Source organism: Dicentrarchus labrax, unplaced genomic scaffold, assembly GCF_905237075.1.
Source record: "Dicentrarchus labrax unplaced genomic scaffold, dlabrax2021, whole genome shotgun sequence".
Lineage (NCBI taxonomy): Eukaryota > Metazoa > Chordata > Actinopteri > Moronidae > Dicentrarchus > Dicentrarchus labrax.
This window is the reverse complement of record NW_026136718.1, coordinates 6,600,043-6,721,938: the sequence shown is the minus strand read 5'-3', so window position 1 is coordinate 6,721,938 and position 121,896 is coordinate 6,600,043. Positions and strand designations below refer to the sequence as shown.

Genomic DNA, 121,896 nt, shown 5'->3' with positions numbered 1-121,896 from the left:
GAGAGAGAGAGTGAGTTGAGGACTTAAACTCCTTTCTCTCTCCCACATCTCTCCTCCTGCTCTGCAACACACTTTCTCTCTCTCTCTCTCTCTCACACACACACACACACACACACGCCAGTCTGTTGCTAAGCAACTGTAAAATAAAGCGGCTGGCTCTTAAGTCAGAGAGAGAGAGAGAGAGAGAGAGAGAGAGAGAGAGAGAGAGGGGAGAGAGAGAGAGAGAGAGAAAGAGAGTTCACAAGTACCGCAATCCACTACTGTTTGTTTGGCTCTGTACATGATCCCACCACAGCTCTCGGTGTACCATCTGTGGATCTGCGAGGACTTGTGACTCCTGGTTCTCTGTACCGCCGACCAATCAGCGTCGGCTGAAGGGGGCGGGCCCAGCGGTTCCCTAGGTTACCTGCGTGATTGACGTTCAGCCTCCTGCAGCGGAGCGCGCGGCAGTGTATCACTGATGCTCCTGCTTCCCCCCCCGGAGACCGTGGAGAAATCTGGAAGAGAGGAGAGCCGGAGAGAGAAACACACGGGAGCGAGAGGGATGCTGATGATTTAAAAAGTCCTTTCCGCCTCTCTTCCTCCTCTCTTTACTGGGAGAGATGAAAGCTGGAGCGCTGGAAGAAGCCGGCTGAAGGGAGAGGAAAGGAAGGATTCCTGAAGAAGGGGGGGATTTGTTGGTAAGAGAAGCCCCGCACACCACTTTTTTTCTCTGTCTGTCTGTATTGGCTTTACAAGTCACCTGTCCTTGGCAGCACTGTGAATTATGGGATAGCAGGTAAACAAGGGTTTCTTTGGGCTGTATGTTTTATATATGTGTGTATGTGTGTGTGTGTGGGGGGGGGGGGGGGGACTGAGAGAAAGACAGATTCTCTGCATGCTGCGTGGCTGTAGAGGGGGTTTGGTGTTACTGTATGAAACCTACATTACAGTGGATGCCTGTTTTACAGTATCAGTTATGCAAACAGGCTTTAGCTGAGTCAAGAGCTGCTGGTGTGTATGGGAATATAGGAGCCAGAGTGATTAAAATGACACTGTGCATATGAGCTGTATCAGTCATTTCAGGGCTACTGTTACAGCTGAGGCGAGGATTTTTAGACTTGTCTACTGTATCTGCATAGGAGGAGGAGTATTAATTACATAACGCTCCATCTACACTCCCGTATCAGGGGCTGTGCAGCATCGTACTGTCCCACTAGTCCAGAAATCCTTCACTGCTACAATCATTTTGGAGGAGAGTGGCTGTTTTCTACGGTAACCTAGAAAGACATAAAGACTCTGAACTTCTGTGTGGAGGAATCCATCTATCTGTATGTATATATGCCTCAGTTGGGGGGTCTTACAGCGCTCCATTGATGTGGGCAGATGTGTGAGTTAACAAGTGGGCAGGTGTAAAAACTCTTAATCCCCTACATCTTGTTACAGTTTGGAAATATCTTTTTTTTTTTCTTTTTCTTTTAAAAAGACAATGAGAAATGCCTTGGGTTCAGTTCGTGCATGGCATTCGTGCCAGCCCTCTGTGCCGTCAGGATTCCCTAAAAAACATCCATTAGTAACCTCGGGGTCAAGCGACAGCCGGCTCTTCCGTGCCCTCAGGACTCACTATGTGAGCACAATCGGGGACTTGGCTTTCTGCTCGGCTGCTCTCCTGCTGAGAGTCCTCTGCCCGACCACCTGAGGACGGCTCAAACACTTTCAGCCTGTTTTACATCACTTTCATCTGCAGGAATGTTTTTTGTCCTCCAGTTGGGTTCTTTGAGATTGGAGTTTGACTGACTTGATATAGACCCAAATATCTAAAAATTTGATTCAGTGACAAATAGAGAATGGAACAAATTGTATTATTTGGCTCTTGAGTTGAGATCTCCCTGCTGTCAGATAGAAAGTAGTACAGATGTGTAATGGAAGTTTCTTATCTACTTTTGTGAAAGCAGAAGTCTTAAATAATATCACAGGTTTCAGAAGGCTCACGTTAAATCCAAAATATAAGTAGTTTTGGACTATTCTTGCATGTCTTGATCGTCAGTAACTGGCAACTATTTTGATAATCAAATTATTTCAGGCATTTTTCAAATAAAAATGCTAGATAGTCACCTGTTCTAGCTTTTCAAATGTGAGGAATTTCTGTTAAGATCTTTAAGTTTTAGACTATTAGTTGGATAAAACAACTATTTGAATCCTTCACATTGAGATCTGGAAAATTATGTGTATTTTTTTAGTGTTTCCTGCATTTTTATAGACAAAACGATCAATTGATTTATTGAGAACATAATCAGCCGACAATTGAATAATTGTTAGTTACAACACTATAGACATACAACATTTCAGCTTCTGTATAACAGATCTCTGCCCTGGTTTTGGTCATTTGTATCAATGACAACGGTCTCTTTAAATACAGAGTGAAGAATGTAGTTTACCCATTTCATTGACCCTACTCACTTTTTTCAAAGCATAATCCAACCAGTGTGTCCCACATCAACATCTGAAGTAATGTTAGAGACTCATTTCTAGAAAAATAGAGCAACACAAAACAAAATCTAAAGCTAAGCACTAGAAAGCAGGTTTGTACACCACAGCCCTTAATGACATGCAAATTACACATTTTTTTAGGCTAATTCTGATTTGTTTTCAAAGCACAAATGAAATAAATAACAATATACAGGCAACAGTTGTAGACCGTAATGTAGATACAGAATACAAATATAGAAAATATAAAAGAAAAGTTACATGAATATTTACAATAAAATACTGGCTGAAATCCCGTATATAGGACTACCTAAGTTTTGGTATACAGTCATGACTGTGTACTAAGATTTAATATACATTAAACAAGAGCTTAGTTGAAGATTATTGAGTATCATCAAATAATCAAAAACCTCTCAAAAATGTCACATTTTATTATAAAGATGTTTTAAATAACTGTGTTATATAGATAGTAAATATATGGAGCTGGAGCTGTTCATAATGTGTTTTTGAGGAGGATGTTTTGCTTCCTCTGATTGCACACTCCTCCAACCATCTTTAACTGACTCACTCTGCTCATAAAACTCTGCTCCATCTTGTCAACTGGACGAGAACTGACTAACATGGCAGCCTAACAGCTTTTTGAATTTGTCATAGGTAAACTAAAGAGATTCTGTAAACGGTCGGACACAAATATTTCTCAGACACTGTTATTCTATTGATTTTGTGACTGCATATCTGACATCAGTCCACACAATGGTAACTGCGGATATAAATCTACAGAATAAATATATCAAGCCACAGCTCAGATGGAGGCTGCAGGCTTCCTTTTTTGCTATCAGTGAGAGTTAATCAGATATTCCATAGCATTACAGTAGCTCCAGTTGGAGGTGTTCGGGTCTCTAGAGCTACTGCCTGTCTGCCTGCCTGCGTAGGAGGAAACATCTCATCTTCACAGCTCCGTCTACTGCAGATATAAAGCTTTAAGATTCGTTTCTGCTTCATTAGGCTGTATGCAGAGCAGTGTCAGGGAAGATGACAGAGAGAGGGGGGGGGGGAGGATGAGACGAACCAGGAGCCAGATTTGAGCCCACAACATCACAAGTACATGGTATTCACCTTAACCCACGGATTCACTGGGATGCCCCACATCTGAGAGATTCTTCTAGCCAAGTACAGTAACATCAGAAGTCCTGGGATTACAGCCCGGAGTCCTGGTAAACCTCAAATCTCTCCTGCCTGAGATTGACTGACTGGTAGATATTTCTTTTAAATCAATCATGTTTTAGCGCAGCCTGTTAAGATCACAGGATGACAGTGTATCAGTGACAGTTTGTCAGTGGCAATGTGTCAACAGGAGGTGCAAAACTGTAATTAAAGCCAAAAACCATTGTAAGATTATACTGCAATGACTTGTTATTTAACTAGGATTTTAAATCTTAAAAATTTAACCAAGATTGTATTAATAGTGCACTGATACCAGAACTATCTGATGCATCTGAAATTATGTTATGTCCAATAATCATATTACAAAACATGCCGTCTTATTCACAATACACACATGAATACACCCACACACACATTTGTACTTGTGAGGGCCCATACTGAAATAATGCATTCCTAATTAGCCAAACCTTAGCCACTGCCACGACATGCCTAATCCTTTCTCGCTGATAGTCGATTATATTAGCTTAGCTTAGCTTAGCTTAAAGACTGTAAACTAACCTGAACAGCTAGCCTGTCTTTATGCTATGCAAAGCTTCTTTGAACTTGCAATGATTGATTTTGCACCGTTTTTGGCCACAAGAGTTTATGGACCAATATGTTAATTCATTTGGAGCCGTCTTTTTTTTTGGCCAACTGGTAAGTGTAAGTCTAATATTCACTATCTTTTAGCTCTGTTTTTGGTCTCTAGAACACCTGAGGGAAATGTTTGGCTATTTTACTGCTAAATACTAGATTATGTTCACCAGCTGTTCGGTGCTGAGCAGGTAGTGTAAAGTAAGCTGCCTGCTGCAACTTAAAATAACACTGTAGAGCGCTGGTGATAAACCAAAACAATAAAATCTTGGGCTGGAGAGCTAAATAATGAGCTGAAACCTGCTCTAAAGCTCAGTAAAACTGAGGAGATCTGATCTTTTTAACTGCACACTCAGCAGTTGTCAGAGCTCGAACAACCCTCTGCATTACCTGACATTAGAGACTGATGAACCTAGTGCAGCATTTAGCTGCTTAAGAGTCAAATATTTCCCTCAGGAGACCAAACACAGAGCTAAAAGACAGGTGGCCAGAAACATAATTTATAATGTTGCTCTGTTACTGCAACAAGTTTGCCACGCCAACTGAAAGTACCGGTGTGTCAGGTTCAGCGCCATCTAGCAGTAGAGTTGCAGATTGCAACCATTTGAATACAGCTCAGCCTTCCAAGCATGTAGGAGAAACCTCTGGTACCGCTTAACTTTCGAGAAACAAGAAAAGCCTGACTACAGCAAGTGTTTGGTTTGTCCGTTCTGGGCTGCTGTAGGTGTAGGTGATTATACACTAATGTATAAATATTATATTCTAAATATTACACACTGGACCTTTAAAAGATGATGATATTTTGTGTTCACAGCTGGTTTCCGCTGCCCCTAAGTGGCCAAACAAAAGTTATTGCAGGTTCAAGTTCTAGTGGGAAATTCTGATCTTTCCAAGTGTATCAACCTTGGGGGTGAAAAGCCCTTTTTTATTGTGAAAACTGAATTTTGGCCATAATCTGGGGCATCAAAACACTAAGAGGAGTTAAAAAATACCGTCATATTAAAACAGCAGCCGATATATTTGAATATTAAGTACACGGGAATGAGTGGAGTATGGGATAATTTGGCTTTGGACCAGTGGAACTGCAGAATTGACTGAATCATAGGGGCTGTTACTGGGGTTGGATGACGCTGACACGGTGTTTGCTCGGGAGAGGTGCATCATGGGGAGGTGCTTGTGCATCATTTTATACGCCTACACAAGTATAAAATTACGCTGAAGACATCTAGAATATTCATGTATGATGGCATGTTGCAGCCATTAAAAACGCACATAATAGTATGTGTCTTGAGGAGAAATCAAAGGAGAAAAATTAAGAATTTAGTTTAACTGATGTGTGGCTCCAGTAGGCTATTTGTTCCATACTGTGGTATATATACATGAATTCCAGACAGAGTCCTCTCTGGAGGATGTGAATGGTTTTTATTCTGTGTCCAGCTGGTGTTACTGTCTGTATATATTTATATCCAGATGATTATCCTGTCTGGTTTCAAGGTTACAGTGTTTCTGAAGGCGATGTGGCCATGATGACACCCCTGTGGCCCCAAATGTATCACACTCATGCAGCACTTTTATCATCCTACAAATGAATGTAGTTGCTAAGAAATACCATCCAGGACTCAGCATGGAGGCTGCAAACTGTATTTGTTGCCTGGCAACATTCGCTTATTGAAGATACTTGTGGAGCTTCAGCAGTTTGATTGCAAATGGGATGTACTGGTGACATGCTGACCTGTGTCAACAGAGTTTGAAGCAGTTTGTAATATTTACTTCGCAGAGCGGGGTTTGATTTGATTTGACTGCCTGAGGAAGAAGTGTGTTGATGTTGAAATGCTGCTGGTAATTGAGACTAAAAGGGATTTTGACTTCCTTGATGGTCAATGTTCCAGATTGACATCACCTGATTTGTGATCACTGCAACAACTATACTGTACAATAAGATGAGAAAGATGAAAAAGAATAGCCTTTTACACACCTCATGAATCATAATGTGATTGTATTATCTGTTATGTTCAGTAGCACATTTAGCCTAAAAGCAGTTTACCTTGGCCCATATGGAGAATATGTTTACATAATAATTCCAATATAATTCTTATATTTGACTTCAACTGACAGCTGATATCTTCCCACAAATCTACGAATAAAAATCATCACTCCAGCAACTAAGTAATATCATTAATCACATCATGAAACATGTCCCCTGTAATTACAGGGGTAAATCATACTGTCTTCCCTTCATTCTTGGAAATATGACAGTTTGAAGACTGACGCTTTCTGAGAGAAGAACCTCTGGGAAGGTTTTACTCTGATTTGAGAGGTGAGGTCAAGGACTAGTTCTTCCAGAGAGGGGAGGGATATGACTGGTGCTTGAGTCTCTCCACCAGTCTCTACACAGCCGTGGTACGCAGGCGTTTTCACTTTTAGCTGATTAGACCTCTTCCCAGGACTCTGTGGTTGTGTACAGATCAAACCAGCCACAATTTGTGCCTCTCGTGTTCAAAGCAAGTAAAACATAAGAAATGTATTACGATGAATGCTAATATGATCATAAATATCAATTTTGGTGATGCAGCATACAATAGGACTTTTGCTTTTGGTCACAGTAACAGGAAAGCACAGGTGTAAATAATAAACGTGGCTGATTTCCATTTAGCTTTAAATAGAACTGAGCCATTGTGAGTGTTATTAGTAACACCTGTGCTTTTCCTACTATGACAAGTCAAGATGTCTGCTTCCAGCTGCCGTCTTTGTTTTAATTAGGAAACAGTTTATTCAGATAGATAGAAGACTCTTGATGAATTCTCAAAATACCTTCGAAACTGCGGTAAGTTGATGTTAGCAAAAAGTCCTCCCAATTAAATGACAGGATATATTGTTTGTCCTCGAGGACGACATACAGTATAATCGCCTTCTGATCCCACGCCCCTATCAACCGATAATTTGTCTGTATATAATGTGACAGCTGGTAAAGGTGTGGTTAGGTTTAAGCGCAAAAAATGACTTGGTTAAGGTTATATAATAAACACGTGGTTACAGTTAGGGAACAAGCGGCCTCCCATGTTCAAATTTGAAATAGTACTCCTCTGCTTGATATGTTATCTTGTGATAATACACATCCTTGTATGACTTTGTGCCATGTAAGTGAGATACAAACTAAAATAATAGAGGTATTATACGTTTTGACACAGGGCCCAATTATAAGACTGGACCAGGTGTCCATAATAATGCAGGACCTGCCATAGTTTATATTGTACTTTCATGATGCATAGTCCCTCGTGGTCTGGGGCCTTGTGGCTGTTCTCCACAGTTCCCAGTCAGTCATACAGCATCTTCCATTTGTATTAGGATTGCTGCAATAGAGTTGCAATAGAGTGATTCTGGAAATACTTTCAAAACAACAGTAAGTGCCGATAAACAACCTTCTTGACTTTAGAAAGAAAAAATCTGATGCTCCGTACTGCACATGCTCGGACAATACAGACATTGGTTGTTTTATTTTTATGAGACAAACTGCAAGCATAGGTACTCCTGACGAGAGGTCTAATCAGCCAGAAAAACAGAAAACATCTGTAAACCAATCAAAGCAAAGTAGGTCCAGTTACAACTGGGGCACCCTGACCTACATATACAGACAGACATGCAGACAGACAGGTTAAAAAACAGACATACAAAAGACAAAGAAATTTTTTTTAGAAATATGAAATTTTCTGTGAATGAGCTCAGACTAAGTGTAGATTAAATATTCCCTAAGCAGTCTGGTTTTTCTGTGTGTGTGTGTGTGTGTGTGTGTGTGTGTGTGTGTGTGTGTGTGTGTGTGTGTGTGTGTGTGTGTGTGTGTGTGTGTGTGTGTGTGTGTGTGTGTGTGTTTGCTTGTCTGTCTGTACAGTTACTGTATGGTTGCATCATTCTCAGCAGGATTTTGTAATGGTGAGAAATGAGCAGAAAGGGGAAAGACAGACAGAGAGAGAGACAAAGGAGGAGAAACACAGCAGAGAGAAACAAAGCTTGCCAGGTTTCCACTGATTTTTGTGACGTTAATGGCAACATTTAAAGACATTTAATGAATCTGTCACAAATCAAGAGAACAGCATGAAGAAAACTACACTAAAGACACACAGAGAGAGAGAGAGAGAGTGACTCACTCAAATGATGAGCTTTGAACCGTTTCCATTATAGAACAACATGAGGCTGTGTTAATCTGTGATCAACTAACAACTGCCCATAATCAATGTCTGATTGTCCTGCAGCTCCAGATAACTAGACCCAATGTGGTTGCCCAGGATAAGCGATGACTACATTTATGGGACTGAGGACCCGTGTGTTTCTGATGTTGTAATGTGTTTGGTGTTGACATTTCAGAGACAAAAGACAATTTATGCAACACCACCTCTGATTTGAACACAACAAATCTCACATATGTGAAATAAATTTGGCCTTTTTCTTTTTTTGGTGTCTTTCAAACAACTTTTCACTTGGTTGTCCTTCAGTACAGGACCACTTTGGGACCAATTGCTCCCATTGTCTCTGTGGTGAAAGAAGTATTCAGATCCTTTAGGTGAACATAACAATACTCCATTATATAGAAGTAAGAGTCCTGTATTCAAACAAACCCACTCAAATAAAAATGTTATCAGCCAAATTTACTGGAAGTATCAGAAGTAATATTACTTGTGTCCCGTGTGAGTCATATATTATTTATTACATTATTAGATTGTTAATACTGAAGCATCAATGTGTAAGTAGCATTTTACTGTTGTAGCTTGAGGTGGGTCACAAGATAAATCTGAAGAGGTCATGAGATGATTAACGCGATATGAAAGAAGAAAAAGTATACAGGTGCAGAGAGGATTTTTTCTTTACTACAAAGATAAGTATAACATCTACAAAGAGACTCAAAACAACCCCAAAGAGAAGTAAAATTACTACAAAGAAATACACAATATCTACAAAGAGACGCAAAACAACCACAAAGACACAAAACAACCACAAAGAGACTCAAAGCAACCACAACGAGACGCAAAAGTCTGCCTCCTCACCCCATTCAAAAGTTTCTGAACCCGTCCCTGGGTTCTATGCCAGTTTGACAGTTTGGGCTTTGGTAGATGGCCAACAAAGTGCTCACCTTTAATGTACCTTTATGAGGCTGAATCATGTTGAGATTAATTTGCTGCAATGCGCTCCAGGGCACACAAAATAAAACAGGCTACGGACCAAAAGACGTTTACAGCTTTTTTGTTCATATCAACAACTGTCATAAAACAGATCTTTTTTTGTGTGTGTTTTGATTTGATCCACAAAAAAAAAGACTGAGATGTTGTTTACCTGTGCATGTGTGTGTAACTCTTTTGTGATCAAATCTGAGTGAATTGAAAACTAAGACCAGGAGACTGTTGTAACCACCACTGATTAAGAGAAAAAAATAAACTCACTTTCTTGGTTGAATATAAATTCCTTTGTGGTCACTATGTTTTCATTTCATCAGTTGATGTTAAATCATTATATGTTTCACAATTATTCTCACTCTATGTTCTCAGGATTACTGATTATTGTTTTTCAGAATATATTTTTGGGGGTTTTAGCTTTTATTGGATAGGACAGTTGAAGATTGAGAGGGAGGGGGGAGAGAGAGGATGACACGCAGCAAGTGGTCACAGGTCAGATTCAAACCCACAGCCGCTGCAGTAAGGACTCAGCCCACTGAGTATTGTTTAACTAATATTTATTAGCTGAAACACAATGTTTATTGTGTTGATGTGTATCTCATTTATGTTCTGAAAAGACTAATTTGTGTTTAAAAGAAATTTTCTCGTTTTAATAGAACGTGAAAACATTCATTACTCTGTGATAAAAAATATTTTAATTTATAAATTTGTCTCCTCCAGCTCAAAGCAAAAATAGTAAAATATACCAATAAATATGCATGGCCTGTTCAGATACTTTTGTGGAACAGCTAATAAGCTTGCAAAGCTATTTTTTGCCTGTGATTATGATCAGTTCCTCGTTCCTTCTGTTGACAGTGAAGACAATCAAAGGCTGTCTGTTAAAAATCAATACATTTCAAATGAGGACAAGCCATCAAAACACTTCACTGAAGATCTAAAAATATTGCTGCAGGGGTGGAAATCCACCTGACGTGTGTGTGTGTGTGTGCCTCTGCATCTAATATCATCTGCCAACAACAACACAAAACCCACTTAAAATGACTAAAGTTTAGTGGCAAAATGGAGCAACAGCCAGTGACTGATCACATATTTGATCAGTGCGATAAATCATGAAAATCTGACTGAAATTGTCCTCTAATGTCCCCCAGCGCACATCCCTCCTCGTCACTTGTTTGTCTCACATTCATCCCAAGTAATTTTTGTTTATTTTTCTATTCTGATAATAATTGAACAAGACTGAGTCTACAGCTATGGCTCTGTGAGGCTGTAACTGAGCAGTGCTAAAGCTCAGCTGTTAACCATGTTTACCATATTGGTTCAGTCTGTTAACATCGTAATTAATTAGCACAAACACAAAGGACACCTTAAGTTGAAGTCATTAGTTTTGCAGGTATTTGGTCGTAAACCAAAGTGTTGGACAAATAAAACATTTGACCTGATGATAGCACTATATGAAAGGTCAGGGGGTCACCAGAGTGACTATAGGTAATCCTGAGGGGAACATGAATGTCTGCATGAAATACTTTTACAATCTATTCTGTAGTTGTTGACAAATTTCACTCAAGACCACCAGCGTCAACCTCATGGAGTCACTGGAGGAAAAGTCACTAGGATCCATCCTCTGGGGAACATGAATATTTACACTAAATTTCACGGCAATCTAACAAATAGTTGTCGAGATATTTCAGTGTGGACCAACCGACCGCTGCTTGCATGGATAAAAACTGGTATGTTACTTCTTTAGTGATGCAGTTGGTCGGAGATTCAGTTTTACTCGAAGCAGCTAATAAATCACTACTCGAGGATGTTAGGAGCTCTTCAAATCATAAAACTGATGTCTTTATGTGTAAGGCTTTTAAAACCAATTAAAGGTCTTAGCTATCTATCATCTTTATTTAAGTTTCAGTCATAAAATATGTGAAACCTGCAGAAACCCAGAATCCTCTCATTTCACCTTTCCTTTCCTTTCATCTTGTTTTTCTCTTTGTGTTCCTTATTGTTTCATGTGGCTTGTGGCCTTCCTCGTATCTTTCCTTTCCTCACATCCACATCCTCTCTCCTTTCTGCTCCTCCCCTTTTCCATCTCCTCTTTCCTCTCCTTTCTAGTCTTTCCCTCTCCTCTTCTCCTGCCACTCTCCTTTCTCCTTCCCTCTCTCCTCCCTTCCTTTCACTCTCCTTCTTCCTTCCCTCTCTCCTCTCCTCTCCTCTCCTCTCCTCTCCTCTCCTATGATTAGCTGCAGCTCTGTAGGTTACCATAGCACCCGAGAGAGAAAAAGTCAACCCACACAGAGTCTCCTGCCTACCACTCATTCTCTTCCTCTATCTCGTTCTAGTCTGCCATTGTGTCTTTCCTCTTGCTCTCTCAGTCTATCTCATCTCTCTCGCTGTCCCTCCTGCCTCCTGCCATTCTTCTCAACACGACGCCATTATCGCTCTTTAATATTGTTTAAATCTGGTGGTGAATTTTGTACATCTGTGCTCACCTGAGTGAGTGTGTGTGTGTGTGTGTGTGTGTGTGTGTGTGTGTGTGCGCGAGCCTGTGTGCATAAATGCTTGGTTATGAATATGCAGATATGTTCTGCCCAACATGACAATTCAGCCTCACTGTCCGCCTACACAGGATGCCCATGGACACACACACACACACACACACACACACACACACACACACACATACAGATCCACAGGAAAGAGTGGGCTCTAACTGGACCCTCCAGACTCTTCAAAGTTGTTGACAGTAGTCAGCTAGAAAGAGCCACTAATGTGTGTGATGTCTTCTGTTCGGTTTGATTGTTTTTAGTTCTTTCTGACGAGTTAAGTGTCGGTAACTGCTTCTGAGTAAATGCTAACAGAGCATTCAGTTGACAATTTGTGTGCGTCATTGTTAATAAGTCATTGTTTGAGTGTATTAGAGAGAGAGAGAGAGAGAGAGAGGAGAGAGAGAGAGAGAGAGAGAGAGAGAAAAGAAAAAGAAAAGAAAGAGTGAGTCATTGGAGAGCCTTCCCAACCATTACCCAATTAGATGAGGCGGTTTGGGGTTGCCAGTTGACGACAGCCTGCGGTTATTACATGTTAAAACCAGTTTACGTAGACATCTATATAGCCTAGTGACCATGCTTGTGTGGCATTACAACTCGTGCAACATGTAACACCTCTTAAAGTAAAACTCTTTTTGTGACCCCAGAGGTCTGATAAACTGCCTCAAGTGATGTCACTTGAGTCAGCGCCTTGAAGACTACAAGTTTGAAAATGAAAAAAATCTGATTCTGTAGCCCACTTCTCATCTTTGCTTGAGGCTAACAGCTCGAGGCTAGACTGGCCACTACTAGCATAACACACCTTGAGTTGCTTTGTGGGTAATGCTAGGTGGCAGGTTTCGACAAGGCTGAGTCCTTGCTGTAGCGACCATGGGTTGGGGTCCAACCTGTGGTCCTTTTCTTCATTTTATCCCCTATCTCTCTCACCCCTCTCCTGTCACTCTACAGCTGTCACTATCATTTAAAGGCAATAGAAGTCTAAAAAAAAAAACAGCTGAAACCTTAGGAAGAGTAACAGAGGAGGGATTTAGAATAACCAAGTATAAACTTAGAGTGAGGGGAAAAAAGGGGGAGGACAAAGAGGATTAGAGGAAGGACATGAGGTAAAAGAGAGGAAATCAGTCTGCTCTGGCAGTCCATAGTTTCCAGTGATCTTTCAGAATACCATCTGCTGTCTGCTCCATTCACTATTTACTGTATTAAATAATCCATGTGGTCGGACGATCAGCAGGATGCTTCGCTGCTGATGAATAATGGTTGAGGACGTGGGAATCTGGTGAATTTGGTCAGCCAACATTTGTATGTGGGGCCCGTGCGAGTATTAGAAAAATGGTCCCTATATGGGATTGTCCACATGTTCCATAAATGTCAAGAGCCCACACAAACTTTATTTTGGATTACACTGAGTGTTAGGTTGATTATACGGGCCCATAACTGACAGGGGGCCTAAAACACAATTAGATAATTTGGTGATGAACTAATCATCACCTAATGATATATAGTCATCCATTAGGAATTATTAGGGAAGTACTTCTTAATGATTAATCAGTCATCAACTCCTTCCTGATTAATTTCTCACTAATTTCTTAATTATTTCATCATTAACTAATCATTAGCTACTCTATGAAATGTGATTAGTTGTTAGCCTACTCATTAAAGCTGCGGTAGGTAACTTCTAAAAGAAATAACATTTTGTCATATATGCTGAAATTTTCACTACATCCTGACAGTCGTTCAGAAGACGGATCATATTTACTTCTCCAGCTTTAACTTATTATTCACTAGCGTTCCCTCCGCATTTGTGCCTTTGTAACTAGTCAAAAAACGTATCCCTTTATTGTAAAGTGTTACCAAATAAAAGCATACAAAAACATTTAAAAAAAAAAATGTGTATGCTTGTCATTCCTCATAAAACCTTTATTAAGCTGAATTTTCAAACATATTTTAAATCATGTCTTTACATCCATATTACGTTTCGGTCACCAGTGGAATAACTGAAAGTTACAGGATGTTCTTGTACATGTTACAAACTCCCACTCATTAAAACACTCCATGGTGATACTGGTGGTCAACAACTTCACAGGGTTAACCTAGTGTTTGACCAGTGGTGGTACTATCTGTGATCTGAACTCTCCCATGCATTAATGAGGATGCACATGTACAATGCGGGTTAGAAAATATAAAAAGAATTACCTTATTAATGTTAAATGAGGAAGGTTAGACCCAATTGATATTCATATATACATTTTACTTTGTCATAGTTGTCATTTTGGAGTCTAATTTCTAAATGCAGTGACACATCCTGGGTAGATTTAGTTCTATAAACTGTAAAAGCTTAATATGCGATGGTTTATGATTAATGGCAAATACAAAAAGAATTGTGAGGCAGCGTGGGCTGTCCTTGGTCAGAGAGTTAATGGAGTTTTGCTCAGTTATTCAGCACAAACAACACAACAGGTGTGGGTAGGTAGAGAGAGAATATGTGTAATAACATTCAGCTGTCAAGTTGAAAACGCAGTTGCTTCCTTGCTGATGTTTAAAGTTACGTGCATGTATGGAGAGTGCGAGGCAGGAGATGTTAATCACATGCTGTAGTGACAGATTACAGCGGTTTACCAAAACAGCCTCTGAACATGCAGCTGAAAGGGATGCTGGGTAATTTGTACGGACAGTCGTGAGTCATGTGGATGACAGTTTGGAGAATTTATTCAAATTAAACGCTGTTGTGAATTTGTATGTTAATTAGTTCGGAACTGATCATATAAGGATTGATCATTATGACAGATTAAAGGCTTTAAATAGTGTGTGTGTGTGTGTGTGTGTGTGTGTGTGTGTGTGTGTGTGTGTGAGTTATGTGTGTGTTTTACTGCATGCAGCAGGTGGAGCCCTGGTTCCAGTGTTGAGTGTCACATTGTGTCACATAATAGATGCATATGTGTGTGTGTGTGTGTAATATAATCACATTGTGGGGACTCACCTCCCCGGTTTATTTTAAGGTTAGGCTTTGACTTTTGGTTTGGTTTTAGAATTAAACGTCGGGGTCAGGTATGTAGTGGTTAAGATTAATGATTGGTTTAAAGTCAGGGAATTAATGTGAATCAATACAATGTCCTCAAAAGTTACTAAGACAGTTAGTGTGTGTATGTATGCGAAGTTGTGATGTGGAGTGCAGAAAGAGAAACTGAAGAGGCACTTCCATTTCCTTTTTTATTCCTTACAGGAGACTATACCAACAACCTTGAACATTACATACTATTGTCCACACATTTTCTTGTGGTAATTGTTAGTATTATGTTGTGAACAACTGATCTCCTGCAAAATGATACTTGCTAACTACGAGCTGTCTCATTATTTAAGATATTATATAATTCTTATTTGAGAGAAAGTGACCTTTTGATCATTTGAGCACAGATGTAATGAAACAATGTCATTAATAAATACTGGATGAGATAGATAGATAGATAGATAGATAGATAGATAGATAGATAGATAGATAGATAGACAAAACTTCCTCTCATTCCTTCATCACGCTCCTCTCTTCCGCGCTCCGTGCTCATTAGTTTCCATGGTAACAGAGTGTTGCATAGCTGGTCGTCAGGCTGCCCACTCAGCCCGCACAGCTCTCAAACACACGCATACACACATACAGTGCATGCACATACCACTCTTACTTATACACACGCTCATTCACCCATAGATACCCTCGCACGCAGACACACACACACACACACACACACACACACACACACACGTGTTACAGTTGCACTCAAGGACACAACTCACAGTAATGACAGATACACACGTACAAGTGCGTTGTTGTTTGGGGGATTTATACCATGACGAGGCTATCCTCATCACTCATCTTCTTCGACACTGAGAAGTGTGTGTGTGTGTGTGTGTGTGTGTTGTGTGTGTGTGTGTGTGTGTGTGTGTGTGTGTGTGTGTGTGTGTGTGTGTGTGTGTGTGTGTGTGTGTGGGTATGTGTACTGTATGTTCCCCCGAAAGCAGCAAGACACAAAAGGCCTCTTTTTTCACTCTTTTGGAATAGTTAGGTCAGTGATCAGATGCTTGCAGACATGGAGTCCCCAACCCAGGCATAAACAGGCACAAATATATATTTATATATTCCTATCAAATTGGTCCTCGGAAGGGTAGAAATCCACACACATGCATAAAACTCAGTCGGATATGGTGTGTATGGGGTAGCTAGCCCACTCAGAGCGCTGCAGAGACAAAGACAGAAACAGAAATACCAAAGTAGGTTAGAGCAAAGCATTCTGGGATAGCAGGATACCCCCTGGGCTTCTGCAAGAGGCTCTCTTTCTTTCTCCCTCTCGTTGCTTCTAGCTCTGACTCTTTCTTTCTTTCACTTTTTTCCCGCATGTTTTTCTTCTTGCTCTATTTCTTTTCTTTCTCCTCACTGATTGCATCTCTGTACGCCGTCTCTTTCCCTCTTCTTCCTGTCATCTAGTTAAATGCGGCTTTAATTTACGTGTATGCAGGAGAGAGGAAGTGAGAAAAGGAGGTAATCCCTCACAGAAACCTGATGAAGATATGGGAATCAGGTTGTTTTAATACCAGATGCAGAGACTTACAGAGAACTATGTCCTGAGTTTTATTTCTGAATCTTTATCTTGGGCGCTGTTGAGCCTTTGTTACATGGAGCTTGGTGAGCTTTCATTCTCCTCCTGCAAAGTTTCTTGTTCCAATTTCTGCCACTATGCGGAGTCAAGGCAAACATTCCTGTACATCCTTTCCTGGGATGAAATGCTCAAAGACATGCTTTGATGTTTTATCAATATTTAATCTATAATATTTAATGGTCAGGTTCTTTCATCATTACAAATGAACTTTCTCATCAGATAAAGAGCTCATTACTTTGTGTTGTGAGGTGAAGTTTTCAAAGTAAGAGTGAAATATTTAAGATTACAGAGGGACCAGTGGTGGGATGTAACTAAGTACATTTACGCAAGTATGGTACATAAGTACAATTTGAGGTAGTTGTACCTAAATTTTCATTTCATGCTGCTTTCTACTTTTTACCCCACTATACTTTGTAGATGAAGATTACTATTACAAAATATGTGAATTAGGATACCCAGCAGTATATAAAGTGGTTGAAATTCCTACCTTTACCAGCTGTTTACACATTAATGCATTACTAATTACAATCCAGTGATAAATTATACATATTTTGATGCTATTACTTCTGTACTATTGCTTCAGTAAGATTTTGAATGGCGGACTTACTTATTTTTACACTGTTGTATTGCTACTTTTAAGTACAATATGTAAAATATCTGAGTACTTCTTCACTGGACAACACTGTAATATTCATAAAGACCTGCACTATATATAGTTGGTCAAAAAAGTGCCAATATCTCTAACCATCTATTTTCCATATCACGCCTAAACTTTAACCAACCTCCTGGTTTGGGGAGGGGGATCCATACATGAACTTTCAGAAAATATAATATGGTTTCATATCAGTTAATCTCAGACTGAAACAAATTCAACAAAGAAGTAAACACAGGGCTGCTCTATGATTAAAGCTGTCTGTTTTTAACTTTCTTTACTCTTTTGTTTCTGCCCTCATTAGCATGTCAACACACATCAACATTTCACAGCAGTTTATATATAAAAAAAACCCACCTTTCACTTCCTGGTGACACAGTTCGGAAACAAAGGAGCAGTTAATTAACTTATAGAGCTTTTATAAAGCTATCATCATCCATCCATTCATTCATTCATTTAGTTTCACTCACTGATTCATTCAATTAATTTCATTCACCCGCTCCTGTATTCCTCTTTTTCTGTCTTTGTTTCAGTCAGCAGAATGTTGGGATGAATAGGTGAAAACAAAGTGATGGACAGAGAGGAAGGAGAGATGGATGGAGTAGAGGGAGGAAAAGCTGTTTGGCAGATCTGTTAGGAAATCTAGTGAGTAGTTGAAGAGTTGCTGGCTTGATCCCCAGTGCCTGACTGTGACGCTTTGAATTACAATGAAACTCCTGAGGGATGCCCCTCCACTTGCTGAAGGAGGCATTATTAACAGGTTTTATTAGTGTAAGCCATTAATGAACAATACCTCCCTTTCTGACTGTAAAACATCCTGTCAATACAAATCTTTCATGATGCATTTAAGTTGAAAGGGGCTCAGATTTGGTGCACCACTTTTATTTCAATTGTTTTCTTTTATCTGTGAAACTGTCAGCTTTTTGCTGACATTAGGTTTTGTCAGAGAGTACTGTAGTGTCAACATCCCGCCACCACTGTATGACATCCTTTTGCTGCCTATATGAGTGAGGAGACCAAAACCTTGTGGTCCAATCATTACCAGGTTTCTGTATTCACCGTGCAACATGTAATACACCACTGTGAATATATATATCCAACCATTCAGTGAGAGAGGAGAGGAGAGAGAAACGGAGAGAGAAAGGAGGAAAGGAAAGGAAAGGAAGAGAGAGAAGGGATGGAAAGGAAAGGAATGAAGAGAGAAGGATTGACAGGAAAGGAAAAAAGCGGACAAAAAAGGAGAGGAAAGATGAAAGGAGAGGAAAGGAAAGAGGAGGAGATGGGAAAGGAGACAAGGAGAGACGGCAAAGAAGAGAAGGGAGAGGGGGAGGTGAGACGAGAGGAGAGATAAAAGGAGAAAAAAGGAGAGGAAAAGGACTAGATGGACAGAGGAGAGGACGGTAAAGCAGAGTAGAGAAGGGAGAAAGGAAAGGAAAGAGAGGAGAGATAGAAGAAAGTAAAGGAAAGGAAAGGGCAAAGGAGAGTAGAAAAGCGTAGAATAATGATGAAGTATAGGAGTATTGTAAAATTAAAGGAAATTAAAGGATAGAGGACTGAAGAGGAGAAAAGAAAGGAAAGAAGAGGGAAGGAAAGAACAGAGGTGAAGAAAAGAAATTAAACAAAAGGGCCATTGTGAGTTTCTCCGCCTTGTGCGAGACACTCCGCGCATCCCTCCTCACGTGGCTCTTGCCCTCCCATCTCCTCTTCCTCCTCCTTCCTTAACCTCCTCCACTCATAACTCCCCCTCTCCTCCCTCATCATGTTCCTCCCACCCGAAGGCAGGGGCATGCAGATGATGGGATGTAGGGATTGTTCTCTCTGTGTCTCCTCCTCTTCCCATTTCATCACCCCAGTAATGCATGAGAAGTATGCATATGGCTTTATGCACATGTAGGCCTTACATTTGTGTGTGTGTGTGTGTGTGTGTGTGTGTGTGTGTGTGTGTGTGTGTGTGTGTGTGTGTGTGTGTGTGTGTGTGCGCCTGTGTGTTTCTCTGTGTCAGCGTCCCAGAAAAGGCGGACCTCAGGGAGTTGTGCTCCACTTTCACTCCTTTATTAATTCACCCTTCGCTCCCACTGTGTTTGCCAGGATGGACGGGATGGAAGGAGGGTGAAAGAGGGTGTAAGAAGAAAGGGAGGACAAGTTACTTGATGTGAATGAGTTCAAAGGAGAGTCAAGACAGACAGTAAACACTATTTTTTGTTATTTCTCCGGTTCTTGCATTCAGAAATTACAGTAGATATGGGGGTATGGCATACTTTGTGTCTGACTTTCATGCTGAACACTTTGGTTATTTTAAAAGCAACCCATTTTCACCACGGATCACATCCTTGAGAAACTGCAGCTATTCACCCAACAGGAGGCACTGGCTTTGTTTTTTTTTCTCTCACAGATACGAACAGGGTAAAGCAGCCAACAGACTGTGGGTGGGCAGGGGAGTCAGCATTCAGAGTATTTATTCCAGCTCTGTCAAAATGAAAAGGCTTGGCCTAAGAGCTGAGTAATATGCCTATGTATTTGTTTATTGATTGTGGGGAAAACTGCACAGTTTGTTGAAGACATCATAATTACTTTTAACCTGTGATTTGGTGAAACTTATGCTTTTTAAGGCTTGTAACCAAAGAGTGTGTAAATTTGTTATCCAAGTCCCTATCTAGACCCCCTATCTATAGCCAGAGTTTGTCCCTTCCGGGCTACTGTAGAAACATGTCAGTAGATATAAACAGCTCATTCTAAGGTAACAAAAACTTAACAATTTGTATATTCAGTAGATTATACACTAATGAAAACATAGTTATGACTATTATTTTCCTTTTCTGGCAATAGATCCTCCAAATTGTTACACACTGGACCTCTAATTGACTAGATGTCAACTATTAAATTAATTGCTATCTATTATGATGTCATTTCTGAAGAATAACTGTCCGAATTCTCTGATTTCAGCCTCTCAACTGTAAATATGTTCTAGTTTCTTGAGTCCTCATTGACATTAAACTGAAATTATTTTGGTTCTGGGCAAAACAAGACATTGAGGACATCATCTTGGGCTTTGGTAAACAGTTTTCACCATTTTATCACATTTTATGACCAAACAACTAATAGATTAATCGAGAGAAACATATTAATCGCTAATGAAAATAATCCTTAGTTGCAACACTTAACAAAATTGGTGTGGCTGGTAACAGAGATACTAACCTAGATAGAGTGACAGTACACAAAATGCAATTTTAGGTTAGTTAAGATGCTTTTATTTTGAAAGAGTAAGAATTATTGAGTGTGCACAGTGGAAACGACAGGCTGAAAGACTGAACTGTCTCTATATAATACAGTATATTTATATACAATATGTGTATGTGGGCTGGTATCTAGGCTCTCTGTCTTAATCATAATCATACATTCGACACGGGCCTTTGTCTCCGTAACGAAACTCACAATGACTCATGCTGCATCGCCATGGTGACGAGCATCCCCACATTATTGGATGTCATTTTGATTGCTTGGACGGACAAACTCGTATCACATGCCGGAAGGCTTCCGCTGTTATCTCATTGGTGGTTCGACTCACTGTTCATCTTGCCGTCAATTAAGAAAATAATTTTAATTCTGAGAGCAAATCTTTTCTTTCTTTTGTAGACTGTAAAGATTTAGTTTTGTGTTGATGAGCCGACTGATGGACCTCCTTGCATTAGTCACCATGTGTGAAGGGAAACAAATGGTGTATAGTTTGTGTTGTAGTCCACATTTGCCAGTCCAGGTTTGAGAATGTTCTCAATTTAAATGAATTTAAACTCAATAGTAAATATTTTAAGTGTTGTGCAGTGTGCTTCAAGTAACATTATTATATAATTTATAATTTGAGATGAGGATGCCAAATGCTAGTTGAGTGTGTGTGTGCTTATGTCTGCAAAGGAAAAATTAAGTAGCAGGTCTTATGAACCCACGAACAAATTCAGTTCAACTACAACATAATTGTAGTTGTGAATATACCCAAGACACAGAAGATTTAAAAGTTATTCAAACCATTTCTGGTAATAGTGACAGATGTTAAAATGTTAAAACATCTGGCAGAAAAGATAAAAGACATCCAATGATGCAGGGGCTGAAAATCCTCAGTATAATCCTTCATTTCACTCTTTACTGAATACTGCTATTGTATCCCATCAGTGCCAAAACACTCACTTTGTTATCACACAGATGTGACAAAACATCAACCCAACTTTGTCACACTGATATTTTATGCAAGTTTTCATCTTAACTGATTGTGCTAATGGAGATGAGAGACAAGTATTTTGTTTTATTTAAAGTGACAAAGGAAAGGGGTTTGGAGTCAGCACAAAACACAAGGCTTTTTTTTTTTATAGTTTCGGGATTACTAAATTATAATATATCCAGTTTGTTACTGTTAATATTTTGACAGGCCTTAGGCTTTCTTTTTGGTTTTGGTTCTGCAGTCGATAAATAGTTTTTATATTCTTGCTAAAAATGACTGTGTCATCAGATTGTGGATACATGTATATAGAAAATCCTGCCTGGTGGTTCTTTTATTTCTTTGGTTTGGGAAAGTTGGCTGATAAAATGTGTTTGTGACAGTTGTCATTTCAAGCAACTAAGTTAGAGATCAATGGTTAGAAAAAAGAAGCTTTGTCTGAAATAAAGGAGCCGTTGTTTGAAAAATAACTAAGAATTTTGCTGGTAAATCTGTCCCCTAACTGTCACTAAAAGCGCTTTAGCAAAGGTTGAGCTGAGTCACTGAAGTATGATTTTCTCTTTGTTGTATGTTGGTACAGGAAACCTATATGAAGACGCCACAAGAAGATTCAACGAGAAAACAGCTGCTGATTGCTTAACCGAACTACAGTCAGACACGAACATGTTCAGCAGAACGTCGTACCCATAAGGCCTTGCTGGGGCCCAGTGGGGGGGTTTACAAGGAGGCAGAGATGAACCTGACCAACGACAGGCCGTCACCCGGGGATATAAGCTCCACCCACCATTGATCTTCAGGGTGACTGACAGCTGGACCAACGCCTCATACACCGGCATCTGAATCCCCATTGGCCCACAGAACAGGTAGGAAACAAGGGGGTGAGGAGAAGACAGGAGAGGCGCTTTTGTATGTCACATTCTCAGAGTTGTGTCTGTCAGTATCGGCAGCTTTCCTAATTATCACCCAGACTACAGAGCTGGAGGAGGGGTGATGAAAAGTGGAAGGGTGAGGAGGATGAAGTGCAGGAGGGCTGAAGAAGTTAAACAGTTTTAGATAGCAAGGAAATGGTACATTAATATTAGAGTTATAAAGGAAAGAGGGGAAATAAATTTAAGGGGAGGTGTTGGAGAAAAGTGTTTATACCTGTTTCAAAAGACCACTTAAAGGCAAGGGGAAACGCTTGCCGTCATTGCCTCCTCTTGGCTGCCTCCCTAAACTCTGCCTTTGCTGTCTCACTGCAGTCATAAAAACGGGGATAATGGCATACGCTTTCAGGCGGTCTTGAAAGTATTCACAGTGTTGCACAAGGCTGCACAAACAAAAATGGACTGAAAGCAATTGTGTGAAGAGTCAATCATTGCATGCGGCCAATTGCTGTCTGAAGTGGGTGTGATTGTCGGTTTTGGAAAGTTACAAACACATACACAGTCCAATCAATTCCAACACTGGACAGGTGTGGGGTGAAGGGGTCTTCAGATGGTCCGACAAGCACTTCATTTGAAGCATACTAAGGCTGTTCTGCTCTCATGTAGCCCAACAGCTATTCAGTGAGGTAAACACGCTTCCAGTAAAGACAGCAGTTGGCCTTTGAGGTTTTTACTGGAAACATTTGTGTGTTGCCTCATGGCACAAATAAGTATTATCAAAAGGAGATAGATCACTGATTAATCTAGTAGATGGATTCCACAAGAGTAAAAATACATACATACACAAATACATAACTAATTTTGGCAGTCCAATACGAAGATTTTTGTTTTAACCTACATCACGTTTATCTCGTCATTTGTGATGTGATTTCCACACAGTCAGACAAAGTAAAATCCCACTGCACAACCAAGTGTCTCTCCTGCCGGGCTGCTGATAGCGCTGTCAGCTTAAGAGTCAATCACAGTGGACGGCAGTAGAGGAGGTTGTTAAAGGTTCAAAGTGATTTAGCTGACTCCCCTCCATTATCTATCACCCTTCTCCACTGCCATCACAGTTACTTTTGTGGTTTGTGGTCATTTTGAGATGCTGTTTGTAAAGTTTACAGCCTGCCATGCTGTCGCTCTGTGTATAGGCAACCCTGGGTCTTGACTTGAGTCATTGAGGTTTCAGGGGCAGCCCTAGTAATTCAACACTTTACTTAGAATGTATCACATGATCACAGAAACACTAGCAAATCAAAAAATCACTACAAAATAGCTCCAATAAAAAAGATCACCTACAGAGAATGCTCCAACCAGGGCATTTGAGGAGTAGGTAAATGTCAATATTTTTGACAGAAATGTAATCTGAAACCAACAGCTGGCGATTCCCTTACTTACATACAAACACAAAAACTTACTTACATACATTGCACAACAGGGTTTTCCAGCCACCCATAGAAAGACTGTAAGGCTGTTGTTTTCCCCACAATCACCAAGCTGCTATTGTTCCCCCTTGATCCCTTTTACCAACGTCACACCATGTGATAATGAACAAGCACACAGGTACTCAGGTGACTGTGAAACCCGCAGCTGTGGCAGCAGCAGCTGGTAGATCGGTTTTGTTTAATCACACAAGCCACTGAGGTTCAGGAGAAACTTTTAAATACAAACTAATCCGACAATCAGTGAAATTCATGCTGAAACAGTGTGTATTATCTCGTACATGGAATGTTTTTTGTGGTTTGTTGGTGGTCAAAGAGGAAAGAGAAAGACACATTAAGACATTAAAGTCATGCAGACTTTACATAAGACCCTTAAATTATCAGATTTCAGGCTTCAGAGCTGCAACAGTAAATAGTGTGAAACCTGTGAACAGAATAATCATTCTTATAAATTCTCTCGTTAGGCTAACCTTTGGCCGATTAAATAATATTGAAATTAAAATTTTCCCCTTGAGTGGAGCTGGTTGAGATCCACTGCTGTAGACTACAAATAACCAGAACAAATGTTATGGTAATCTAGCCTTTATCTTTTGATCTTGTGTTCAAAGTTAATCATTAAGGTGGCTTTAGAGGAAAGCATGTAGGGTGTCCAAAACTAAAATGGTTCATCCTCTTGGAGCGTCAAGGTCCCTCGTGGATTTTCATTAACATTGATATATTTTGTTGTGATTAATCATCTGAGGACAAACATCCACAGCAAATCAAGACATCTTGCTCTAATATAGAGTGTAGTTGTTTTAGGGTCAGCACTGACGCTATATGGCCTTTCCAGTCTAAAGTTCAGCCACATTTTGTGTGTGAAAGACCTCACAAAGATTATTTAACAATTACCTCCAAACATGCAACAGAACCTCAGACAAAGCGCTGTTTTTAGTTATCAAAAAAGCTATCAAAAATAACCATGGCGAGTTTATCTTATTCTAAGATGCACACATGGCTCAAGATTTAGACACATTTTCAGTGGAGGGTCTATGAAATGCCAACTGTTAGAATGATAAAGACAGGATTGTTTTTTGATGAGCATGTTGGTACTCAACCAGACTCCACATCCAGGTTATGTCACTCTTGTGGATAGACTTTCTCATTAAGTTCCAAATGTCTGCTGTGGGAATAAAGTTTATTGCCCACAACATTCACAGACAGAGAATGAGTGTCAACAGTTGGATCTCTGACTAATGAAGGATTATTTCCCATTGTGCTTCTTCCACATCCTTCAGAGCAATCTGCTTTAATAGCTTAACAGAAGGCGCGGATCTTTCTGAAAGTGTTTTGTACTGGTGAGCTATGCCTCCTATTTAATTTTAAATTAACAAGTGCTGTATAATTCATGAGGTTTTTTTTTTGGCTCCCAACAAAGAATTAAAACAGAATAACCTTTAAAATGTGATCTACAATATCTATCACTAAAACATTCCTGTGTGTGTGTGTGTGTGTGTGTGTGTGTGTGTGTGTGTGTGTGTGTGTGTGTGTGTGTGTGTGTTTGTATATCTAGTGTAGTGTATTTTTGAGTGGGTGTTTGTGTGGGTGTACATGGGCCAGCCTCCTTTTCACTCTCTGTCCTTCCTCTCTCTCTCTCTCTCTCTCTCTCCCTCTGTCTACTGTTGCCATGGAAACCAGTCCCACTCATCCCCGTTCGCTGAGTCAGGAAAAGGAGGGTGTAGTTTTACTGGGGTGGTCCTATCAGAATCACTAGGTGGCATCTCAGACCCATCTACCAAACAGCATCTAGCTGTTGGTAGAAGTTTCAAATCACATTCAGTTGTTGGAAACCATCAAGTGAAGTCACTCTGGTTGGTTTTTGGTCTTATTGGGCCCTTTAGCTCCTACATGTTTATACTTAATACAGTTATAATGAACGAGTTTGCCGGGTTTCAGTGGAGTTGATTTTGACCTATTTTTCTTTTTTAAAGATCCCAAGATGAAAGGGTACTTGAGCTTCCAGGAAAACTGCTACTCTCTGGGGAAAATTCATACTGCACCTGGGGTCGAAAGTGAAAAGTCCATCCCATTTAGTCATCACAAATGTTTTAACAGCTGTGCCTTTCTTTGCATCATATATCATTCTTCTTTTCTTTGTCTCCATAATTTATATCCCACTGGTTTACACTTAATATTACTCCATCACTGTCTAATGTCCTGTCCATGTGAGGTGATGTGAAGTAACATCACATTAATGCTGCATCCACATAAATTCAGGCAGACAGTAGACAGCAAACTGGATGTTGTATTACAATTGTGAGCAGGATGGTAAAATCAGGTGAGGCCGGCAGAGAATATCGGCAATGGCCGCCCAAAATGTTTTTACTTTTTGTCGTCCTCAGCAATGGAATTTAAAACCAGATGTTACGTAGCAAAACCTAGTTCAGTCAGGACCACTTTCGTCAAAATATCTTATATTCCAAGCAGAATTACATTTGGCGGTATGGCTCTGTTCTGGGACCTCCTTGTCCTTCCGCGTGCCTACGTGGAAAACCTTAAGGCAGGGAGAGCACCCCTGCCCTTCCATGTGCATACATGGAAAAGTTTAAGACAAGGAGAGCGGCAGCAGAGACCCCAGGGTACAGAACAGAGCAGCATCAATGGCAATCAGAAAATGACATTGATTAATTAGAAACAACATAAAAAGGAGGAGCTGGGGTGGAGGTGGGTGCAAAAGGCTTGTAGAGGGAGCAGCAGAGATAGGCAGGCTGGCTAAAGCAACTTAAATAAGGCGCCATGCATGATGTTTGCCAATTGGATGCTTGAGGAAATCAGGTGAGCTGTCAGCTGACTGTGTATGGTATCCAATGGGAAGCTTAGAGGAATCAGCTGAAGTATGTTTATGACTAGCTGTGCTCGTATGATATAGCTGTAACTGAAAGCTAAGCCTGACTTCGTGGCCTGCCTGAACTAACGCTATGCTCAATTTCATTTCCTGTTTGTTTTCCGAGTTCAGAATCACTGAATTATTTTAAGTTGGAAGCGAGTAGTAAACGACTCTGTGCTTCTCTTCTGCGGTCATTGGAACAAGCGTGATTGTCTCTCAGCTGGTTGTTGCTCGCAGTTCGTGTCTGTATTTGCAAATGGTCCGTAACACATCTGCTTTTGGGCAGCGGGTAAACAGCAGGAAATTCATACAGTCAGATGCCGGTTTATTAGGTAGCCTACACCGAGCTAAAACTGATGCAGTTTAATACAGCAGTCCTGCAGTGAATCCCACTTTCATTATGGTTATAACTGTTGTAGAGAGGTGTTGATTCAACAGTATGATAATTTTGGATGCTGTAGTTTGTGGTTCTGTTGAATTGTCTGTGGAGTTATACTGCTGTGTTTATACTATTTTGTCCACCCCATACATATAAATGAGGGTACGTTTAATAACAGAAACACCTCTCTTTTGTTTATCTTGCCACAAAAATATATACAAGCATACAACTACCTCTTCCCTTGGGTACTATGTTTTTCTCACAGCGTCCCCCACAGACTCAGTGGGGTGACTGAGCTGTAATTAACACAATACAAAGGGTAGAGTCTACTCTGAATGCCATGAGTACACGTTTAAAAAAATAAAAATAAGATGAGACTTTATTTTTCTACATTTGAGCAACAGTGTATGGTGTGTGCAAGATTATGTTTGCAATATTTCTGATTTGTAATTTTTGGGCAGAGTGCTTCTTTAAATAGCTCCTGTGTGAGTTGCATTTGCTGTAATGACTCCATTGTGATTGCAGTTTCTTCTCCATAGAAGAGGACAGTAGAGCAACAGAGAACATTTGGGCAAGTCCATAGTAATTGAAGCAATTGCAAATGAATCCCATGGGACTGAAGCTTCAGTCTGAGCTGAACTGAACAGAGTTAATGGCTTTTGTGAACAACTCCTGTGTGATTCACTCTTGGGGCCAAATTACAGGAACATCTGAATGAGAAAATGCTATCTTAATCCCACTTAAGAAAGCAATTTAGAGTTGTACCAAGACAGAGGCAGTGTTTGTGTCAGTGCCGAATGCAATGTGTGTTGTCAATCAAACTGTAGTGTTCGAATCTGTAAATCACCCTCCATCTGCTGCAGAGACACCAAATAACTTGATCTGATTGCATGATTCAAGATTGACTCTGTGCTTCAGAAGGAACCAATAAAATACTTTAAATATGTCTTAAGGGAAGAACTTCACTTATACGCAACTACAGTATTGGTTACTGGTGGATGGATGAATGATTTAATGAATGAATAGCTAATAGCTAATTGCTCATAGTAGCAGATTGCTCCTAGCGCTACTTGAGCTGCTTTCACTGCTTGCTCTTCCATACCTGCAAAAATTTTCAAAATGCAACATAAACATTTTTCAGAAAGTAGACAGGGTGAAAGCTTACTGAGCTGTGTGTGATTACTCTATTATAACAGGTACGCTACAATACTGTGTAAAAATTGTTTTGCAATTTCCTAGTTGCCGGTTTGTCAGAAAGATTACTTCAGGTTAACTTCCAGATCCATTTACACTTTCAGCATAACAACTAAACTTGTTGGAAAGAGTGAATTTAAAAGACGAAAGTACGACTAGAACTTTGTTATGATGCACTCTGTGTATCTCAACAGGTAAATTCACTATTCAATATTATCCTCATATCATTGCTTATTGACTGTGAATTTTATTTCATGTTAACATGAAACACTACATACTGTAGATCTTATTGTGTGTTCTGGTGGCTGCGTTTGATGTGGCTCACACATTGTATTTTGAATTTGATTAAGGCAAGAACATGCGTATGGCGTAGCTAATGTTATCATACTCTGATTAAGATAATGTGATTATGTGTAAAGTATAATCACAGTAACATATTGTTGTTCATGAGTGACAGTGCCTTGAATGCAGGGACAGAGGCAAAAGCCTGAAAAGGGACCTCTCCTGGGACTGTAGAAGCATAAACCAGAGCTCATAGAAATAGAAAAACAGGTGCAGAGAAATCCATTAACATGGTAGAGAGGGTGCGGAAGTAGCGGGGGGACAAAGAGCTGCCTCCTATTATTGGCTAAACTAGGACCATTTAGGGAATTCCCTGTTTGGCCATTTTACAGGCAACTTGTGCCATTTGGAAAGTTCACCTTTAAAAGTAAAACAGCTTTTTTGGCCCACATATATTTTGGAGTCTGACCAAATTAAATTTTAAGTGTTTTATGAGCCAGTGATAAAGTAGAGTCTTGCAACCAAATTTGAATATGGAAATCGGCCAAATTGGAGAGCCCTGTTTCAACTCAGTTAACTTTGTTTTAGCAGGATAATCCTCTCAGTTCCAGTCCTGCTTTCCAGTGAGTCTTGGATACATAACAAACAATACAATTATAAGATCATTAAGGCTATTCGCACAGTCAACAATCTGTAGATAAAGTGTACTGGTGTTTTTGTGTACATTTAAAAGCCTGTAGATTAGTTTGCTCCCCCGTAGACCTATCCAGCTGATACCATAATATTGCAGGCTGATCTTGAATATATTTATTGTTGCAGCTGATTCCTGGAGATGAGTGCCACCTCTAGAAAGCCTTTGGTGCTGACCTTGCGCGACCATTCAGGGCCATTGGTGAAGTCTAAACAGTACTGTCAGGTGTGGGGGAGGGAATGTGACGCATTGGATTTAAAGAGCACTGTCAGCACAGTTATTTTAATTCTGTCCACTATACTGTCAATATCAGCCACTTTCACAGTCTTGTAATGAGATGTGCAGCTGTGTTGCTCACCTCAGAATCTGATCTAAACCTGTCTTGTTACCCGACACAATGCTGGGAGTCGGGCCGTTCCACATGAGTATGGAGAAGGGCTTTGTATGCAGTGGTGATGATTTCCTGGAAGAGTTTAAATGTATCTTATAGAGGGTAAAACTCATAGATATGCCATTTCCAAGCAAGATAACGCCTTCATTTTGACCTTCTTCATGGAATTTTTCAGTAGTACCTCTAATACCTCTAACACTGTGTCTACAGTAACCGTGTCTGCAGAAATATTCAAATACACTATAGGTGAAAATAACACCGATATGATACCTGATATGCAAGCATGGCATTGGTAAGAGTGAATGTGTTAGGTCATCTAGTTTCACATGATACTGGTTTCTTCACTCTAGCTTTAGAGCCTGCTACATCCTCTGAAAGTTAATGGGATGACACTTGGGGTGGACCATCAGAGTTCAGGGGTGACCAGTGCCAGCCCAGGCCTCACGTCTGGAAATGCCCCAGAGCAGCAGCAGCTTCAGCCAATTCTACACAATGTGTTTAAGCTTAGTGAGGTTTTCCATATAGCAAAAAAACCGACGACAATGAATTACTGTCCACATCTGGGCCAGATCTGGTAGTCACATATGGCCCATGACATAGCCATATCCTATCCAACTGTATGACCATAGCTGGCCCTACGTTGGACCAGACAAGTTTCAGCAGGTTATGTTTTTTGGCAATGTGTTCAGTGTTCAGGTGTAGTGTTTACTGGCTAAATTTACTCATTTAACTATAAATGCAGTGCTGGCAGGGGACGAGAGGAAGAGAGGAGGGTAGTAAGGAGATGAGAGGAGATGTGAAGAAGAGAGGAGAGGAAGGGATATTGTCTGACTGTCATTTTACAGTTTCGCAAATGGCATGATATGAAAAATCAATAAATACTTGTACATAATACAGTCGTTGAGGCATTTTTCGTCTGGGCAAATATGGCAAGTGTGTGTATTAATGAAGTGGCATGGTCAAGATTTAGTCGGAGCTGACATCTGGAACCAGTGCTGAAACTTCTCTGGTCCAACGTATCTGGGCTGTGTGGGCCGTCACTGGGACGGACCCAATTTTGCTATGTCGGTATGCCAGCGATCACAGCCCAACACACAACCACCAGATCAGTGCCTCCAGAATTTGGAAGCTTTTTTGGGATTGTTGCAGCCTAAAATGCCTGATTTCATTGCAGCTTTTTTAAAATAAAATCTGCAATGCAATTTTTGATGTTTTTAGGCTTTTTTTTTGCAACGAAATTGTGGGAGAAAGTGAAAATTACAAAACATTTTTGTTATAATTGATTAAAAGTCAAAGGTAACTTGTTCCAGTAGTTTATATGATGTTTGTGGAAACTATGATGATTAGTCATTAGTCATTTGCAGAAAAGTTGCTGTGATCGGACAAAAAAAGGTCATGCAGAAGACACAGGAATTGATTGAGGGGAGTTGTTACATTATGTAACAGTATAGTTCAACATTTTGGGAAGTCGGCTTATTTTTTTAGAAATAAAAGTCTTGACGTAACTTTAGGAAGTGATTGTTCCTGGGCAAGAAGTTTTTCTGCTAGACTAAGCTAGCCTGCTGCTGGCTGTAGCCTTTCACGTATTTAAAGTACAGATATGAGACTCGTAACCATTCTCTCGTCTAACTCTCCGCAAGAAAACGTATTAAGCGTATTTACCAAAATGTCCAACTACTTTGTTAAAACGCATCAACCTATTGGGCCACAGTTGCCATTATTGTGCACATGATCTAGAATCTACACATTCTCCCATGTCGTCTCTATCCATCTGCATCTCTCCGTTTGCTGCTCTGCTGTCTTCTCTTCCTCTCCTCAGGTATCCTCTCTTCCTCAGCGGTGGCAGGAACGGTCGCCATAGCAACAGAGAGCCTACAGTTAAGTGAGAGAGAAAAGAAAAGAAAGAGAAAAGAAAAGAGAGAGATAGAAAAAGGAGAAAAGGAGAAAAGGGGGAAAATTTTAAGGCTGAAAGCTGCACTTCACATCCATCTCTGTCTCACAGCATCTGTCTTTCTCTCTACATCTGTGTTTTCTTCTTTTCTTCCCATAGATTGGTTTCCTAGAGCTTCTCCCGAAGCTTTCATCTGTTCCTTCTCTCTATCCCTCCAGCTTTATTTCTAATCCTTCATCTATCCCTCTGTGTCCTGGAGTTAAGGGCCAATTATACCTTCTGGGTCTGAGAAACATGGTTTATGATACACACAACTACATTTTCCCCTGTGTGTGTGTGTGTTTGTGTGTGTGTTCTGTATGCAGCAGGAGTGCTCCTCCATTGTAAACAGGGAAGGATGGATTCTTGCTTGAGGTAAAAACTGCTTGTTAGCTGCATTATTTACTTGTTGTTGGGGATGTTGTGGGTTGATTTAAGACAGACAATCAAAGTCACCCATGGTGTCTCCTGACTGGAAGGCTGTCCTATTATTACACGGCTTTTAAATCGACTTTTGTTGTGCAATTTCAAGTTTCTAAAATGCAAAATAAATGCCCTCCATTGAAATTTATTTGATTCCTAAAGAACTAACAGTGATGAACTTGAAAAAGTCAGTGGACATTCACATCGCTTGAATGAATAAAATGTCTCTGTGTGGTGTAGGCTATGTGCTGGAGAAGGAGCAAGAAAGTGTATATGAATGTGTGTGTGTGTGTGTGTGTGTGTGTGTGTGTGTGTGTGTGTGTGTGTGTGTGTGTGTGTGTGTGTGTGTGTCTCTGTTTTAATCTCATTCATATATTCATCAGCAGGCAGAAGTGCTGACGCAAGTGAGAGGGAGAGGAGGCATGGAAGTGAGAGGCAGAAAGTGTGAGATAAAGTGTGAGGAGAAGAAAGAAATCCAGAAATGTATCCATCCAGCCATCCATCCTGAGTGCTAATTTAATGTAGACATTAAATATACAGCACGTAGATAAATAGTGAATGGAGAGACTGTTTGAAAGAGAAGACAAAATAGAGGTGGAAAGATGTAGGCATTTAGAAGAAGAGGACAGTGAAAATCAATTTTCCTTTTATTCTAACTGAATTTAATATCTGCGAGATTTATTTAGGGCCGAAGGGCAGTTAAATCCTCAAATGCGGCCCAAAATAACATTGTTAATACGCACTCTCATTGTACAACAAATGTATTTCAGCTTGCAAGCTTACATCACAGTGTACCCAGCCCTCTGTCGTGTCTATCTTTGTTTGCGTTTGTGCTGACAACAGAAAGAGAGAAATGAAAGAAAGGAAGGTGTACAAAAATCAGATGAGACAGAAATCAGGCAAACGGGAGAAAATGGAGGAAGAAGATATACGATAGAAATACAAGAAGGACGGATACTTGAGGACAGAGAGGAGGATGCCCTTTGACCACATCAGTCACTACCCACAACTAATCAGAAGCATGTCAATACTGTAGAGAGCTGGCTGTATTTCACAGTTAACCAGATGTGACATGCATCTGTTTTTCACAACCATAAAGGGCTGTTAGACCAGTAATAACAAGATGATTACATGCTGGATAGTTAGCGGCACACAGGAGAGGTTTTATGTGTGTGCGCGAAAAGTAATTTAAATTCAGTAGCTTGTAACAGACGTACATTACCATTCAATATGTGAGGACAAATTGGGGAAGGTATTCTGTACAATGAAGTCACACCAGATAAGACCACATAATTAATAAAAAAAAGGCCTTCAGAGAGTGTGTAATTCAGACTAGTATGTTCATTTAATTTGACTTGCTGGTGCCGGATAGAGATCAGCATCCCCCTTTTGATTCCACCTACACCGAATGCCACATAAAAATTGTCCTTATTTTTCAATTTGTGAAATGTACACATTCACCATTACAGAGCAACATTAGCATTGATTTAGTGCCGTGTTTTTGGCCACCTGGTGAATGTAAATCCAATTTTCACACTCCTTTCAGCTCAGTTTTGGTTTCCACTAAACCCCTGTTTAGCTGCTAAATGATCCACTGTGTTCGCCAGCCTGTCATTACTTTGTCGATCTGCAGTTTTGTGCTGAGAAGGTAGTGTACAATTGGTTTCTAGAGCTTTTGTATCAGCTGCCTCCTGTGGCTGAAAACGGGCGGTGAGAGTGAGGCAGTAAATTAACCAGTTTTCTAATTAGTTTATAATCTCAGTTGCTAGTTTCTAAAATCTTCTTCCATACAACATCAGAAGAAGTCTGTCCAGCTCAGTTTACCAAATTCCCTATTCATAGAAATATGTAAATACAAGAAAAGTAAAGATCTGTCTATACAGCTCCAACTGAAAGAGACATTTTTGAACTGCAGAATTCCCTGGAAGAGATCCCAGTTAAAAAGCCTGGAATGAAAATTACAACCACCCATGAGAGGTTCAGTGAAGAGGAGTTCAGATTTGGATCCGAGCTCCCACCTGTAGCTCGGCGTCTGAAAGACTGCCATCCTCTGTCACCATCCAGCATGAGGAGGTGGATATCCCTCAGAGTGTGCAATCCTCCACATGTTTTGCCAATTAGTTGTAGTTAGTGCACTCTTTAAGCTACTTTTTTGTAGCACAAAGGCTGCTTCTAGTCTCGTTTTCATTGAGATTTTGGTAAATCTGTCAAACCAGAGTGCAGCAAGAAAAGTGGTGTTTCAACCTCAAAACAGTTGTCTGGAGTTTCTTTCCATTGAGGTGTTGTCTCAAAAGTCTGCACCAAAACTGAAAGTTATACATTGGAGGTCGAACAACAAAACTGGTTTAATTTATAACATCAACATTATGTGGTTAAATATAGCAGTTTAGCAAAAAATCCTCTTGTGGCCTTTAATTCTCTTGACAAAAGCAACTGTCAGTTTCAGAAAATGACATGAGCCAGCGACCCAGTCATCAACACCGTTTTTTAAGTAGTTTGAGGATTCCTATCTTCAGCTAAACATATCTAAAACTTAAGACATGCTAACTGATTTTAGAAGACACAAAGTTATATCTATCAAGTTCAAAATTCAACGTTATAAAGCCGTGCCAGGTGGAGTTTCAGGTTAAGGGTGCAACTGGGACAATTACTGACTCCAGACTGAACTTTGAAGAAAATTGAGAAGCTGTATGCCAAAAGGTTTGTTTGGATAAACTGTACTATTTTCCACATTGAGAAAAACATGGTGACAGTATACTACCGTGCTTTCATTGAATCAGTTTTATCTTTTTCTTTGGTGCCACAGTTTGAAAACCTTTCTTTAAAGAACAGAAACTCCTTGAATCAAATTGAAAAATGGTCTAGTAGGCTGACTGGAGAGTTTCAGCTTAACCCAGCATCCCTGTGCACCAGACAGTTACAGCAGATAACCAGCTCAATTTTAAATGACTGCAGTTTTTTTCCCTGCATTTTTACGTTATTTATTCTGGTGGTTATTTATTTTAGGGTCCTAATGTTCAGAGCCTGGAGCACGTTTATCTTCTATAATGTATCATGTTGTATTATGTGTGTCTATTGTCTTGTTGGTTGTTGTTAAAATATTTTGTCAAGAACAATGTCTTTTTCTGCAAACCAAACCTTTTTGAATCCTACCTATGCATACAATTTTAACCTAAACCTAAAGCAAAAGACACACTTTGTGATAAAAAGGAGGTTGAGATAGACATTGTCTTAAAGACTATACTCACAGGGATAAATCCTTTTTAAATGTTTGACTCTACAGTTTGACAAGGGCTGCCCGAATGCATCAGCAGTTGACTATTTCATGAGGATAAGGGATGTATGTTCAGCCTGGTCTTCAGATCCTCGTTTGAAAGATCCAGCCCAAGAGCTGTGATGCAGCTAATCTTGCCGGTATTTGTTGAGATATCTTTCTCTGGACCAAAGAGCTGTGACCAAATATGGCCTTCCCACACTGCTGACACATGTTGCAGATGCTTTGCCATTGAGAAAAATGTATAGTATGTTTTTTGCCAAATTAAAAACAGTGACTTATTAGAAATTACACAGCTCCTCTATGCACATAATTCCTCTAGTCAGTTCAGCAGCTTCAGTGCCTAAAACTGTTGTCTTAATCCTTAATCATCCTAAATACAAGAAATCACTATGCTTTACTGCACTCCAGTTACCTAGCAACACCCATTCACAAAATGCCATATATGGCATAATGCAGTATAGAGGCTGAATGTACTCTCAGATTCGGAGAAAGAGGCTGAGTGATAGGACATTAAAGAGACGTGGCTTTTCAAAGAGTAAATAATAAAGCAGTGAATACCGTGCTCTGCTCGGTTCTGTGGGGTCAAGGCCTTTAAAGAAACATCAGGGGCTCCTGGTTGGCTAGCAGGTTGTAGTTTATACCACTGATCACAGGTAAAATAGTCACTTTGGTTCACAAACTTGTCACTCTGCAGGCTAGAGATATCCCAATGCCATGATTGTCTTTTTTGACATGTGAACAGTCCAGTCAACCTGCAGCTTTACAAAGAGCCACAGTCAATTATTTCAAGTCAATTTAAATCCTACGTAAAACTGGAGCTTCCAGCATCCCACCCTGTATATTGCCATGCCGTCCAAAAACCAGCTCCTACCTACCATGTAATCCCATGTATTTCCTGTCTTTCCCCAGTGTGTCTCTCCATTGTCAGTCAGTCGTTCAGCCTGCTGGTCAGCCAGCCAACCAACTAGCCAGCCAATTAGTCATCTCAGTGGGAGCAGACTAAAACTTGGTCTCTTCCCACACCTAATACCTAACAGATCTTAAGGCTTACAATACAGACAGTAATGGGCACTGTGCACAAGACAGCTTTATAAACTGCAGCTTTTGGCCTCAGAAAAAGAAAATAAAACACAGTGATTCATGAAACTGTGTTTCCATAGCAACCATGGATATTTCATATTGGCAGGAAGAAAACTGTGGGACAAGGCTGCCTACTGTTCTGCTCTGCTCTTGTATTCTATCTTCTACTCTACTCAATTATTGTATTCTTACAGTAGATCATCATGGCTTCAGACTTGTTGAGGCAAAGGAATCACAGATTACACAGGCTCTCAAAATATACTTTTGACTGCTTATGCAACCATTTTAAATGTGAATATATGCCTTTAAATGAATCAAATAAACATCTCCTAAGCCTGCAGCGGGAGGTTTTTGGCCACACTACTACTGCTTTACAGTGATGTAAATTTGTTGTGATATTTCCTCAAATATATCCTCAAAAGGCAACTTCTGACAAATGAAACAAGTTTTTCTGACCATGGGGAACAATGTTAATATCTGCTTCCAAAGCAGTTTAGTGCATATTGGTGCAGCTGATGCTGATGCATTTACTGTTGCTGCCCGCGGCATTAGAAACAGCCGTTTAGAGGCTCACAGCCACCAAAGGCTCCACAAAACAAGCACATTTACAAATGTGAAGTTGTCAGTTCATGTTTTTTGTCATAATATGACTATTTATTTACACAATATTATTATTTTTGCACACATTTATTTTTGCCACTTCCATAAAACTGCGATTCTGTTGAAGAGAATTGATCTTTACATTTTAGCTGAATTTCTCCCTGCACATTTGTACATTGCAAAAATAATTATAGTCCAAATACTATTATTATTATTATTATATATGTTTACTGTGACGTGGTGTTGTCTTTCAGTGTAATTTATAACTTACTTGCCTGCTGAATCCAAAGAGGTTTATTATTGGTGTTGGAAAATTAGTTGGAGACAGAAGGAATTCAATTACCAAAAATATAAAGGACAGACATTAAGAGATAATTGACTGACAAAGAACGGATATAATCGTTCTTCGTCAGTTACTTCATGCGAGGAAAAAGATACAATTCTCCTTTTTCTTTAGGTGCTCAGGAAACCCACTCAGAGATGATCAGGCTGTGTTTGCTCAGTGCAGTGTGTGTCTGTATGTGTCTGTCTGTGTGTGTGTGTGCGTGTGTGTGTGTGTGTGTGGCACTGCCCCTTACTGCCGTGATTGGAGTTGAGTTAGTGTCTCCATGAATCACTTTATGATCTCATATCACTTATTCATAGACTTATGAATTATAGAAACCTCAATGAATCGTTCATCTATATGCAACATCTCGCGGTTCATTGTGCATTTGTGTGGACTGTATGAATGCAGTTTTATATGAGTTGTTTTGCTCTGTTTTCCCCTGGTGTACAGTATTGTGGGGTTTAGTGTGGTACTAATACGGTTCTACATGGAATGGATCCATCACATTAATTATACTACCACACAGTGACTACAATTAGTTTTGTTGTGCTGTCTCCCTGCTCAAAATAGAATCTCTAAAAGTAAAAAAAGAAAAATTTGCAAATGCTTTGTGATCCTGGAACCAATGTGGACCATTGATGAGTCACTGTAACATATCAAAACAACAGGGAATCACATGGGAGTCAATACACTTTCTGTTGTTGACTTTTGGGAGATACAAGCATTTCTCTACACATGATCTTCTTGGTGAGCTTTCTACAGTAGTTCTAAAATTTGGTCTAGAGAACACACTTCAATATTTTGAACTTACTTCAAGCACTGGTTAGATAAATTAAATTTAATCATGTTAGGCGGCCCGTTTGAGTAACAGATCCTGGATTTTGAATACTCGTCAGATGCCAAAATGTTTCTTTCTTTTTTGTTTTAAACGATTACATACTATATAAACTAGAAGTTTGATTTCCGTCTGATCTCACAACTTGCTGACCTAAACAGCTAATTTGGACTTATGTGTAGGAATACAGAAATTCTATAGTTAGTGCCAAAGAAAAAGGCTGTAAGGTAAAGCAGTGAAAATATTTTTAATATAGTGTACTCAATTGATATTGATTTTTTTGAGGTGGACCTTTTTTTAGGTGGCTAAAATAAGATTTTCTGCATCCCCCATCGAGAGCAGTGTATAGCTCTGTTTCTGACCCATGATCCCTGATTGGTTCTCCAAACTGACTACTGTAGGTAGTAATGCACTGACTATAGATAAGTACTAATGATAGACCGCTTGTTCGGACAATTAATCGGGCTGTCTTTAAGTCTGCTGGTTGGCAGCGGCAGATTTTGTACGTCTTGGTACGGGAATTTTAAGAAATACAGTCGTTTCTGAGCTTTCTTAACCAGGGGTGGAGATGTGAGATGACCATGACAGGTTCTGTCATGTTGATTCCCAGGAACCTGAAACTGTTCTCCTGCTCCACCTCAGCTCCACTGATGTAAACAGAGGTGTGTCTTTTTTTTTAGTTTTAACTTACATTGAGCACTAGGTTGTTCACTGTGCACCATTCTGCAAGATTGTTGATTTCCTCCCGATATGTTGTCTCATCGCTGATTGAAATCCGGGTGATTATGGTGATGTAATCTACATACGTCACAGAGTGTCTCCATGTATGGGATGCAGTTGTTAACTCTGTCGTGTTAAAGTCCAATATTTTGTTGAGCCATCCATCCACCACAACCTCCTCGCTATGTGGACTCTATGTGTCGCTCTATAACAGCGTCCTCTCACTTCCTCCTTTGCTCACATCATAATTTCTACTTTTGCTTCATGGCTTTGTCACTTGACAGCATCGACATAAGTTGTTTTGGGGCTGAAAAGACTGACACTGTTGTTCTTATTGAGAGGACAGACTCAAACATACACAAGCATAGAGTTGTTAAACTGTTATAGGATGTTCCAGTAGCTGTTACTAGCGACAGAAGGCTCAACTGAAACTAACAAATGGAGGCAAAATAAAGTGAATTTAAACTTTGTGGCCTCTAAATTACAGATTTGTTACTCTATCCAGATGGCATTTATTACAGCTGCTATTCTCTGAAATCCAAATGTGACATTGAAAGGTTTGAAGCTATTGATCCCTTTATACCTTTTTACATCTCCCTGCAAAATATTGTTGCCAAGTGATCTTGGCTAAAGCTCCTCTTACTGGCTAGAACTGTATTTGTTGCTTGGCAACATTAACTTAGTGAACATCTTAACAGGAAGCAACTATTGAGGCTTCAGTGATTTAATGACACAACTCTTTCTGTTCGTTGTGCAGCAGGCTGTCAGTTCGCCGCACGACATCCTGCTACCTGCAGGGTAGCATCTCATATTGTCTCTTTGGGAAGCAACAAAGTGTGTGTGTGTGTGTGTGTGTGTGTGTGTGTGTGTGTGTGTGAGTGTGAGTGAGTGAGTTGAATATACTCCTCTCTCAAGCTGCTTGTGGATACAGCTGTAATGACACAATTCTGTCATCAGCTATCCTCCCTAGACACACCGCTTGTATCTCTATGCTTTTCAGAACCGTCATTACTCTCAACCCACAACCACATGCCTAAACCCAAACTTAACCAATGCTTTGTCTCAATTTGAATACTTCCATACTTACACTAACTATTTTGAGTATATGAGTGTGTTCACATTGTCGAGTCTGGCATAATGCAGTGCACTGCAAGTACCCGGATGGTGCACTCAGTGTGGAATGCTTCTCACTGTCAGGGGTCGCCATTTTTGCTACATAGCTGAAGGTGAGGGACCGCTGGAACATACCGGTACATTTTCCGTGAGACGACATCAGGCTTAGACATTGTAATTTCCAACTTGCATGAAACAGGGGACACACACAGGCAATAAATGTAGAAACAGGTTCAGTGAAATCCAGTGAAAAATAAGCCAGTACTGGTGGCAATGCTCCGTCCAATTGTAAATCGGCATAGATGAAGAAGAAGGTGACGCAGTAAATACATTGATGCCAACACTACGCTGCTGAAATTACGGCACTACAGCACATTAAGTACGTAGTGAGCATTATGCACTACATAGAAGTATACTTCTGGAAGTATTCGATTTGAGACATAGCACAAGTTTAAACCCTTAAACAGCCTATTGGAAGTAGTGAGGTCTGGCTCAAATGTTCCAAAGACGTTTTTACTCACAAGGTCTATAACTCAAAACTGGTCCTCACAGAGATAGAAGAGCACACAAATACATGAGTATGTCCCAAGAGCCTGGAAAGTTTGCATTTTTAACTGATAGCTCTGTGGCCATTGCTGTTACTGTACAGTATCTGCAGAGCTGGGAATCCTGCCATTGTGACATTATGAGCATCATTGTTGTATTTCCAGCTAACACTCACTGAAGAGATATGAGGTGTTGAGAAGGAGCTGCAGTTCGGTACCCAAAATAGGCGAGCTCTCTAAATATACAGCAGTGCGACCTATGTTTTATGGCAGATCCATGCTTGGCTCTCTAAACCAGAGCTGCCCAAAATAGGACCTGTGGGCAAAATCAGCTGAATCCGAGCTGCCTGAAATAGGACCTGTGGGCAAAACCTGGCTCTCAAGAAATTAGTTTGGCCCACCAAAGTGTTACACAGAGTGTAAAATGTGCTCTTTCTCATTTGTTGTGTTTAAATTTGATAACTTCTCATCTTGATTACTTGACAAGAAGACTGTAATGAGCCTTATTGGTTTTCCAGTATTTACAGTACACAGTATTTAGTGTTTGCTACACCTAAAGTTTTGACTTTTTCTCCGTTTTTGCTCCTGCAAGAATGAGAAAATGATGATGGTACATTTCTTAATTTCTCTTCCACAGCTTGAAAAAAGTAGGAATGTGCAACTAATTATGCATGTTAGTTTCCACAGTCAGTAATCCTTGAATATTGGTGTTTGGCAATGTTTGTTACAGTAAAGATTAAAAAATAAATCAAAAATGCTGCAAAATAATTGTATTCTTACAATAATCAAGAGCCATTTTAATTTATTTGCGTAACATTTTGGCTATTGAGCAAAAAACAACCCCACAAGCAACAGTCAATCATAAACAGACACAACATGAAGCTCAGTAAAGCCCTCCTCACATTGATTTTAAATCACTGTAAAGCCTGGTCTTTTGTGGCTCACTGCTTTCATAAAACAGTGGTAATATAATACATCACTGTAATCAAACAAAGGGCAAGTGCAAGAGTGCACAGCTGCATGCAGAAGAACCATAATTTAAAGATCCCCCCGGTCATGTATACAAATAGTTGGCGATTTTTCTCTCCCAAAAGTATAATTTCTACATTAAAACCCTTAAATGACATCTACTCTCCTTCTAGCTCATTACAAAATTACAGATTCTATAAATATGCATATTTTGTTTTGCTGCTGGACAGTCTCCTACTTCACTGTAAAGTCCATTCTGAGTGTATGGGCACTGCTGGCTTCAAGTTTCTACATCACACTTGTACAAGTTGCAAATTGGACCAGGATGGACCAAAGTTTCCACTTTCAGCAGATGAATGTGAACATTTGTAGTGTCAAACTCTGCTCATACATTGAACATCCAACTATAGGAACAAGAAGAAAACATTTTTTTGAGTGAAGGGGGGCTTCAGAGAGTTCAGATATTCCTCAACACTTTACGCAATATATAATTACAACTCTTATCAATCTAAACAAAACAACAAATAACGACTCACATCCATACAGTATACCATTTTTTATAACTATAACACTATACATTCATTTGCACACAAGTTTTACTTTCAAACACTTTCTTGTTTTGAAAGTAAAACTTTATAGACCCCTCTAAATTGTTGCCAGGCAACAAACACAGCTGTTAAACAGGACTTTGGCATGAACTTTTTCAAATTCAGTCAAAGAAAGTTTCATCAAAACGTAAAGATATAACGTTGAAGTTTGTGTTTTATCAACTTCTGTAGATTTGGACGATCCTCAAAGAAACAGCTAGAGAGAGAGAGAGAGAGAGAGAGAGAGAGAGAGAGAGAGAGAGAGAGAGAGAGAGAGAGAGAGAGAGAGAGAGGACTGTTTGACTGACAGAGTGACTGGCTGGCCAGCTTCCTGTTTTCTCACAGACTGTTGTTAAACTCAGTCAATCTTGGAGAGTCCCAGTGCTGCCATCTGGGTTTAACTGGAGCTCCATCCTGGCACTGCCAACTGGCACATATGGCATAAAGGATACTATGTCATTTGTTTGAGTAGAGTTGAGCTGAGTGAAGTAGAGCTGAAGGTTATGTTTAGTTATCAGAGTGTCAGAGGTCAGTTCAAACCATGATAGGAACCATATTTTATCCACTTGTCCAGACCAGTTCAAGTGTGTTATATGTCGTATATATATTTAGTATTTCTGAAGCCTTACTTTTATCCATTGCCTATGTAACTGCTCCAGTTTTAAGACTTTTGTTGTCGTGACCTCCTACATGTCTGGTGGGAGGTCATGCCAGTAGTATCAATTATTGTCTTCACTGTTTGGAGTTAGATCATGAGGATTTAAAACCTGACTGATCCTGACTGACACTGTGCTTTTGGAGGGCAGCAATCTTTATATTGTATTTTTGTTTTAGCATCCCATTAAGACCGACATTATTGAAGGACAGCACTGGGAAGCACTTGAGTGGTCCTAACATCAGAAATCATCTAAATGTCAACACAGCATGAAATAGATTATTTTATTTTTGGTTTTGACCTTTGCTTGGGTGGATTTGATTAGTTTAAATGCTCTTTTGCATGAACATGTTGCGCCACACTCACACAGTTCGTATGCGGAAGCTGCCCAGTGAAACCACAGTGTGATCTGTCAGCCTTTGAGCAGGTCCACTAAAGCTCCACTGCTGTGTGCAAGGGCTCCTCGTCAGAGGTTATAAAGGAGGGCAACCACCTTCTCAAAAACAAATGTATCCGGATAGTCCTGGATCGAACCTGCTACAAGACTCAGGTATCTCCTGGAAATCTGCGTCTCCAGATATAAACCTAAGAACTTAAATCATGACTTGGATCGTTTAAACTCAAGTTGAAAGAGGTAATAGTCACGTAGGCATTAATGATCCGGACTGGGTTGCAACAGCTATTCATAAATCAATTTCTAAGTTTGAACATAAAGTCCTTCCTAATTTACTACTAGTTTCAAACTAGTGATTTATTAAAACAGGTTACACCTTTTAAAACTTTAGAAATGTGTAAATCGGTGGAAACATTTACTGTATTGCGCTGTCCAATCAGCAGCAATGGACTACTGAAGCGTCTCATAACTCAGGTTTAGAGCAACAAATATAGCAACAGATATATCTTTTGTAAATATAGGTATGACTTTTATTATATGTGCACACATGGAGAACGCATTTCAGAATAATCAGTATTTATATATTTTATAATGATAGGGTACTATGCAGTTTTACTTACATACACACGTGTATGTATGTATATACATATATAATTTCTTACATGCACATTATCAATATTAGACCCCTGCTGTATTTTCATAACCCCCTCTATTATATTCTCTAAACTATATTGCTGTATATTTTTGTCCTGTGCAATTATTTATTTTCACACCATGCCCCTACCTCCTGCTGTGGCCTGTGCAATGCTCTTATCTGTCACATGAGTATATAAAAAGCTGTATATAGTGTGCAGATAACTCTTCTATTTTCGTTATAACTTGTTTTTTTCAGTTCAATTGTTTATTTAATGTGTATTTTCTTACCTGTTGTGTTGTATCTGGAACTGCTTAGTGAGTTAATCTTACCTTGAAATATCAGAGTACTGACGTTATTTACTCATGTATTCAAATGTTATTTGCATAATGTTTAGTACTTTGGCATTATTTTTGTGAAATGCAGTTCAAAATCTTCAAGATTTATTTTATTTGGCTGTCAGATAAAATAGTTTGTTTGCCTCTTTATTAACCACAATCTTTCCCTAACTGTAAGTTTTTAGTTGGCTAACCCTAATATACCCTAGCAGTTGTTTATAACCACTATCTTTCCTTAACTGGTTGTAAAAAGCAAGTAATGTAAAATATTTTGTTTCATTATTTGGAAATCTAAAATGTGTATCTAACAGGAAACAGTCCCAGCAACAAATTACACATCAGATCAAACGTCTAAATTGAGGAGATAAAAAGTTCTAGTCAAACTAGCGTGAAAGCATTGCACATTGTAGATTAACATCTGTTAAGTGGATGTACAGTGACTTGCAAAAGTATTCACCCTCCTTGGCATTTTTCGTGTTGTGTTGCCTCACAACATGGATTGTTTGAGGATTTGCATCATTTAATTTACAGAACATGCCCACAACTTTGAATTTTTTTTTTTTTTTATTGTGAAGCAAACAACAAATAGGACAAATTAACAGAAAAAGTCAATGTGCATAACTATTCACCCCCCTAAAGTCAATACTTTGTAGAGCCACCTTTTGTGGCAATCACAGTCGCTTTGGATAAGTCTCTATGAGCTTGCCACATCTTACCACTGGGATTTTTGCCCATTCCTCCTTGCAAAACTGCTCCAGCTCCTTCAAGTTGGATGGTTTGTGCTTGTGAACAGCAATATTTAAGTCTGACCACAGATTTTCTATTGGATTGAGGTCTGGGCTTTGACTAGGCCATTCCAACACATTTACATGTTTCCCCTTAAACCACTCAAGTGTTGCTTTAGCAGTGTGTTTGGGGGTCATTGTCCTGCTGGAAGGTGAACCTCCATCCTAGCCTCAAATCACGCACAGAGTGGTACAGGTTTTGCTCAAGAATATCCCTGTATTGACAGTTTCCCAGTCCCGGCTGCTGAAAAACATCCCAATAGCATGATGCTGCTACCACCAGGTTTCACTGTGGGGATGGTGTTCTTTGGGTGATGTGATGTGTTGGGTTTACGCCAGACATAGCGTTTTCTTTGATGGCCGGAAAGTTCAATTTTAGTCTCATCAGACCAGAGCACCTTCCCCCATACATTTTGGGAGTTTCCCACATGCCTTTTCGCAAACTCAAAACGTGCCATTTAGTTTTTTGCTGAAAGTAATGGCTTTCTTCTGGCCACTCTGCCATAAAGCCCAACTCTATGGAGCGTATGGCTTATTGTCGTTCTATGTACAGATACTCCAGTCTCTGCTGTTGAACTCTGCAGCTCCTCCAGAGTTACCTTAGGTCTCTGTGCTGCCTCTCTGATTAATGCCCTCCTTGCCCGGTCCGTGAGTTTTGGTGGGCGGCAGTCTCTTCGCAGGTTTGCTGTTGTGCCATCTTCTTTCCATTTGGTTATGATCGATTTGATGGTGCTCCTGGGGATCATCAAATATTTGGATATTTTTTTATAACCTAACCCTGACTTGTACTTCTCAACAACATTGTCCCTTACTTGTTTGGAGAGTTCCTTGGTCTTGATGGCAGTGTTTGGTTAGTGGTGCCTCTTGCTTAGGTGTTGCAGCCTCTGGGGCCTTTCAAAAAAGGTGTGTATATGTACTGACAGATCATGTGACACTTAGATTGCACACAGGTGGAAATCATTTCACTAATCATGTGACTTCTGAAGGTAATTGGTTGCACCAGAGCTTTTTATGGGCTTCATAACAAAGGGGGTGAATACATATGCACATGCCAATTTTCAGTTTTCTATTTCTAAAAAATAGTTTTATGTATATATTTTTCTCATTTCACTTCACCAACTTAGAATATTGTGTTCTGATCCATCACATAAAATTCAGATTAAAAGAACATTGAACTAAAGGCTGTAATGTAACAAAATAGGTAAAAAGCCAAGGGGGGGGAATACTTTTGCAAGGCACTGTATTGCTTTACAAACTTATCTTAAAGGCGGCTGATTGGGCTCAAGCAGCTGCAAAACAGAAGCCCACTCAGTAGGCTACTGAATGTGAGCAGACATTTGCCGTGCTTTGAGATTTGAGCTATGGGTACGACTGTTCACTTAACATCTATAATGTCCACCACAATTTCCTGCAGAGGGGTTCAATCATTTGGTGTAAATATGAGAAAAGTAAATGTAGAAGTTGTGAGTCAGTCAGCATTATCAGCAGTAGTCCTGTGAATTTAAATAATGAGCCAGCAAGCTAAAGCTTGAATGACACAGTGATCGTTATTTTTGATAGATGGCACCGTTACCTTCCAGATTCAGATTTAATTTTGGAAACTAAAGTGTTGGTCAAGAGGAGGAGGGACACATTTTTCCGGGCATAAGGCCAAATACTTTGAGTCTTTGGCAGTGGGGACATGTGATGATGATGTTGGTGATGTTTATGCAAACTGACTCGCAAACACACAAAACATGTTACAGCTGCTGTTGCTGGTTAGACTGGAAGACCTGAAGGTTGTAATGGGTTGGCACACTAAAGGGGGCTCTCCACAGATTTTACACATGATTACTTTATTTATTATTATGAGAACTATTTGTTCTGCAGACAGCTTTGTCATGACTTCTGTGGCTCTGGAGCGGTTTTATTAAGTCGGATGTTACTTGTCCACTGGGGCAGTTACGATGTGGAGAGCCATGACGCTTCCCAGCACGGGACGCTTTAGTCACAAAAGGCTTCACCCTCCTATGACCATGCAAACACTTCTGGCTGCACCTGATTGGACAAGCGCTTGCTGCTCAGGGATTTCAAAATGGACTAACCTGGCAGCTTGTTAGGAAACTGTCTCTCACAATATGAAAATAGTTCACCAAAATACATTTCTGAAAACATCTGAAGTGAAAAATATGCCATGCAATCACTGAATATGTCTTCATTTTAGATCAACAACTGTTTGAGTATCTAGAGGCGGCGATTCGCTGTGCCAGACGCCCCTGATTTCATTTTAAATGAGAAGCATCCAACGTGATGCCCCGTCTCTCAAAGTGCTACCAGAATGCATTGCGCGGGTGCTCACATACACGATGAATGGAAAGTGTGGAAAGTGTGTGATTGTGTGGACATGCACCTTGAGAACCATGATGAGAGAATGGTTGTTCACGCCACAAGGGGTGAATGGCACAATCTTATGTGAGCGATCACATCATTGGACAACTAAAGACGTTTGTATGGTTGCAGAGTTGGACGTGTGCATTGGCAGTATGGCATTATATACATTAAATTTAGGTTTAATTATCTTGAATGACGGGCTTTATGTGCCCAGTCTGATACATACACACGGGATCTATTTTTGGTGATGGACTCATATAGAAGTGACTGTAAGTCAGGATATCTCAGCTTTGATTTTGACCATCTTGTAAGTCCCCCAACTTTGCAATACCGAACTGCTGTCCATACAGCGGGTTGTCCAAGAGTTCTTGGACAAAACACTGAATCCTCAGTTGCTCCTGATGGACAGGCTAGCGCTTTGCATGGCAACTCCGTCGTCATTGGTGTGTGAATGGGTGAATGACAGGCTAATTGTAAAGTGCTTTGTCCGTTAAGGAAGAAAAGCAGTATCTAAGTGCAGTCCATTTACCGTATTTAACGGTGCATTTGTTTTATGTTATTCAGTTTGTGTTTTTCTTTTGTTTGATTTTAATGTAATAAACTCAAAACCTCTTTAACAGGATGTTGGCCAATATGGAATGACATGAATATTTGCATTGGTTTTATAATATAGGTAGAGTTGATCATTTTTGTGTTGATCAATTAATTGATTAAAAGTTTAAGCAATTTTTTAAAATACATTCAAAATACATTATTTTGTTAAAGCTTCTTAAATGTGAATATGTGCTTTGGTTCCTTGTCTTCATATTATAGTAAATTAAAGATTTTTGGGGATTCTTGCAGGTTTTAAACAGACCAAAACATTAATCGATAAAACAATCAGCCAATTAATCGACTATGAAAATAATGTTAGTTGCAGCCATATGCTGTATGTATGTATATATTCACAACAACAAAACAGTGTAATAAAACATCCAACACCCTTCATTTAAATCATGTTCTTGCAACATCGGGTTATTTTTGTCCACAGAAGAAACATTTTTTCTCACAGGAAAAGAAAGAGGCAGCATGGCAACAGTCACCGTGTGTGTGTGTGTGTGTGTGTGTGTGTGTCTGTGGTGACACGATGAGATAAAAAAGACCACTTTCATTCTTTCTCTCTCTCTCTCACACACACACACACACACACACACACACACACACACACACACACATCCGTGCACAACTGGGTTTACAACACACCTCCATGCGCACGCGCAGACGCACCTACTCTGGCGTCCTCGTTCCATCTTCATCCATCTCTCCCTCCCTCTCCCTCCCTCTCTCTCTCCTCTCTCTCTCTCTCTACGGGGGATAGATGGGAGGAGACGCTCCTGCTGAATGTGTTTTCCCTGCAGCGGGGTTTACAGTTACGGAGAAGAGGAAGAAGAAGAAGAGGAAGGGCACGGATCCGTTCCTTCGGTGTGACTTTCAGAACCGCACGCTGACCTTTCTCCATCCCAGTGTGCCCGCATCTTGGCTTTTTTTTTTTTTTTTTTTTTTTTTCCCCCATACATGGAGGCGGAGCTGGGCATCTTGTACAGAAAACCTACCGAGGAGATCTGACTGAAAACGTGCGTGTGTGTGTATGTCTGTATGTGTGTGTGTGTGTGTGTGTGTGTGTGTGTGTGTGTATGTGTGTGTGCGTGTGTGGTGTAAAACCGACTTGGATTTAAACCGAATGGTCCTGAAATGAGTCTCACTACCCGGGTTGATGCGCTCATCTCCTCCGTTTTCTGGCCCCGGGGTTACTAAAGATGCGGCTGGTAGCGCGGGTACCTGTCCTGGTTTCACACCGGCTCGGTTCGTCCCGGTAGACTGATCCTATCCGGTGCTGCGGTGTCCACAGGGGCCACCAGAGTGATTTCTTTTTCCTTTTTTTTCTTCTTCTTTAAACCGGATCCGCCACCAGCCTGACAGATGGATAACTACTCTACTTTACAACGTAAGGCTGCACGGACTGACACATACCTGCTGCAGTATTTGTCATTCAGTGTGTTAATGATGGGCATTCCCTTAATGAATAATCTCATTCAGACTGATACAGCGAACGCTCTGTGGGTTTCATTGTCACCTTATTGCACAAAATGCCATTTTTATATCAAAAATGTTCCATGGATTTGCTGTCATGCATCAGATGCTTGTGCATTTTATTCTAAGGTTAATACATGATCTTCCCATGTACTGTCATGACCATACATTTTTAATTAGGCTGGTGTCATGCGACACATCTAATGCCTTTATATCATATTTGCATCAGTAGTGCTGCTGAGCCACAAGACCCCCCCCCACTCACTTCTATATCTATCAAAATGATCCCTTCATCCTTTCACAGACTCTCATCCACGGGCCTTTCAAGCTCTGTGATGAGCTAATGAAACAGCCATGACTGCAGGAAGAGAGGGAGAGAGAGGGTGTGTGTGTGTGTGTGTGTGTGTGTGTGTGTGTGTGTGTGTGAGAGAGAGAGAGAGAGAGAGAGAGAGAGAGAGAGAGAGGATGATATATGATGCAGTGTCATATACCCTCCTGTCTTGACATGTAGCCCCCAGTCGCTCTGCCATGATAGCTTCGTGCTTTCATGTAAGACATTATCACACACACACACACACACACACACACACACACACACACATAGACACACACCTGTTAAATCCAGCAGCCTGAGGTATTGTAGCTTATTAGCCTATCTTGCCCATTATTTAGCTGTATCAGTCACGCTTGTAATGACAAAGGCTTGTTAACCATCCGGCTAAATGGTTTATTGCTGCTGTTATACACCTGCACAAGGTTAAACAGTTTTATAGTCTGGATCATAATTTTTGCAGTTATGTGCTGTAATTCTTTTTGTCCAGTCTTATCACTGAACGGCACACATACTGTATGTCTTTCTGACTTGCAGCCAGTGAGCACTAAAGCAACATGCAAAGAGGGCTTCGTCTAATCAAAGGGAATATTTAATTACAGTCTTCAATGCAACATATTTCAAAGCTTCTCTGTCTGTGTTGCCTCTCAGATGGGTTCTATTAATACATTTTCTTTTCAGCAGGGCTTTGCGGTCACTGCTAATAGCCTTATTTTGTATCATTTTGTGAACAGGCCTATGTGTGTTTTCAGTATTGGTCTCTTTCTTTGACACCATGGAGCTCAGCCCGGGCTACCCAGTCTGTGTATATACAGAATATACCACATGTATATTCTATACTACATGTATATTCTCAGGGCTAAACACTCTCCATTCCAGGATGTATGCAGCGCTGCGTCTGTCTTTGTACTTACAATGCACACCCTCGTCCTGCTGTTCGCTGTCTCGCTAGTTACTTTTTGGGGACTCTGTGTTCCAGTGGCAATGTAGTGTATTGTACTTCAGTACTGTATTTAGGTACTTTAAGTGGTTCGATTTTATGCTACATTACACTTCTACTCCACTTCATTTTAGAGAAACATATTCTACGTTTTACCCAACTACATTTATCTGACATCAGTGGTTATAAAATATTAACTCATTTTAGTCTGATTGAGTCCTTAAAGTTTTATTTTTGGATGAAAAGAGGAAAAAAATCTGCCAGAGTTAGCTGAAATATTCCAGTTTCTGCACTGCAAAATTAAGTTTTTAGGACTCAGTTTCTGACAGACTTTTTGCAGATTAAACAGCTCAACACTTTAAAAAAGTTGTTAAAATCAGCTCCACCTCAATCCAACAACAAAAATGCTGCTTGCACATTAATGCATCAGTGATAAAAATCCTGCATACATAGCACAATTTAAGTAAATTTTGCTGGTAATACTTCAGAGTTTGATTACAGGACTTGGGAGTACACCATTACAACTATTACTACTACTAGGTGTTACTAATTTTACTGAAGTAAGGGGTATTTACCTCTCTCACCCCTGCCCAGCAGTGTCCAGGTATTTGTGGAAGTTATTCTGCCAGCAGTTAGTAGCAGTTAGGTTTGTCCATTCATTGATCCGTCCAATAGACAAGAAAACCATTTTGACCATCAATAAACTGATGATTTTCTAAGCACAATTGCCATTGTCTCCACTTCCAGCTTTTCAAATGTGAGGATATTGTGTTTTTTGCCATCTTGTGGAACTGAATATCTTCGGCTTTTGGACTGTTGGTTGGACAAATCAAGTGATTTTGAAGATGTCCCGTTGGACAGATTAATAGATAATGAAAATAATTGTTAGATTTTAGGATTTCATTTGTTGGATTCGTCCTTTTATGAGAGATAAAAAGGCACACAGAGCGATAAAAAAGTGTTCATTTTTGAAATGGTAATGTTTGTGAAAGTAGTAATAATCTTGATTTTCCTTTACGCACCAGCCTTTAACCAGTCTGTCATCATCTGTTTTCCATTTTTGCCACATGCTCTAACCCTTCTAGTCTAACTCTAGAGGTACTCACTAGTGTAAGCCCTTTTATGTCAGTCTAAATTAAAGTGAGCACCTCAAGTGTTGAGTGTAATGTAAGAGGCTTCAGATCTGAGACACGATAAATGCATTAATATTCCCTCTTCAAGGAGCAAACTTGCATGCAACTAGAGGACGAAGGTTGGCTCAGACTCTCTCTGCTGCTCCACTAGTATAGCTCTGACAGGACACTGCTGTGCCTGCTGCTGCTGCTGCTGCTGCTGCTGCTGCTGCTGATGCTGATGCTGCTGGTTGCTTAGTGACTGTATCCATGGAACCGGCTCCCATCGTCATGGTGATGGGCTAAGGGAAAGAGACCCAGTGAGGGAAGGGGGGCATAGATACCAGTACATCTGCAGTGTGTGTGTGTGTGTGTGTGTTATGATTATGAAGATGAATTGTGATATTATCGTGGATGATATGAAACGTAGATGTGATATATTGGTGTTGTTGGTTGTTGATGATGACACTGATGGCGCTCAAGGAGGCGATGAAGAGTCTAGTTGAATTAACAGAATTTTTATTTGGCGACTTTATAAAGAAAACAGTGTTTTTTGCTCAAACTGTTGACTGTTTGGCTCATACTGAGTTTATGGATGGACAGTGGAGAAGCATATGCTGCAGGATAGAGCTGTAACAATTAGCTGAATAATACAGAAAATGAATCCATCATTTAAGTATTTTCTTGAGCAAAAATAAAAAATAATATGTTGTTCCAGCTTTTCCAACATAAACATTTTCTGCTTTTTTCATCATCATGATGTGAATATATGTGGGTTTTAGCTTGGTGATCAGACTAACAAGATATTTGAATGCATCTACCCGGGCAAATTAAATATTTTTCATGTTTTCCTGTCTTTTTTTAGACCAAACATTAAATTGAGTAATGAAGAAAGTAATGGGCCAATTAATCCATAATGAAAACAGTTGCAGTACCTGAGTAGTTTTTTGAGAGGCTTCTACTGTTTTTTGAGCAGACATAAATCCTTTGTAACTTGATCAAGCTGACCAAAGCTGCAAGCATTTTCCTGCCACCTTCCACAGGCAGTGAATTTCTGTCAGAGTTTGGATGGAGTATGACTCGAAGCAGTGTCTGTGTTTAATCAGAAACCGCACATTTTTATAATGTCATACAATTTTGCAGCATTTTCTTAAAACCACCAAATCCATGTAAGGGAAAACCGTTGCAGGATTTTAGAGAAGCAGAGAGGAGAGAAGAGGAGGGAGGAGGAACAGACAGAAACATTATCCTCTTCGTCACGGCACGTACTGTACTGTAGGTTCACACAGGCTACATGAAACTGTTCCAAACTGGTCTCTCAGAGGATAAATTTATCTCATTCGCTTTGTTCATTTAACTGGTTTAATGCAATTTTTTTTATTTATTTTTCCCTCACTGTGAGTGCAGATTCATATGGGAGCATCCGTTCTGTCCCCTCTCCAATCTCAGTGACAATGTTGCCATGGTTACATCATGCACATTGTTCTCTCCGGGGTGACATAATTCTTTGGCTCGCATAAGAGATTCTGGATCCTCTTCCTGTAGCGTCTAACAGGGAACTGAATCTATAAGAGTGAAATATCTAACTTCATCCAGGACTAAGAGCCATTTTTGCTTTGGAGGGTCATTCAGTAATATATCATGTATTCCTTTAAGTGAAATTAGTCAGATTTTGCTGTCATATTTCTCACTTGTGTGCTTTTGTAGGAAAAGAACAGCTTGTCCAGGCACACAAACTAATGGGTGACGTTAGAGATTTGACTAAAACTGAACATAAGTAAGTAGGAAATAAAGTATAGAATTACTTCTCTCATTAGTGCCAAAAAAAAGTCAATTAACAGTCAATCATAAGGAAATTAATCGGCAGATATTTTGATAGTTTAGGTGATTTATGGTGCTATGTAAATTGAATATCTTTGGGCTTTGGACTGTTGGTCGATAAAAACAAAACCTCTTTGTCACCTTTGTCTCTGGAAAATCGTGATGGTCATTTTCTGACTCTTTAGAGACCAAATGATTGATTAATTAATTAATCAAGGAAGTGGTTATTGATTCAATAATGAAAATAATTGTTGCAGCCCTACTTTTTTTTTAAAAGTTTAGTTTTTTTTGTGAGACAAAACAAAACATTTTAAGATGTAACCCTGGGCTCTTGGAAGATGGTCATTAATTAATAAAACAGCAATAATGAAAATAATCATTAGTTGCAGCCCTCTTTCTTATATGATGTATCCAAACTGTTTGCATTGCATATGAATTAATTCATTCCTCTTGCATCATACCTAACCTAAGAATGAACTAATTTTAACCAGAAGAAAAACCAACCAGATATGTTATTTCTGCAGCTTTGTACAGGAGAGAGTCTTTTAAGCCAGAGACAATCTCCTATTGTTATTATTATTACATACTTCCATGGTTTTGAGTGGTAGAGCAAAATTATACCCAAAAGTGCAAAATGCTCGTTCTAGCAGTGTCATGTAATTCCTCAGGCTGCACTTGAAGATCCGGTGTCCACAGCTGTGGCTCACCAGGCATCTTTTTTTGTGATACAGTGACGGGACAGGTCACAGAGCCCCTGGTATTTCTCTGTCTCAACAAAAAGTCTCTGCTGATCCTTTGTGACAGCTACAAGAATACCAAAGAAGATGACCTGTCACAGACAAGGAGGAAGTCAAACCAGGATATTGTAGCAGTGTTCCAAGTTGGGAGTGCATTCTGAGATAATGCAGCTTCTCAGGGGGTTATACTGTAAAATAGGACAGTGGTGGGGCAGCAAGGCCACGTTTGTGCCTCACTGCTGATTCACATAGAAAATAAAAGGAGCTGCTGCTGGGATGCACATAATATAGCGGCAGTATATGCTTGTATGTTGATAATGGGCAAGTAACAGTTTGGCAAAAACCATAGGTAACCATGCAGTTGTTAAACAACCTGGCAGGACTGTAGCAAGGTATTTCACACCGTACAGGAGACTCAGTGTGTGTGTGAGTCTTTCACACTTGTCCAATGTGTCACACGGTGTGACCCAGTGTTTCTGCTGAATCTGCTAAGTTTGTGTGTGTTTGAATGTGTGTGCATTTTTCCCCCCCTCCATGTTGCCTCCCTGTTTCCTGCTTGCTCAGTTTCAATCTGGCGGGGAACTGACCAAGGACAGAGCTTCTCTTTTGACCCATGAAGCCATTTTTAATTCCCTGAAAATTTCCCCAACAGTTGGAGATGCCGAGTCGCCATTGTGAATCTAAGTCGATTGTCAGTATACTGTATGCTGATATGGGTGGAGCACCAAATAGAGTGTATAAATGATTATTTATTAAGTAAATGCACTCTTTAGAGAACATTTTTACAGTATATAAAACATAGGTCAATGTTTCAGTGTATCTGCTTACATATTTGTTTCACTTTCTCACAAACATTTCTTGAACGACTCTCCATTTGATGTTTACAGTGTATTGTGAGAGGGAGTCAAAGACAGCACAACACGATCATTTTGAACATCTCTGTGTCTTATATAAGTCTCCTGAACAGGGAATGTGTTGCACATGGATTTGCAGAACATTTAAAGCGAGTCTGAAGTTGTCTGTGTCTGCTTTCTGGGAAATAAGTACTGTCTCCTTTTTAGTCATACATTACCAGCGTTACTCTCTTATCATGAAAACCACGAGCTCCCTGTCTTTCAGCACAATAGATGTTAAATTAAATCACTAAAATAACTCGTTTCAAAGCTAGCTCAAAAATGAGCTGAAAGGCAGCATTTCTAACAAAGAGAGTAATCCCTTTCCCTTTCTTAAACTCTTTTACACAGAGAAAAAAAATAAAATCAGGCTCTTTTTGTTGCAGTCGTGTGTTTTATACTGCAGACAAATAGCTGACTGACCGTATGCTTGAAAAGTCAGTCCCTTGTAGAATACAGATGTCTACATTCAGATTTAATTTGTTGGAGAGTTTGAGAACTTTTCTGGAGGAAAGAAAGATAAATAAATTTTTTTGTGTTTAGTCTTTGAAGTAAGAAGTGTGAAAAAGCAGCTGGAAGGCTTTTATTTGCTCTATTGAAGAAGTTAAAGTAAAAAACTAGAACACAATTGTCCATGGAAAAACATCTTCACATCTGGATGCCCTCTACAGATGCTTTAAATGATGTAAAAAAAACAAAAAAAACAATCCAATTTCTGATTAAGTATAAAAACATTGGCTGTCCCAAAACATGTGCCAAGTCCAAACTGATCCAGTAATTCCTGGAAAGGGGATGTGTGACAGTCTCCCAGGAGACAGGAGGAGGAGGCGGGTCAGTCTGCATCCTGTGCTGGTTGGTCCACGTGTTGCCGTGGGCGACCCAGTCTCCTCTTAATGAGACGAAAGCCCGGGCAGCCTCTGGTCTGAGCTCTTCATTACACGACTCCGAGTACGTCAGGATGTTTGAATGTGAGAGAGAGGGAGACAGAGAACGACCCTAAGGCCTCTGTTAGAGTCTTTAAGACCCTCTCATCCGTTTCAGGCTCATAGCATTTAATGTGGGGGTAATTTGAACCTATTGAGTCTAATAATAATGGCTATTTCATTGTTGTAAAAATAACCACAGCTTCCTTTAATGAAAGAGCGCAGATGAGATGGAATAAAAGCAGAAACGTGACTGAAATTAACATGTTATTAGAATTAGTTGCATTCTCAGAGAAACTTTTAGAAAGCAGAGAACAGAGAGACTAAAAAGGCAGAGAAGAAGAATGGGTGTGAAGTTGAGAGCAAGAGAATAATCTCTAAATCGACAGCATCTGTCTCCTGTCCTGCTCTGTCTGCCACAACTCAGCTGTCATTGGCTATCAGACAGGAAGAGACTGAGAGACGACCTGTCTCAGTGAATGCTGGGGTTCGCTGTATTCCTCTGTACTTTATCATCTCAATAAGACAGCTGTTTTTTTCCATCATCTGTCCGTGTTTATATGGGTTAGGTTCTACCTTAAAGGTGTGTAACATTTATGAGGATCTATTGGAAGAAATTGAATATAATATGCATAACTATGTTTTCATCAGTGTGTAATCACCTGAAAATAAGAATTGTTATGTTTTTGTTACCTTACAATAAGCCATTTATATCCACAGAGGCCGACATGCTGAAGCGCCATGCTTCTACAACAGCCCAGAACAGACAACCCAAACATTGTCTCTATAGGGCCGTTCACGTTATTTGTGCATCGTGGACAGCGTAATTTCTCATTTGCGCGCAGACGGGTAGGGTGAAACAGTTGCAAACTGCGACTTCACCACTAGATGCCACTAAATCCTACACACTGGACTTTAAAGGAGCTTTTGCATCTTTCTGTATTTTTGTTATTGTCAGCAAATCCCATGACAAAACCACCTTTGACGGTCTCTAAAAAATTAAAAATGTATTTGTGTCCATTAATGGAGCTCTATGGCACAGAGGAATACGATAAATCAAACTTTGGCTAAACAGATAATACTAGTAGGAATGATTAATTAATGTTTTCTGGATTTGTTGATGATACGAATCCCACTTTCCTTAATGCATAAGATTTGACAAACTTGTGGCCGAAAGGTTAGAGAAGCAATCTTGTGACTGGAAGTACATTGGTTCAATACTCTTAAAGTAGAGGTAGTATTTGCCCCTCCCTTATCACCACCACTGAGGTGCCACTGAGCAAGACCCCTAACCCCAACTGCTCCAGTGGAGCTCCAGCAGAGCAAACTGTGGTTGTATTGGGAAGCTTCCAGGTGTGAATGTATAGCTGTGCAAATGTGTTCAGGGTGTTCCTGATAAAGAGAACATTGCTCTCTATGAAACTCCTCTGAATACATAGTAAAATTGGATTTATGTGGCTATAAATTATGATTTCATTGTGAATCATTAAAAAAATGTCTCCAATTGCAGTCATGTCAGATTTTGTTTAGCTGGCAGTGATAGTTTCAGTATTTGACTACTGTAGAAGCAGCAGTGAGGTCATCTGCTTTACCAGACCTGGGCTGCTCCCACCAGCATCAGGAGAGGAAAAGGAGACTTGGCATGATGCCACTTCCTTTTATGGTCAGAGGTTAGCAGTCAGTAATGTATGCTTTGACTTATGTCAAAAAGATGGTACAACTGCATTCTGTCGTCATCCTTTTTGTCATATAAAAACCAAAAAAAAAAGAAGAGGAAATGTCTCGCCCAAAAGCAAACACTAGTAATAGACCTTTTTTCACAGCATGCATTCTGACATGTCATAACAGGAAGCACTCAGGTGTGACTAATGACAATAATAATGGCTGCTTTTCACCAAAATGGAACAGAGCCGTCATTAAAGTTATTAGTCTCACCTGTGCTTTTCTTGCAATGACAATAAAATGTATTATTTTTGTGTTTTTATGTCAGAAGGGTTAATGTGTCTATATTAGAGAAAATGAGATAATGTTTTATGATGATGATACATGACATTTTAAATTATATTTTTGGCACTACTCGCTGCACTTTTGGCTTTGTGTTGCGTAGAGCATTAGGAAAGGCCCCACAGAGCATCGTACAACAATGCAAACCTGTCAAACATTCATTATTACAACAATATTACAGAAAGTATACTGTGTATAAGTGCTTTGAGACATTATTTTCTCCCAGCAAACAGTACTTGAGTGATGAGCCATTGAACGATTTCCGTCCATTCATGATTTCATCGCCGGGATGAGATTCGGTAATTTTGTTTGACAGTGTTTTTTCTTTACATTTGAGCAAAGTCCCCAGGCTCACTGTAGGCACTGATGTGTGGAGAACGTTAATAGACCACTCGGCTACACGTGACTGAGGGGAAACCTCAGACCAGTGTGTGTGTGTTTGTGTGGGTGCAGCATACTGTGTCACTGTAGAGTGTAAAGGTCCATCCATGCGTGTGTCTTAGTGTACTGAGTGTGAGTGGAGAGTGTGTGGAGCTGCATGTGACTGTATGAATAGTGTGTGTGTGTGTGTGTGTGTGTGTGAGAGAGAGAGAGAGAGAGAGAGAGAGAGAGTGTGATGGAGAGAGAGAGGATTGCTGACTATGAATTTTCCAGTCACAGCGCTGTCGTTTCCATCCCTGAAAATCTTTTCCTTCGATCACTGTGTGTGTGTGTGTGTGTGTGTGTGTGTGTGTGTGTGTGTGTGTGTGTGTGTGTGTGTGTGTGTGTGTGTGTGTGTCTAAAGCTTGGGTGCTTAACACATCATTGACTTCCCCTTTCTCTCCACTCTTTCTTGCCTCTTCTTGTCGACTGTCTCAGTCTCTCTCTGTGTAGCGTGCCGTATATCAGTATATGTAGGCCAGCTCCCACAGGTCTTATGGGATCTATAGGTGTCCATTTGACTGCTTGTATAGCAGCTGTAGCATGGCAGCCTGTTGTGCTGCCTTAAACATGCATTCTCTAGGGTTTATTTGCAATTCAAATATGCCTGTTGACATGTTCACCCAGCGTACAGTTAATGTTGATTTTCACTTAAACCTTCTGTGTTTTGTCTTGATTTTAGGAATCAATCTTATTATAGATAGTGGTTACCAACCTTTTTGGTTCAAATGAAACAGTGACTACTTGTGATTTTCCCCTCTAAACTTCTTTGATTTTGAAATTGTGTCCCATTTGAGGGGTCCCATACCTCAGGTTGGGAACCATGGGTGTAGAATAGTTTGATATTAGCAGAGGCATGCACATTTTAATTGGATTTTCTGTTGTTTTTTTGCTGTTGTAAGCTGAGATATACTTTGTTTTTATCCATACAGTGACACTAACAGGATAGAGCATGACAGAAAAGATTATGGATGGATGGACAGACATATGAGGAAACATATTATCTTGAATAGTTTCATAGTGGATTCGGAGCTTTTATATGAAAAGCGTTTTCCCACCAAACCATAATCATTGCTTGAGTGCAGATTGTAAGGATCATGATACGTGTTTCTGATCTTTAATAAGCCTATAATATGAACACCATGACTCTTTTGGCAGTAAACAAAGCTCACTTCCAATAAAGGTTCAAGATAGTCAAAATCAATAATTCAGACTAAAAATCTATGTGTTTAAAATTTTAAGTAGAATATAAAGAACGTTTGTGTTATTTTGTCATTACTGTTGGGTGGTTTTGTACCCATGGGTGCTTGGTAGAGTTCATGGTGTTTTTATAATACCTGCTGATTTATTTTTCAACTAATTGTTCACCGAAGCCCAAAGTGACGTCTTCAAATCTCTTGTTTTTGTTCAACCAAGAGTCCAAAAATGGAAAAGATACTTCATTCACTGTCATATATGATAAGAAAAGCAGCAAGTCACCGCATCTGATAAGCTGGTACCAGGATATGCTTGGCTTGTTATGCTTTAAAAAATATTAATTGATTTAAAATAGCTGCTAATTGATTTATTTATTTGGGTTTTTTTTAGTAACAGTAACAGTTAGCCCAACAGTATTTAACACGTCTTGGTTACCAGTAAACTGATCACAGGAAAACTAAATTGTACTAAATCAGAAATCACCGCTATAATAAAAAAACACTACGAAAAAATACAACTGGTAATGTCCTAATAAGGGCATTGGAGAGTAGATAACCTGTCAATATTTGCTTGGGCTGTGTTTCTCTAGCGCACTACATTTACTGTCACTGACGATGCAAAATTACGATGATGAGTAAGAGTCATAAATCTCCATTCACTGCCCACTATTGAGCATCCATTGTAGGGAGCAGTGAACGAGCGATCTGACAAAATGGTGGCTGTAACAATGTCAGTTAAGTTGCTGTAGAACAATTGTTGTACAGCTGGTAGTTTTAATGTTTTCTAGCATCTTAAAGTTACAGCAGAAGGTTGCGATAGTCAATATATGAGTCAATGAGACCGAATTTAAAACAACAGTAACAACAAAAATAACCACCAACTTCAATGTTTAAATTAAACCATGTGATGAACGAGAGGAAGAAGGCTGAAAGCTGTTATGTTCATGTAAAATTCTTACATGTACATTGGATAAATACAAAAATAATTATATTTAGACCTAATTAGCAAGTGATAAGACCAAATACATCTGTGTTAAATCCATATGAAAGGGTCCTGCATTGGTGTCGGCTTATTTCTTCAGGTGTCAGTGAGACCAGGAAGTCCAGTGAGAGTGATAGTTGTTGTGTTTGAATGCTTATCAGATGCCAAAATACTACACAGGAGGTTTTGTAATACTACGAGACAGAATTTTACAATCATTTTATCATTAATTCATTTTAGCGTTTTATCTAGCTGAACACAACCTCATCCTGCTTATATCCTAACAACAAAAGAAACAAACTTTTTTTAAAAGATTAAAATTATACAGATACGTAACCCCTGATTGGCACATTATAAATCTCCTGTTAGGTAAGTTGGTGTAGAAGTCTGAGCCACATCAAATTTTAAGAAAGGAAGTTTAACATTAAAGAGAGGAAGACAGACTCAGAGCGAGGTAGGGGAGGGGGTGGGGGAGTGACAAATTGCAAGTACAGACTGTGTGCAGTCCCACAGTGAACTTGTGGGAATGACGTATATTTCAACATAAGTGTGAAGATTCAGAGTTAAACTTAAATGTTCCTGCAGTAAGAAAAAAAAAAGTCACAGTTGATTCCTCATTAGCTTAAGCATGAAATAGTCTTCTGCAAGGACAATGCATGATGTGTGTTCCTTTTTAAAGCGCTGTGAATCGTGATGGTGAGGTTCGACGGTGCCCAGGTATGTGGGTGTGAAGTGCCTCACCCTTTGACTGACTGGCCTGAATTTGCCTTGTGATGCCCACGTCGCCGTGGCAATGGCATCGTGTTAAAAACATTTTCCAGAGCGCCTTTTGTGTCGTGACTAGTGGGCTTCACACCAGTGTGTTCTCACGGAGCTGCCTCCTCGCTCTGACTGTTTCTCTCTGTCCAGACAGGGAAGGTGTCTGTGGTTACTCTGCTCGGCAATTCGCTGTGTGTCTGCAAGGTACTGACAATAACTGGGTGGTGAAAAGATGATTCGGATGGTTGCAGTGGAGAGGATGATCAGCAACAAGATGTCCTCTCTCACTTTTGAACATTTACCAGAATCAGACAGGTGGTGTAGCTGTGGATACCCTTCAGGTGAATCGGTTGTTTTTACATAGACCCTGTAGACTGCGTAATTAAAAATGTGCGTAGTCTCCGTGACGTCACCCACAGAGCTGTTGGGAAGCTCAGGTTGGCTCTGGTCGGCTCTGGTCGTCGCCATCTTGGCAGTCCTGACTCGGCTCCAGGCTAATCGAAAAATGGGCAAAAACATGTAGCCTGTGGAGCTGAGGTGGGCTGAATAAAGCCTGGTTACTGATAGGAATGGGAATTGTCCAATCCATGGGAATTGTATGCCTCTGAGCTTATCAATTCCTTCAATCAGCGCCAGCCTGTTCTTCTGACAGTTGCACAACCATAATATCAAATGAATGCATCTATGCTGTTGGAAAGTTGCAACAAGAAGGTGTCATGACAGAGAGGATGAAAGAAGAAACTCTAAACATGTTTATTTCTGCTGTTAAATTGGGCATTTTAATATAAGGACTTATGGAGATTGATCCACTTCTGGAGGCGGCCTCGAGTGGCTGTTCGAGGAACTGCAGTTTTTGTTACTTGTATGTTGATTTAATTTGCAGCCACAGAAGTTGCCGCTTGGTTCCACCCAGACAGATTTGTGTCCATTGCCAATAAATGAAGCAGCATCAGGTGACTACAAAAGGTCTTCCCATATCATTTAGATCATAGTGCTTTAATGCTTCGCTGTTACAGCACCACTGATAAAAACTGCATGTTTATATTGTTCATGCCAAGCTGGTTAGTATCATGTCTCTGGAAACTGGACACTTTTTTTAGAAAAAATCTTTTGAAACCTTTCACTTTGTTAAAAGAAGGAATAGAAAGAAAGATCAAACGCGTCTATCACCAGAGTGTGTGATAAACAGTTGGGGTAAAAAAGAGCAACACACACCGATTGCATGTGGCGCAGCATTTTGACAGGTCTTTGCTTGCTTTTTGTTTCGTCGGAGAACACCCTACTTATTTTCTTTCTTCTTTTAAGAAGTATTTTTTTAGGCATTTTTGCAATGATAGTATATGACAGGAAATTAGGGGATAGAGAAGAGATGACATGCAACAAAGGTCCCAGAAGGACTCGAATTGGGGATGTTGCAGTTCAGTGATCAGCCCCTGATCAACCCTTTAAAGCCACCAGGACACCAACCCCACCCCCCTGGTTGTTCTATTTACCATCAATGCTCGAGAAAGCAGCAATTTGCTCCTTGGATCAGCAAATCCCAGCTATTGAAGCACTTGAAGCACATCAAGTGATGCAATACGGCTTCTATGTGTTTCATTTAAGTCTTTATTCCCCCACTAACAGCCTCTCGCAGCGGATTCACAGGAAAAGGAATAATGAATGAAATATCACTGTTTGTTACTGCGGGTATGTGACCATTAATGGTTGTGGAGAACAGGGGATTTCAGCTCTGATGTTCCTGCATCTGGACATACATTTGTGATTATGTTACTGAAATATGTTGTTTGTTTTCGTGTGTAAATCAGTCTGATCTGTTACCGTAGCGATCCCATCAGTCCAATTAACATACATTGGTACATCTGGTACACAAAATGTTCAAAACCTGGCATGTCAGAACTACTCACGAACACTAGACTAAGTATATATATTTTACCACACACATTGTACACCTACATTCAGAAGTTTACATTCAGTCGACAAAATTATAAAACAGGGGGTGTTGAAATGATTTCCATTGCCAGTCCATTTTCCTCACCTGAGGGACTGGTTCAGCAGTGCTGCATAAAGCTTGTCAAAATGGTGCTCTTAGCCAGGGCTTTTTAATTAGTGTTTTATGGTAATTTTGGGCAATTGAGTCCCGGGTTACCATGGCAACTGCTCACTGTGCAATTTCCATGGACTGTTAAGGAAAGCTTTAGGGATAAAAACTTACTAAAGGGTGTTTATGCAAATGGGGGCTGCGGTGCAGAGTGAGGAAAGAAAACATTTGAAACGCTGCAAACTTGTGGGTAGAGTTCATCTTGAGAGAGACTTTGTCGTAACTGAGAGGTCACAGGTTCGATTCCTGCAAGAAACAGTTTGCGTCAGTGTTGAAGTGACCTTGACCATCACTGTAAAAGTAGACCTGCCTGCCTGCCTGAGGATAAGGGGATAAGCTGAAAGCTGAAAGATATCAATGCATAGATGAAAAGCCACAGCACATTATCTGTTTTCATTTAGAAAGAGGCAGAGAGGAGAGGAAGAAGAAGGGAGGGGACGATAGAGGGGTGACAGAGGCAGCAGCAGGTGATAGATGGAGTGAACGCATGAATAGAGATCCAGACAGTCATGCACAGCTATCAGCTGGCAGTAAAAAAGAGAGATTGACTCCCGGCCAGAGCAAGAGAGAGAGAGAGAGAGAAAAAGAGAGAGAGGGATGACAGAAAGATAGAGAGGTTGTTCCAGATAGCAGCAGGTCTCTCAGTGTGTACAGAGAGAGTTTTTCAGGTGAAGGTGAACCGTTCTCTTGCAATCAGGACTCCGTGTGCTCTTTGTATTCATCACGTTGTAGGAGAAGAAACCTGGACACTTCACAACTCCACATATGGGACAAAAGTCACACGTTACCCATTTGTTTGAGGAATAAGATTTGGATTAAAGGAAGATCAGGTTAAGGTTAGGGTAATGATCCATAAACGGTTATCACCTAATCTTGCGTCCCATCAGCAATTGTCTGACAACGATTTAACCTCTGGGGGCAACAGCCAATGTTTCGGGGCTTCCATTGTAGCCAACAGAAATCAAGATAATGGATAACGGATATCCAGGCCAAGACTTCCTCTTCTGTGTGCCAGTCATTGTTTACAGTCTGATTAGCAACTTGAGTCCCAAAAAACAGACGAAACTAATGGATTCTGAGATTGCTCTCAATCTGTCTAGTATACTTATTACCTTTCAGATCGCATTCTGCGTCTTTTGCTCTCCACGCTGCCTGTTTACCTGCATGCAACCAAAGCTCGCTCAAACACGACTGGTCAATACAACTCCAGAAACCATAACGTTCCTGATAACAAAATCTTTCTTACAGCTTCCACATTCATATGCAGATATCTGTTTATAGAGATCAGTTCTCACTAGGACTGCTTCCGATTTTCCTAAGACTCTTCTTGGTTATCACCTAACTCTCAGTTCTCCTCAAATCTACAGAGCTTTATGGAGTGTTTCAGCCGATTGTTTTGGTTTTATGGCCTGAAACTTAAGAGTTTTGGTTCACTGTCATTGCTCTTACCAGCATCATTTTAGGACGCAGCAGGCAGCTGTTTTCAGCCCAACATCAAACAGCAGAGGTGGTAGAGCAGGCTGTACGCTGATCACAGGGTTGGTGGTTTGATCCCAGTGTCCTTGGACAATACAATCGACCCCAACTTGCTCCCAATGGTCAGGCCTGACATGGTAGCTTGCTGCCATTGGTGTATGAATGTGTCATTTACTATTTAAAAAAGAGAGTGAAGACGGGACTTAAATTTGTCGGTGGCCAGAAACACAACTTTTAAATAATGCAATGTTCTGTGTTTGCTAGATGGATAAATAGGTATTTGTTAAGTACTGAGTTGTTAGCAGTAGGACCTGATAGTGATGTTTCCTTCAGGATTGTTTGTGATTTGAATACTTTTTAGAGACCTGAAGAACTAGTAACTAGTTTTTCACAATAAAAAATGAAAAATCAGTCTGGTTGGAAACTCACTGGTTTAAACAACTCGTGCTATCAGGTTTGGAGAGCTCCACATTGATAGACTCTCGCCAGATCTTACATTTAAACAATGCTGTTAATGTGATCAGACTAAGTTGTACATGAACTGGTACATCGTATGTTGTACCTCGAGAACAGAGGATTCCTATATCTCTTCTTCAAAATGTTAAATCAAATTAACCTAAAACTTTTAATAACAAGTGTCGCCCTGTTCTTAGTTTGATCTATGAATAGTTCAAAGCTTCTAGGTCAACAGTCTGAAGACATGACACTGTAATAGTAGATGTGTGTATGTTGGTGTGTGTGTGTGTGTGTGTGTATGTGTGTCTTCTTTCCGTTGCTCTGTCCTTCGGGCTCTGAGTGTTGGACGAGCTGTTGGTACACCAGCATGGCAAGGTGACCTTAAATTAATTAACTAAATAACACACAAATAAACACACACATGCTCACGCTTATGCAGAAATACACTCATACAGACTCACACAGACTCATTGTCCGTCCTCTCTCTTTAAGATTAGTCTTCATAGGAACTCAAATCCCCTAAATACAAGTTTGTCTTCCTTTGTTTGTACTTAAAAACAGTTATAGTTAAGAGGTTTCATGTGTGACACAACGTGATTTGGCTTCACACAAAAACCTGAAACCTTTGTTGCGTGACATTAAAGGTTCTTTTACTGCAGGGAAACATCGAAAATATCTTGCCTGGAGCCAGATTGTGAGGGTCTCAGTCACAGGTCTCCGTCTCTTTTGGATTACACTTAGACATCAACTGATAACCAGTTTCGCTTTCCAGCACCATCATAAGTGTAGTTGACGAAAGTATAAATCTTGCTGAATATGTTCCTCCAAGATTGGCATGATGGGGCATAAAATAACTCTCTAAATATTTAGATTGAAAAAAAAATTGGTTTAGGTGCACAGTAATTTTTAAGAAGCCCACATTTGAAGAAGAGTTATTTACGCGAATTAATGTGACTATTTGAGACTGTATACTTAATGTTTGACTGGATATCAAGGAGATGAGTATTATGATTTATTGGTTTGTCCAAGATGGGATGATTTCCAGTTAATTAAGCTGAACGATAGGATTGGTCCAAGCATTGTAGCCAGTTTCTTTTTATTAATGGGTCATCGTAGGTAGAACAAAGACCAAAATCTAAAAAAGTTTAAAGCTCTTTCTCTCTTATATGTTTTAGTATTTATGTTCCCTGTGAATAACCATTTATGCATTATAATCAACAATCTACTTATCACTAGTAATAATAGTATTTACATGACCTGGAGGTTGCATACCTGTAATTTATGTTGTTGAACACCTTTAAAGATATGAATTTGTGTGTCACAATTGAATAAACAGTTTGGTCTGGTTGCAAAAGTTTTGTAAAATAGCAAGGGAAAGTTATCATTTACTTTTTCTACTTTTTCCACTTCCTTATATACTGATGATTGAGACCAGAGAACTCAATCTGTGGAGACTTCCCTGTTCTCAAACACAAGATGATAAGTTTATCTTTCAAGTGAATCACCTCCTGGAATTTAAAAATGGATTTAGATTGAGATGCTTCCGCAGAGAGGAAACAAAAAGTATCATGCTCGATTTAAGATGGCTTCCCTTTCTGTCTCTTGGTAGGGGGTGGGATGGAGGAAGAGAGAGAGGGAGGAGAGAGAGAGAGAGAGAGAGAGAGAGTTAAAGTTAAACAGACGGAGGAAGAGTGTGGAGAAAGAGAGAGAACCCTGAAAGGGAAAAGAGAGAAGACAGAAACAGGAGATGTGCCGGGGCGTCTTAGGCAGAACTGGGCCACTGAGCACAACCCTGGAAGAACAGAGAGGAGAAAAAATAAAAGACTGGCCTGGAAACGGGGGGAGAGAGAGAGAGAGAGAGAGAGAGAGAGAGAGAGAGAGAGAGAGAGAGAGAAAGTGAGACATGACAGAAGGAGAGGAGGGAGAGGAGAGGCTCAAGTAAAGTCTTTTCTCTGCGAGCTTCACTAAGGAACAGTTGGACGACTGAAGCCTTGAGATGAAAAAGCAAATAAGTCGGTCTGGAAATGTTTGTGAACAGCCAGTTTACTTTCTGTTGATAATGACATCACATAACATTAACACACAATACTGCTCTTCTGTGTTAGAGTAATAGTACCATTACATTAAAGGTCCAGTGTGTGGAGGTATGTTCAGAGGTATGTTTTCATTAGTGTTTAATCACCTGAAAATAAGAATCGTTGTGATTTTGTTACCTTAGAATGAGCAGTTGTTATTCCTCTTTTTAGCACCATAGTTAGTGCTTGCTGGTGTCGATATTTAGAAAGCAGGGCTGCCGATGCGAGATATTGCTAAAATCAAAACAAAGAAAAGTCACGTATGAGTCTATTCTACCGGAAATCCAGGTTTATATTTACAGCAAAATGCATGAAAGTTATAGTACAGTACTCGACACAAACTTTTTTACTGCCTTACCAAAATTCACAAAGGGGAGCGCTAACACTGTTCCCCAGCAGCCACACTGACAAGGCTGCCTGCAGATGCTGCCTGCAGATGCAATCTGCAAATTCACCCTTGGATGTCATTGAATCCTACACACTGGTCCTTTAATGTATAAGTATAAAAGTCTAGCAGAATCCGACTTAAGTAAAAGTACAGCAATATTACTTAAATGTACTTAAGGTATGAAAAGTTTTTTTTTTGCTTCAGTTTAGCCTGGAGCCCTTTGTTACATCATAAACTCTCCCAATGTTTCCTATCTGTATTTATTCTGTTCAGTCTATCTAATAAATGCCAACAGAACCCAAATATATTCAATTTACAGCAATATATTACTGAAAACAACAAATACTCACATTTTAGTGGCATTTGTGCTAAAAATAAATGATAAATTATTAAATGATTTCAACAATTAATCTTATCTTATCATTTTTTTAAATTCATTTTCAGCTGATCAGCTAATTTATTAATCAACATGATTTCAAGAAAACTCTTTGTTAGCTGAAATATGTACACACTGTACTGTATGTTAGAAAATCACTGCAGTAACCCAGATATCTTCCTCTCTGACAACACGACTCTCTGTCTGGCTGCTTGTTTATCTGTCTTTATTGCCTACTATTTTTATATCCCACTGTTTGTCTGTCGGTATTTGTCACTGCATGCAGTCAAGTCCTAAACTTTTCCAGTGCAGAGTTAAAATGGGCACCTTTTGCTACTTTGGAAACATCTTTCCAGGTCATTCTGTGGCTGGAGTCTTAGTTTAGGTAACACTGGTTTGACCCATTTGGTGCATTTGTGTATTTGTTCATTCATGCATCGGAGCATAATTGATTCCCACATTTTGGGTGCAGGTGAATTGTCAGCTGTGTGTTTTGTTGTGTCAGTCGATTGTTATTTTTAGTGTCAGTGATGTAAGGGTCATTGAGTTTTACAGACATGCCACCTGGAGCCATTGTGGCAGGCAGATTGGACTGAGTGTGAAACCGCCCTAGACCATGATTCAACAAGACTGTGTTGTGATTCATCTAGACGTTGTCCTCACAAGGAAAACCAAAGCATTGGTCATTTGTTAAAATACTTAAAATACTTTAAATTAAGATAGATATCTCTTAATTGTGGCATTATTTTCCTCAGTAGCAAAGGTAGATGTGTCATGGTATTGTTATACAGCTGCAAAGGTGGACTGTTGGGTTTACAAAGTCTGTGACCATTGTTCATGCCTTGTCTCCTACCAAGAGTTACTTTAATATTATCCATGAAGGCAGTCTGTCCCAAATACTTTAAGTTACCTAGCTATACCTTTTATCAGACCTTAACCACAGTTGCAACAAATCAGAATAAGTCAATTCCTTCCAAGTGTGAGTGCTTCAGGTATATATTTCTAAATGTATGCTGATGTTTAAAGGACCAGTGTGTAGGATGTAGAGGCATCTAGCAGCTGACTGAACACCGCTTACGTCTGTATATGACAGCCTGGGACTGAGAACAGGCTGGGAAGAGTGAAGGAGACACTACAGTGGCCACAAAAGTTGAGAAAAATGCCAAAGACCCCATCTACAGCCATTGTTTGGTTTGTCTGTAATGGGCTACTGTAGTAACATGGTGGTTCAACATGGCGGACTCCATGGAAGGCGACACATGAAACCATACCTCTGAATATTATATTCCATTTCTGCCAATAGATTCTCCTAAATGTTACACACTGGACCTTTAAGTCCCACACTTGCACAATATTCCCGAATAACAAAAGTAAGAAAACAGATATTGCTGAGTGAAATATCTTCTCCTTTTATTCACTGGTTTGATGCTGAACAATTGTAAGCCCTCGCCTCCACCTCTATTCGCTCATCACTGCGGGCACGTCACTGCTTGCAAGCTACTGAGAAGAACATTGTGTCAATAAGCAACCAACCAGTTTCTCAACCAATTTATGTGACATTACTTCATGTAGTACTTCATTTTTGTTTGTATGTATGATCTGGGAGGTGAGGAACATTAATGAAATTAAATTAATCTTCTCCACTGGAAGTTTCTCTTCCACCACTGCATCAAGTTTTATTTCTCGTGTTTTTAGCAAATCACTGCAGAGCTTCCAGGTAAAAGTCCTCATTTGGTTAACATTTATCAACTTTCTACCCATTCATTTTTTCACATCACTGATCAGTCTTGTGTTGCCTGCTATGCCGCAGTGCCTTGAGAGGCAATTAACTTGCATCACATTTAATTAACAGGGATTAGCTTTGCTTCGTGTCATGCTGCGTTCAGGGTGTCTTCACCTTTTAGACATAAAATTATAAAACTTGTTGTTGCCTCATAGCAAGAAGGTCTTGCTGATACATTTGTGTGGAATTTGAAAGTTCTCCACATGTCTGTTGGTATCCTACAACTGTCCAAAGTAGGGTTGCAACTAATAATTGCTTTCATTACTAATTAAACTGTAGATTGTCGGGTAATTGTTTATAAAATATATAAAAATAACAGTGGATGAATTAATCAACCAATCGTTGCCCGCAGGTGTGAATGTGAGTGTGAATGGTTCAATGTCAGACCTGTGATAGACTGGCAACCTGTCCAGGGAATATCTCGCCTTCAGTGTGAGCTGTGATTGGTTTCAATCCCCCGTGACCATGAACAGGAGAAGTGGGTATAGGTGATGGATGGATAATTGGCCAGATGCACCAGATGCTACATATTTGTTAAACTCCCAAGAACATTAGTTTTAGGAGCTAATAAAGACATATTATGTATGCACAGAAGTGCACACAAAACTTGCAAATTCAATATTTATTCATTTATTTATTGTCTTTATGTACTTAATACTTGTTAATGTGATGTGTGGCTGGAAGATATCCCAGATTGCATTGGCTGTGAGGCTACAGAATACCTAGAATGTCAAACTTAATGTCCTTCATCAATATCCGTCATTCCCCTCGAGATACACCTGTACTTCAAACCTCAGTGACGTTATTTTCTGATCATTCAAGTGCAAAACACTTGGATGTAACATACTTCTGCCGGTTAGTAAAAGCCGGGGTTTTTAGATGGTTACGGTCCTGGTTCAGAACAAAAGACAAATAAATCTGTGTGTTTGTATGCATGTGCTGGTGCAGGTAACTGTTGTAAGTGGTTATTTAATGAATGTAAAAAAGACAGAACAAGCTGTTACTGGCTCCTTGTTAGCTCACTGCCTCCCACATACACAGTCTCTCTCTCTCTCTTTCTCTCACACACACACACACACACACACACACACACACACACACACACACACTCACACACACTAACACTGCTCAGGGATTTGCTTGACAATGTGATGCAGTGGGATGTGAAACAGGATCTTCCATTTTCTCTCGCCGTCAATGTTGCAAAGTAATCATAAACTAAATGAGCCTGCATGTGTCTGTTATTTCCTTGATTTATATGTGTGTGGGCATTTTTTATGTGTCTGTGTTTCACATGTGCTTGTGCATGACAGTGTGTGACTGTTTAATTGTGAGACAGTGCAGAAGCCCGAGGCGGGTTCTGCAGAGTGCAGCATTCACACCTTTTCAAAAAGAAAGTCATAAAGAGAGACATGAAGAAATTGTTCCAAAGCTTCTATTCAGGTGCTGTAAAGGTGTCTGATAAATTTGAGTCTATGTAAAGCGTCGCCAAATGTGGAGCGATCGCCCACTGAGTGCAGCATGTTCTGTTTTATGACAGAGAGAGAGAGAATGAGTAAAAATACACCCTGCTCCTGGGAGACGGTCTCTATAGCAGCCGTTACTATGGTGACAGCAAGGCTGCACGTGAAGTGATGGCTGTCATGGAACCCTGGGGAATTCACCCTCTCGAGCTGCTGGAGGAGGCAAACACACACATATACACACACGCACGCACACTAACTTGAATGAAGAGGGAAGAAATAAGAAAAGAGACCGTTGAGGTGAATTTCAGGAAAAGCAATGACACCAGGCGGACGGCTTGCTAGCAGAAGTGTAAAGTAACTTAGTTCATTTTTCAAGCACTGATACTTTTCCTGCATTTTAGAGGGAAATATTGCCCCTTTTACTCTACTACATTTATATAGTTACCATGCATATGCAGATTATCTTTTAATTATCTTCTAAAACCAGATGCATTGTTTGGTGAAAACAGATTTCCCACTTAACAGGTCATTTTAGTCTGCAACTGAATTCTTAAAGGTTTGGTGTTCAATATTTAAGAGGATCTCTTGGCAGGAATGCAATATAATATTCACAGGTTTGTGAACCTCCATGTTTCTACAGTAGTTACAATGCAGCTTCACTGCTAGATGCCTCTAAATCCCGCACACTGGTTCTCTTCTTACAGACACAAATTGATTTAAGTTAAAAACAGGTTGAAATATTCTTAGTGCCTTACAAAGGTCTTAAAGTCAATTAAAATACTGACAGGAAGTGGCAGATTCAACTGCAAACACCCAAAACCAACTAAAGTAGTAGTAGGACTTTTACTTGTAATTGAGTATTCTGACATCGTGGTATTACTACTTTTAGAGTCTGAATAAAATCTAAAAGGTTTCTGCCACCACTGCTTGCTAGTGTGTAAATGTGTGTGGGCGGGAGTGTGTGTTTGCAGTTCTTGCAAAATGTCTTACTACTCACATTTTTGTTTCCTTTATATAATTATCATTGTACTTATTTGTGTGTGTGTGTGTGTGTGTGTGTGTGTGTGTGTGTGTCAGGAGCTTGCACATGCACATGTAGCGTTGCCTCTGCAGAGTCAGTCTGCTCTGTCATGCTGTTTCCATAGCAGCAGCAAGAGCCAACACAGCCAACCACGCTCACTTCCTAGTTTCACCCTATTGGCGTCGGCTTGCTCTGACTCTCTTCCTACTTCTTTTTTTTTTTGCTCTCTGGAAGTCTGACCAGGACTGGAAACACTTCAGTGCCCCCCCTTACATCCATTTATTTAGACGGGGTCGACCACAGCACTACAAACACAAAGATTTTCAAAGTTAGGTCAAATTTTTTCCACAAAACAGAATAACCATGAATGAACATAAGCTGAATGTGGCCCAGATACTGAGTGAAATTGGCTATATTGTAGGATCTTTAAAAAAAGCTGACAGTTTTGTTGTTTGTTGTAATATTTAAACACTCTGAGCAGCTCTACATCCTCCCTGTTCTCTGCATCTTCTTTGTACATAATGTGGGTTCTTCCTGGTGTAAAATCAGTCTCAGGAGGTGTCATTGTCATGAAGGTGACTGGCCACAGTCGGCACTCACTGTTGCCCACGTAAACAATTTCCCATTTGCTCCTAATATTTGTCATTGTCCCCGCTGCCTAATCCTAATGGGTAACATCAGCTCCCCTATTTTTCTCTGCTCTCAACAAAAAAGCTGTTATTTTTAGTCTACTCTCGTTGCATATTTAAGCTGTTACATCAATAGACTGTGAGTGCATAATCAAGCAGCTGCAGTATCAGTAGCTAATAAAGACAGATTGTTTAGCAGACTGTGTGCTGATATATTATTTTATTGATTTTGCCAAATCAATAACCACAATGCTTTTATACTGGGTCATTTTGGTTGTCTTGAAAGACAGTCTGTAATTATTCAGTTACTTTACCGCATGTCGGTCGGTCGGGGGGAAAACGAAGGTTTTAGCGTGACTTGTGTGTGACTAATCATCATGTCTGTTGACAGAAATAGACTTTATGACTGAGATCACCCAAGGATAAAGAACAGAGATCAAGCCAAGCCCCCACAAAAAAGATAAAAAGAAAAAGACAATTGCTATGAAAAAGAGAATAAAAAGCTTTAATTTGTAATATAGGAGCACAGAAGAACTAATCTACCAAAAGGTCATATCAGCTGTGGTCAGTGTTGCTGGGTCCTGGGCCATCTGGCCCTTGGCTGGGATGTCAAGCGGTTGATTAGAGGATGCAGCAAGTATTAAACAGATTTCACACCTTTGGTAGTCATGTAGCCTTCAGCCAAGCTAGCAATCAAAGCGCCTGCACTCAGCCAATGAGAAGACCCCTAATGCTTCTTCTGCTGTGTAACTATGACGGCGCGTGTCACCTGACATGTGTCCTCTGCTGGTTGGACGGCAACAATGACAGCAAACATTTGAGAGGAGATTATAGCAGGCTGACATGTACCAGAAGTCTGAAACATGAAGGTCAACCACATAAACACAAATGGAATGTATTTAAGTAATGTCACAGTGCATAGTTTCCATTGCTTTGGTGCAGAGGAACTCGTACAGAGCAGCAGGATGTCATGACCTGTAAATGTGTGTTCTGCTCCAGGCTAGCAACTGTTAACACAACATTATCTGTTGATCTTGAAGCTGCTGCAGCTTGATGTTTTCCAGTGGTAGCATGTTCCGAGGTGATAAAAATATGTTGTATAATATGTTGTATTCTTGACCATCTTCTATTGGCAAAGCAGCACAAAAAATGTGTTTTCATCTGGGGATAGGCGGCAAATATAGTTTTTTTTAAATCTTAATATATGATCATGGAGCACATAAGTCAAAGGTCTAATGTGTAAAAAATACATCAGAATATATATATTCTGAATTTGAGAGCATGCATACTGCAAGGAGCCAAGGAGACAAATGCATTAAAATAAATCACTTTTCCCCAAATTCTGTTCTCACCTTTACTGGGAGAAACCAGAGGCTGTATTTTGTCTCTTTATACTGTAACAATCCATCAATCATTCATGTGACTATAAAGTAATATAAGTAATTAATAATACAAATATATTGTACGTTAATATAAATATAAGAAGCACTGTTTCCTAGAAATTCAATTTATATACTAATATGCAACAGCAAATATTAGGATTATAACATAAATATACAACGTAATTATGAAAACAATTTACTAATATAGAAATATAATTTCTAAGAGACAGGGTTGATGTAAGACCTACAAAATAAAGCTAGAACCATCATTTTTTTTTTTTTTTTACAATATACAATATATATTTTCTTAATAAGTATTCTGAATAAATTTTTTTACCAAGATCTCTGATGATCCATGTTTTAAATCAAACCAAATCTTTAGGACTTTGCCACAGTCCCAAAATGCGTGGATCAATTAATCTGTAATTCCACATTAAAAACAACTGCCCACGTGTAGTTTTAACCTTTCAGCTTTTACAGCATCTTCTGCATTGTGTTTTTTGAGTTGGCGGTCCACCCCACAGGACATGCTTTGAGATTTTTACATTCATCTGAACTGTGTAATCCTCATTGTTAAAGTCCCACCTGTTTCTCAGTGCTAAACAAACCCGGAGGTTACCTTTTAAACACGAAGGGTTGGACAAGAACCAGCGGTCCAAGGTGTGAGCACCATGAAAAGCACTGCCTGCTGGGTTTACACATATTGTAGACAAACAGTAAATCCCTGTTCGCCTCATTACGCCCGCTTTGAGCATGGCTGTGGATAAGGATGTATTGATTTTAATGGTCCAACCCTTTTAGATAAACAGTCCCAGAGGATCTGCGGTCTTTTTTATCAGATTTCACTGGCCTTGCAACAAACAAGAGCAGATAACACAGTGTCCTCACAGTGCTCAAGATCACTCCGTCTATCTTCTGGATTCATCTGGTCACACTGTGGAACCGGACATGTGTGTGTTTATAGACAGATAAAGCTGCACGTCTTATCTCTGAGCCTCCTGGTGTTCCTGTCTCTGCTCTCTTCACCTCCTCATTTTCAGGTTCTCTCCCTCCTTTTCTCCTCCTTGTTCCCCCTTTTTGGTTCCTCTCCGTCTCCTCACACCACTGCAGCTGTTAACTCCTCATCACCTCCGGTTCTTCTCTCCTCGTCACAGCTGGTTGTAGCTCATCCAGATCAAACAGGAAATTAGGGTGGCAGTCAGATAACTGAAATTCACTCTTTGTTCTGTTTGAAAGGGCTGGCATTAAAACGTTTTTATTTGTCTGTAGATTGAGTGTAGTAAGCATTTGGGTTTGAAATGATAAAGCTGAATGATAAATCCTCACTCAAGGATTTTAATACCCATGGTTAGCCTACTCATGCCATTCAGCTGCTGGCTTTTTAAATGGAGTCGTGTAATGGAGTGATGTTGTCGCAGAATTACAAAGGATTCAGTCTAATTATATGGCTTGGGCTTGTTGTTTGAAGAGAGTGACTCTGTGTGTGTGTGTGTGTGTGTGTGTGTGTGTGTGTGTGTGTGTGTGTGTGTGTGTGTGTGTGTGTGTGTGTGTGTGTGTGTGTGTGTGTGTGTGTGTGCCGAGAGTTGAGCCTCCGCCTGCTGTGAGCTGGGTAACTGATGGTTGATGAGGAGCGGCTGTGTTACCCATCTGCCCTGGGTATAACACCTGCCTGGCAGCGAAAAGACACAGTTATTTGAAGCTGTCACAATAATGTTGGTCCTACATCCCCCTGCCTTAAAGGATAAGTTCACATGTTTCAGGTCTATCTGTACTTTGCAACGGTTTCTGGTTGCTGAGAGATCGGGAATAAAATCCAGAGCCCTCAGTCAGTGACAAAATCCATTACAAAGTTCAGTTATAGGCAGTCTGAGTGAGACAAATCAAGTGGATTTCTTCCAAAGGTGCAGCCTTTTTTTAAGTGTGAAATTGCCTCTTTTGTTTTCCCTCCGGTTCTTTGCTGAGCTGCAGTGGAGGGATAATAAAACAAACGTGAATTTTGTCCCAAAAAAATCTGTAATTTTGGATTCACACACTTGATTTTATTACTGTAATCTCCTGAAGCCTCATATTAACTTCAAATCAACCATTGCTTTAAAAAGACGACTGCGGATTTTGTCCACCATCTACATAAAAAAAGAAATCTTTTATAGCCAGTATGGAGAACTACAGCAACAAATAACTATTTCATCATAAATGTCAGCATGTGAACAGACTTATACCTGGGTACTTGGAAATGTCACTTTGCACTGGTTCATCATTCATCAAAACACTGAACTGAGCTCCATCAAATCCATGAAGACTGCTGGACAAAATTAATACATATGTTTGTATCTAGGGGTGGATGATATTCCAATATATAACATGAAAAGACACAAATGTCAGATCTCTGGGTGTATTAAACCATTTTTGGATGCTGCAGTATTTCAAATCAGCAAAAAAAGACATCTTTATGGCAATATTGGATTTGTTTCTCATTTGATTTTCTAGAAAAATGCATTTTATTGTAATATATATCGATATCATAACATAAAACAACATTTACCGTAACTTGACATTTAAATAGACATTTTCCAGCAAGTATTTTCTCTGGTTGTGGTATAACATACAACAGATACACTGAACAGAAAGAGGTGAATGGCGATAACTAGTTAGCAACAGATGGTCAATTTTGACTTGTTGCAGTTTTTAATGTATGTCACCTCTGATCATTGGTGCTGTACAGAATAGAATTTCTGCATTAAACCAGCATTGTCCGTAGTTAATTTCTCACTGTGTCCATTATCTATACCTCCTCTGCAGGGATGTGGAGGGCTGGACTTTATCCCAGCTCAAAATGGGCGAGAGTCCAGCGTATACCTTCGACAGGTCGTCAATCTATCACAGGGCTGTTTGCCAACTCATAGATGATGTGGCTCTTCTGATGAGCTGATAGGGTTGATCTAAGTGTCAATGTAACACTGATGGGTGCCAGAGTCACATGAACGCTGTCATTTTTTACACCCTTAGACTTTTCCGGTAGGTGTTGCTTTTGAGAATGTGTTCCTTTGTACATTTTTTTTTTTATTGCATTACTCATCAAATGCAGTGAATAAGCTGTCACCATTACTGAATGCAGCTCACATGGTTGTTAAAAAATTTATTTTAGAACATTTTAGAGAAAATCCCACACATGAATTTTAATGCCGGCTCCGTGGTTAATCTCTGAAGCAGAAACATATTTGATGCTAGTTTGATGTTTCAGACCTTTTGGTCCTGAAAACAACAATCAGATATCATGAGCCCGTTGATCTCCATAAGCTGCAGACCCTCTGGAGCGAATCTAAAATTGTCTTCGTTCTCTCCTCTTTTTGTCTCTACAGTGCAGTGTCTGGAAATGACCACTAAGCGGAAGCTGATTGGCCGGCTGGTGCCGTGCCGTTGTTTCCGTGGTGAAGAGGAAGTGATCTCAGTGTTGGACTACTCCCACTGCAGCCTGCAGCAGGTCCCCAAGGAGATCTTTAGCTTCGAGAGAACTCTGGAGGAGCTCTACCTAGACGCCAACCAGATTGAGGAACTACCCAAGGTAACTTTGAAGCTAATCCCTTTTCTGCTGGCAAATTTTCTCCACTGACTTTAACTTGTAACCCTTGAGCTCAACTTCCTATATATGATTCCTACCATTTCTTGACTACCTGAACTTGGACCAAGGCCAGTCAGTCGACCAAATATGTGTTGCACTTTCTTATGAACTTGATCACTTTGATTAAAATAAATGGTTTACCCCACACAATGTTCAAGGGAGCAGTGACGTGTGTCTTACATAATGAAGAGCTGTTTCACATTTGGACCAATCGGTGGAAAGCACAGAAAATATGCACTTTTGCACTTTTGTACACACTGATTACGTGGCTATAACTGTGACTTAGTTCACACATTTTAATATAATAAAAAATGTTGTGTGAGCCAGTTCATTTAGTTGGACGGAGAGGCAACCGTAATGTAACTTGACTGTGCCAGAAGGTTTGTTTCACAGAACAATCTGGGAAGTTGTGGTTGGAAACTGTTTGGAAAAGGGCAGGTGCTTTCAAGAAATACTCGGCAGATGATTGGATGAACCATCTGTTTATCACCGTCTAACATGAGCGAACTACCCCTACAAACTTCAACCAATCAGATCAATGAAACATATAACGTAGTCAAACTCTTAATATAGCGAGTCAGGAAAGGGGTGGAAAAATATTTTCCATCGAGAAAAACCTTCAGTGCCGTTCTTTGCTCTTTTTTTCAATGAAGAAATACTCTCCAGTTCTGAGATAACTAATGCTAGCAGCATTTACGCTAACCTCTTTAGCAGCAGGCATTGTTGTCTACGAGCAAACAGTCACTTCTCCCACACGTCGTCACACACACACACCTAGCGTTCAACCACACTATAGCTCATGCCGTACCTGCCAGTAGTTCCTCAAGGGACACGGACTGGTCCGATACCACTGTGTTTGGACACATGCTCATAGCTTTAAGCCTGGCAGGATGGATTCTTGCATGTTCTTTTGATTTTGTGGTCTTGCAAGTCCAATTGCCTTGCAAGGTTAATAGTGATGTACATTTAAAGGAATTTACATTCAAGCAATTCTGGAAGTCTAGAGCCACACCCGTGGGCCTGTAAGGCACCAGAAACCAAGTGTTTGATTGTTCAGACCGAAGAAATTACTTTTTGGGATTCAAATTTAAAGTTTGGCCAGAGGGTGGCACTAAGGCCATGCTGATACCTAAACAGAAAGGGTGTATCCTCTGTAAAGTTGCCAGTTTACGGCTAAGATCAGACTAAGCTACATGTTATTTTTCATCTTGTATTTTGTCAGCATTTTTTACTTTAAACTGCTTTAAACTGAATTCTAATGTCAAACAGAAACATATTTGATACTAGTTTGATATTTCAGACCCTTTGGTGTCTTTGAGTGATTTATCCTGAAACCAACATTAAGATATAACGACCCTGTTGATGTTAATAATTTGGTCTACTCAATGCTTTAAACTGAATGCTGATGCTAATAATAATCAGCATGCTATGGTCATTCAGATACTTCACTTTGGACTGCTGTCGAAATCAAAACCCAGTTTGAAAATTTGGGATTTTGCACAATATCAATGAAATTTCCTAAACTCGACTGAGTTATCAGCATTGCCATTCCTAATGAAAGGTAGAATCATCTTGAGACCAAGACAGTCAGAATTGATTTTCTGGCAAATGACAACCATCATTACATTCTAGAAAACAGCAAACATGGTATGAGAGGAGAAGGTTAATACCTGGCCACGTCGCGGCCACCTGGTGGCATCCGGGACTTTTAGAAAACCCCCATGTGGGCAGTGATGAGGCAAAATACCCTTCCAGTATTTCAAGGAGAATTCCAGGTGCTGTTTATAAGAGGGCTGTCTCATTTTATTGATATCCTGTCCTGGTTTAAATGACACAAATGTTGAATTGGATTTCTAAATATAACCTCCATGAATGGAGACACTCTAATAGGGCTGTGTAAGTGGCAGGTCAAACTTGCATTCAACTGACAAAAAAAAAAAATCTGCTCAGCCCTGACAGCGTGTATTTGTGTGTGTGCCAAGATTGTATAAGAGCTATTGAGGCTGCCAGAGTGATTGGCCTTTATGTAAGTGAGTTGGAGAGCTCCTTAAGTGTGTGTGAGTAAGTGATTGTGTCTTAAAGTGTTGTGGCCTGCTCTGACCCATGGGCACACAGCAGCCCTTTCAGTGTTTTGCTCTATCTAGCTCTTTGGTCCTCTGTGCTCCTGCAATGTATGCCCGGGTTCCTTTTCATTGTGCAAGTTAGGTAAAACTCTAAAATGTCTGAATGAATGTGAGTGAGCTTATGCTTGGGAGAGAATTACGTTTTAGAGATTTCACATAAGATAATGTTGTGTGTGAAGCATGGTTCACATTCAGTGGATTTTTACCTTCATTTAACCACATAAGTCAACTGAGAACCAATTCTTGTTTACAATGACGACCTGGACAAGAGGCAGCAGCAAAAAGCAAGACATCTGGGACATTGGCACATTAACGTGCCACATGATGACACTGGCTGATGTGCAACTTACAATTTACAAATGGTTGTGGAAGTAATTGATTTCATTTTCAATTGTCAGCTCTTAAGTGACTTCATACTTAAAGGTGGGATGAGTCATTTTGAAGAAAGATAGTTGATTCTTGAGTATCATTCCCAAGTCATCAAATACCAACGCTTTGGGGTTATGGTAAATGGGAAACAAACAAACTGGCCACAAAACAGAAAATGTTCGTGCTCCCAGGTCCTCAGATGCCGACGCTTTGGTAACCCAAGGCCAAACCTGGGAATGAGACTCAACAACTATATTTCTCCAGAATGACTCACACCACCTTTAATATGAACTAGAAGGTGAGGTTAGGAAACGTGGAAAAAGAAAAAACAGTTTCCTGGATGATCCATTGAACTTCTTTTAAAGCTGAAAATGTGTTTTGCCATTTATCCAAATGGATTCAGGTCGACTGGTAGGCAAGTAATCCTCAGCATTTATCCTGTGGGGATGCAATACTACCTATAATGATGTGTATTTTAATTGAGGTCACCCGCTCAGAACGCATCAAACATGAACCAAATTCTGTCCCTGTCCCTTTATTTTACCTTCATTTAACCGTAAGTCTATCGAGAACCAATTCTCATTAACAATGACCTGGCCAAGAGGCAGCGGCAGGAGGCTGACAAGAGTGAGGTTATCTATTGAAGAGTTATTCATTTTTATCATGTCTCTAAAGAAAACACTGTCTTAACTGAGTTAAAAGTTAACTTAAAAACTAGTCCATCATGCCATTTTCAGCATTTCCCTTCATGTCCGTTGTTTTGTGTGTTGAGAGTGTTTTTGTATTTACACAGTATAGCATTTCTGTATTCTAAGCACTTTCCTCTTTATGCATATGCTTTCACTCTTTTATATGTTTTGCCATTTGCGGTACTTTCCTATTTAAGGGCACTTTTCTCTGAATGTTTTTGCTCTCACTCTCGTATGTTTTTTCCCTAAGGGCCACCGTATGTAGAAGATTAATTCTGCATTATTCAGAGAAAAATGCCTCTAAAATGGCACTGCTTTTCCACAACATTAAGTGGTGCATGCCTCCAGCTGACTTACTCGTGCTCTGTCCTTTTGTACCTCACTGCTAAAGGTCTGTGAGATTTTGCCAACAGACTATAATATTTCATTGTTTTTCCCTCTGTGTTTCCATAGCAACTCTTCAACTGCCAGGCCTTGAAGAAGCTGAGCATGCCCGATAACGACCTGTCCAACCTGCCCACCACCATCGCCAGCTTGGTTAACCTCAAAGAGCTGGACATCAGTAAAAACGGTAAAAAAAAAAATTGTGCTTTAAAACAAACCTTAACAAAACTGAAACTACTGCAAACTTACCGGCCTTCTCAGCTACAGTTTGAATTACCATCTATCCAGATACAGTATATGGAGCAGATAAGGAAACAAAGGCACTTGTGAGTTTTCCTGCAGATCTCAAATAGCTGAGAATAAAGAAAAACGTAATCACAATAATTTCACAAAGTATTTAACCAAAATGTGATGCTGTCTAAACACTTGCCAAACTGTCAGTAGATAATAATTCCCTGTCTTTATAGGAATTTACTCAACGAAAAGTTGAAATAAGAAACTAACGCATGCCACCACATTTCCTTTTCCCTCTCTGTGTCTCCCTCCTACAGGTATCCAGGAGTTTCCAGACAATATAAAATGCTGTAAAGGCCTGTCTGTGGTGGAAGCCAGTGTCAACCCTATCACCAAGTAAGACACTGACACACACACTGTAGCAACACCTCTCACTCATATCGTGACTGTTGAAGTTGAACATTTCCTGAAAAAATCTCTCTCGTAAGAGAAGTTGGCAGCAAATATTAATGTGTATCTAAAGCACAGAGGTTTGCTTTGCGAGTTCGACACAGCTGCACCAACAAAAACCTGAAAAATGTCGGGCTAATTTATCTGAGCATACAGCTTCTGGATAACAACCTCAGGGAAAACAATGACTCTATCATCCAAACAATGAACATCTCTCAAACACTTTCAAATTGGCTCGTTTATGGTATTGTTTTCACTGAGAACCATTTTCTGTTGGAAGTTTAAAATAAAATACACTGCGTCCCAGAGATTTGCATGTTCTGTTGATAGCATCAATTTTATCCTCCAGTTTGAGTGGATCTGGATTCAGTTCAAGATGTAATGGATTGTTCGATGCATTTGCCATGTTTTTAGCTTTTCGGGTAGATTTTTCTTTCATAGCCCAACATCAAGAGATCCACGCTGTTCTTGTTTGTTTTCTGCTTTCACGTATTCCAATCCATGTGTTTATTGCTCCACAGACTCCATACTAACATACAACCGTATATATCCTATTGGCTCCACTACGGTATAGGTAGACAATAGGAATTCCTGCAGTAAATTGCTGGTGTTATTTACCATTCTGATATGAAGCTACTGGAGCATCAGGTGTTATTCTAGTAATTGCTGTTTTCCTGTCGGCGGTGTAATGTCCATGAAGCACAACTGGACTCAACCACACAGTATACTGCAGACAGATGCTTATTTTACTTTGTGTGTGTGTGTGTGTGTGTGTGTACGTGTATGCGGGAGATGAGTCATCTGCAGGCAGCAGTTAGCTGTTTCTACGGAGTTGTTATGGGAACGTTGTCCGTGTTTTAATCCATTGAGGCCCTTCAAAGACACACTTTCTTTTTCTATCTATCTTATTCTTCTTTTGCATATGTTCTTATTTTCTTTCTTTGTTTCTTTCTCTCTCTTCCAGACTCCCAGATGGTTTTACACAGCTCCTGAATCTGACCCAGCTCTTCTTAAACGATGCCTTCTTGGAGTATCTGCCAGCTAACTTTGGCAGGTAAAGTAATGCATGTTGTTAGTGTGTGCAGGTGTGTGACTGTGTTGGATGGGATGTTTTTACATACTTCAGGCACCACAGACTGTAATTCAATGTGACTAGTAACGATTGTAATGAATCCATATGAAAAGAATGGCTACATCCAGGTTCATCAGCCTTTATATGTATTGCACATAATTCAATTGTTTTTAAATATTCAAAGAAGCTGAGCATGCTCAATAAGCCTGAGGCTTTAGACTTTGGTGGACTTTTATCTTTGGGACATCTTTTATATTTGGGGCATGTTTTAATCTCACAAAAAATATACATAAATTCCTCTGTGTCATTCCTGTGTGTACTTTTTCAGTATTTTATTAAAGGTCATGGTAGTGTATTTTTCATTTATTCCTGCTGATTGTATCCATTTCTAACTACTGCCGGTTTGCAAATTGTGTTACTGTGAGTGAGGGCGGCTGATTCCGATCAGTTCATGATGAATGTGGAAACTCATTAGTGACAAATTCCTCTAAATTGAAACATTTGAATGTTGGTGGTGATCATCTGTAATGATGAGGCGTCATCAAACATTACCGGTCAGTTATTATGAATCATTATTATTACTTATTTTGGAAATAAGTTTGACTCTAGTTCTGCAGTTTAAATACGGACAAATGGGGCCGGCATTTTTCTGCATTTTTTGTAACAATTTAAACAGTAAATCAAGTTTTGGTTTATGTGCCTTCTGTCTTTAAGACTCTCCAAACTACGGATCCTGGAGCTGAGAGAGAACCACCTGAAAACAATGCCAAAGTAAGACAAATTGCCATATGTGTGTGTGAAATAGATAGAAGAGAAAAGGAACACGCAAAATTACATTTTTTACACATCACTAGGTGCAACTGTGCACACACACAGATGCTCCATGATATCACCGAGTGTATGCATGCTTTCCCAGGTGTCCAGATTAAAACTATATTTACCCCTGGCAGGTGTTCTTGCATACTGATGAAGCCTGTTATAACAGCAATGTGTTGGCTTTAAATGTTTCCTGTTTAACGTTATGTAGCTGAATTTATCCCTGTATTCATAGCCTCACTATGGCCACAGATGAAGCCACTATGACAGCTGTATCTAACAGAGATAACCTTCAAAGTTGTGTAGTAACAGTGTAATTTAAATTACAAGTGATAGTGAAAAAGCAAAAATATTAATGCCAATAATACTACTGCTGAAATTACTACTATTTGGTTTCTTCAAATTTGAAGATGGTTAAAGTGATCGCTGGTTGTTGAAGCGAACGAACATGTAGGAGGCATTTTGATTAAAATCCAAAGTAAAGCTGTGAACACTTGGTTTTCTCCTAAGATTTTCAAAAGGTGCAAGGGAATCACACCATTTCTTCTCAACTAGCTAACTTGAGTAAAAAAGAACAGTATTATTTGTTCAAAATGTAAATGAAACATAGAAAAAGAAAGAAAAAGGAAGGATGTAACTTTAATAAGCATCCCTCCGCACGAAACTGAAGCACATTTGCTAAGGTTTTGTTTTTCTTGCCCTAGCGTAATGATTAGAGCCGACAGGCCAACATCCTAAAAACTCCTCTCTCATGCAAGGACAATGGGTGGGATGAGATAATTGCCTGCCACAACTCAGTGAAAAAAGATTGTATATGAACACTTTATAAAGAATCTGTTTGTGCAGATAGCAGAGCAGACATTGCTCTTTATGCTGTCACTGATACTTTATCCTTAGCTTTAGTGTTTTGTGTCCCAAAGCCAAACTTGACCCATTTTAAGCACTACATGCTACAGTAAACGTGTGCTTACAGCAGTTGGCTTGAATGTAAAAGCTGTTCTGTTATTCTCTCTAAATGTATCTAATTATGGATTCTGCATGCTTCCTCAATGGCAAATTAACCACTGCCACATTATCCGTGATACATTTAAATTAAAGCAAAGCAGATCGAGAATAAACAGCAGACTGCTGGACCCAATGAGCACAGAAATAAGAGTACTATAGGCTTTTTTCACAGCAGCCATTTTAACATGTAATAGTTGGGTAAACACAGGTGTTACTAATGATACTCATTACTGCTGCTGTTGTGCATGTCGGCTCACTGGAAACTAAACTAACACTAAATAGAACAGAACCTTAATTCGTATCATTGGTAATACCTGTGTTTATGTTACTTTTTCATGTCAAAATGGCTGCTGTGAAAAAGGTCTGTTATCACTTGCAGATCAAACTTAAAAAAAAACATAAATACATGTAATATAATTATTAAATGCCAACGTTTATCTTGGCCAAGTCAGTATATGAAAATATGAAACGTACATTATGTCATAATGTAGTAGTAATCAATGTATTCTGTCCTGTCAGGTCCATCCACAGACTGACACAGTTGGAGAGGTTGGATCTGGGTAGCAATGAATTCTCTGAAGTGGTGAGAGTGATTGCTGCCATGTTAATTTTAGTGTTTAAATCTACACTTTATATGTTTAACATAGAAGATTATTCTTTGTGATCACAGGAAGCTGAAATATGAATGTCTTACAGTATGTAGTTGGACTATATTTGTTTGTGAAGAGACAAAGGTGAAGGGAGAGAAGAAGGCAGAAACACAGATGCTGTGTCCTGTTTTGGGGCCCGCCGCCGCCTTCAAAGTTCACATTTCAAAACCTGATGCGGCATATGGTGAATCCTCTGTGGGCTATCTCTTTTAGGCAGGAGCAAGATCAGCCTACTATCCTTTAGTTGGACACTGAAATGGGACACAGTGACATGACTGAGGAAGAGAGGGCTGGACGGAGGCTAACTTGGGGGGGGGGTTAGACAGGAAGTCGACTATGACAGGAGTAGGTTGGCTATATGGTCTGCTTCCTGCCAAGAGAGAGAAAGCATGGAGGGAGAGATTGCCAGCCTCACCCACTCTGCCAACATTTTTTTTTTTTTCATTCTTTTTTATTTATGCCAAAGAGTTGGTCTGAAGATGCACTCAAGTTATTTTTTGGATCGGTACATGCTCACAACATAAGTGCTGAGATGGTTTCCTTTGATGTTAATAATTCAGTTGTTTTCATATAAATAGCTACATTTATGAGCTGATCTATATGCCGTCGGTATATGCTGATATGGATTTCCTCTGTTTGCATGTCAGCCGGAGGTGTTGGAACAGATCCACAACCTAAGAGAACTGTGGCTGGATAACAACTCTCTACAGTCTATACCAGGGGTAAGAACAACGACAGTGGGGGGATTAAAAAAAAAAGCTATTTTGAGATATTTAAATTACACTTTCTTTCGGATTTTTGCTGATCTCTGTCATTCAGTTGTTCCTCTTTCTCTCCTTACCCTCCCCCGCTGCAGTCCATAGGAAAACTTCGTCAGTTGCGGTACATGGACTTAGCTAAGAATCGTATTGAGACGTTGGACACAGATATTTCAGGCTGCGAGGCCTTAGAGGACCTGCTGCTGTCCTCCAACATGCTACAGCACCTCCCTGACACTATAGGTACACACACAAACACATACATACATGCACACACAAAGACACTGAACTTTCCCCACACTGGTGGGGCCTTGCAGTGGGCAGCAGCAGAGGACTGTCGTTGTACTGGGCATATCCCAGGTGAGATCGGTTCTACGGCAGCTGTGTTAGAGAGTGGCGGAGCACAGATAACTAAAAAGTGTGAATAAGCATAAGGCTGGTGTTATTCTATATTTCTATATTTCTCCTACCGGCAATAATCCAATGAAAAGACAAAAAACAACTATGCATTAATCCGTCTCTCAGCAGTCTCTGACCCTTCACGGGATGTTTTCACAATAAGAATATCGCCAACTCTATACTTTAAATCCACTTTTGTCAGTGAATTGTTTTTTTTTTTTTTTAAACTGCACTTCAGAGCTGAGTGTATATTTATTTGAAGAGCAAACAACTTTGGATGTTTGTGTGTCCATGCCTGTGTGTGTGTGTGTGTGTGTGTGTGTGTGTGTGTGTGTGTGTGTGTGTGTGTGTGTGTGTGTGTGTTGTGTGTGTGTGTGTGTGTGTGTGTTTGCATATTGCGTAGGAATGTTGAAGAAACTGACAACATTGAAGGTAGATGACAACCAGCTGACCTCACTGCCTAACACTATCGGGAGGTAAGGACCCTGCACACACGCACACACACACACACACACACGCTCACACACTCGAATGATAAAGCGATGTAGACCTTTATTTTGAACTTCAACAGTATTTTGTCAGATTTTCTCAGCAGGTTTATCTTTGGTGGGTTGTTGTTTTCCTTGTTTATTACTGTTAGTTGATGTGTTGTTATGCTGGCTGATGATTGGGGGGTTCTGTGTGTTGTGTTTGCTGCGTTGCTGTGGCGTTAGTGCGAAGCCCAAGCAAGGGTGAGTAACATTAGCCTACTGGATCCAGGGGTGCGTTCAGAGACAGACAGATGTTCAACTGCGTTACCGATGCAAACACGCCCAAGCTCACGAGTACGTGAGGCTGTGGGACACATCTTGATTCATGCAAATTACATGCAAACATAAACTTTAATTCAGTTTCAAGGCATTGTGTGATAATTTTACTTTTTCTTCACATTTGCCTCCCAAACTTTTTTCATTATTTGGACTTAATATTTGAATATAATGTACCTTCTTAATTGAAAATGTGCTATAGCAATTCTTCTAATCTACACGGCTGGGACGGAAATGATTGCATGTAAAATGATTACAGTCAATTTGATTACAATAATTCTTATTATAATCCATCACAGTCCAAATTCAATCGCAGAAATCAGATTAGTTGCTTTTGAAAAATTGATGAACGTTTGTTGAATTAAGCAGAAACATTTCTGAAAGGAAACACATTCTGAATTCTGAAGTAATGTCACTGTCATTTCATCTCTGTATACTTTAGAGATTGCTTTCAGGCAGGATTTTGTTCACATTACAAACTGCAAATAAGAACAACTTGTCTGTTTGACTCCAGATAGATTAGATCGTAAGATAGAGGCCTACACTAACAGAAATATTGAATTAAATCAGTGAGTTTGAATAAATTGATTCTGTTCCTTTTTGAAACAGTCGAGTAGTAACTTGGCTCATCCCCTCATTATAGTGTGAATCAGCTAATCTGTGATGGATTACATTTTTCAAACACTGAACTGAGTGCTATTTAACATTCATTGACACGTAATTGAATTAAATGTCAACCTCTTGCGATTGTATCTGAACGCTCTGAAAACATTGTGTCTTCCTGAACAAATCCCAGGTTTTAGCCTCAATAAGTAGTGCTGTAGATCCATTGCTTCCCCTCTGATTGAACCAAAAACACCTTAAAAGATCCTTTTCTTACCCCTCTTAGTTTTTAAGTTGTTTACTAATGATGAATGTGATCATATTTCTGCTCCTCTGTTTCTTTATTGGACAATTCTTTTACATTACTGGACAAGTGTACGTAGTTCGAGTCTAAACAAATAGGTGTATGTATCTGAAGAATTTATGTCTGTACCAACCAGTACTACACTGTATTTCTCTCTAGCTGCATTAGTACAGTGAGATATATACTGCATATATACGCTGAGCTGAATCAGTAGATTTATTTACTGTACTGTATTGTTGTACAGCATGTAGTGGATTCAATTTAAATCAATAAGCAATGCTAGTTTTCTATTGCAGTTACTTTCATCTAAAGCGTAAGGAAAGTCTTATGTTTTGCTGTCAGCCCTTAAGCTTTTAAGGCCATTGCAATATTACAGCTATGTAAAGGGGTTTGGGGACTGCAATGTGAGAAGGTTCTCCCACCGTCTGTACAGTACATGTCAGTCAGTGTGTCAGTTATCACTGTTGAACTTAAAGCTGTTTTTTTGCAGCAGAGATATGTAGCCTGCTAGTCCCCGACTGCTGTCTCTGAGTTTGCACTGATGTAAAACTGCCTTTTTGCTCATTTAGCTGCTGAGTGTGCACGCAGGGTTTAAGTTTCTTGCTGAGTAAACTTAGCACCTGGTGAGGACCAACACAAAGACATGATGGCTCCACACACAAAGGAGATTTGAAACTTGTGTGTCTTAAACCACCGAGCGACTGTGTTTCCTTGCAGCACCTGGCATTGAGCGTAGGATTATGGAGCAGGTTGGCAGATGGCAGCCAAATAATCTTAGGAGTGCTATTAAAAAGTCATATTTGACACATTCAACTCAAGCTGTATATCTTTTTTGTGGGAGCAGTAAGCTACATTTTTCACTTTCTTACACAAACAACACTGAGAAGTAAATAATAAACCAAGCTTAAATCTTAATATTTAATATGAAACTCCTCTCCTCTCCTCTCTCCTGTCAGACCGTATGGTGGCCCAGATGGTCACGGTCCATTGGGAATAATAATAGCAGACTAATGCAGTGTTAACAGTGACAGTACATTAATGTAAAATTGTTGTCTCATTAGCATTAGCCTGCTGTTAGCGTGCTGCTAGGCCAATGGTGGCAGTCAAGGGGGAGGGGGTCAGGGTGTACTGTAGAGGGCCTGCCATGGATGTTACTGTGACTCTTGGTTGAGTGGAGAAGTTGAGATCCAGGTTGAAGAATTTCAGACACCAAAGGAGATAAAGTGGGAAAGAGAGGATGGGTGGTCAGCAAATGAGACCAAATTAACGCAGGTAACTCCAGACGAACACCGATTGGTTGGTTGAGTCTTAATTTATTGACGGGGGCTGGTGGAATAATTGGATGATTCTTCAATGTGATGATCTTTTCCTTCTCTCAACACTCTCTCCTTCTAAGTTGTTGCTATAAGGACAAATTTCCCTTCTTATCGTAACATGTTACAGGATAAGGCTGGTGTCATTCTCTATTTTTCTTATTGTCAGCAAATCCCAGGAAAAGACCAAAACCAACAACGTTTCAATCCTTCTCTTAATACTTTGCCACATCCCTTGCCAACTCGAGATGTTAATAGTTTTATTTAGTTAAAAAAGGCTCAGTAATGTCCTTAAACAACAGGGATCTGTAGTTGTTTTATCAAGCACACTGAAACAGGAGGAAATAGTGCATTTGTTTGGACTATTTTCAGCTCCAGTATTTTCTAACAGCAGGCAGGTGTGTGTGGGATCGAGTGGAGAATAAATTGTGTTTGTTGATGATAATGAAGGAACATGTCAACCAGTGCAACGTGTGGCTCACGGATGTGTTTTTAATACTTTGTGGACAGTTATGGAGCTCTGTCACACAAGTGAATAAGTTGTATCGTAGGTAGTGTAGTTGGATAAATTCATTCTTGGTTAAGTCTTTCCACAGGATTTGTTGACAACAGGAAAACTAAAGAGTAGCACCACCCTTATCCTTTTAAAACCCGTGTCTAAGTAATCTAAGGTTGCAGCAGAGATGTTGCAGCCTGCAGAATAATTTCCTTTCTTTCTCTGTCATTTTCTCTGCGTCCCTTCCGTTCTGCCTCTCTCCCTCTCACCCAGTCTGTCTCTGTTGGAGGAGTTGGACTGTAGTTGTAATGAGTTAGAGTCGTTGCCTCCCACTATCGGCTACCTGCACAGCCTGAGGACCTTCGCTGCTGATGAGAACTTCCTCTCAGAGCTGCCCCGGGAGGTACGATGAACACTTACATATAATTACTGCAGTGCTGACTTGCTAATTTGTAGAACTATATGATTGATGGAAATTAATCAGCAACTATTTTGATAATCACTTAATTGTTTAAGTAATTTTTTAAGCAGAAAACACCATCAATTTACTGCTGTCAGCTTTAAAATGATGAAGATGTGCTGTTTTTCTTTGCTTTTGATGACAGGAAATAGAATCTCTTTGGGATTTCTATTGTTAGTCAGACAACATAAGCACTTAAAGGTGTCACCTTGAGCTCTGAGAAACAGTGATGTGATGACATTCACAGACTTAACCATAAATCAATTATATATATATATCATACATAGCACTGTAATGTAGCTTGTTTATGGGTGTCCTTCATGCAGCAGATCTTTTTTCAGTACCAGATGTGATCTGATGGTTTATGCATGTGTGTGTGTGTGTGTGTGTGTGTGTGTGTGTGTGTGTGTGTGTGTGTGTGTGTGTGTGTGTGTTACAGATCGGTAACTGTAAGAACGTGACGGTAATGTCACTTCGGTCCAACAAACTGGAGTTTCTTCCTGATGAGATCGGACAGATGACCAAACTACGAGTCCTTAACCTCAGTGACAACAGGTACACACACACACACACACACATACAGGCAGGTGATGACACTGTGACTCAGTAGTGACAATAAGTACACACACACACACACACACACACACACACACACACACAAACGCAGGCAACACTTTCTCAATGGCCGCTTTGCTTCTGTAGCTGCTCTCACGGCCTGCAGTTGCCATGGGAATGGGTGAGTGTGTTGCCATGGTTACGCGCTCTGCAGGCTGTACAGTGCGTGGGCAGAGGGAACATCTCTCTTTTCTTTCTCACCCCTCCCTCCCTCCCTCCCTCCCTCTGTGTGTCTCTCTCAGGTTAAAGAATCTACCGTTTACCTTTACAAAGCTGAAGGACCTGGCAGCTCTCTGGCTTTCTGACAATCAGGTATCTCTGTCCTCCCACACTCTCTCCCTGTGAGACTGTACCGGCAGCACAAACACTACTTTATATACATATTAATCAGATATCAGGCCTTGCCTAGAGACAGGCTATTTGTAAATGAAGGTTTTCATTTCTAAGTTCTCCTGTTTGTCAGTGTTTTGTATCATATTAGTCTCTCTGTTTTGTTAATGTTAATTTGCCATAAATGCTGTTTGCTCTTAATGCAAACTCAATGCTTCCTCCTTCTGTTTCATATTTAAAACCCAAAAGCAAGTGGTATTATTCCCTTATTTTTCCTGGAAGACTTTTATTGTGAAACATCCGTTAGGAAGTGTTGAGTTTTACTTATTTTACTTACTAAGTATGGCATGACTCTGTCGTTGTACTGATGGAAATAATGGTGTGCACACAATACTACTGAATTAACTGTACCTGCCATTACACGTAGTATATCGGTGATTTTGTTGTCCTCCTTCCCTCTGTGTTTATTTGGGACCGGCTGTTATTTGTGTAAACAGAGCAAATTTAGGTTTTGGTACCTAATAATTAGTTAATTATCTTTTTATGCGATAATTCTTGCCTATAAATGCCTATAAATATACTCAGTAACAGTGCCGAGGCTAACAACAATCTGAAACCACTGTCTGATACAGTGGTGTAAATGAAGTATGTAGAGTTATTATACCGTCCATGCTCACATCTTATTTTTATTTTTTTTCAGCAATACAAAAATATTCTTCATGACATTTGAAGTGGAGTTTAAAGTTTAATCAAAGTTTATTTGAAGTTGTTGGATCCTTTACTGAAGTGCTAAAGAAGAAAGCTAATTTAAAATTCAAATGCAATTTATTAAACCGCAGTTCAGTCTTACATTTACATTTAAAATTGGCACTTATGTTTGCATATTGTCCAACAAAATTTAAACCCAAATTCAGTCACGCCATGTGCACTTAGACAGCTCGAAGATTCAAATGGCATCAAAATTGACATTACATTTCCATACAGCGCAGAGGCTTTATGTTATTATCTTTAATTTATATACCAAAACAGAAGGTAAAAATGCAGTTAAATTAATTCATTTTAACTTTCTGTGTTATTATAATTTATAATTCCATCACATTACCATTTTAATAGATATTAATCAGTGTTTTTTGTTACGAGATGAACATGCAAATTAAAGAGACATTTAACAATTCATTTGACTCACTGATAACAGATAGCAAAATTCAATTTGTATTACAAATATAAAATGCGACACAGTGTCTCCACTGTTTGAAATTCGGTTTTATTATTGGCAAAATTGATTTGCAAATTCTTTACAAGTGATTTACATAAATTCTGTGGTTAGGTGTTTCACACCTGTCAGTCAGCCGGTTTCGTTCCAGATCGACCTCTGAATAAAGTGAAGAGTCCTGTAGCCAATCAGATATTCTAATAACCAATCAGGGAGCAGCATAGCTTTTTGTGCATCACAATTAGAGATAGGAGGTTTAGATTAGGAAACAAGGAATAAATGTGATCAGTGAACGTCCCCACAAGAATACTAATATAAACTGTGTGTGTGTGTGTGTGTCTGTGTTTGCAGTCCAAGGCTCTGATCCCACTGCAGACAGAAGCCCACCCTGAAACCAAACAGAAGGTTTTGACCAACTACATGTTTCCTCAGCAACCGCGACATGACGAGGGTACAAACTTTGTGTGTGTGTGTGTGTGTGTGTGTGTGTGTGTGTGTGTTTGTGTCATATAATGTGTAGACGTTGTTCAAAGACATTTAAAAAAAGCCACAGAATGTTTTAAGTGTGTCTGACACCGTACATACAGCCCTACTGTATAATGGCAGCTCTTCTAACCCCACCCTTGTGTGTGTGTGTGTGTGTGTGTGTGTGTGTGTGTGTGTGTGTGTGTGTGTGTGTGTGTGTGTGTGTGTGTGTACAGATTACCAGTCGGACAGTGACAGCTTTAATCCTACTCTGTGGGAGGAGCAGAGACAGCAGAGGATGACTGTGGCCTTTGACTTTGAGGATAAGAAAGAAGAGGAAGACAACTCTGGGAAGGTCAAGGTCAGCTCTTTCTCTCTCTGTTTCTGTCTGTCTGCCTGCCTGTCTGTCTGTCCGTCTGTCTATCTGTCTGCATGACATTTTCTCGGTTTAATCATCCGTACAAACTGTGAGCGAATGTACTGACAAAATATGTCTTATTGAAGAAAAGGTTAAAGGTACGAGAAAAGAGTGCAAAGGAGTATTAATTTATAGAACTATATATCTACATATCGGCAACTTTTTGCATCTTTATCCCTGATAGAAATACAAATGTGTTCTGAATATCTCATTAATCTTTCAGCCACTGAAATCTGAGATGTTTCACTGAGATGAAGTTTTGAGATTTTAATATTTTTGTGGTGAGTAACCTCGAGGTCATCAAATTAAACCTTCGAAAGTGCATTTACAGTTCAAAATATATTATATTGCTTTTATATTTCTCCTCTTATTTCAGTGGTTGTTTGGAGTGTCTGAAACAATACTGAACAGTCAGTACCACCATGACAACAGTCAAATTATTATTGGCAAGAAACTAGCATGAGACAACAACTAAACAATCAACAAGAAATGAATGAAAGACATATTTTAACGAAATTTATGATGTCTTGTTTGAGATGTTCTGAAGTTTCATGTAAGCAGACACACTTTTTCTTTAGTGATGCACCAATTGGGAAATTCTGTCTGTACTGTTTAATGGGTCACATCGGCATTTACGTTTCTCCAAAATCCAAGTTGGAAATAATCAACTTAAGATTTAGCTAGCATAAAACTGATGTGACACAACAGATAAACATCGGCCACTGATATCGGTGAATGCCATCTTATTTGCTGATAGGCCGATGTCAGTCAATAAGGCAAATATCGATACCGTTGTATCCTATTAATCGTAACCTGGTAGCATTCCTGCTCACTCACTGTGTGTGTGTCCTTTATTTGCATGTACACACTCAACCCATTTCCATTTTTTTGTGTTCAGGTGGAGATAAACCTAAAGCGCTACCCAACACCTTACCCTGAGGACCTTAAGAACATGGTCAAGTCAGTGCAAAGCCTTGTGGGTAAAAGCGTACACGCCGGACACGGGCTCCAGCACCAGCACCAGCATCAACACCAGCACCAGCACCAGCATCAGCTGAGCACAGGCACTGCCACCTCGGCAGGAACCAACATGGAACACACACACCTCAGCAAAGAACAGTACGAACCACCGTGGCCCCTGCCTCCCAAAGAGGTAGGAAACGCACACTCCCAGCCACACACATGCACACACTCACACACCAATGTATTCAGAATCACCACACAGCACATACGCACTGTAAATCAAGGTCCTGGGAACAACCGCAGTGGTCAAACAGAAGTGAAGTGGATGTACATTCATAAGCATTAGCCATAGTGAGTTGTCACCAAATGCAACAGTCTCTGTAGGATTGAGATCTGTGGTCATAAAGGTGTGAGACAGGCAGCACAAATCATCTGTGTGTGTGTATGTGTGTGTGTGTGTTTGCCAGGTGACAGACAGAGAGATGCAGGACTTCTCTCAGACTCAGCTAATGGATCAGGGATCAATGCATAACTCTGGCATCGACATTCCCAAGAGGAAGGACAAAGAGGACCTGACAGAGAGCTCTGAGGTTGTCACATAGTGTCCCATAAGCACAGTATATTCAAATAGAATTGTGTGAATTTGATGTTTTTTTGCGTGTTGTAATGCACTTTCATTCACATCGTACAATCATCATATTCATTCAGATGAATATGTTTTGTTTCTTGTGATCATTACCATTATTAGGGTTATACTTGAAGGGTAAAGTCTGTATTTTTAAATCTGGAGCTGGTGCTTCACGGCTGCCGGCTGCAGTGCTCTCCCTAAATACTGGACCGAGCTCAAAACTTGTTGTCCCCATTAGTCACTTTGACACAAAAAAATGAGAAAATAGCGCCCAGGTTGAAAATAACGACGTTACCCTTTAAGGACAATGTAGACGAAATGTTCTACATCAGAGCTTGGTCATAGGTTAGTTAAGGAAGTCTCATAAGCTTATTTTATAGTTGTTTTTTTCTATAGAGGAACCGGGTCTCCTTCTACGGACTCTGCCATGGTGATGTTTTTCTGTCTTACTGTACTGTATGCCACCTGATATGAACCTGTGGGTTTTATCTTTCCGCAGGACTCGATGGGCGGCTCTCCCAACGACATCCGTATCTCGGACATGAGGCCCACCCTGGTGGAGCCACCGATGTACAAACCAAAGGTGGTGCTGCTGGGGAAGGACAAGAAAGGTAATGTAACTCTGTAATTCTGTATGTACAGCAACATAGAGACAAACATAGACACAAAGAGCCTCATACATGTAGACACACGGGTGCACACATACGGTTCATGCAGTAATTTAATGTGGTCTATTGTAAAGCGCTCTGGGGCACGTTGTAATAGTGTCCTCTAATTAGTCATGGTGGTAAGCGGATTAATTTCAGCACATAACAGAGAGAGGGAGGGAATACCATAAACCTCTCCAGTGAATCTAGATTCCAGTCTTAAGTGTTAAGCTTTTAGCTTTGACTCTTTTTTTTACTGATTTTGCCTCAAAGGCCTCAGTTTCATCATTGGTAAACTAAAGGCAAGGAAGTTTTACTAATGAACCCAAAGCTACTTTTACTGCCCTATCAAAAATTCTAAATAATAGTGTATACAATACTATTACTATAAAGTATATTATCTGTTCTCTGTGACAAACTCTGTCTAATTCAAAGCTCCATCATGTAATCTTCTCCTGTGTCAGGGAACTCAAACTGCTTGTCTGTCCTTGTGAATGTAAATTCTTAACTAAGGATCATTTAAGTTAATAAGTTTGTTTTATCAATATATTTGTATGTTTGACTCATGACCCTGCTGGTTTGGTAATTGATGAATTGATCTCCTCCTTTATGCCTCTCAGCAACTGTTGTGTCTGTTTTGATCCAGGCCTCTCTTCCAAAAGAGGTTCTTGATTTCAGTGGGACTAGTATGGTTGAATAAAGATTTTTAGAAACTGTTAAACCTATCTTTTATAACCAGGCCATCTCTTGTGTCAGTGCAGTGGACTCAATATTGTCCAAACATATAATGAGAGCACTAAAGGAATCTGGGTTAAGGGACAGATGATAAGACTCCGAAAGAGATGTGATTCTTCCACCTCTCATTAATACAGTATACAGGCTTCAATGAAATTCAACCCAAACATAATTCTGGATACACTTCCTGATTTTGTTGAAGCTCTCATTAGCTTTAAGCTTTGACAAAATAGTTTGCAGTTTAGTTTCAATATCCAAACAGTGAGCTGGGTTTTTAGGCTCTGTTGGTTTCCATGTGAGGATCATTTCTTCACTTTCCTTTTTCCCCCTCGACTTCCAACCTACACAAAAACACATCTGGAGCTGCAAGAAAGAATTATTTGAATTATTTATTTATCTTTGATTTACCAACTAATAGTGAAAAATGCCCATCACAATTTCCCATATTTAAAGGTGAAGATGATATTCAATTTCAAATTACATAAAACAGAGGAAATCACAAATGTTCTTATTTGGGAGCCTGTAACTAGCACATGTAGCACCTTTGTGTTTAATTTGGAGATGTGAAGATATATTGCGAGGCACAAGTTTGCAAAGTCTCAAATTGATGAGATGAAAAATGAATCGTTTTACACTTTCTAAACTACCTTTCTTTATCTACTTTGCTTGTATGACGTCCTACGACCCTCACGTCAGTAGCTGTATCAAAGACATCAGTTTCACTTTTACAGAGAAAAGTGCATTGTTTCGCAGTTTATACTGACAGAAATAAAAAAAAAAAGTATTCTATAATTTGATAAAGAAAATATAAAAGAAAATATGTTGAGTACATTTTTGTCTGAGAAATGTAGGAATCTTGTTCTGTCATAATTTGTCTTGAATCTCATTTTGTTAAAACAATCGGGATAAAATCCTATTGGGCTGTGTTTCCATGAAGGTTCATGTGCCCGGCCACAAACCGCTGCTTAAGCTGATACTTGTTTTGGGCAGAAATCAAACTTAATCAAACATATATCATAAACATATAATTATTTAGACATTGAGTATCTCTGATTGGATTATAGGGTCTCATTAAAACAGAAATTAGTTATGTGTGTTCATTCTTTCAGACATCAAACAGAACCGACTGTCACCATCGTTTTAAATATGGCCATCAAAGTGTGTGTGAAGTCAGCTGAACGTATCCTTAGATCACTACCAATACGAGCTATGTGTTATTGTGATATAGAAAGATATGCAGAAAGAAATCAAATCCAGGGGGATAAAGTACAGGGTGTTTTTTTTGTTAGACATGACAAAGACACTTTAGAAAGAAGAGGATGTGACATTTTCACTGAACAGAGAGCTCTGTCTCTCTACTGTCTATCTGCGTCCGTCTGTCCAGAGTCTACAGATGAGGAGGTGGATAAGCTTCACTGTCTGAACCACAGCGGCTCCTCAGCCACCTACTCCGACTATTCTCCCTCACAGGGCTCCTCCGGCTCCTCCAACCCGCCCGCCAACACGCACTCACACACACTGTCTCACTCACACCAACACAATCCCGCCCTGCCGGCCCCCAACAAGGACCAGGCCCCTCAAACACACTGGACCAACAGGTACACACACACACACACACACACACAAACACACACGAACACACATGCCTGCTTCATGTTCAATTTCACCACTGTCCCTCCATCCGACTATCTATCATCTCTTCTCTTTCGATTCCAACCTCTCCCCCCTTCAATCTCCTCAATATGTCATCTATCTATCCAGTCACTCCATCCATCCTCTCCTCCCTCCATCTTTTTGTGTCTTTCTCATCTCTCTGCTGCTCAGTCAAGGTCAGAGAGACTCATTAGGATGCTGCAGACTGTGCGTTCAGGATTCTCTCTCTTTTTTCTGTCTCAGCTTGCTTCTCCCCTGCTCCAAAGCTGCCCAGGTTTCAGTACTATCTACAGGATTTATTTTTTTACACCAAAATGTAAAAATAAACAAAAAAAGAGTCTTGGTCCTCCTACTAAAGTTGTTACTCTGATTGCAGTGCACTTACATATGATTAGGTTTGACAGATTTGGAATGAATAATAGCATTGAAAACTAATATCCAAAGTGTTTCGATGCTGTTTTGACTTCTAATCAGAAATGTTGCAGCTATAAACAACAACGAATGTATCAACTGCCATATTTATGACATCTGCACAATACTCAAGATTGGAACCTGAAGCCTGTAAGATCAATGTTAACAGCAACACCTTAAAAACATAATGTTTTCTTGTTGGGACCACAATATGTGCTGACACATTTTAGAGTTAAACAAATTTACTTGTCAAGACTTGCCAAAGCTGTTTCTAACCTACGTTATCTTTGGCATTCTCTTGTTACTTTTGAGCCAACATATTAATTGATAACAATAAATCTGCAATAAGCTAATTATTGTCTGATCTATCGTCTAGCTCTAATTTTTATTGTTGTGCAAGCTGTTGTATCAACGTCTGTTCAAAGTAGAAATGCTTGCTGGCTTACTGGCACGTCATTTTAATATCGGGGCATTGCTAAAATCCTTTATTCATGTCACTAGTTTCTACTATTTTACATCCTTGATCATCATGACGGAACAAAGATCTAATGTGTTCACATTATCCCCTCTTGTGATCTAAGGATTCAAGAATCCCGTAGCATATGTAGGTTGAATTTGTAACGTTCTAGTTCTCTTTTTCTGTTTCCTCTCTGACACCACCGGGTCTGAGTGAATTATTTTGTGCATTGTTTTAAAGGACAGTAACCTTTTCCATTGCTCTATCAATAGTACGTCTATAATAATGTTAAAAACAAATTTTTTTGTCCTCACTCTTCCCATGCCTCTCCTCTTTCGAAGGCGTCCCTGCAGGTTGAAAGCTCGCTTTGGTATTTTTTGACATTAAAATTGTCATTTCAGATGCCCCCGGGGTGATGTACAGATCACAATCTGTATATTTGTCCCTTTGTCTGTGTACTTGTGAGACGTGGTATTTGCAAACTGCAAGTGGCAGTGAGCGAGGTTGAAGGCATTAATATTTTCTCTTCAAGGCTGCTCTTGGGAACATTAATTACAACAAACATGGTTGTTGGCCAAATTGATCTTTCAGAGAGACATGAGCGAGAGAGGGGGAGAAAGTTATGCTGTTCCCAGTGCCCACTGGCTCTGATTAAATATACAGCACATAATAATGTAATATGGCAGTTCAGTATAATTCAGTTCATTTTATTATTTGCCACGGCATAATTAGTGTTTAATATTTTGTATCTTTGTAGACTGGCTCAGTCGTTCCCCAAGCCCATTGACTCAAAGCCCCTGCTATCTCAGAGAGAAACCCCTCCATCAGGAACCCTGCAGCAGCGCGGAGATCGACGACCACTGAGCGAGCCTTTTGACTGGTCCGAGGCCCCTCACTATGACAACACAGGTTTTGATGCTGAGGAGTCTCCTCTGGACGCTCCATCCTCTACTGGGAGTCAGGGAAACCCACCACTGGGCTCCAAACCCCGCAGCCAGTCCACACATGGGCGACGCCCCCTCCTCAGGCAAGAGCGAATCGTAGGAGTACCTCTGGAGCTGGACACTCACACGCTTCCCTTCCACAGCAACCAACGCTCCACTCCAGACAATGACCCACAATCCTCCGGACCTCACAGCCAGAATCCTTGGCAGAACTGGACCAGAACCCCCAGCCCGCTGGAGGACCGAACCGCTTTTCCCTCTAAACTGGATATGACGCCCACTTCCAGCCCCAACCCTGATCGCAAGGACATAGACTCAAGGTAATTGAATGGAGCACTTACGGTCCCACAGTTAGATGTGTTTACTTGGAAGGCTTCATGACCCCCAGGGTTCATTTCAACCAATCATTACAGCAGCATTTGTACTCTTTTATCTGGTTGGATCATATTCCTGGATTAATATGGTGAATAAGTGAGAACCAGTGCTCTATAATAACCTTATCTTGGGTTTTGAAACTTCAGACTAGATTTAGATATCAACAAGCAAAAAATTTCAAATATGACCATATTCTGATTTCCTCAGGTTTATACAGTTATAAATTGAATTTACGTTTCCGTGTTATTAGCAATGCCAAACTGTAATGAGAGATGGTCAAATTACGACTTGAACAAATTACATGCTAGCATAATAATGTGCAGGAATCTGATCCCCTTCTTCATTTCTTATCTCATTATTACTAACACTAACCTGCTTCTAGACTTCTGAACAGCCACCCACATTTTATTAGCCATTAAAATCAAATGAATAATGGAGAAGAACCTGTCTTTCGGCGCCACTTTTGCTTAACTCTAACACTGCTCTAGTTCAGCTCATATTAGTATAACACTTCGTGTTCCCTTTCTCTTGTTCTTTGCTCCAAGGATGGAACAAGGTGCTGGGCCTTTGCCTGGCAGCTGGACATACCACAACAATCAGGGGGAGCAGGGCAGGAAGGATCAGCTAAGTGTCAGCGGAGGCAACAAGGTGACCGTGGTGATGAGTAAAAGCTCTGACCGCCTGTCCCCCATGATGAGGGAGACAAGATCCAAGTTTAAGAAGTCACAGAGCATCGATGAGATTGACATCGGCTCCTACAAGGTCTACAGGTAGGTTGAGTTTTGTTGTTTGTTATTGTTTTTATATACAATAGTAGTGCCAACATGTTCTGTCAGTAGGTCAAGTAATTGCAAAGTTGTAGCTGATTTCTATTGCTGCTCTCTCTACAGTATCCCCGTGGACAGCTACAGTTCATCCATTGAGCAGCAGACTAGTTTGGACCGTCCAGAGATGCCCTGTTCTATGGAGCAGACCAACATGTCACGGTCACAGTCGGCCCCCATGTTAGACGATGAGATGGGCTTCCCAGGACACGGAGGCGGCAACCAGAACCACGGGGGACAGAACCAAAAACCTGCCATCCCACATAAGGCGTATCACTTTGACCACAACTACAACCCCCAGGTTAGCAGCTTTTTGGCTACTTTGGGTTAAGTTTATATGGCACACTTATTACACATCCAGCATTTATTGAGCATTGTTGTTTTTAAGGTTGTGTTTCTGAAAACTTGGCGAAGTCACTCCTGAAGGAGGCTCTTTAGATGCTAAATGCTAAACTGTTCTTACCAGCTGGTCACTAACTATGTCTGTCTGCCGTTTGGTGCCGGGCAGATAGCGTTTACACTGCAGCAAGGTGAAAAGTTAAACCACTGGAGCTCAGCAAAGACATTATTTTCAGGGGTGTTTAATTTAAATAAAGTTTAATTTAAATAAACTTTAAGTTTTTTTTCTGGAAGATAACTAAACTAAAGTCTTAACTTAACAGTTTTGTATGACAACAACAATGGCTGAAAACTTTACATGGACTTACTGGTAACCATTCTAACCATTCAGGTGACCATGGACCGTCGGGTCCCTCCCCCCTTCCCTAACACACCAGATTATGTCAACCACTCATCAAAGGCCTTGGAGTACATCAATCAACCAGGGAAGACATTACCCAAGGAGTTGGTGAGCCCTCGGTATCGTGCATATCCACCGCTGGAGATGTTTTCTTTTCCCCAATCACCTATCAATCAGGATGGTCTGCCCAGCCAGCAGCAACAGCAGCCAGTCCCTACACAGCGCTCCAGGCCAGGGTTTTTGAGGAGAGCGGATTCATTGGTGAGCTCTACAGAGCTCGCTTTGTTCCGCAGAGTCCATGAAGCCCAGCAGGAGGCGCTGCAGGAAGCCCAATACAGACAGCAGGTAGGTGATGTGTTGCCTGAAAAAGTATGCTTGTTTTGGATGTGTGTGCTTTAGTTATATTGTGAACAATTCTTTCATTCCCCCACATATATTATGTTTATGTCCACTGTATTCATAGGAATATGGTGATGTATTTTTAGGATGCATTTTTTTTTTAATTCTGTTATCTGATGAAACTCTCCTCAGGCGGATCCCCCTCTTTATAGTCGGGCTCTTGTCTACTCCACCCCCATGGAGCACTCTGCTCTCACCAACATGGCCGACAGCCAGAGCCAGATGTTGCACAATAAGAGAAATGGTCGCTACGATGACGACTATACCACCTACCAGGAACAGAAGAAGCCTATGATCGGTTACCCGACCAAGAGCCTGACTCAGCGCCGCCCCCTGTCTGCCAGGAGCTACAGTACTGAGACCTACGGAGCATCTCAGGTCTGCCTGTCACCTAAGATGCTGATGTGAACTTGTTTTAACTTGCAGTCTCATAAAATCCACTATCTACTGATTAGTTTCTCGATTAACTGATTAGCTGTCCTGTCTATAGATGTCAGAAAACGGCATAAAATGTCCATCACAGAGTCGAAAGTGATGTCTTCAAATTTCTTGTTTTGTCCAACTGAAAGTCACAAACCTAAAGATTTTCAAATTATAATGATATCAAACAGAAAAAAAGCCTCATATTGTACGAGCTGAAAATGTTTTGCATTATGGCTTGAACAATTACTTACACAATTAATCAATAATATATTTGTTAATAGATAACTGAGGTCCCTTTAAATCACATTTATCACGTCCATCAGGTGAAACAATAGAACCTCAGACATGCTCTTTCTGTTGGTCCAAACAGCTTGAGTCAAAATGTATCCAGCACATTGTGTTTTCTTTTTGTTTTGTCAACAATTACCAACAATGCATATTAATCTACATTTTGCACACATTATGTAAATGCACTCATACAGTAATACTGGTGCAAAAGTCAATACGAGACACCAACAAAGACATAACAACATAAAGAGAGAGATAGAGAGAGAAAGAAGGAAAAGTCAATTATAGTCACTACACTTGAGATGAGCATTGCTTCATGTCCAGAGAAGGTTTTGTTAAAAAAGGCAAGAAGTACTGTTCTTGTAGCTCAACAATGAGTTACATGGAAAGCCTGGATGACTGAATTGGGCTATATAGCATTTAACTTTGACACTGGAGACCTGGAGGGTATTTGCACCCTGTCTAATAACATCAGTAAACCACCACTTGGCATTACAGTATCCATTTTCCACCAATTACCTGCAGCCCATTGTAGCAGCAGACTAAACAGAGTAGCACAGGTGTCCTTTGCCTCAGCCATATCCCTAGATCCCAAGGCATTCCCAAGTCCATAAATAATCCCTTCAGCATGTTCTGGGTTTGCCCCAAGTCAGACTTTCCAAAAATAGCCACATAGAGGTGGCCAGGAGCATACTGATTAGATGTGCAAAGCACCTCATCTGGCATATTTCAGTATGAAGGAGAAAGGGCACAAGAAAGAAACAAGGAGCTAGGAAACTAAAATTGAGCACTTATGACTGCAGACTTATTATCAACCCATATTCTGTAGAAAGCTTAACCTTTAGAATAAGCTCTAGCTTCTCCATAATGGTCTCAGTGTCTGTAAACTGCAGTCTTTGTGTCTATCTGGCTGGTATTCTCATTTAACCCTTGCAACACCACAGGATACTGATACTATAATATGCTATTAGCCACACTAGCAGCTTGGCTCTAGGGATGACAGTATTAGGCAGCTGGCCCCATTAGTCCGGGCTGAAATATGGAAACGACTTTCATGAACTCTTCACTCATCTTGTCAAGACTTCAATTTGTCCCATAGCCTACTTTGGTTTATGACTGAATACTTGCAAAACCAATGAAATTCTCATCAGCTTCAGCTATACTTTGTTTCATGTCAAAGCAAATGTTAGCATGCTAACATGCTAAACTAAGATGTGAACATGGTAAACATTATACCTGCTAACCATCAGCATGTTAGCATTGTTGCTAATGTTAAAGACACCTGACATATTTAACCTTATGAAACATACAGTATTAGCCAACAGTTGCCTTTTTGCACATCCATTAAATATGGAGCAACAAAAGCACTCAGTTGAAGTTTTGGTTTCTGTTTGTTTTTCGCTCTGTTTTGGTTTCCACATTGTTCACCAGCCAGTCGATACACAGAAGTTTACGTAGTTTTATCAGAGCTTTTTCACTGAGAGCCCTGCAATTAGGGTTGCAGGCCCTAAAACGTGTGCAGGTTTACATAAAATAATTGTATCACTATCAAGCACAACTTATATATATTTATCGTCTTTATAAATTATTAACCCTTGGTCCTCAGGCCCGTCCAGTGTCAGCTCGTCCCACCATGGCCGCCCTGCTGGAGAAGATGCCCCCTGACTACACTCTGGCAACCTGCCCTGAGAAGCCATCCGATGACACCATCAAAGTAAGACCTGTCGTACCACAGAAACCTGAAGACATCACCTCCAGGATGCCTGCCGACTGGAGGCAACAGCTACTTAGGCACATAGAGGCCAAACGATTGGACAGGGTACGTCTGTGCAATGCAGAAACACTGAAGAGGGAGATACACACTCACACACAAAGCATTCGGAGGCCCTCCCTGTCTGTATCTGTGTAAGTCTGTGTTGTAAGGTTGACCAGATATGTGTCTGGCTGCATGTGTGTCCCATCCACACTGTCGCTCTGTCAGCCTGACTGCACACGCACTACTAGAAAAGTTACCAAGATAGTTGTAGTAGATTGATTTTAATGTAAAACTAAATATAATAATCTTCTGTTAATTTAAGATACAGCCCTTATTCGGAGTCAGTTCTTGAATCTTTTGGTGTTTGATATTTGCACCTTCAGAATCAGTTCAATCACTTGTTAAGGGTGAAGATGTTTTGCAGAGCACTGTAATTATGGTGTATGTAAATACTAATCTAGGGAACAGTAGTGTGTTTAAAGGAATAGATGAACATTTTGGGAAGTACTCTTATTCGCTTTTTTGCCTAAAGTTAGATCAGAAGAGGGTAGTTGTGTGCCTGTTAAAGCACAACTTGTCACTTTTACACTTAGGTTTTTGTACAGATTAAACAAACATGATATAATGTATTAATTAGTGAGCTTTTAGCTGCTGGCAGGCATATTATTTTATCTTAAGACAGACCCAGGTTAGCTGTTTTCAGTATTTATGTCTCCTGGCTCTAGCTTTATATTAACCGTTTACAGGCATGATTGCGCAATCAATTGGCTCATCTAACTCTCAGCAAGAAAGTGAATAAACTTATTTTCCAAAATGTCAAACTTATTCTTTAATCAGAACCGGTCCCTCTACAGACAGGACAATCAGACATAGTAGGGAGGAGGTCTGGAGAACAGCTTCTAAAAACATGCTGGATTTTAATGGTTTATTTCAATTTTTACATGATCGACCTAACCTGTCACATGGTGCAAAAAGAAGTTGGCATTGACATTTGGAGATTGGGCTTATGGTTTGTTTATATAATCACATATGTTACTAATGGTAACTGGTAATAATCTGAAAATTTACATGATAATGATGAAATGAACTGATCCACCAGTTGTTGCTTGTATGACACAATGTTCTCTGTGTGTATTGACCGGTCACTAGCTAACATTTCTCTGTGCTTTCAGCAACTCTGCACTGTTGTTGTTGTTGTTGTTGTTGTTGTTCTATCAGTGTTTGTTTATCTGTTTGTGGAGCTCACAGTGTGTTGTCCAAAAACGCTGCAGCCCGCTGTGTAGGCTCCGCATCCCTCCCCCTACATTCACCCATGTCATGTGATGTTGTCTTCTCCAATCAGAGTGGTGTCCTAAAGCACAACACGCTCACGCTGGGCATGCTCTGTCAGGGCGGGGGTCACGGCCAGGGGCGCAGCAGCACTTTGAACTTTAACCTTTACAATAACACTAAGCATGAGCCCCCTGCTGGCCGCTGGCTGCCACTACCTCCTCCTCCGTCTGCTAACGCTGTGAGTATCCCTCTGAGAACAATGAACCCCTGGTACTGCTGTTATTACTGCACACATAGGTAATTATAGAGAGTAGCTGCCACTGCCTTCTTCAGCCAACTACAGCAACCATGAACTATTATTTAACTGTGTGCCATTATCGCGATTGTAATGTACATTATTATAACTATCTTTGTCTTCCACCTCGAGCTGTAAGTATCCATGTGGTGGGTATAATAGTTTTGGCAATCAGATCCCATGAATCTATCTCAGCATGACTAAAAGCTACTCAGAACATCTGGTGTAGCAGGCAATGAACAATTTCTGGTGATGGATTGGTATTTCAAGAGTTTGGACCCAACTGTAAGACACTTTACATGTTTCGAGGTTCCAAAAACATCAGATTGAAGCAGCTCAACAAACAGACATTTGTCTTCCCCGTCCTACAATACTTTACTATGTTACTGACACATGGAGCTGTGGGGCATTGCGTGTCTACACCAATTATAAAGGTTGTTTTATTTCACTACTACCTGCCACATGATACAAACAAAACATAGTCACTGTTTTGAACTAGGAACACTTTTAGACGCCCTGAAAACACCTTTGTATTACGTGCAACGGGATGCTACATGAACATACAATTTTCTGCCAAAGTTGGAACAGTTTTGTTTTTTTTTCACTTAAGAGATTTCTTCTTGCTCTTCCCACTGGTTTGAAGTGGGCGGGGCCCAGTTTGGAAAAGGTGATGTCACAACGAGTCATGGTTTGAGCTACATTTGAATCAAAATCTGATCAAACCGACAAATGAAGTTTTTGTGTATTGAACCACTAATAAGTAAAACCTTAAGAGACTTGTAAACTTTAATTGTTGCTTATTTCATAATGAATATTTAATGTGAAGATTTGAAGCCAAGTATTCAGGGGCTTTAAATTAGATGCTCTTGATATAAAAAGAAGAGGCTATAAAACACATTTTCTGTTCAGATTGTATTTATCACCTGCATCAACCATCACAGCATGTTGGCTGGTGCCACAGTGCAACATATTACCTTACTTCATATAGAAGGGATCTATTTTCTAAGCTGTTACAGACTTAATTATAATCGAACTTTTACAAACAATTATAAACCTTTACTTAATTTACCAATTAAATGTTCATTTTCAGTAATGGTCACTCTGTGTCTCCCTCCCCTCTCTCTCTCTCTCTCTCTCTCTCTCTCTCTCTCTCTCTCTCTCTCTCTTAGACCCCCTCTCAGCAGGCTGCCATGCTGGACAATGACCAGGAGGGGGTGTCAGGAAGCAACCAGTGGGCTCCCTACTCCCTTGGCAGGAGGGATGTCCCACCTGACAACCTCATGAAAAAGGTCAGACCTGTTGTCTAATCGACAAACCTGAAAAACATCCCATTAGGCTCAACTTTAGGCTTTATAGAGGCTCTTTTTGCAGCTGATGTATGAAAGTAGTCTATAGATGTTTAGATGGATGGATCTTGGAAAGAAGAAAGGAACCTGAAATGCAAATAAATAAGCATCTCCTGTATCCATTCCTCTGGTGTGGATGTGAGTCTCTAACTTCCCCTTCTCTGTCCACAGAGTGCCCACTCCCACAACCCCTCCCACCAGTCACACAACACACACATGATCGTCACTTCCTCCACCTCCTCCTCGTCTACCACGCCTCACCGTGTAGTCGGGCAGCAGGGCTACGACGGGATGATGAACAAAGGGGGCCAATACCAACCAGGGATGCCCTTGTCAGTGGTTCCCTCTGGGGGTCCGGGCCAGTACCAAGGCAACATGTCTCAAGGTAAATGGTAATACATTGAAAGATTGTTCATTTGAAGCCCATCATTATTTATTTTAGCATTTTAAATGCGCACAAGGAGTATGATACTACTTTGAGTTACACTGTCGAAAATTTAAATAATTGGGGTTACAAGCAGTTATCCAATCATGCTGTCACATCCAATCACAGCATGAAATCTGGAACAAATGTAGCGTAATAGGTTATTAAGTTGTCATCGACACAATGTGAAGTTGTGTTTCTGTTGTCAGACAAACCCTGACAATTAAAGAGTGAATTAATCGTGGTTCACAAAACACTAACACCCCAGGAATTACATTAGCATTTGTTAGCCAGTTAGCATATTGTGGTGGTGTTCTCTTTATTCTGAAAAAGTTTGGTATTATTTGTAAATTTATTTGTAAATTCAGGTCAAGGTATTGTAGCATAAAAACATTAAATTTAGTACGCTAGTCGGTTGGTGTAAAGTATGTTGAGCCATGTATACAACGAGTGTTAGCTGCTACAAGCTTCTTTCTTTTTCATCTAGGCCATCCCAATGCTGGACAGGGTTATTCCAGCTCAGGCCTGCCCATGGCCCTGTCCCCGTCTGGGAACCAGCCCCAGTACAACCCCCATTCCTCCCACTCTTCCCATCAGCCCTCCCTCCCCGCCACCAACCCCCAGTACCACAGCAACCAGGGCATGGTCCATAGCAACCAGGTTGTCATGACCCACACCAATCCACGGCCTCAGAGCGCTCGCTGCCTGTTGCAGACGAAAGGCCAGAAGAGCACGGATGGTTTCCAGGAACAGGTATCTGTCTGTCCGCCCATCTGTCTGTCTCCAGCAACCACATCCCACACTATCTTGGAGGTCTGTCTGAAACTGGGCTGTGCTCAAATAATGGCTAAATATATACTAACTAGGTTAGAAAGGATATTAGTTTTGTGGATGTAGGTCCATTCAGTTACACTAAAAGTAGAGGGGAATGGTTTAATAAGCTAAAATTGTTCCTAAACTGTGACAGAGTAAACTGACTTTAGCTTTCTTTAGCTGTGGCTCTTCTTCAAAATAGGTGTTGCATGTAAAAGAGTGATTCAAAACACTGACAAGCTGATAATAGCACAGCACAATACACATAAACAGTTTGAGACGAATGCACACAAGAAATGGTAAAAGTAAAATAATAGAGATTGAGATGACTTTGTCAGAATATGAACCAGCAAGCTAAGTTGGCAAAGACGGTAGTGGTTAACGGTAACTAACTATCCAGATCAGATGTGTATATAACATTACATGTCGACAAGTGAATTTTAAAGGTTCCACATAAGGCCAACAAGCTATTATAATAACTGGGACATATACGTGTAATTTTAGCCAGCAAACAGCAACGGTTTGTGAAGAAACAGGTCTCGAAAAAGCCACGGAGGCGTAGTTCTAAATCTGAGATATTTCACAGATGGAGATCACTGGTACCAGTTTAGGTAGGAACATGAAGTCATTCACACCACCCAGATCAGCTGATCTTCCTGCGGGGTTTTGTTTTTCCCTTCCTAGTATCAGACGGCGTTCATTATGCCAAATAGAAAAACTCTGACAAGGATATTTGTGGCTCAATTGTTGTTGCCAGAGAACTGAGGACCTCCAATATAGCTGCCAAAATGTGTCACACATCACATGAAAGCCCCTTTTCCACTGTTGTACATGTTGTCTATCTACTCTATGCATGTGTAGAGATTGTTATGATCTATGTATTTCACTTTCACTTGTCTTTCTTTCTTTTCTTTTTTCTGTCTTTTCTTTTTCTCCCTTCGTCCTCTCTCTCTAGTTGTGTGTGAGAATAGAGAAGAACCCTGGTCTTGGTTTCAGTATCTCTGGTGGGATCAGTGGCCAGGGGAACCCCTTCAAACCCTCCGACATGGTACGACCCGACCCGGCCTGCCAGCCAATCACAGCCTCCCCGGCTTTACCTCAGAGTTGCCATGGAAACTGCTGCTCATTACCGCAGTGTTTCGTCTATCTGTCCGCATGTCTGTCTCTCTATGGGGCAGCAGTTGACTTAGCTAACTTTGAGTCTGTGATCTTATACTACAGACTGTTGGAAGACAGAAGTTTAATTGAAGCATGTTTTATAGTTATGTATTTGAAAGGGGTAAAGAAGCTCTTGAAATATTGAAAACTTGTTAACATCACCAAACTGGATGGAAGACTTCAGAGAAATGATATCCGAGTTTGGCGAATTCTGTCGGGACTGATAAAACACACTATGCATGTACATGTCATTAATAGTGTGTTTGATGCATTCAGAGTGTCCTCATCAAGGTCTCTTGGAAAATGAAGTTGCAGCAACAAACTTGAATATTTCAGTATTTAGAAATAGATTTGTGCCCACATGCATACACAATGTCTTATTACAAGACATGCCAAACTCTTTTATAATTTCTACTTCTGGGTTTCGACTGATTCTGTCAGTGTGTGCCTGTACTGAAAGCCTGTTGGGGCTGCAGATCCCCAAGGCCTCCTGCACATGGCAGTCTGTCCTAGAAACATGCTGCTATAGTCAGTCGAAAAGGAGCGAGGCTGCTCACGGAGCTCTGACAGCTATTTTAGGAAGGCTGCTTTAGTTCTGGGACACCGTGGGTGATTTTAGATGTTCAACGCTTTGATCTAGGGATGGGAAGTATGGCAGATTTTTCTGACTGTTATTCAGATGTTGAGTAACTGACGAGACAGCCGGTCTATAAATAGAGAGCCTGCGAGAAGAGTTCTTTAAACAGTCAGCCTCTGTACAGCCCATGTGACAAATGGTGAATTAATTTAAGTCGGGGGTGTGAAGGGATAATATAGAAACTGTCAATTCATCATTTAACTTAAGTTTCATACAGACAAGTAGTGACTCAGTTGCTGACATGTACAGTTATTTAATCATTCCCACGTCTACTTGTATCCATAAAGCTCCCACCAGCTGCAGTTTGTCCATTATTAATGCCATCTTACACAGCCAGCAAATGGAGTCGGTGCAGATGAGCAGTTTCCAAAGTGATTCGCCTTAGCATTTTGTCAAGTAATTACATTATACATACAGTATATTTATGCAGTGTATGAGATATGATATAGAGATTGACATACTCTATCCGGCCACGTTACTATAGATGACTGGATATTGTACCTTTACCATCATATTGTAGCTTGCCAGCCTGAGTGCAATGTAAACAGCGACTGTCAGTCACCTGCTGATCTTCTGGGTATCTGCAGCTGAGTCATAGGAGTACATATGGTTCAGATGTAAGTGTCCTAAACGTGGTGTGATATGAACTCTATGTCTGCACTCCTCACCTCAGACCCCACATATGTGGCCCCCCCACAGGGTGGATACCATGGTGCAACAACAGCTGTTATCTGTCACCACCAAATGTACTTTTAATAACCTTTTTTTTTCTTACTCTGGTCCCTTTATTACTTCCATCCACACACGTGAGGCGTCTCGCTGAAGCAGTCGAAGTTGCTTTCATGTTCCTTTCAATGGCTGTCAACTCAGGACTGATTCGTCAGCAGTTTTAGCTCAAACAAAAGCAGATGCCTTTGATTTTGGTTTGATCTTCCTCTCTGACCTACTTTTGCGATCACATTTTGATTTGTTCAACCATTTCTACACATACATTTGTGACTATTTTACTCAGGGTAGACATTTGCCAGGTTTAAGACTACATCAGTTTAAATTAATTTGAATGTAAATTAAGGGCAGACCAAAATTGAGCCAGAGTTTAAATAGTTAAACAGGATTGTGTATCAAAACAGCTTGACTAATAAATTATAGATCTGTGGTTTTGATACCTAGAGCCTACTACAGCCACCGTTATTCCACAGGACCGTGTCTCCCCCTTGTGGTCAGCTTGTTGTTTGCACCCATCCTCTTGGCTAGAAGAATTTATAGGCCAGATAGATTACTGATCTTTTTATTTACACTTAAACTCATTGTTTTTGTGCTATATAAAGATCTGTATCTTGGACCGGTATTATTTAAAATTGGCTTTAATGTTAGTTGGAATTGGCAAACCTGTTATGTACATTTATAAAATGGAAACAAATAGAAAAGTTGCCTCCTCTTTATGATTTTTTTCATCTTTTCCGGACCTTTATCATTTATAATGTCTGAACACAACATGAATATTTCACTACAAAAAGTGAATATTTATGTGTTGTTTAATTTACCTAAATTATACAAATTCTAAATTTAACAGAATCTTTTTTTATAGTATCTGTAAATGTACGTTTTAACCTGGGTTCTCCCTTCAAATGAACAAGTGGAGAGACGAGGGAGAACTAACATTATCCTCTTTCTTAACAAAGAAGTTTGGCCTGATCATCCTTTAAACACACAATCTATTTGCATGAGTGTCTTGTATGGAAACAGAATAATCTTCCAAGAGCTAATTCAGATAAATTGGAGGTTTACAAAACATACTTCTCAGAACATTGGTTTGTATCTGACAAGTTGTTTCAAAGTTTATCCCACAAATGATTCATGTTTTAAAATCCTTTGTGAATCCTGCCAGAAGTCATTATCAGGTTTCTAAAAAAAAGGAAATGACAATGATCTTCTAAGTTTGACTTAAAAGACTAGCTGGCACTCTAAGCCACTGGGTCAGTTTCACTTCTGGCTAATTAGGATTCAGCGAGTGAAGACGATGACTCAGTTCCTGTATTGACAGGAGTGGGATCCCCGGCTTTGGTGTATTGGCTTCTTGGCTCTGTTTAAGAACAGAAGACAGAGTTTTAAGGAGCAGGACATGGATTTTTAGTCAGATCTGGGTCATGAACATTTGAAAATCCAATTTTCTGTTCCTGGTGTTTCTAAATATGCTGTCTCTGCACACTGAGCTGCTGTCGATAACAAACATACTGTATGTTATCCCTGAGCTGCAAAAACCTCATCATTGACCCCTAAGCAGTTTTATGAGCTTGTGGCCAAACTAAAAGAAATCCCATAAAAATCTGACATTTTGAAGATGAAAGGTTTTTGCAGGGCACTGTAGCTTTGTGTGCAAAATGTGTAAATGTTTAATTGTTGTCACTAACTATTTTCAGCTGCTAACAAACACATTTGTAATGTACAGTGAGCTCCATATGGGACCTGACAGTGACATGTCACTATGTTTTGGACATGGAAGGGTGTGAATAGACATAAAGTACCAAAATTAAATCAACCAAATATCAGATAATGAATTCAACATTAACACCTGGTTACAAATTGCATATATGCACCACTTTGCATACAAAATAAACCGTTACGGAGCCACATCATCAAAATTATTAGTACACGTATGAGGCTCACTGTATGAATGCTGTGAATATTAACTAAATTAATACTTCTTAACCTCTTTTATATGGAATATACTGTTTGTGTTTGTTCTTGCATCCACCCATAGACTGTAGTATGTATGTGCAATTGCACTGTCAGTACTACATCATATTGTTTTAACTGGTGTCCCTTGTGGCACATTTATCTGTTCAGCTCACTTTTGTGTGTTCAACGTGTGCACAACTTGTTGAACCTTGTCGAGTTGACATAGGTGCCTTGTCCTACACTTTCTGTGTTCAAAAACATCTTTCAGCTCTCAGTGAAAAGATGTTGGTGTTTTTACAATCTCTGCCTTGGGTTATTGAGGGAAAATATGGGGGATGAAATATCTTCTGCCCTCCCTGCTACCTACTTCTTTCCCCTAATCAGTACCCATCCCACACCTATTCTTCTACCCCTATTCTTTGTATATTTACTGTATATCCATTTTTTCTCTCTTTCTAACATCATGTCTACTCTATGCCAAATCCTTATCTGTATAAACAGATGATAAACCATTTTGACATGTATAGTCAATGTCTTTTTGGGAGGAATGTATCACTCATCGTCTGGCGATGCCAATAACCAAAGAACTTTAAATTGCTAAAATTCAATCATCGTGAATTGCATGCCTCTCTAAATTCAGTTCAAAGAGAATGCATTGGTGAACTTCCCATATATTTTTGGCAGAAATGTGATTTTTTTTTTTTTTTTGGGGGGGGTTTGGGGGTGGATATTAAGATGAGAATGAGAAAGGCAAAGATTCTAAACCATCGTGTCCCTGTGTTGTCCTAACGGTGTATCATTTTGACTTATAGGGTATCTTTGTTACTAGGGTACAGCATGACGGGCCCGCCGCCTCCGCCCTGCAGCCCGGAGACAAGATACTGCAGGTAACATCCTCTCACTCATCAAATGGGCCAGAAACAGCCACATCCTGCCCTCTCTCCCTCCCTAACCCTCCTTAACCCTTCCCTTACTTTATAAACAGCAAGGCAGAGCATTTGATAGGAAAACATAGGTACACATTTCTTACTACAGGTAGCTGGACATTTTCTTACACAGGCTATTCAACAGAGGCATACCAGCACTGATTATCTGCAGTGATGGAGCCAGTGATCACCCGCTGGGGTGATTTTACTGGATTTTTAAATGTAGTTTATTAAGAGTGTATCAGATTTCAGCAAATATTTTCTGCCTCTGTTTGTGTAGGTGTTGGTTCAGAAATCAGGCATAACCCTCCCACCCTCTCTCTCATTCATCATTAGCCAACGACACCCAAAAACATTTGAGCCAAAGATCACAGGGGGATTTGAGTAGCATGAAACAATCTAACAAGTTTATTATCATACACACAATATTAAGTTAAGAAACATGAATGCGAAGGCCATTAATACAACATGGATGAACTGACTTTAAGCTACGTAATCATGGAGGGTTGGTTGTAACTACTGTGAGAATGCAGCGGCGACACAGATGTCAACAAAAATTGTATTTGTTTGAGCATAACTTATAGCTTATAACTTATCATGGCTACCACTAGGTCCTGAAGCAGAGAAGTGATTTCTGGCACAACTTTATGATGAGATCAAAAAGCTTTTTTTAAATAGAATGAGCACAAAGAAAAAGTTAAATGGATTTTTATGACCTTGATGACAGACACAAGCCAAAATACTTCGGTCTCACAATGTGTTCTTTCTACCAGAAGTTTTTCAAGACATTTCCAGGTCAAACTGAATTTTGAGGCAGATCAGTGTTTTTGTGCCGCTCCAAATCTGCTTCTACATTATCTCACTGAATAATTGCTTTTGACACACAGTTACTTTGTATAAGATATGGGCTTAAACACTGGAAACGTTTCTACATTGAGTCCTGGAAGTAACTGAATACAGTAGTTGCCTTAAGGCTGAATTACAGTATGTTATTTTTCTGATGATTCAGATAAATGTTTCTATTAATTATAAGCTGTAAAAAAGCAATGCTGAAATTTGATGCTGAAAATATGTATTGTTCCACCTTGAGGGGATAATCTCCCAGGGGCAACAAAAGCTATTGAAAAAACGTCCACCTCCCACGTAGATCAGTGAAACTGAATCAATAAACAGCAATTAATTATACATATTTACTTTATTTATATATTTACTATAGCTGTTATTTCAAAGTAGAGCTGGAATTAACGGAGAGGATTGTCCTGTAGGTCAACATGAGATGGCAGTGTTCCCCTCTCTCCCTATCTCTCATTCCTTCCATGTTTCCCTCCCCCTCTCTCCTCCCCTTCATCTTCTCTCCACAGATGTACAGTTTAGCTGGATGAACTCATCTAAAAGCCCTTTTTTGTCTTTACCCCTTCTCTCTCTACAGCATGACTGTGTAGCTCCTCCTCTTCTCTCTCTTTTCCCCAACAGTGATGTGTTACTGAGATAATGATGGCAGTGACCCTCCATCCTTCCACACACACCCACCCACACACACACACACACACACACACACACATGCACACACACATAGACATATGTATGGAAATACTGCAGCACACATACCTCTATACATACATGCACACACACATGCTGTTGACTGTGCTGCGTGTTTGCCTTGCAGGCTAACGGACATAGTTTTTTACACATGGAGCACGAGACAGCCGTCTCTCTGCTGAAGAGTTTCCAGCGGACGGTGGACTTGATGGTTCTGAGAGACAGCAGCACGCGCTAAAAATAGTTTTATAACAAACAAACAAACAAACACAACAACGCTTCTCTACTCTGCTCATCGCCATCCCACGCCACCCCACCTGCCCTCCGCTGGAGGCTTGTGGAACTGAGAAATGAGCCGCCTTTTTTACCTTTTTAGGGGAACACACAGACATTTATTTGCCTATTGCTGGACCAAAGGCAAATACTAGTGCCAAATGTACCATAGGAAACATATCGGCTCTTCTGTCCACCGGCGGTCAGGGACCTGATCGACGATTGGACGGACCACAAGAGGACTCTACACTTTGAGTTCCTACAGGGCTGCTGCAGTTTGGATTTTGTGGTTGGTTTGTTAATTAGGCAGTCATCTTATTGGTCAGTCTGAATAGTTTGTTTCTGTTGGTTAGGGTTCTGGGATATTTTTGCTTTTCTCCACTGCCTTTTTATTTTGCTGTCCATGATAGATCTTTAATATTTTGTTTGGTGTAGCACATATTTCACATTCAGCGTTCTTCATTGTTCTTCTTTGCTTTGTCCAGTTCTCTTCTGTTTAATTTTCTGTTGTCTTCTAATCTGTTTTCTTATTTTATTTTATATTTCTTTCAGTGTCTTTTGTTTTATTACTTTCTGCTGTCTTCTGTTGTGTTCTGCAGGTATTATTGCCTCCAGTGTATAGAAATTGAAAACGTAAGACTTTCTGCCTTGTGTACATATATAGAGCTGCAGCTTTCTAGAGCTGCACTCTCCTTGGGGCCTGGACAGACAGCTCTAAAAGTTTATGATTGATATAAATATTGTTGATAAACTACATTCTGAATTCTCTCTTATGAACATACAGGGATTATTTCTCCAAATGGACAATTTTCTAAAGTATACCACTGATTTTTTTTTTCTTTCTGTAAAGAAAACACTGTTCATAGTTCATCATTGCTACTTGTTTTTTTGTTTTAAAAACGGTTGCTTGCACAGCTGTGCTGAAAAGAGCTAAAGCAATATTTCTGAGGCTCTGGCCATTGAGATTTTCAGCAGAGCCTAACTTGTCCTGCAGTGCCATCTATCGAGCAAGTCATGCTAATGTTTACACACACTGCCATGCACATGAACTACCAGGCAAACACACATATACAGTAGATGTATGTGCCCCCATACACAACGCATATGCAATGGTGCGCTCTGTGCACTATTGCATAATAAAGCCCTGTCTATATTCTAGCCTGATTTTAAATTTCAACTGCTATTATAAAACCAATCACATACACAGACATTGTAACATTACTCATAATATCTGTGCCATATCACATTTTGTGGTCCTGTTTTCTAGTATTGTTACTGCAGTGTTACATCCCTTTTTAGCTGTTTGAGTTGTATGATAAAGTCACAGCATGCTCTCATATCATTGGTCACTGTCAGCCAGCCATTTTCTGTTGGCTTCTAGAGTTCCCTACTCTGTAGAAGACTCTAGATGTATTATACCACTGAGTTTCAGTGAGACTGATGTTCTATAGTTGGTGCCATATGGACCCTTTTCCCTTCCCTGGTTGTATTTAAACAGGCCTACAACTTTAGAGCTTTACCCCTTTGTGGCCCAGATCTGATCTGCATACAGTGAAAGCAGCAGCGTGTAGGGAAACTGGTTTTAACATTTGGTGAGGGTCCTGACCTCTGGCCTCCATGTGGAAAGCAACAAGAGAAAAGAGAATGTCACTACAAGAATCAATAAGGTATAACACACAGTTTAAAGTGTCTTAATGGGTAAATCTGTAGTGAATCACATTTTCCCTTTTTAGACAATCAGGAAATTATCTGAGGCTGTGTGGCTACACTTGAAATTTCAGTGGAAATTTTGTAACCTGAGGAGATGCTAATTGACTCTAGGTATACATGGAAATTTAGATTTGCCAACTCTGTTGGTGAACGTTGAAAATTATATGTAGATAGGGTCAGGTAGTGTTTGGAATATGACATTTAAAGGAGCAGGGAAACAAAGTAATATATAATGACTCACATGTAGAAACTGTGGTCATATGTGGTCATATACAGTCAAATCTGACCGTCATGGTCAAGCTTCAGAAATTGTATTGACATGACAGAAGTAACCACAGAAAAAGGGTGAAGAGTTTCATTTTCTGTCTTCGTGTAAATGCAACACGTGTCTTGAAGACATCTCATGACAGGGAGTTTTGTTCTGTTCTGTATAACATCTGATGTTTCATCCAGAGCAAAACAACATCCTTCGCTGTCCTTTGCTTTTACTTGACATGACAGTGTCATCCTGTGCCCATTTTGTGTCAACCCTCTTAATAAGCGTTAGAATTTAGTTAATTCAATATAAAGGACACAAAATGGCACAGTTTAGTCTTGTGGTTGAGACATCTTAACCACAGGCACCCACCCAACCCTATTTAGAGTTTGAAATATCAAAGATATTGTGATGAGAACAGAGAAAAAGGTTTGATAATATAATTATTTTTTACTACATGTTTCAGGTAATTCTTTCTAAATATATTGATATACCTTAGCTTTGCTCAAAAATTGTGATATTTTATAATAATGACACTTATAACAAAGTTATGGATGGAAGTACGCACAGTATGACTTGGAGACCTACACATGTACTATCCAAAACTGTATAAAATGTATTTCTACTGTAATTGTGAATTTGTGTTATACAAATATATATTATATATATATGTATATGACTACAAAAACAGTCATTTTCTATGTGTTTAAACTACATAAGAGCTGAACAAATGCTGAGGACGGTGTCACTGTACATAGCTGTGAATGAAATCCAATTTAAAATGACTCATATTGATTGTGAATGTACTCATGCTTTCTGCAGTACCTACACCTACCCAACTTGAATGCTGCTTCTTCTGTTGTGTGACAAAAAGTACTTTGACCTCCGAAGAGAGAACTGCTGTCGAGTTATAAGTTGGACAAATTTTAGTGACGATTTAACAGAACTATTTATTTCTTTATTTATTTGCACATGCAAGTTGAAATCCTTCCAGTTTTAAGTTTGAGTATTAATGCGGAGAAATGTAATTGCAGAAGTATATATAATATATATCATGTGTTTAGAATGCATTTTGCAGACGCTATCTGTACATACTATTTAAGATACAGTTTTTACAAAAAATAATATATGTATAAAATTGAAAAAATGCTGTGCAGCGATTATACTGGAGCCATTTTGGGCTTTGGGACGTACCATTTTTTCAGTATATAAGAAGTGTTTTGAATAATGTACTAAAGTCTCTATTGTACAAATAATAAAAATGTCACTATTGGTTACCTGGGTTCCTCCTGGTGCACTGAGATCTGTCTTTAGGAGGCCAGAAGAGAGGGATATCTCTCCTTCTACTTCTCTTTCCTTCTTTATTATTGTAGAAAGAGAAAGATGTAAGGAGGAAAAGGGGATAGAGACAAAAGAAAAAGGGGATGGGGGAAATTTGTTGATGAAAATAGGAAGAAAGTTATGAAGATATGAAAGACTAAGGAGCATGTAAGGAGATATGGGGATGAATAAAGAAAACAGGCAAGGCAGGAGCCAAAGCAAGAAAGGAAATAAAGGAACAGAGGAAGCAAAGGATTAAAGGGAGGAAGAAAAAAGGCAGAATGAGGAGAAAGGTAAAGGAAAGGAAACAAGAAAATGAAAGAAAGGAATAAAGCGATGGAGGGAAAGAATAAACGGATGAAATAGGATGGCTAGAAAATGCAGGCAAGAAAAGAAGCGAGAGATAAAGAAAAGGAAGAGGAGAGAGTGATGAAGATCACCTCCGCAGGTCTGTGGGAGATTTCGGTTTCCTCTGCTTCTCTGCGGATTAAACTCAGTACAGCCTCTCATCTTCTCGGCAGATGCTCCTTTGTCTCTCTGTCCATTAGTCTAACAGCCTGACTCTTCTTCATCCCTCTCTATCCGTCCATCTCATCTCTTCTTGACACTTATCTGAGCTGTGGATCACAGAGGGACGGCTGAGTTTGTTAAGCTGCCTCACAGAATTGAGGTATAAAACCATGTCAGTGTTTTTTACTTTTCAGAAGCTCAACGAAAATGTTTAATCCATTGTGGTGAGTATAATTTATAAAACATGCACATGTAACTGACAAACATGACTCTTACTGCTCTCTAGCAACTTGACTTCTATGACCTCTGAACTTGTTTACACCCACTGTGCTCAGCGTTTGATTTATTCACAACCTTATAATCCATTAATGGGCATTAATGACAAGGTAATTAAATGATTAGTCCATTTTAGGGCCCGTTAGGAAAATCCAGTGCTTTGTTCATTCATAGCCTATATCTAAAATATAGCAAAGTTAGTCTGTTATTTATCAGTTTTGAGTTAGGTTAAACAAATGTCTATTCTAATACTTTTACTAATATAGGCTGTTGTCTCCTTTACAAAAATTACATTAACGTTACTGGACAAGGCAGAGGCGAAGGAAGTGAGAGGAAGCTGTATCAGGACACCTTAACACATGTATTGTCACCATTATAGTTTACTGTCATTACTTAACAGGCAAAACAAATAGAAGCTGTAACGTTCACATAATTATCTAGCAAGCTCATGACCCACTTTCTGTTTGTTGCTTGTTAGTTTTAACCCATGGCTAAGTGTGTTTCACAAGTGAGAGATAGCAGTTAGCAGCAATGTAGAAACTGAGTCATGTTGCTATGGATACATACACCTCCCAACTAATCAGAAATTAGTATTTTCCACGGCCATAGAATGAACATATTATTATACGAGTACTAGACTGTCCGTACATTTATTTTGAAGTACTTGTACTAACATACCCGCAGGCCTAACACAAGTAGGTCTACAATGTGCTGCCACTTCTGTAGTTTTACTAGCATGCATGACTTTACTCAAAATGGAGTATTATTATTGTTATTGCTACTTACTCACATAAAGGATTTGAGTTCTTCTTCTACCTCTGTTAATCGCTCACTCACTGCATTACCACTACATTGTGGTATACTGCATGACTGTATAAGAAAAGTGTCACTGGCTAAATGTGCTTCCCCTCGTCTGTCTTGTACCATTCCCCACTGTTCTCCCGGCATCAGTGCCCTCTGTAGAACAACTCTGCTTACTGTGGTACGGGCCGACAATTAACAATAGAGGGTAATAGTATACACGCACACGCACACACACACACACACACACACACTAACACACTCATTGATGAAAGCAGAATGATGTC

General features: G+C 40.0%; 1 protein-coding gene across 11 annotated transcripts; it reads left to right on the top strand.

The window, feature by feature from the left end:
- Positions 1 to 251: 251 nt before the first annotated feature.
- On the top strand, positions 252 to 119,979 carry lrrc7 (leucine rich repeat containing 7). 11 transcript variants are annotated; one of them, XM_051377135.1, is made up of 34 exons: positions 252 to 680; positions 22,045 to 22,327; positions 77,901 to 78,103; positions 81,795 to 81,912; positions 82,277 to 82,355; positions 83,374 to 83,463; positions 84,196 to 84,252; positions 85,822 to 85,885; positions 86,600 to 86,674; positions 86,809 to 86,953; positions 87,513 to 87,585; positions 87,823 to 87,840; positions 90,905 to 91,034; positions 91,531 to 91,646; positions 91,949 to 92,018; positions 93,601 to 93,700; positions 93,951 to 94,075; positions 95,031 to 95,285; positions 95,563 to 95,685; positions 96,223 to 96,334; positions 98,490 to 98,703; positions 100,384 to 100,890; positions 101,491 to 101,715; positions 101,836 to 102,070; positions 102,500 to 102,853; positions 103,040 to 103,285; positions 105,225 to 105,437; positions 106,717 to 106,884; positions 108,111 to 108,230; positions 108,459 to 108,672; positions 109,199 to 109,464; positions 110,480 to 110,572; positions 114,811 to 114,885; positions 116,591 to 119,979. In XM_051377135.1, the coding sequence occupies exons 3-34, from the start codon at positions 77,915 to 77,917 to the stop codon at positions 116,699 to 116,701; spliced, it is 4,980 nt and encodes a 1,659-aa protein (XP_051233095.1). In that variant the 5' UTR covers positions 252 to 680; positions 22,045 to 22,327; positions 77,901 to 77,914; the 3' UTR covers positions 116,702 to 119,979. The 11 variants fall into 11 exon arrangements, with proteins under 11 accessions (XP_051233095.1, XP_051233092.1, XP_051233096.1 ...); XM_051377132.1 differs by lacking the exons at positions 252 to 680; positions 22,045 to 22,327 and adding an exon at positions 48,510 to 49,184 and having other exon boundaries at positions 93,951 to 94,069; XM_051377136.1 differs by lacking the exons at positions 252 to 680; positions 22,045 to 22,327; positions 116,591 to 119,979 and adding exons at positions 48,510 to 49,184; positions 116,354 to 116,539.
- The last annotated feature ends 1,917 nt before the right edge of the window (positions 119,980 to 121,896 follow it).

What these genes read in the sequence shown, in the direction of transcription:
- lrrc7 (XM_051377131.1), top strand. Translation starts at nt 49,160, where the DNA reads ATGGATAACTACTCTACTTTACAAC. An exon ending in CTCTACAGTCTATACCAGGG is followed by an intron (nt 86,675 to 86,808) that starts GTAAGAACAACG and finishes CCCCCGCTGCAG; the next exon opens with TCCATAGGAAAACTTCGTCA. An exon ending in AAGCCCAATACAGACAGCAG is followed by an intron (nt 102,854 to 103,039) that starts GTAGGTGATGTG and finishes AACTCTCCTCAG; the next exon opens with GCGGATCCCCCTCTTTATAG.